At 36.4% G+C, this 144,179-nt stretch overlaps 1 pseudogene; it reads left to right on the top strand.

Moving 5' to 3' along the window:
- Positions 1–52,479: 52,479 nt before the first annotated feature.
- On the top strand, positions 52,480–115,865 carry LOC129496963 (uncharacterized; annotated as a pseudogene).
- The last annotated feature ends 28,314 nt before the right edge of the window (positions 115,866–144,179 follow it).

Here is a 144,179-nt window from a genome sequence, read left to right as displayed (position 1 = left end):
AAAGATGAATGTCTGCTTCAATACTTCTATTAACTGTTGGAGGTCTTAGATAATGCAATAAAGCAAGAAAAATAAAGGCATAAACACCTGAAAAGGCTAAATAAAAGTTTCTATGGGCAAATACTGAAAATTTGCCCTTTAAAAATGGAATCAAGACAAGCCTGTCCATTATCCCCATTTTTAATTATCACTGTAAGGGAAATTTTGTTGCATATATAAGGTATGATAAACAAAAAAGACTGGAACTAAAGGTGTCTAGAAAAGTGTTATTCACAGATGTCATAATTGGGGATATAAAAAATTGCAAAAACAGTATAGAAATAAACTGCTGGAATCAATAAATAAAATTATCAAGGGCTGAATATATGGTCAATATATAAAAGCTATATTTCATAAGTAGAAACAATTTAAAAAATAAAAAATCATACAATTTACAAAACACTAAAGACTTAAACATGTAGGAGTCTTTGGCAAAGAAGAGCCAAATATGGTGTTGAAGAGTACTACAGAACACACAATACCTACTGTCAAGAGATTCTACAGAGCTACAATAATTGACAATGCAATATTGTCCAATTGTGGAAATATAGACCAACAGATCAGAATATAAAGTCCAGAAATACACATATACACACACATACACATATGCACATCCCCACAACACACATAATAATTTGAATTAGGGCAAAGTCGCCATTGTAGAACAATTTGGAATGTATGATATTTTTGATAAATGATGCTGGATCAACCAGACATCTATTCAGGTGAAAATTACTATAGATGAGTTATAGAATAGAATATGAACTATAAAACAATAAAGCTACTTTATTCTAAAATAAAGATAAATTGGGATCCCTGGGTGGCGCAGCGGTTTAGCGCCTGCCTTTGGCCCAGGGCGCGATCCTGGAGACCCGTGATCTAACCCACATCGGGCTCCCGGTGCATGGAGCCTGCTTCTCCTTCTGCTTGTGTCTCTGCCTCTCTCTCTCTCTGTGTGTGACTATCATAAGTAAATTTAAAAAAATTAAAATAAAGATAAATTATATACTGCATATTAAATTACAGCCAAAATATGAAATAAAAACCAATAAAGCTTATAAGAATTTATAAAGTTCATGAGTTTAGAATAGGCGGTAAAAATTTCATGAATAGGATACAAAGTGCACTAACAGTAAATCAAAAGATTACTAAGTTATACTACATTAAAAGAAAGACCTTCTTCAGGTCATCAAAATAAGCGATTAATGGAGTGTCATTCAAGCCAACGCGTGGGAGAGGGTATTTGCAAAACAAGTCTGACAAAGGATTCACAGTCAAGAGTTTATATACAAAAAGTCAGTAAAAGAAAAAAAAGACAATCCTTAGAAAAATGAGCATATATTTGAACAGATAATTCATGAAAGAGTAAATTGAATTGCTGATTAATATATGAAAAGATCATCTACTTTATAAATCATCAAAGAAATGGAAATTCTCACATTGAAACCACTATATGCCCACCAGAATGGCTAAAATGACAGAACAAAAAATGTTTTGTTTCACGAGAATATGTGAGACAGCCAGAATATATACAGCTGCTTATGGTACAAATTGGTATCACTATTTTTGAAATCTCTTTGGTACATACCATTTTCATATATAACCCCCAAAATATTCTATGAACTAAAAGAACTAAATAACAACAACAACAACAACAACAGCAACAACAGACCAGAAAAAACACAAACATAATCAATACTAGTCAATTTTTAAATGTGATATACACTAGAATACTAACAATATTGAAAATAAATCAACAATTGCTAATATCATGAATTAATCAAATATATTGAGAGAAAGAAGTAAAATTCAGAGGAGAAAATTCAGACCAGTGATCATAAAAAATACTTTTATATAAAGTTCAAAAACAATACAAATCTAGTCTGACAAAATAAAGAGTTCTATGGATCTACTTTCCAATGACACTGGTGAATATTTTAAAGAATAATAACCACTTATAGTCTCTGGAAATTAAAAGCATACCACAGATGAAGAAACATTTTTTTCAAGAAACTCTACTAAAATTCAGTAAGAATAGTGATAATCTGTGTTATTTGAACTGAAACTTCCCTTCCATCCCCCTGCCAACTCAGCAAGATGGAATTGTTAGTCTATACTGGGTCAGACAAGAACACACAGCTCTTCCCACAAGCTCTGAGTTGGAGGCCTAGCTTCCTAGAAACTTCAGGACATCAGCATTTCTCTTCCTTTGCCCAACTGGCTGTTTCAGGGGAGTGTAGCCAAGACATAAGGTTTCTCTTTATAGCTAGCCTTACTCAGTAGATGGGGGCTCCACCTTGGGCATAGAACCACTGATAATACTAGAGCCCTCATCACTCGTATCCCTGCTTCTAAGGTACCGACTTCACACCAGGAGAGACATGTTACGAGTGAGGCCACTAACCCCCTTCTTCGCCAAACACTCATATTCTAAAGCTGGAATATTACCCAGAGTTCTAGAAGTATACCATTCATTGTCCCCAGTCCTGGCCCCAGAGCCTTGGCTCACAAAAACCGCCTGAAAGAGGAAGCAGGATGTAAAATACATGGCTCCCAAACGCTTCTCAAAAGATCTGACTTCATTTTCAACACAATAGAGAGAAGTACAAGCCTCAAGCATATATCAACAGAAGATGTCCTGGTCAAGGGCATTTGGGAAGAAATGAAAAACACTCTTAAATAACCAATAGTAAACAGGAAATCAGAGGGAAATTAGAAGATATTTTGTATTTCCAGATGAATGGAAATGAAGTTATACTATCCTAAAACTTATAACAAAATTTATATTTTAAATGCCTATATTTTAAAAAGTAGAAAGCAATCAAATCAATAGTGTTAAGACAACAGGGGAAAAAAGAGCAAACTAATCTTATAGCAAAAAGAAAGAAAAACATAATAAACATTAGAAAAGAAATAAATGAAATAAAAGAGACAATACAGATAATCAATAGAACCAAGTATTGGTTATTTGAAAAAGTAACAAAATTAATAAATTTTAACTAGATCAAGTAAAACAATGAAAGAAAAAAACACTCAAGATGTATGCATTAAATGTGTGTAATTTTTGTTTCATATCAATCGTATTTTATTTTTGTATCAAATCAAATTTTTGTATCAAGTCAATTATACTTCAGTATATCAATAAAACTTTTAAAAATAAGAGTCAAATTACTATAATCAAAAATGAAAAAGGAGGCATTATTACCAACCTTAGAAAAATAAAAAGGGGACATTATTACCAACCTTTGAAAAATAAGAATTATAAAGGAACACTATGAGCAACTGTATGACAGTAAATTAGATAAATTGAATGAAATGGACACATTCTCAGAAAGACATAAACTAACAAAACTAAGAAGAAAATCAGGCAATCTGAATATACCTATATTGAATTCATAACAAAAAACTTCATGGGGCACCTGGCTGGCTCATGTGGTAGAACATCCGGCTCTTAATCCCAGGGCTGTGCGTTTGAGCCCCATATTGATGTGGAGCCTACATTTTTAAAAAAGTAAAAAGATATCTACCTACAAAGGGAAGTCCAGACCCAGATGTCTTACTGGTGAATTCTATCAGTTAAAAGAAACTTAATACCAATTTTTCATAAGCTCTTCCAAAAACTAGAAAAAGATGGTACACTTTCCAACTTATTTTATTACCCTGATGCTCAAACTAGATAAAAACATTGTAAGAAAACTACAGACTAAAATCTCTTATGAATATATATGCAAAAAGTCTTAACAATACCCTAGTAAATGGAATCTATCAACATATACAAAGGATTATAGACCATAAACAAGTGGAATTTATCTCATGTACACTTAGGCTTAACATGAAAAAATCGATTAATCTAATATGCCATATCAGTAGAATCAAAAGCAAAAATCATATTAACATAAAGAAGGATAAAATCATATGATCATCTGAATAGATACATAAAGAGCATTTGATAAAATCTAACATCATTTCATTATAAAAACACCTAGAAATCTGGGAATACAAGAGAATTTCCTCAACTTGATAAAGAGCATCTATAAAAAATCCCTCACAGTTAATATACTTTCTGGTAAAAGATTGTATATGTTTCTCCTAAGATCAGAAAGGAAACAAGGATGTCTGTCCTTACCACCTGCATTCAACATTGTAATGAAGGTTCTAGCAAGGGGAACTGTGCAAGAAACATAAATAAAAAAGCATTCAAATTAGAAAGGAAGATGTAAAAATAGCTCTATTCCCAGATAGCATGATTCTGAATGTAGAAAATTTTAAATCATCCTCTAAAAGGCTACTAGAACTAAGAAAATGGTTCACCAAAGATGTAGGGTACATTAATCATATATGAAAGCCAATTATATCTCTCTATGCTAGTAATGAACAATCTGAAAACAAAATTTAGCAAACAACTCCATTCATAATAATATCAACATTAATAAAATACTTAAAAATAAATTTAACATGAGAAGTTTAAAATTTATGTTCTGAAAAATACAAAATATTGCTGAAAGAAATTACAGATCCAAAATGGGGGAAAATCCCATGTTCATGAATCATAAGATTTAATATCATGAAGATGGCAATACTCCCTATTTTGGTTTCCATATTCAATGCAATCTGTGTCAGAATCCCAGTAGATTGCTTTGTAGAAATTGACTAGTTGATTTCCAAAGTTTTTATGGGAAAAGACCCAGAATATTCAAAAGTCATTTTAAAAAGATTTTATTTATTTATTTGAGAGAGAGAGAGCATGTACATGAGTGAGAGGGAGTGGTGGAGGGAGAAACTGACTCCCCAGTGAGCAAGGGGCCAGATGACGGGCTCAATCCCAGGACCCTGGGATCATGACCTGACCCCCCACACCTGCTCATGCTCCCCCCCCCACTCTCTCTCTCAAGTAAATAAATATTTTTAAAAAACAAAGAACTTTTCTGTAGGATAAAGAACTTTTACAACTTAGCAATAAAAAATACAAATAAACCAATTACAAATGGGCAAACCATATGGGATAGATATTTCTCCAAACAAGATATACAAATAGCCAATAAGCATATCAAAGCATGCATGGCATCTTTAATCATCAGGGAAATGTATATCAAAATCATCTGACATTTGCTACGATGGTGAGAGAAAATAAAACAGAAAATAACAAGTTTTAGAAAGGGTATGAAAGAATGTGAACACTCATACACTGCTGGTGGGAGTGTAAAATGGTACATATACTTCATAAAAAACTGTCTGGCACTTCCTCAAAGAACTAAACACACAGTTACCACATGACCCAGCAATTTCACTCCTAAGTTTATACCCAAGAGAAATAAAAGCATATGTCCATACAATAATGTGTACAAAATGTTTACAGCAGCATTAGTCACAATATCCAAAGGATGGAAACAATCCAAATATTCATCAACAGAAAAATGTTAAGCAAAAAGTGGTATAGCTGTAAAATGGGATATTATTCATCTTGCATAATTACTCATATAAAAATTGAATAAAAATATTATTCATTCATTTAAAAAGAAATAAAGTATATAAATACACACTCCAGTTCAACTTGGATGAACTCTGAAAACATCATGCTAAGTGAAAGATGCCAGTCACAAAAGACCACACAGTATACGATTCTATTTATATGACATATCCAGAATAGGCAAATCTATAGAGACAGAAAATGCATTAGTGTTTACTTAGGGCTATTATCCTTTATCCCCCCTATTAATAGGGGAGATGATAGCTTTTAAAGAGTATGGAGTTTCTTTTTGAACTGATGAAAATGTTCTAAAATTGACTGTGCTGATGGTTACATATCTCTATATTAAAATACATTAAATTGTATACTTTTAATAGGTGAATTATATAGTATATGAATTATGCAATAATAAAACTTTAAATCAAAATTAATTCATGTAGTAAAAATCAAAATAGTGGTTATCTTCATATGAAGTGATGATTGGCAAGGATCACAATAAATGATTCTTGATCATTACACTATAATATTAAATTGGCCTAGGTGCTGGGTTACTCTAATGTATTCAAGTAAATAAAAATCACTGGTGATATAGTGATGATTCATACATGCATTTATACTATTGTCACTCTTATGTTTAAGTTAAAAGATGACAAGAGAACCCCACAGAAATGAATTTCTTCCTCTAAACAAGATTAAGTACAGGGACTGGATTCACATTCCCAACTGAAACAATTTAAAAACTGAATAAATATATCCATGGATGTTGGGGTGCTTGAGTGGTTCAATGTTGTGTTTGACTCTTGATTTGGGCTCAGGTAATGATCTCAAGGTCATGAGATCAAGCCCTGAGTCAGGCTCCACACTCAGCACTAAATATGCTTGAGATGTCTTCTTTCCTTCTCCTGGTGCCTCTCTCCCCACTTGTGATCTCTCTTTTTATAAATAATAAATAATAAATAAATAAATAAATAAATAAATAAATAAAGAAAATAAATAAAATATTTAAAAAACTATATATAACACTGCATGTCAACTATACAGCAATAATAAGTAAATAAATAGCAAAAACAAAATGCAAACCTGATCATTTCTTTCGGGAAAAAAAAGATGAATAAAAACATATGGACCAATTACTTACAAGATATTGGACATCAAGCAGCAAAGCATGGTGATCCCTAAAAGATTAAATAAAAAAATTGTTAAGGGCACCTGAATGGTATAGTTGGTATCAGACTTGGTTTGGGTTCTGGCTGTGATCTCAGGAGAATGATCACAGGGTTGTGAGATTGAGCCCCACTTCATGCTCCATGATCAACTCTGGTTTCTCTTTCCCTCTCCCTCTGCCTCTCCCTGCCATTCTCAACTAAACTAACTAACTAACTAACTAACTAACTAACTAACTAGCTAAGTAACTAACTAAATAAGTAAATCTTTAAAAAAAAAAAACAGGCAAATCAATGCATAAATTTTAGCATTATGATTGGCTCTAGTGTACTACCTGGAGAGAGTTTTTAGTCCACAGGACATTAAGAAGGAACCTAAGATGAGCCTGATGGCCTTATTGAGCTAAGTAGATGAACATAAGAGTCCTAGGAAATCCAAGAGGCTAGAATATTTAGGACAGAATTTCAAAGGGAAGAATTATACATACATTACAAGCTTAGTAGGTCTTCCCAGGATCCGTCTTAGGAATTCAGCTGACTATTGATGTGTGCATGGCCTTGGGGAAACAATCACCTGAGAGAATTAATGCAACAGTCTGTGGGGCTCACACTGTGCTGAAAAGTGTCTGTTCACACTAAACAGAGTTCAAAATCTATTAAGTCATGAGACATTATGTGGAGTACACAGAAGGGTCCTGACTGAGTAGAGGGAAATAAGTAGCCCACTCTGATCCCATATAGCATATCTTAAAAAAAATCCAAAGGATTAAACTGTTTCCAAGCAATTTAACTGTATCCTAAAACAAATCTCACAGATATCTATACAAACTACAAAAATATCCAGCAACTAATAAGGTATAATTTATGCAATCAAGTATTATTAGCCATCAAAATGAGCAAGAAATACAACCATAAATAAGAGAAAAACACTGAATTAAAACAGAACTAGGGGAATCCCTGGGTGGCTCAGTGATTTAGTGCCTGCCTTCCACCCAGGGCATGATCCTGGAGTCCCGGGATCGAGTCCCTCATCAGACTCCCTGCATGGAGCCTTCTTCTCCCTCTGCTTGTGTCTCTGCCTCTCTCCCTCTCTCTCTTTCTGTGTGTATCTTTCATGAATAAATAAATAAAATCTTAAAAAAATAAAACAGAACTAGAATGGCTAGGAAAGCTAGAATTAGGAGTAAATATCTTGAAATAGTGACTAGAACTACATTCTCTATGTTCATAAAGACATAACAAAAATGTGGAAGACATAAACGACCACATCAAACTTTTTATTTTGGGTGGGTTTTTTGAGTCAAACTTTTTAAACCAAAAGATACAAAATGTCTGACATGAAATATACATAAGACAAAAAGCAGATTAGATATTGTAGGAGAAAGTATCAATGAAATTGACGTAGCAATGGAAACGATCCAAAATAAAGCACAGAGATTTTAAAAATCTGAAGAAATGAAAGACTATCAGTGATCTGTGGGTCACATGTATTTGGTCTAAATAATGTATGTAACAATAATACTTGAAAGGTAAAGGAGAGGATATTTGAAAGGTAAAGGAGAATATATTTGAAGAAATAATGGCTAAAACATTTCTGAATTTCATAAGCAGAAATATAGAGAATCAAAATGTTGAGTCAATGCCATATGCAAGAGATCTGAAGAAAACTAAAAAGCTTAAAGCATATGAGAATAAGATTGCAAACACAAATCATAAAGAGAAAGTCTTAAAAGTAGCCAGGGGGGGAAACATAAAATAAATAGATGGCAGCAGATTTCTCAGAGGAAACAATGCAAATGAGAAAAGAGTAGAGCGATTTCCTTAAAGTGTTGATAGAGAAACAAATATGCCAATCTGTAATTCTATACCCAGTGAAAATATCCTTCAAAAATAAATGAAAAATAAAGGCTTCTTCAGACATTCAAAAGCTAAAAATTCCTTCACCAAAAGACTTCCGTGACAAGAAATATTAAGTAAAGTATTATAAGCAGGAAGAAATCTAATACCAGATAAAAATAGAGCAACAGAGGGACACAATTAAAGGGGTAAATATGTGATTTTTTTAATTGTTTAAATACAAAAAATAGAAGTTATTGTTTAAGTAATGATAATAATGTGGAGTTTATAGCATATGGATAAGTAATACATATTCTTGCATATATATATATATATATGTATTACTATAATGTTCACATACTATATGTAATGTGGCATAATATTACTGGAAGGTGAATTTTAGGAAGTTAGAGACATATGCTAGAAACTCCAAAGATACCAGTAAAATGATAAAATAGTCATAGTTATATTAAATGAAGGAAATAAAATTGAGTAATTAAAATATTCAATTAATCAAAAAGAAGTCGGAAAAATAGGAAAAGGGAAGCAAAATAAGAGAAGACAAATAGTAAACAATTAGCAAGATTAAAATTCATGAAGCTGACCATACTGTAATCACATCAAATATAAGTAGACTACCCCAAATAAGGGGCAAGGATAATATTTGGTTTTAATATGTAAAATCCAGAGTGCTTAGGTGGCTCAGTCAGTTGAACACCTGACTCTTGGTGTCAGCTCAGATCACAATTTCATGATTCATGGGATCAAGCCCTGGGTCAGGCTTTTTCACTCAATGGGGAGTCTGCTTGAAGGGTCTCTTCCTCTGATCCTCCCTCCACCCACACATTTGCTCTATCTCTCTTGGTCTTTCTCTCAAAATAAGTAGATAAACCTTAAAAAAAAAAAAAAGGAACATCCTACTATATGCTGCCTACAAATACACTTTAAATACAAAGAAATAAATGGATCAGAATAAAAAGATTTTTAAAAATCAAAAGAAAGTGGGAATGGTGGCTACATTAATACGAGGCTATGTAGATTTTAGGGCAAAAATTTTAGCAGGGACTGATTATTTAATAATGAGAAAGCATCAAATCATTAGGAGGGATTAAAAAAAATTTTAAACATTTATGTACCTAATAACATAGTTTCAAAATACATGAGGCAAAAACTAATAGGATCCTCTCAGCAAACTAGAAATAGTGCAGAACATCCTTAACTTGGTAAAGAACATCTGCAAAAACCCTAGCTAACATCATATTTAATGGTGGGAAACCAGAAGCAGAAACCTGCTAAAATCAGGAATAGATGGCCCCTCTCAGACATACTTTTCAATATCACACTGGGAGTCCTAGCTAGTTCAGTAAGACAAGGAAAGGAAATCAGATTAGGAAGGAAGAAATAAAACCATATTTTTTGCAGATGATATTATTGTCTATATAAATAATTCCAAAGTTTCAATTAAAATTATTTTTAAAAATAAGCAATTACAGAAAGGTTGTGACCTTAGATAAAAGGTTAATACACCAAAGTCAATTACTTTCAGCAATAAACAAATGGACTTTGAAATTTAAAAGACAATACCATTTATATTAGCATCCCCCCAAAATGAAATTCATAGGTAATAAATCTAACAAAATATGTACAAGATCTGTGTGAGAAAAACTATACAATTCTGATCAAAGAAAACAAGTAAAAAATGAAGATAAGTTTTATATCCATGAACAGGAAGACTCGATATTGTCAAAAAGTCAGTTCTTCCCAACTTGATCCATAGATTCTATGCAATCAAAATCCCAGGAAGTGATTCGGTGGATACAGACAAATCCACCAAATGATTCTAAAGGGTATACAGATAGACAAAAGACTCTGAGTAGCCAACACAGAATTGAAGGAAAAGAACAAAGATGAAAGACCAATATTATCTGATTTTAAGAGCACAGTGATCAAGACAGTATAGTACTGGCATAAGAATAGACCATTAGATCAATGGAAGATAATGGAGAACCTAGAAATATGCCCACATGAATATCGTCAATTGACCTTTGACAAAAGAGTAAATGTAATACATACGAAGAAAGATAGTCTTTTCAACATGATGCTAGAAAGCTGGATGTCTACATGTAAGAAAAATAGTATAGACACGACCTTTACACCCTTTACAAAAACTAAATCAAAATTAGTCATAGGCTTAAATGTAAAATGCAAAATTAAAACGCCTAGAGGACAGCATAGGAAAAAATCTTGATGATGACCCAAGATGACCTTGGGTCTCATAATGATTTTTTAAAAATATAATACCAACAGCACAATTCATAAAATAAATATTTGATTGGGGTATCTGAGTCACTCAGGCAGTTGACTCAACCCAGTTGGTCTTGGTTTCTGCTCAGGTCATGATCTCAAGGGTCCTGAGATCAAGCACCTCTGGTCAAGCTCTGCACTCAGCAGGGAATCTGTGTGAAGGTTCTCCCCTCTGCCCCTCCTCCTACTCTAACACACACACACACACACACACACACACACACACACACACACCCTCTCTTTCTATCTAAAATGAATAAACATTTTTTTAAAAAGAAATATTTAATTAAGTCAACTTCATTAAAGTTTTTTAAAAATCTTCTTCATGAAAGGCACCATTAAGAGAATGAGAAGTCTAGCTACAAACTAGAATAAAGTAATTTCAAGGATGTATCTGATAAAAAGCCTATCTAAAATATACAAAGAACTCTTTAAAACCCAACAATGCTCTCTCTGTGTCTCTCATGAATAAATAAATAAAATCTTAAAAAAAAACAACTATAAGATAACAAACATCCCAATTAAAAAACAAAAGATCTGAAAAGATACTTCAATGAAGAAGATATAAAGACAGCAAATGAAGAGATGTTCCACATTATTTGCCATTAAGGAATTGCAAATTAAAACAACAATGAGATACCCCTACACACACCTATGAGAATGACAAAAATCCAAAACACTGGTAACACCAAATCCTGGCAGGGATATGAAACAATAGGGACTCTCCTTCTATGCTGGTGTCAGTGATAAAATGGTAGGGCCATTGGAAGACAGTTTTTCAGTTACTTACAAAATGAAACATATGGCTACCATATGATATAGTAATTCCACTCCTTGGTATGTATCTAAAGGCATTGAAAATTTGAAGGTATCCAAATAAAAAGGTGCCCACAGATGTTTATAGCAGTTTTATTCATAACTGCAAAAACTTGGAAGCAACCAAAATCTCACTGAGTAACTGAATGAATAACTGGTACATGCATATAATGAAATATTATTTAGTATTAAAAAGAAATAAGGTAACAAGTCATGATAAGACATGAAAGAATCTTAAAGGTACACTACTAACTGAAATAATCCAATCCATATAAGTTACAAACTATAGGATCCTAACTCTATGACATTTTGGAAAAGGCAAAACTATGAAGACTGTATAAAAGATGAGTGATCATTAGACATTAATGGGGAGGGAGGAATAAATAGGCAAAACACAAAGCATTTCTAGGGCATTGGAACTCTTCTGTATTATATGCTAATGGTGGATACATGTCATTATATACCTGTCAAAGCCCACCAAATGTACAATACCAAGAGTGTACCCTTATATAAAGTATGGATTTGGGGTGATTAATGATATGTCAGTTTAGTTCATAATTTTTAACAAATGTACAGTTCCTGAATGGGTTGTTGATAATGGGGGAGGCTATACATGATGGAAGGATATAGGAAATATGAGAACTGTCTGATGTTCTGTTCAATGTTGCTGTGAACCAAAAACTACTCTTTAGAAAAAAGAAGGTGAATAGGGTGAAAAGTCTAATATGAAAAAATAAAAATAACTAATAGGGCCTCAAGGAGATATAGACCAAACCACAATTATTGTCAGGTTTCAATATCCTCCTATAAATAATATCAATAGCTGATAGAAAAAATACAAATAAAAATAAAGATTGGAGCACTTGAATATCAACCAATGTGGCCTAACTGACACCCCATTCAAGAAAGCAAAATGCACTTTTTTTCTCAAATATGCCCTAAACAATTTCCAAGGTGAACCATATTTTAATCCATAAAATAATTAAATTTAAAATATTTTAAGTCATACAAAGTATCTTCTCTAGCCATATTAGAATAAAATTAGGAATTGAAGCAGAAAGATCTTTGAAAAATCTCCAAATATTGGAAACTAACTAATATACCAATCAACAACTAATCAATGGATCAAAGAAGAAATAAAAAGGTAAATTAGAAAATATTTTAAATTAAATGAAGATACAACATATCAATTATATCTCTACTAGCAATAAGCAATCAGAAATATAAGGCAAAAATATCATTTACATAACATCAAAAATATAAAATCTGAGAAATAAATCTGATATAAGTAAGACCTGTACACTGAAAACTAAAAAGAATAGTCTTGAAGGAAATTGTTTTTTAAGATTTTATTTATTTATTCATGACAGACACAGAGAGAGAGAGGCAGAGACATAGGCAGAGGGAGAAGCAGGCTCCAGCAGAAAGCCCGATTTGGGACTCCATCCCAGAACTCCGGGATCATGCCCTGAGCTGAAGGCAGAAGCCCAACCGCTAAGCCAGCCAGGCTTCTCTTGAAGGAAATTTTAAAAGACCCAAACAAACATATATACAATGTTCATGGGTCAGAAATCTGGTATGTTAGGATGTTAATTGCTCCCAAATTAATTCTACATTCCATATCATATTAATTAAAATCTTACCTTTCTTGAAAATTGAGAAGCTAATTCTAAAATAATTATGTAAACAGAGTATCCAAAACAACTTTGAAAAAGAACAAACTTGGAAGACTTACTCTACCTGACTTCAAGGCAGCATGATATTTACATACCAATAACACAGAATTAAAAGTTCAGAAACAGACCACACATATGTGAACAACTGATCTTTGACAAGATTCAAATAAAATTAATCAAGAAATGACAGCCTTGGGATCCCTGGGTGGCACAGAGGTTTGGTGCCTGCCTTTGGCCTAGGGCGCGATCCTGGAGACCCAGGATTGAATCCCACGTCGGGCTCCCGATGCATGGAGCCTGCTTCTCCTTCTGCCTATGTCTCTGCCTCTTCTCTTTCTCTCTCTCTCTCTCTCTCTCTCTCTCTCTCTCTCTCTGTGACTATCATAAATAAATAAAAATTTTAAAAAAAAATTAAAAAAAAAAAAAAAGAAATGACAGCCTTGGGCAGCTGCCATGGCTCAGCGGTTTAGCCCAGGGCGGGATCCTGGAGACCCTGGATTGAGTCCCATGTTGGGCTCCCTGCATGGAGCCTACTTCTCCATCTGCCTGTGTCTCTTCCCTCTCTCTCTCTCTCTCTCTCTCCCTCTAATAAATAAAATATTTAAGAGATGACAGCCTCCTCAACAAATGTACTGGAATAATTCATATCCCTATGCAAAAATATGAGGTCTGATCTTTATCTCACACCATCTATAAAAATTAACTCAAAATAGATTAGAGACCAAAATGTAAAACCTAAAATTCTTAAATTATTAGAAAAAAATAAAGAAAACCATGACTTTGGGGCAGTTTAAGAATTCTTACAGAAAACATTAAAATCCAGTCCTTGAAAGAAAGATATATAAGTTGGATTTTATCCAACTTCTTACCAATCCAATTTCTTATCTTTCTTAAACTCTGTTCTTTGAAACACTTTAAGAGAATGAAAAGAAAAACTACCAACTAAGAGAAGATATTTGAATATTACATACATAGTAAGGGTTTTATATCCAAGTATATAAAGTTTTCTCACAATTCAATAGGAAAATAAACAATCCAATAAAAATAGCAAAGTGCTTGAGCAGATAATTTTCCAAAGAAGGTATATCTTTCATAAATAAGCTCATGTAAATATGCTCAATGTCAACAGTCTACAGAGAAATGTTTATTAAAGCTACAAGGACATGCCCCTACACATCTGTTAGTTGAATGAGCATGAATTGAAACACCAGTTTTATGATTCTGATACAAAGGAACATATCTCATAGCACATATTTTTCTCATTTTAATAGTTCTTTTAATACTCTTTAATAATGATTTTAAGACTTTCAGTAAAACCTGGGGGCACCATAAAGGGCAGCTGGGAAAAATGGAACCTTATTTCCAATCCCACCCTTTTAAAATTTCTATTATCAAGCCACCATATTGATTCACACACCTTGTTTGCCACTTTTAATTATACAGCAAATTTGAGGAAAGTTCTCAGGTATAGTTTTTCCTTCAGCTTCTGTACCATCCATATATAAGATTAGCTTCATGTAAATAAGGAAAATCTAGATGGGGCAGATGGGAGAGTAACACATGGAAAAACTGGGCAGTATTTCACCCAATGAGCCAAAATCAAATCCATTGTGTTTGACTAACAGATTTTCCTTGCACTATGTAAAAATGCACAAATAAAATGATAGCCAGAATTTTTAACTAGTTGGATTAATAAAATGACAAAAAACACCAAATTGGAGGGATTTTAAGGTCTGAGCACACTAAGTGTTGGATGGCTGCAGCTATTTGATGAATATCTACCAGGGCCTAATTCCTCAGAGCAATTCCCAGCATTCTCTGCAGCTGCTATAATCCATGTTCTTCCTCATCCTGGGTAAACTGTCTACGGGCAAAATCCCTGGCTCCTGCTCAACACTATCACTCCTCTACTCTTGCAGCCCGTCAAAACCTCAACAACTATCTCTGCTTGTAGAGCATAAATTAGTAGGAGAAAAAATTTCGTCCAGGTTTATGATAACATGGTCATTCCCAAAGGTAAAGAGTACTTATACTATCTCATGGTGTAGGCGGGAACTGAGCGCTTTTCTTTTTCTACTATATGCTTCCTATCAATAAAGAAGCAAGAATACAAGCCACAGGACAGAAAGCACCTCCCTACAGCAGGTGTTAGACCTGAAAAGAAACATGAAACCTGGCCACTGTTTCTGGCCCCTTTCCAATCATTGACCTTTCAGGGCCTTCGCATCCTCAACTGTGGAATGTGCCCAACTCTCTTCCTAGAGAGGAAACTAATAATCTTTTATTTATTTATTTATTTATTGAAGTGCCTTAAGGGAGCTGAAAGCACATGCAAATGCTTAACTCCTATTGAGACTAAAATACCATTTCCATAGTTTACTAGGCATGATAATATCACACAGATTTGGTTCTGAATTCATTTGAAGAGAGATTTCTATCCTGCCCCACCCCCTTATACACGCATGTGCATACACACATTTTTCTCCTTACAGTGCACGGATAGTCCTACTATTTCTTTCTTGGGGAGTGAAATAGTACAAATATGACTCACAATCAAGTTAGAGACTTAAAAGTTACAGAGATAGTGAAATGATTATAAGAACCATTCCTTTTACCTGGGATTTCCCCACTTCCTTTTCCCTCTCATAGAATACATGTCTTATACAAGTGAATTCATGCAGGCGAAACATGTAAAGCTTAAATAAAATGTTACGCCAAATCTAGTGATCACATAGGAAGTTTGCTTGAAGCTCACATTTCAGCATGACTTTATGAATTGACTCAAACAGGGGCAAACTGCCAGGGGAACAAAACTGAACTTGTATAGTCCATGTCACCATGCATGGAGCCATCATTCTCCTGGGAAGACAACCCCAATCCAGATGCCAGTTCTCTACCCCAGAGACAGGACTTCCATCTTCTAATGTGATTTGCCAGTAAATTTATCGGTCCCAATTTCAATTTATTTTTCTTAAATATTGAACCGTTTTATATTGCTTGCTTTTGTTTTTGTTTTCCTTCTTGAACTAAAAGGCCAATGTTCACCATTTTGTGTATACTATACTGTTCTACATTCTGAAGCTTATGGTTAAAGTGACTTTCAATTTTTCTAGATGAAATCATCAAAGCAGTACTCTCTGGTGCTTAACAATCCCAGTATGATAACCTTTATATTTCATCTTCTCCCATGGGTGGAAAGTGCCTATACAGATGGTTATCATGAGAATAGTCACTACTGAGGTTGATAGTGCCAATGGGAATGTTAAGTTTTCAGACTTTTGAAAGAGTTGGATTTTCTTTTCTTTCAGATCCCCTTGGTAGTGAAGATCATTTATTGCCATCTGCTCAAGAAACTAAGAGGTTATAAAATGTTGGAAATCTAGATTCCTGTGGAAGAAACTTATGGACGAAGAAGACAAGGAGCCATTCAATTCTCTAGGCCTTGATAATTTAGCACACCTTATGGTATCTTTCTTATTGTTCCATAAAGAAATGCATCCCTGTCTCTGGACCATTGGTTTTGATCCTCCCTATCTCAGCTCTGCAGCTACAACAGATCACATGGGACACCAGGTGTTTTCCACTCAGGGAGCTTGGAAGTAGAAAGCAGAACTCACAGAGGAAGTGTGTTTAAGAATACTTCAACCCAGGGATGCTGTTCTTCCGTGGAAAACTTGAGACAGTGTGTCAGCAAAGTGAGAGAGAAAAGACTCCACATTATCTGCTACAAATGTTCTCTAAAATAGAAACACAGCTCCAATCCTGCACGTTCTACCGTGGAGATCACACACTTCTCACCCAGAGATGTCTGATTTCTAAGAATAAGAAACAAAGCACTGCCCTTAGGGACAGCATCCAGTATCATGAAATACTCTGGGCTCAAAAGTCAGAGACGACTAAATTTGAACTTCTACTATGCATATGCTATATTCTGTGTCTTATCTTGGACTGATAAGTCAATCATTCTGAGTCTCTCTTTTCTTCTCTGTAACATTGGTAGGTAGTTGGATGGTAGTAATAACTTGGATGGTAGTAATGAGGTGAAATGAGCTAATACAGAAAAAAAGTTCCTTCTTCTAGCATCTGCCACTCCTAGTAGGTCCTCATTAAATGTTTTCTGGATCCCAACTCAAGCAGGAGGGTCACCCCTTTGTCATCGGTCTCATTCCAGAATGCCATGCTCTTTCCAGAGTGTCTAACTGTAGTAGAGGTCTGAAGTTAGGACACTCTCCCAAGGAGAGATTAAACACTGCATTCATTATGGCAGCTGGAAGGCTGCATTATTGCTCTTCCGAGAGAGAGATTTATGGCTGTACTTAATGAATGCTAATAGTTTTCTTATCAGTGGGTAGCAATACAAACATTTTTGTGTATGGTAAGGTTAAAGTAAACCTTCAGAATAGCTTTACAAAACTTGAAAGCTAGTGATTAGTTCTTGACAAGCCTGGCTAATAACAGGAGCTCCTAGAAGGCTATATAGGTCTCGCTTAGCCAGAATACATTATTCTTCAGTGTTTTACGATTTCACATCTCTCCTCTCAGAACTGGGCTGTCACATAAAGGCATGCAGCTTTTGTGCTTTTCTTAAACCTCCAGGCAGTTGTACTCCAACCAATGTAATCTGGTTGCTGAGTCAAGGGAAGCCAAAAAAGCTTTCCTAATCAGTTTACTTTGCAAATAGATTCAGATTCAACTAACATTTTTTTGGCCACCTACTATTTATGGAGAATGTTGTTAGACTCTTTCACATATATATGCCATTTAATCTTTCTAGTACCTCTTTAAGGCTTGGCTTCTGAGAAAACTGGAACTTTGAGAGGGGGTATAAGTTGTCCAAGGTCATGTTTTCAAACCAATATATGACTCCAAGTCCAATGCATTCAGCCTAGGCGGTTCATAGTACATCTCAAGGGCAGTTAGCCTTCTTCTGCAAGCCTTCCACGATAAGCAGGACATGCCAACATAAGGCTGATGAACTCAACTCTAAACATTTCTAAAAGCTGATAGCTTCTAAGAGCCTACATTCTTCAGGTTTCTAAAAATGAAAGAGCGTATGTCTCAAAGCTAAAAAAGTATGTTTTTATATTGATAAACAATAAATTTACACAAATTATATACTGACAAATATTTTTAAATAAATATTCTCTGAGATGTAGTTAGAATAATAGTAGTTCAAGAAAATAATTACATCTAATAGCCTCCATCTTGTTCAGTCGCTCTGACATCCCTACAGAGGTTATGATTCAACCCAATAAAAGTCAGATATTTCATGTCAAAAAAGAGCTCATTACTCCAAAAATCACCCTGAGCTTAATTCACTCCAAATGGTATAGCTTCCCGCCCCCACTCCTTTTTCAAGAAAGAAATTAATAGGGGGAAAAATATCATACTGGTGTGAAGAATCTTAACTTTGGTTTTATAGAGGGTTTCCACTTCTAGAAATAGTCTAGTTACTCATTTTGTCTAAACAAAGTTTGCTTTATATTTTTAAAATTAGAATGATGGCATCTGCTTCCTAAGAATCCAGGAAGAATAGTGGTCAGATTTCAGTTTATGGGCTGAGAAATCTCTGCCAACCCCACACAACTAATGATTTTTCCTTTTTTTGCAAAGAAACAAATGAAATCCACATATTGTGGCTGATTTCTATTAAAGTGATAGTCACAACAAGAACTGTGTGCATATTTCCCAGAAGGTAAATTCCACACCTTGCAACAAATGGAACATGTGGTTCCCTGCTTAGGGCTTAATGTTATTACTAGAAATCAAGGGGTCTGCTAATTGATTTCCCTGAAATAAAGATGAAGGAGTGGCAAAGGAGTCTCAAGGCTTCCAATCATAACTGTATCTAGGAAGATAATAATAGAGGTCAGAAGATCTCATGAGGGAGCAGTCAGCTAGTATGGACAAAATTCTAGGTCTGCACTTACCATCCCCCCAAAAGCGCGTGGTCTGGAACTGCTCAGATGTTAGAAAAAGAACAAATCTCACAAGCACAATGGCTGAAGTCAATGTGGATAAAACATAAATACTGTTTAATCCTGTTTTGTATAGATAACAAAGGATCTCAAGAAAAAAAATGCTTTCTTTCACTTGTCTAGATTCTTCATAGAGTCCTGAGATGTCTGCTTTATTGCTTATTTTAAAATAGCAAGAATACAAGAATCATCCCAAATCATGGTCCAAACAAAACAGAAGCCTGAGCAAAGCTTCTAGTTCAGTGAAAGCCCGTAATTAGGTATTAAGGGAGACGTAGCTGCATTCCACTTCTTAGACGGGGCTGAGTGAACACATCTTGGACCGCCAAGTACCATCTAAATTACCAACCATTCTTGTTAAAAGAGGGCTCTCCATGTGCCAGGTCCTTCGCAGGAAGGGAACTTCAGCTTGCTCTGACCTACCCCAGCAGATCCAATACCAACTTTGACACAATCTGGATAGATCAACAGAAGAGCTGAAGTCTGTGGTCAGGACCTGCTGAAATTGTGACCACCAGGGGTCTCTGCTATAACCTCTGTAACTTCTAGATCAAAAAAGCATCCAAAAGCAACCTCAGTTATCTCAGGGTAACCCTGGCCGGGAAAGGATATGACAGGACCATCTGACTTATGGAATTACTCCCTTTTCACTATTCTAACAGATCCAAACATAGTGCCACGTGGCTTTTCATGACCACATGCAAAGATCTTCAATGTCTATTTATGCAGCAGAACATACATCCACCGACAAAACCTTGCCTTGGGGAACTACAGCAGTTGTCAACAGCTGCCTCCAACTGACTTTGCCACTTTAAATAGCTCCCTCACCTTCTTTGTGCTGTTGTTAGAGGCAGTTTGGTTAAAGTCATAGAACAGGCGAGGCTTCCAACAGTATAATCTGCCCTGCAAACCAACGGATTTAGAAAGAAAAAAAAAAATGTAGCTCCTGCTGGCAGATGACAAAGGTGTCAGCCCCATCCATTAGGAAAAGTTTGTGTTTTGAAACCCTCCCATGCTATTCAAGTCATAAGAAGTTGTCGCATCTTGAACATGCTTCCACTAGCAGCCTTTTCCCCTAATGAATCAACCATCCTATTATTCTGGGAGGTGGAGTCATTTTGAAAGTGCGGGAATATTATCCTCGTAGGTGTCATAGGTTTGTCAAATTTCTCAAAGTCTCTGGGAATGAAGATGGCAGACACACTGAACGCAAGGCAAATATAGAAGCCTGAGGATAATGTGGGGGGGGGGGTTGCCAATCTTTCCCCTTCCTGATCTGCCAAAACTCGAATTTTGGAAGCTGCAATACTAAGGACACAGCAATGAGAAACCACCTCGCTCGCTGCAAGAGGAGCTTGCAGCCTGCCTCCACTATCTCCCTCGTGTCCTTGACCGCCAGCAACCCCCTCCTCCTTCCCCCAGGCCTGCTGCCTTGCCTTGCCCAACTGAGACCTGAGGGAAAAAATTCAGGGTCAGCAGGATATGCTTGGGGTGAGATCGCCCAATTTGCTGAAGCCTCTAAGGCAAAAATTATGTCCCGATTAGAATCTGCACCGCTGCCTCTCCATCGCCCTGTCCAGGTGCTTCCTCTCCTGGTGCAGCAGCACTCAGAGCCCCTGCAAGAGGCCAGCATCCTGAGGCTGCCAAGACCAGATAAACGCTGTTGTTTTACACGGGCCGGGTGGGGGAGCGGGTGTAAACCTCTTTGCACCGCACAAAGGCAGCCTGATAATAACAAATTGCCTTGTCAGCCACGAGAGACACTTAGTTATTAATGGAAATAATAACAGATGATATCAGCTTTGCATGCTATAATCAAAAGGAAGATCAAAGGGAACTAATATTACAGACAGTTACCAGTGAAGACATGCTAATGAGATAAAGACCCCTAATAGGGCCCCCTCCTCAAATGCACCAGCTTAATGATCACGGATGATAAATGACGTCATTTAAACTTGAGCAAGGTTTTTAACACCTGAAGTCCAGCCACACCACCATGACTGTTTTCCTGTTCGATCTAATTGTTTTCAATGTTGGGAAAAGAAAGAAAAAAAAAAGACTTGATTACATTCTGCTGGTGTTAGTTATAGAACACGAGATTTTGAACCCTGTAACTGATCTTAGCTGGTTCAGGCTAACCTCCCATCGCCCCAGGTTGTTACTGCCAACACTGAAAACTGTCATTTCAGGTTTTAACAATCAGGCCAAAATCAAGAGCCTGAAGAATCCCTTTCTGACTTGTCCTTTAGGAGAATATTTTTTTTTCACAGGAGAGTACTTTTCATATCTATCCATTAAGTCAGCTCTTTGTTTATTTGAAACACTTTACCAATATTAGTGTGCTCTCAGGCCATGCTCAGGAGGTACACAGATATTTCTATCACCTTTCCTCTCATGGAGAAAATGGCAAAAGAGATCACTGGCCTTGGATCATTTTACTCTTACAAAACTTTGAAGAAGTTGAAACTTCAGATTATTGAATCTGCATTCCAAAACAAGCACACAATACCTCAGTAATAATTTATATGTTTTGCCAAGGATACTTAATAATCCTGCCTTTATCAAAAAATGAGGGTAAGAATTCCTAACGTAGGTGGAAAATGGCTAAGAATTTGTTTAATCATCAAATCTCAAAGTGGAGACTGTACGCTGGTCTTTCCCTCCAACAAATAAACTGAAGCCCAGAAAGGTCACAGTCTGAAGCCATGGATTTTAGCCGTTGGCTCCATCCTTTGCCCATTTTATGAACTTGGAAGTACAGTAAACACATTCAGTCTCAAAAATATTCATTTTTTAAATGTAGGGATGAGAATGCTTATCCTTCCTTCATCAGAGTATAAAGATAGATAAAAGATTTCCCCTTGTAAGCTTTAAAACATGCTATGTAACTATGAAGCACCACTGAATACCAATCATTATAGTAATCATGTTTCAAAAGTATGTTATTTTTGCATTCAATAAAAAGTTGGGTAGGAGAAAATCAGAAATGTTTCTGGAAGATAAACACAAAAGGATTGTCAATGAGGAGCAAAATCAAAGTGAAGGAAAGAAAACCCAGCGGAAAAGAAAAACAGATGGCAGCAAAGGTTAAAGTTACTCTTCCAGGCAGAGTTCCAGGGATGCTCCAGGACCTACTCTGGCAGGTGTGGGGAGCATGACCGGGCTCTGGGTCAGAAAAAAGATTAATTATAAAGATGACATTGTATGATATATTTGGGCCACATATCCTACCTTCCCCTTCTCCCTCAATCTCTGTCCATAGAGTGAGACAAACAGCAATCCATTTGCCCTATAGAATAAAGTAGATACATCAAAAGGACATGGGACCTGTTCAAAAGTCAAATACAGAGATGCCTGGGTGGCTCAGCAGTTATGCTCCTGCCTTTGGCTCAGGGCATGATTCTGGAGTCCTGGGATTGAGTACCACATCAGGATCCCTGCTTCTCCCTCTGCCTATGCCTCTGCTTCTCTCTGTGTGTGTGTCTTTCATGAATAAATAATAAATAAAATTTTTAAAACATTTATTTAAAAAAGTCAAATACAGACCAATTTGAGAATGAAAGTAAATAATTATTGAAACACATTATAATATATTGGATAAAGTAGGAATGCATGAACCCACCTGCAAATAAACAAGAAATGAAAAGTCTATCATACAGCAAAATATCAGGCAATATTAACTGATAAAAAATACTTACCAATTAACATTAGAGTGAAAAACTGCCTTACAGACCCCATCTATGAAACATGTGACAAAACAAGATCACCAGTAATGAGACTGATGGTCCTTGAGCATCTCCTGATGCAATGTGCTAGGGGAAACCAGCTCACTGGCCGGGTATTTCTACTGTGAAAGAATATTCCAAAGTGAAATAAGCATTGCTCAGAGTCATTCAAAATAGGGTAGAGAAAGATATTAAGGAAAAAGGTCCTATGTACATCTTCTGTTTCAATTTTTCCTAGCATCCTGAGCTGTTGACTTTTGTCAAATGCAACTAGACCACCTGCTGGAACACATCCTTCTACTTTGGACTAAAATAGAGATAATGTAGCACCTGATAGCTAAATAGCCAATCCAACATCAGATAGTCAGTTTAAGTGCCAGCACCAGCCATAATTCTTCCAAAACATCTTATATAACCTTGTGGCTTTTGCTTTTATAAGCCTGTACTCCCCAACTACCTCAATTAGGAGCACACTTTCGATTTCAGTGGACTCTGTGTCTCCAGCATCACAATTCCTAAAACCTCAAATAAGCCCTTTTGGTTACTTTATAGCCTGGTGGTCTTTTTGGTCAAAACTACCAAAATTACATAACCTGAATCTGATTGAACCTAAATCGAGAGACATTCTGTAAAAAAAAAAAGAAAGAAAGAAAAAAAAATAGTAAGTAAATAAAAATGTCCTGCGCTTTTCAAAAATGTCAGGGTCATTAGGAAATAAGCAAAAGGCTGAAAATATTTTCCAAATTGAAGCCTATCAGTGACAACTAACCACATCATAGGATTTTGAATAAAATGATCATTCTATAAAGAGTATTTTGGGGACAAACGGCAAAATTTGAACAGGTCTTTGAATTAGATGGCAGTATCATCTCAGTGATGATTTTCTGATTTTGAGAATTAAATTGTGGCTTTCTGGGAGCATATCTTTGTTTAAGGATGTGCACATTGAAATACCAAGGAATAATTTGGCCCACATCTGCAGCTTACTCCCAAATGTTCAGGAATAAAAAAAAATTGCAATATGTATACATAAAAATAATAATATATATATGGAAGCCTGTTAACACTAGTGAACCTGGGTTTTAGGGGCTGATTGTTTCCTTCCAGACTTCATATGTGGAAGGCCTAACCCCCAGCATCTTGGAATGTGATTATATTTGGAGATAGGGCTTTTAAAGAGATAATTGAGGTTAAATGAGGTCACATGGGTGGGCTTTAATCCAGTATGACTTGTGTCCTTATAAGAGGAAATGTGGATACATATAGAGACACCAGGGAGGTGTGTGCTTAGAAGAAAAATGATGTGAGGACACCTAGAGAAGGTGGCCATCTGCAATCCAAGAACAGAGGACTCAGAAGAAACCAAACCTACTGACACTTGAGATGGGGCTTTCAGTCTCCAGAATTGTGAGAAAATAAATTTCTATTATTTAAGCCACCCATTCTGTGGTTTTTATTATGGCAGTCCTAGCAGACTTATTCATTATGTGTAGAGTACATAGGCATTGTTCATGCCATTCTTGCAACTTTTATAAGTTTGCAACTGCTTTTTAATTTCAAAATAAAAGTCAGAAAATTTTTAAAAAGTACCCATTTCAATATATTCTAACATACAAACAAAAATAATCGAAGAGTATCATTAAATTTTAAAAATGCAAGTCACGGAAACACGGTGATTCAATTATTTTTTGGGACATGAAAATGATATACGATAGGAGTATCTGCATAGAAAATGCCTGAATAGACACACAACACAGTGCAAAACAATGATTGCTTCTATCAAATGGAGTTAAACATGAGAGAAAATGGGGCACTGGCATTATACCTTATATGATTTTCTTTTATTAAGAAAATGTGTTACTTAAAATATGAATAATAATATACTAAAAAAATAATTCTTGTATGCAGGTTAGCAGTCCAGAATAAAACCCTTCTTATCTTGGTAGTTGAGGTAAAGTTGGGGCACAGTGAGGCTACCTTCTCTCTGTCCACATGCTAGAAAACATAGCCTGTCCACATTCATGAAGTGATGGGGCACATAGCAGCATCTACATTCTATATATAACTATATACATATACATATATGGAAATATATATACATATATATTTATATAGTTATATATACTTATATATAGTTATATAGTTATATGGTTGTATATATATTTTTAAATGTCTCTGAAGTTAATAATATGTAGTTATCATCTTTGGAGATATTTTTAGAAAATACATTACAACTGCAGGGCCAGGATGGGTCAGTCAATAGAGCATGTGATTCTTAATCTCAGGGTTGTGAGTTCAAGCCCCATGTTGGACTTAGAGCTGACTTAAAAAAAATAAAAAATAAAATAAAAAAATATATTAATAAGACCAAGTACTATAAAGAAGAAACATTGGAGAAAAATAGCAGAGTAGTGAAAATGTGACCTATGATTGCTTAAATCAAAAACAAAAACAAATCAGTAGGGATCCCAGGGTGGCTCAGCAGTTGAGCACCTGCCTTCGGCCCAGGGTGTGATCCTGGAGACCCCGGATCGAGTCCCACGTTGGGCTCCCTGCATGGAGCCTGCTTCTCCCTCTGTGTGTCTCTCATGAATGAATGAATGAATGAATGAATGAATAGATAAATAAATATCTTAAATAAGACAAAAAAACTGCAAAAAAAAAAAAAAAACAAATCAGTAGAGGAACCATAAGTTAGAGTAAAGAAAGTTCTCCAGGATAGAGACATAAAAGGAGACCCAAAAGTAAAAAGAAGGGATGCCTGGGTGGCTCAGCTGTTTAGCACCTACCCTCAGCCCAGGGTGTGATCCCAGAGTCCTGGGATCAAGTCTCACATTGGGCTTGGGCTCCCTGCATGGAGCCTGCTTCTCTCTCTGCCTATGTCTCTGCCTCTCTCTCACTCTGTGTGTGTGTGTGTGTGTGTGTGTCATGAATAAATAAATAAAATCTTTTAAAAAAAAGTAAAAAGAAGATGGCAAATATGAAATAAAATTTAAGAGACATGGAAGGGTCAGTGTAGTATCTTCAAAGTCTAATAAGTGTTTAAGAAAAAGAGAAAAAGGAAATAGGCAGGCAGAGGGAAACAGAAACGGAGAGAGAATAATGAAGAGTAGTAACATAGAGGGTGATGTTAATCAATGTAAAAGTAGAAAATAATTTCCAAAACTGGAGAAAGATATCAAATTTCAGTTATTTTAATTACTTTAATTTATACTGAATTACTTTAAACTGAGCTATGGACATTATGACAAACCATCACTATAGAGTCCAGTATCCTTTTCTAAAATAAGGACGTTTTTCAACATGGCCAAAAATGTATTACCACTCAGAATTAATAATTTCTTCATGTAATCTAATACCACAGCAATATAAACATTTCCCAATTGTTCCAACATATCAGTATGTGTAGATGGTCAATTCTCATTTTCCAAGATATTTCTGTCCTATGAAGTCCCCAGGAACACTGAATTGCAAATACTGAACCACTGCTTTTGCTGGAGAGTCTGGTCACATTCACCTCAACTAACACACCATTTGCATTATATGGTTTCATTTGCCAGCCCTTTTAAAACAAGCAGTCCTGTTAGCATTAAAAGCCTGCATTTCTACATAACTCTTTTGCTTTATAACAGCAGGTATTTTTAAAAATTTGTCTGCAGCCTCCTTATCATGCAACCTGCTTCTCCCATAAGTTTAACATTTTTTATGCCACATTATCTTCTGAAAAATGCTGGCCAAGCCATACTAGCTGAGAAGGGTTTAACATTTTCCTGACCCAGGGTAACGTGACTGTGAATTTCTTTGGCTCTTGGCCTTACTGCAATGCTGCCCACTACACTTTTTTTTTTTTTAAGTCTGTCGTCATCTCACAAATCCACCGTTTCATTGCACGCTATAGATGGTACCCTAGTACTTTTCAGTGCAGAACCATGGACAGATCTGCAAATTTCCTCTTCCTTTCTTGGATATATCGTATTCTTATTCATTGAAAGTGAACTCATAACAAACAGCATTACAGTTTATGCCTGAATGAAGCTCATCTGATAGATTTTTTTTTCTCTGTAAATCATATCACAGCCTTCCGTCACTTAGGAACACTAGGCTGTGTCCAGTAGCGCACCTGGAGGCCATTTTAAACAGCAAAAGTACACGCACACCCAAAAACCACAAAACTGTAAAAATATGGCATTAAATGCACAGCAAAAAGGACACTTGTTTACAAGAAGAGAACTTAGAGCAGAAAACAAAGCATCACCTTGTTTGACTTCAGAGGGGAAAATGCATGTAGGGCAACACAAATAGTTTGTCATTCTGTATATGTTCATGAATAAATAAAGTGTTCCAATATTAATTTGGGGAGCTTACAAATAAATGTTAGCAAATAGGTGAATCTGTAAAAAATGAGGATCAGCTTTGTGTGTGTATATGAATACATACATATATATGTGTGTATATATATATTATACACACATATATATACATATATATGTGTGTATATATATAATTATATATATTATATATATACACACACATAGTTTTCAAACTAGTTTGCCTAAAGCTTTAATATGGAATGATGTTGAGTACTCAAACTGTAAGATTAAAGTGATATTGGACAGAATTTACTTTTTTATAACTTAAAATATTTAATTTTACAATACATAGCATTTACTTAATAAAATGTTCTGAATGCTACTTATTGGCTTTTATAATATCAAAGTTAACTTACAAACGAAACACAGATGCTCTAATTACAGTATAAATGTTAGACTGTGTATGTTCTTGCAGAAATCAGGCAGTGGGTGAAAGAAGTCAGTTGGACAAAAGGTTAGAGGCTCAATGGTTCTCATTTAGCCTAATTAGGAGTCAAAATAATTATATCAGTTACTAGATCAAGAAATATAAGCTAAATTACATTACAATAGATTCTTCCATTTTCAGCAAAATTGGTTTAGATGATCTGACTAGTCATTCATTTGAAATAATTAAATATGCTAAATAAAAATATACTTAAAACATTTTTAAATATATTGGTGAGTGGGTGAGAAAATAAATACTTAGAGGCCAAACACTAAACAAAAGCAAGAAGCTTACAGAGATTACCAAAACATAAATCTGGCTTTTGCCCTAAGGGCATTTGTTAAAACAGGAGGAGCTGGGTTATGATATTCAAAACTTGGTAAGGTGCAGAGGGAAAAGAATAGAGCCCAGGGCCAAGGAGAATGGGGCAAATCCAAAATCAGGGGGCTGGGCCCAGACAGTTTGGGTTTTGCTGAAGCATATATGATTTTTAAGGGTTACTTTTAAGAAAAAGAATACAGCATGACAATGTGAAGTTGGTCCTGTGCAAGTAAGGGGATCTTAGCTTCAGTTTATTAGCTTCTTAGAAGAGCTTCCTCTGGCTTCATCCTACAGGGCTTGGGAGAATTAACAGTGAACTCCCAGGGAGTTTTCATGACCAACCATATTTTCCTGATAAGTCATAGTATCCAACTTAATGGTATGAGAAGTTAAGTCAGCATCAGAAAAGAACACTATAGGCTACGTACCCACAGTGAGATCCTGTTTGCCCTTAAAAAAAAAAAATCAAAATTGCTATAATTCAGGAAAATAAAAGTTTAAGACTTAAGCTACAATATGGATGAACCCTGAGGACTGTATGCTAAGTGAAATAAGCTGCTCATAAAAGGATGCATACTGTATGATTCCATTTATATGAGATACTTAAAATAGTCAAATTCACAGAGACAGAGTATAATGGTAGTTGCCAGGGGCTGGGAGGAGGGAGAAATAGGGACTTACTGTTTCATGTATCCAGAGTTTCAATTCTACAATTCTATGGACAAATAATAATAGGTGTACAAGAACATCAATGTATTTAGTGCCATGAAACTGTGCACTCATAAGTGGTTATGATGGTAAATTTTATGTCATGTGTATTTTACCACAATCAAAATTTAGAAAAAGAAATGGAAACCAGGGAATTGTTCAAGATGGCAACCTAGGACGACCCTGAACTCCCCTCCCAAGAACACATGGAGTCTACAGCTACACATGAAACAATTTTCTTTTGAGAAACCTAAAGCCTGGATGAGCAATGATTATACATCAGGTCAATGAAAAACAAAACAAAACACATCAAAGCAGATAGGAAAAGCTAGGACACAATCTCACCATGATTCCCCTCAGTGCAGCACCTCCAACCAAGAGAAAACTCAAAATCTAGGGCTTCTCCATGGAAAGTGAAGTTTTGAACCCCATATTAGGCACCCGTACTTTTTAGACCTGCACCTGAAAGGCAAGCCCTCCAAATATCTCATTTTGAAAACCAAAACTGCCCTTGTCCTGAGACCTACAAAAGGGTAGTGATCTGATAAACACTTCCTAAAGGGCCCATGTGTTTAGACTCATCCACCCCAGAGTCCAGCTCAGAGGCAGCCAATGGCATCCCCATTTATATTAAAAGCTCAGCCTGAGGGGCAGGCATCTAATTTAGCACCCATCTAGTAGCCTGCTGGAACACTCTTGAGGGATGGAGACTGATGGATGCCATCTTTACACTCTTCCTTTGCTGAACTCTAGAAAAACAGTATCTCTGGAAGGAGATTTTACACATGTCTGGTAACCCGATTTTTGTGGCCGCTGCCAAAAGGACCCCTCTTGAACACCTGGTCTGGAGTTTGTGTTCCTGCTCCTGTGGACTGTAGCAAATTACAGTCACCCAGAAAGATCTCACTCTCTTGTCTTGGGCCCTAATTTTTGCAGCTGCTACCAGGGGATACTTCTATACCACCTAGGTCTAGTGGCTAATGAGGATTATGCTCACTCTTGAGTCCCACAGGACAGTAATCAGTGGAGAAAGAGTTTTCAAATAGCTTCTACCCTCAGAGAACAGCAAGAAGCAACAGACCCAGGAGCTCATTCTTTCTGTGAAAGAGGCCTATTACCTGATCATCATGGCTGCAACCTGAGGGTTGGCTTCTAACTGAGCACACTTCTAGAGGCTGACTGTAACCCTTTGTGGATATCCCAGAGGGTGGATGTCATCTTTGTTTACTCCATCTGCCCCACTTTGGAGTGCCAGGGTTCCTTAGAGGGGTGCTTTATGTGTATGGGGCACCCTATTTTCATGTCTGGGGCTGCAGTTTCTGAAGCAGCAGCCCAGGGAATGTCTCTTGATTGCCTGGCTCTAGTGGTCAGGAGGGCTTGTGTTTTGGGATCCCTTGGGACTGTGGCAATCAAGGAGAGAGTTCTTGGCAGGCTACACCCCCCCACCCTCCGATCATTACATGAACAGCAGACAGAAGCACATGCCTATTCTCTCTGTAAAAGTTTACTTGTCCTTGTGCATCAGCCTGAGGCAGGCTTCAGATTGTGGCACATATCAAGTGGCCTCCAGAGCTGTTCTCAAGGAGTATAGGCTGTGGACACAATCTTGGTGCTGTCTCTCTGCCTTGCTCCAGCTCAATGGTATCTACAAGAAAAGAGCTTAGACATTTGTCTGGGGGGCCTAATTTTTGCAACTGCCACCCAGGGAACCCGTTGAGATTACCTGCGTCTGGTGGCCAGTGGGGTGACACTTATAGACCTTATATTCACCATATAGTCTGAATGTATTTATGTATTTTTAAAATCTAGTGCCTGAGAGTCTGGATTCCAGTCAGCCAGAATCTAGATACTGAGATCCTCTCCTTTGGGACCCTGCCAGCTATTGGCACAAACTTAACTACTGGGAACTATTAATATTTATCATAGGCTGCTTGAACAGACACAAAGTTTTGAGAGAAACCAAGTCCTAAGTCAAGGTTGACAACAAGATTCACCTCCAACATGAGGTCACTCCGTCAGGACTGGAAGAGGGGTTGTCTTATCTACTGTGTGGAAACCAACAGAGAGTCAAGAAAAATGAAAAAACAGAGAAATATGTTCCACATAGATGAACAAGATAAAACCTCAGGAGAAAAAATAACTTAATAAAATAGGGAAAAATAACTTACTTTATAAAGAATACTCTACCTGACAAAGTTGTCCTTTAGAATTGAAGAACAAATAGAGTTTTTGAGACATAAAACGGTTGAAGGTATTCATTGCCACTAGACCAGCCTTAAAGAGATGTTAAAGGGCCTTCTTGAAGCTGAAACAAAATGATGCTAAGTAATAATAAGAAAACACAAAAGTATAAATCAAAATGATAAAGATGAATATATCCTTCATTTCAGAATATGGAAGTGTTGCAATAGAGTCAACTCCCTGCTGCCTACAAGAGACTCACTTCAGCTGGAAGGCTGTATACAGACCCAAAATGAAAGTATGGAAAAATATATTCCATGCAAATAAAAACCAAAAGAAAGCAAAGGTACTTATACTCATACTAGAAAAAACAGACTGTAAGGTGAATATTATACCAAAAGACAAAAAAAGTTATTATATAATGAAAAGAATTTTCAATACAACAGGAGGGCATAGCATTTGTAAGTGTCTATGCCCCCAACTTAGGAACACCTAAATTTATAAAGTAAATATTAACAGTACTGAAGAGAGTAGACAGTAACTCAATAATTGTAGGGGACTTTAATATCCCACTTTTAATAATAGATGTGTCTGTCATCCAAAAAAAAGAAAAAAGAAAAAAAAGTGGACTTAAGCTACATGTTAAACCAGATGAACTTAACAGACATTTACATGTTACTTCCAACAGCAGCTGAATATATTCTTCTCAAGTGTACATGAAACATCCTCTAAGATATATATGTTAAACTATAAAACCAGTGTTACTAAATTTAATAGGATTAAAAACATATCAAGCCTCTTCTCTGACCACAATGGTATAAAAGTAGAAACCAATTACATGGAGAAAATTCACAAATATGTGGAAAATACACAACATGCTGCTGAACAGCCAAAGATTCAAAAATTAAAAAGGGAAAAAATTAAATGGGGAAAAAAATCTTGAAACAAATGAGAATGGAAATACAACATACCAAAGCTTGTTTAATACAACAAAAGCAGTTCTAAGAAAGTTTACAATGATAAGGAAAAAATATATATAAAGCAGAGCTCCATCAAATAATCCAAGTCTGAAACTCAAGGAACAGAAAAGAAAGAAAGAAAGAAAGAAAGAAAGAAAGAAAGAAAGAAAGAAAGAAAGAAAGAAAGAGAAAGAAATTCCCAAGGTAACAGAAGAAAGGGAATAAACAAAGATCATAGTGGAAATAAGTGCAATACAGTCTGAAAAACAACTGAAAAGATCAATCAATGATACAGATGGTGTGTTTCTGGGTTTTTGGTGTTTTTTTGTTTGTTTTGTTTTGAAAAGATAAATTCAATAGGAAAACCTTCAGATAGACTTTATAAGAAAAAAGAGAGAACTCAAGTAAAATTACAAATAGAGAGAAGGCTTTACAGCTGATATCAGAGCAATATAAAGGATGTAAGAGCCCACTATGAAAAATTATTATCAACAATTTGGAAACCAGAAGAAATAGATAAGTTATTGTAAACATAAAACCTACCAAGACTGAATCATGAATAAACAGAAAATCTGAACAAACCAATTACTACTAAGAAGATTGAATCAACAATCAAAAACCTTCCAAAAGAGAAAAGTCAAGGACCATATGGCTTCACTGGTGAATTCTACCAAATATTTAAAGAATAATTAATTCTAATCCTTCTCAAACTCTTCCAAAAAATAAAAGAGAAGGGAACAATTCCAAACTCATTTTATGAGGCCAGTATTACCCTTATACCAAAACCAGACAAGGACACTAAAAGAAAAGAAAATTACAGGCCAATACTTTTGTTGAACATAGATGCAAAAATCCTCAACAAAATATTAGCAAACCAAATCCAACAATATGTTAAAATATTAAAAGAGGTGCCTGGTTGGTTGAGTATCTGGCTCTTGCTTTTTGCTCAGGTCATGATCTCATGGGTTTTGGGATCAAGCCATGTATCAGAGCTCTGTATTCAGCAGGGGTCTGCTTGGGGCTCCCTCTGCCCCTCCTTCTCTCGCTCTAAAATAAGTAAATAAAACTTTAAAATGAACATTAAAGGTGGCATACACCATGCTCAAGTGGGATTTACCCCAAGGATTCAAGGATGACTCAACATTCACAAATTAACCAAAATGTTATACCACATTAACGAAATAAAGGATAAAACACATATAATCATTTCAATAGATGCAAAAAAAATTGACAATATTCAGTACCCATTCATGATAAAAAAAAACCTCTTAAAAAGTCAGTATCGATAAACCTATCTCCACATAATAAAAGCTATATATGACAAACCCACAGCTCACATCACACTCAATGGAGACAAGCTAAAAACGTTTCCTCTAACATCAGAGAGAAGACAAGGATGCCTATTTTCACCACTATTATTCAATATGGTACTAGAATCCCAGCCAGAGCAATTAGACAAGAAAAAAAAAAAAAGCCAAAGCCACTCAGATTGGGACAGAAGTAAAACTGTTTTTATTTGCAGATAACATGGTATCATATATGGAAAGCCCTAGACTTCACCATAAAACTGTTAAAACTAATAAATGAATTTACTAAAGTTGCACTATTCAAAATCAACATGCAAAACTCAGTTGTGCTTTTATAGTCTAATAACAAAGTATCCAAAAGAGAAATTAAGTGACATTCTCATTTATAATTGCATCAAAAATGAAATATTTAATAATAAAATTAAGCAAGCAAGTGAAAGATCTGTCCACTGAAAATCATAAACTTTGATGCAAGCAATCAAGGAAGACACACATAAATGGAAAGATAATCCATGCTCATGGATTAGAAGAAATAATACTGTTAAGGTATCCATACCATCCAATGTCACCTACAGACTTAGTGAAATCTTTATCAAAATCCCAAAGGTATTGTTCAGAGATCACAGAATCCTAAAATTTGTAGGAAATCACAACACACCCCAAGTATCCAAAACAAGAAAAAACAAACAACAAAGTTGAAACCATCATGTTCCCTTTTTTCAAGCTATATCATAAAACTAAAACTATAGTAATCAAAAAAAGTGTGGTACTCACATAAAAAAGTAACACAAATCGTTGGAACAGAATAGAGAACCCAGAAACAGATTTACAACAAAGGAGCCAAATATATACATAGTGGGGAAAGTATAGTCTCTTTAATAAATCATATTCGGAAAACTGGACAGCTACATGCAAAAGAATGAAACTGGACTACAATCTTATACCATACACAAAAAAACAAATAAAATAAATTAAAGATTTGAACATAAGATTTGAAACCATAAAATTCCTAGAAGGAAACATAGGACATTAGCTCCTTGATGTTGATTTTGGCAATTATTTTTGTTTTTTGCTATTTTGTTAAAGCTATTTTTGCTATAACACCAAAAGCAAAGGCAACAAAAGTAAAAATAAATGAGATCACACCATTCTATAAAGCTTCTTCACAGCAAAGAAAACCATAGACAAATTGAGCAAGCAACCTGTGGAATGGGAGAAAATATTTGCAAACCATATATCTGACAACAGGTTAATATCCAAAATATACCTCAATAACAAAAAGCAAACAACTGGATTTCAAAATGCATGGAGAAACTGAATATATTTTTTTCCAAAAATGACATACTAATGTTCAACACATACGTGCAAAGATGCCTGACATCAGTAATCATTAGGCAAACACAAATCAAAACCACAATGACACATCACTTCACACATGTTAATTAGAATAATTATCAACAAAATGACAAGAAATAACAAGTGTTGGGTGGCAACGATATGGAAAATAGGGAACCCTCATGCCCTTCCGGGAGGAATGTAAATTGGTGCAACCACTATGAAAAACAGTATGGATGTTTCCCAAAATATTTAAAATAGAACTGCCATGTGATCCAGCAACCCCACTTCTGGGTATACATCCCAAGGAATTGAAAACAGGATATTAAAGTGATGCCTGAACTCCTACGTTCATTGCAGAATTATTCACAATTGCCAAGATATGGAAACCACCTAAGGGTCCATCAACAGATGAATGGATAGAGAAGTTGTGGTATATATATATACCATATGGCATACATAATATATATATATAGATTATAGAACCCAACATGATATCACTTATAAGTGGAAACTTTAAAAAAAATTTAAAACTTAAAAAAAATAAAGTAGAACTCTTAGAGACAGCTATATAAAAGCGATTGCCAAGGGCTGGGTGTGGTAGAAATAGAAAGAGGTCTGTAAAAAATATGAAATTTCAGCTACAAAATGAATAAGTTCTGAGAATCTGATGTAAAACCTGGTGGTTAGAGTTGAGTACACTAAATAGCATAATTTTAATTTGCAAAACAAGCAGCACTTAAATGTTCTGATAAAAAACCAACCAAACAAACAAGGTAAATATGAGACGTGATGGATGTATTGATTAACGAGATGTTGTACATCAAATGTACACTTAAGATATCTTCCAGTTTTATTTGTCAATGACATCTCAATAAAGTTGGGAAAAAGAAATTCTATTGAATAAAAAAAAAAAAAACTGGAAAAGCTATAGCAACAGGTAACCCCTAGGTGGGTCTCAGAGACAAGAATGAAGCAGCTAATGCACGTTGCAGAGAAATACAGTCAGTGTAAGTGTATGTGTGCAAAGGCAATAGCATGACAAAAATTATATTATTTAGAAGTACAGATATTTGGTAGGATTATACACCAAGCAGAGGATGATAAACGTATAATGCGGAATAGTGGTTACTTATGCGGGACTAAATAGGGAGTAGAGTCAGGAATGGACAGGAAGGATATCTAAAAGTCATACACATATTTGATACATTTTATACATTTTCATGCATTTTCCTTAGGTTATATTCACTATTTAATAAAGAAAAGTTTGTAATAAAAGTTATATTAAGTGGTTACTATTAAGGGGTTGTTAAGGAAAAATTAAGTAAAATAACTAAAATTGGATAAAGAAATAACAGGTGGGCTAGTGAGTCTAATGTACATGTGCTAAAATTCTCAAATTTTATGCCAGTGGGTGAAAAAGTATTCTCTAAATCTGATAAATTAAAAATGGAGGAATAAAGACTATTTAATATGTGATGACAAGTTCCAGAACCAAAGGCAGAAAGAGTTAAAAGTGATTATTTCAGAAACATTACACTAGGATGGAGAAATTGGGGCAGGAGATTTTTCTTTTCATTGCGTATTTATTATTTTTAAAGTATCTTCATACTTCAAGTTGCATGTATCTATATATGCATACACACAGGTGCACACAGGTAACGCATGTAAAATTACACATATATATTTATAAAGATTTTATCTTTGTAAAGACTTCAAAAGTAAAGGAAGTATCTCTGCAAGTGCTTAGATTTAAAATGAACTTACTACCTTACAATATTGAATATTAGTATTAAATCTAAAACTTCTAGTAACTGAATCTCTAGCTGATAAAAGTCCCTATACCAACTCTACTGCACTGCTCCATTTATCTTTTACTTTAAAAGATCTTTTTGGGATCCCTGGGTGGCTCAGCAGTTTGGCACCTGCCTTCGGCTCAGAGCGTGATCCTGGGGTCCCAGGATCGAGTCCCGCATCAGGCTCCCTGCATGGAGCCTGCTTTGCCCTCTTCCTGTGTCTCTGCCTCTCTCTCTCTCTCTCTCTCTCTCTCTCTCTGTGTGTGTGTCTCATGAATAAATAAATAAAAATCTTTTTTAAAAAGTATCTTTTTATTTTAATAAAGATGAGTTGCTTTTATTTATCTATTTAAAGATTTTATTTATTTATTCATGAGAGACACAGAGAGAGGCAGAGACATAGGCAGAGAGAGAAGCAGGCTCCCTGCGGGCAGCCTGATGTGGGACTGGATCCTGGGACTCCAGGATCATGCCCTGGGCCTAAGGCAGATGCTCCATCAGTGAGCCATCCAGGCATCCCTGTTTAAAAGTTATTTATTTATTTATTTATTTATTTATTTATTTATTTATTTAGTGAGAGCGAGAGAGCAGGGGAGGGGCAGGAGGGGGGAAGGGGAAGGGGCAGAGAGAGATAGAGAGAGGGAATCCTAAGCAGGATCCCTGTGGGGCACAGAGCCTAATGCAGGGCTTGATCTCAAGACCCTGAGAACATGACCTGAGCTGAAATCAGGTTGCATGCTTAACCAACTGAGCCGCTCTGTTTATAGTTCTTGACATGAATCACCTTTTTCCTGCCAGGCCTCCTCCCTAACTTGCCATCTCTGCATGACCAAAACATTACAGTCCTTTAAGACACAAGTCAAATGTGACATCTTCCACATAGGCCTCCCTGCTACACTGCAGTTTCAATAAACACTCCCTCCTTTCTTCTTCTTTGACAAGATGTTACCTTTCTACCCCCAAATAAAAACCAGACCAAAACATAGTCATGTAAATGTTTCATCTTGGTTATCAGATGTTAAATGACTTGAAGACTGTGATGATTAATTTTTTGTGTCAACTTGACTAGGTCGCTGGGTGACCAGGTACTTGGCTCAAAGTTATTTCTGGGGACATCTGTGAGAGGGTTTCCAGATAGGCTGGCATTTGAACCTGTGAGCTCAGGAAAGCAAGTGGCCGTCCCCAGGGTGCGTGCACATCCCCTACTCCACTGAGGACTTGATTAGGCAAAAGGTGGAGAACGGAAGAACCCGGGCTGTCCTTGCCTTAGTGCTTCAAGTGGGGTATTGGTCTTCTACATGGAAAATGGTGCTCTGGTTCTCAGGCCTCAGACTCAGGCTGAGCTACGCCACTTCTTCCCTGCGTCACCAACTTCCAGATGGCAGATCTGGGACTCAGTCTCCACAAGCACATGAGCCAATTCCTTACACTCTCTCTTACTCTGAGCCAATTCCTTATCATGTCTCTCCCTCTCCCCTCCCCTCTCCCTCCTGACTCTCTCCTCCTCTTCCTCCCCTACTTCCATCTCCCCTACTCTCTCTCCCCTGCTTCCCCCACTCCCTCCTTCCCCTACACCCTCACTCCCTCTCCATCTCTCATTGTTTTAACAGGAACATTTCCATAGGTAGGAGATATTTAATGACTCTTTCTCAACCAGAAAAATACAAGAAGGTTGACTAATGAAGATGAATGTGATTTGAAGGAAGGAATCTGCGGCTGGCCCTTCCTTGGATGACTAATCAGGTTTCTTTATGATTTTTCCTTTGGCAGCAATATCCAAGTTTACTGTCTTTAAACAGTATTTACATCATAGATGAAAAAAATGGTACAACAGAGTTCTCTTTCATTGGAATTGTTTTAAAGTGCTATCCCTCAAGTTCAGACAGGAATGCTTTATATGTGAGCAAACAAAGAAACAATATGGTCAGTGAAAGAAAATATGGTGCTGACTATTTTCAAAAGAAAGAGAAATTATTTCTTGTCTTTGAAAACAAGCTACAAAGAGAATTCCCAAATATGTATTTCTCCAAGCATCAAAAAGATGTTATGTAACACATTTTGATAATTCACATCTATGTACAGATGCTGTAAAAATCTTCACTCTTTAAAAAACAAAACAAAACAAAATAAAAAAGAGGGCTTTCTTTTTGTCTCCACATCTTCATCCAGCCCTTGCCACTGTTTCCCCCGTGCCTGGTGAAAGAACACTCCTCCAGAGAAAATGCAATTGCCTCTCCTCCCCTCTCCCTTCCGTGCACTCTCCTCAGTATTCACGCCACCTCTTGACAGGGACAGCCCCATATCATCACCGAGGCCCTCAGCTTCTGGGTTGCCCTGACCTCCTTGACCAGTCAGTGGCCTTGACACAGCTGGTGACCCCCAACTCAGAAAGTTCTTCACTTTGCTTCCAGAACCACCCTCTTAGTTGTTCTACAGAGCTTCTCCTTCTGTTCACTGCCCCCAACCTCCAACCTAGAGGGCCTCAGAGCTCATCCTGGATCTCTCCTTCATTCACAGCAACACCCAGGTGATCTTCTCCTGTCTCATCAGCCCCCGGGGAAAGGGGACTTTTATATCCCTTTGCAAATGGTGTAACGTGGATGTTTTGTTTCTGGAGAGCGTACACCTTGTTGGCAAGCCACTGGAGGAAGGAGAGTGAGTTGAGGGAATCTCCGCAGGGGTGCTGCTTCCCCAGACTGGAGGCCACAGATCCAGCCAGGTGGCCCTCTACACACTGGATGCTACCTCTGTACATTGTAGCACGTGCTTCTGTCCCTTGCTCCTTTGGGTCTATGGGTGATTTTTGTCCACACTGCCACTAGCATTGCTGTAATACATGTCTGCCCCCACTTTGCAAATACCCTACCTTAAATACTTTGTGTATCATTCTGCACCATCTTCACATTACCTGGGCATGCTAGAGGGCTGACTGATGCATCCGTGCTGCTGCTGTCGATACCTCCTTTTCAGTGTTGTATAATATTTCTAGCCTATGCAAGCTCCAAAATTAATAATTACTAATCCTTAACATCTCATTGTTAATGAACATTTTATTTTCCTTTTATTTTTTCAATTGTAAATAATGCTGCTGTGTTACTCTTGTATAGTATTCCTGTACACATGCAAGGGTTTCTCTAAGGTATGGATCTGACTGTGCAATTGCTAGGTTATAGGATATATGTAATAATCTTTCAAGGTTAGTGATTCAAACTGCCTTTCAAGGAGTTGTGACTGTTTATAATTCCACCAGCAGAGTAACAGGTTTCAGATTGCACAGCAAAGTCACCAATGCCAGAACTGGGAGACATGAATTTTTGGTGAATATTTGAAATCAAAATAGCCACCTATATTCTTAGCTCACTTTTCTATTGGGTTGCTTGCCTTTTAAAAAATGTACCGTGAGAAATTATTTACAAGTTCTATATATGAAACATTTGTCACTGATGTGTGTGGCAAATATTTTTTTCTGAGCTTTTGACTTGCCTTTTCACTCTCTGTATGGTATCTCTTGACGAAAGAAGGACTTTACCTTTAATGTAGTTCATTTATCATTTTTTTAAAAAAATATTTAGTGTTGGGAGGAATTGTTTACAATACCCTATCTATATACCATCATGAAAATATCATCCATACTTGTCTTCTAAATTTTTACAGCCTTGCCTTTCACATTGTAGTTGTTGATTCATCTGGATTAAAAAAATAATAATTAATTATTCCATCTCTGGATATGATCTCATCAAATTTTAACTTCTCCATTGTCATCTCTACCGTATTTTAAGTTTTCGTATAAACTTGAGTCTTTTTCTCTGTTCTCTTCCATTGGCTAACTTGTCTATGATTTTTAATAAGTCATAATAAATTGTAGGGGAAAAAATCCCACTATTTTTCAGAATTAGGTCCTAGTACTTCACTTTTCAAATAAATTATAGAATCACCTTGTAGGCTTCACAAAACTCTTGTATGTTTTTTGATTGGATCTGAATTTAATCTGTGGGTCATTTTGGGGTAAAGCAATATTTTAAATGATATTCATTCTTTCTATTTATCAATGCATGTCTCCCCTTTAATATAATTCACTGAGTTTTATAATTTCTTATAACACAGTAATCTCAAACATATTTATTAGATTTATTCTTAGGATCCTTAGCTTTTTATTTTTATAAATTTTTCCTAATATAAAATATATATGCAGTATTATTTTGCTATTAAACTTAAATAAATCCAAATTGTGAAATATTACTTTATTTACTCAAATTATTTATTTCCTTTGTTTTTGTTTTGTTTTGTTTTAGTTTCCTTTGAGGACAGTCTGCAAATAATGGCAGTTTTCCTCCTCTTTTAACTTTTTTTTTTAAAGATTTTATTTATTTATTTGAGAGAGAAAAAGTATAAGTAGGTGAGGGGTAAAGGGAAGGGAGAAACAGGCTGAGCAGGGAGCCCGAGGTGGGGCTCCATGCCAGGACCAGGAAGGATTCATGACCTGAGCTGAAGGCAGACCTTACGTGACTGAGCTATCCAGGTATCCCTAAATTCTTAACTTTTTAAATGATTTTTAAATATCAGAACCATTTTTTACAGTGTTAAATAAAAGTGATAACGTTGGGCACTCTTGACTCTCTTCCTGCACTTTAAGAGAGTGCTTTCAGTGTTTCACCACTGAGTACAACTAATTTTGTTAAAAAATTCTAAAATTAATGTCTTTAATCAATTAGTTCTTAGTTTTTTTAAATAATAAATTAATGATTTTATCTTATGTTCTTTCTTCATCTTTTGAAATCATCATGCAGTTTTTCTCCTATCATATATTAATATGGTAAACTGTATTGATAGAATGTCTCAATTTGAGCTGGCACTGCATTTAAACTGGCATATAAAACTAATTTACCTTTTTTTTAAATACAAAGATGGGTTATGTTTGCTAATATTTTGTTGAGGATTTTTCAGTCTGTGTTATTGAATGAGATTGGTGTATAAGGCATTTTTTTTTCTTGGTATCTTTTCTGATTTTGAAGTTAATCTCAGAAATAAACGTTCTCCCGTTACCCATTCTTTAAAGAATTTGAAAATGATTGGAATTATCTGCCTTTTCTTTTTGCTGGAAGATTTTTGTTTTTGTGATTTTTGCTACTGATAATGGATTTACATTGACATATTTTATTTAGTCTTAAGTGTTTTTTGGTAATCTTCCACTAGGAACTTTCTCATTTTACCCATACTTTCTATTTTTTGCACGTATCTCTGCATGATATTATTTATTTTTAACATCTGCTACATCTGTTCTTAGGGCTCTTTTTATTTATTTTTATTTATTTTTTTAAGATTTTGTTTATTTATTCATGAGAGACACAGAGAGAAGGCAGAGACATAGGCAGAGGGAGAAGTAGGCTCCCCCCAGGGAGCCCCATGTGGGACTCAGTCCTGAAACTTCAGGATCACCCCCTGAGCCAAAGGCAGACACTCAACCACTGAACCACCCAGGTGTCATTAGGACTCTTTTTTTAAAAAAATTTTCTACTGCAAATATGTACCTTTTTTTTTTTTAATTTTTGGATCTCTCCTGCTAGACATTTATCTGCTTTATTGGACTTTGTGAAAAACCCAGTGTTGGCCATGTAAGCATACCTAATTTATCCTTATTTTTAATTTTACCAATTTCTGTTTTTAACCTTAATTTTACCTTTTCTATTTCTTTGATTCTATCTTATATTGTATATAAATCTATCTTCATAAGGTGATCCCTTTGTCCAATATTTTTAGACTTTCTTCTTCCCTAATATGAATATTTAAACTTCTACATTTCTAGTTAGCATCTTGAAGAAATGTCTACATTTTATAGGTAGGATCTTTATAATCATTGTGTTCAATGTTTCCAGTTTCCCAAATGGTTTCTACTTTGAATCATAAATTACTTTTTAAAAGTTTACAGATATTCACTTCTACAAAGTTATCTCCTTGTCAGAGACCTAAATTATGAGACGGCCAAATAATGCATTTTGTCTGATAATGATTCTTTAATTTAAAAAATTTCTATGCATACCTGAGAAGAAAATACAGTCACCAGTCATTGGATGTAGTCTTCCATACAATGGGATCTTATTTTTTTCATATATTCTATATCCTTCCTACTTTTTGTTTGCTCAGTTTATTGATTACTAAGAAAGGTATGTTAAAATCTCTTGAATGATGCTCTATTTATCATTTTCTCCTGGCAATTCAGTCAAGGGTTATTTTGAAGTTATAAAACCATGCTATTATTGTATAGAAGTTTAGAATTTTCAAGGTGAATTTAAACTTTAATCAATATGAATAACTCTAAAGTAATGCTTTGTAGTACAAACTCTCTTTTGTTTGTTATTTGTATAGCAGGAGCATCTTTATTTTCATTAGTATTTTCCTGTAAATCTTTTTTTCTATTTCTTTTTTATGTTCACCATCAGTGGGAGCTTAAGTTTGTGACATGTGCCTCTAAGTTGTCTATAACTGGATTTTTAAAAAAGATTTTATTCATGAGAGACAGAGAGAGAGAGAGAGAGAGAAGCAGGCTCCCAGTGGAGCAGACAGCCCGATGTGGGGCTTGATCCCAGGACTCTAGGATAATGACCTGAGCTGAAAGCAGACACCCTTAATTGCAGATGCTTACCCAACTGAGCCATCCAGGCACCCCTAAACGGGATTTTTAAAAATAAGTCTAACAATAATTGCCTTGTAACAGAAGTTATGCTCATATATATTAATGTGATTTCAAATAGATTTGGAACAATTTTTACTCTCTATTTCTGTTCTTTATATTTATACTTATTTTCTATGTTCTTTTCTCTCCCTTAATTTTCACCAGGGGGAAGGGGGGGGGGAGCGAGCTTTTGTTTCAGGGTATTTTTTTTCCTGGTTTTAAAATCACACCCTTGACTTACTTTTTTAGAGCTTATACTAGAAATTTTAACAAATATATTTACCTTAACCAAATATGTATTTTCTCTCTGGTACGTTAGTTTTATCTCACAATTGCAACATAATTGTTATTTTATACAACAGTGTGAATGTTCAATATTTCCTTGCTTACCATTCCGTTTGCATCTCTGTCTTCCTTCTATAATCTTGTTTTCCTTTTTCTGAGGTAAATTTCTTAAAGTCCTTAAATAAAATCTGCTCTTGACAAACTCAGTTTTTATCTTAAAATATCTTTACTTGCCTTATTTTTCTCTCAAGACTTTGAAGATAATATCTCATTCTTTTCTGGCTCCTACTCTCGCCAGAAAAGTGTCAGCCATCAGTATATTCTTATCTCTTTGGGGAAAATCTGGTTTTTCTTACAAATGCATTTCAGATTCCTAAGACTTACTTTTCTTTTCTGTGTTTTCACATTAATCCACTAGGAGTGGATTTCTGTACAACTTTTTAGGATGTGATCCATTAGTCTTCCTAAATCTAAAGATCCGTATTTTTCATCAATTATGGAGAATTTTCTGTCATGTTCTCTTCAGATATTTTTTTCAATTTTTGTTCTTATTTCCTAATACCTAACACCCTATCCTCCTTGTCTCAACTTCTCTTTCTTATATTCCATTGCTTTTTTGTCTATGGAGTTTGAATTCTTTTGCTCCATATTCTTGTTTACTAACTCACAAGTTTACTATTTAGCCAAGTCAGTGAATTTTTATTTCAATAATTATATTTTCTTCTCTATTGTTTCTACTTGGTTATCAACTAGCTTATTTCATTAGTCCATTGTCCTTTTAATAAAGCATATTTTAATAGCTATCATTTCCATTAACACATGTACTGTATTTTGTAACTGTTTTTAAACTAATTTATTAATATCTGTTTAATGAACAGTCTTGCACATCTGTTTTTGTGCCTGTTGTTTTGGTTTGTTTTAAGATTTTATTTTTAAGCAATCGCATTGTGAAGCTTGAACTTACAACCCTTTTATCAAAAGTTGCATACTCTACTGACTGAGCCAGCTGGGCCACACTGTGCCCTGTTTTGTGTTTGGTTTTTGTTTTTTAAGATTTTATTTATTTATTTATTTGAGAGGGAAAGAGCAAGCATGAATGGGGGAAGGGCCGAGAGAAAAGGAGAAGCAGACTCCCCAGTGAGCAAGGACCCCAACTCCGGGCTAGCTCCCAGGATCCTGAGATCATAACCTGAGCCCAAGGCAGATGCTTAAAGCCATCCAGGTGCCTCAAGCCCTGTTGTTTTTTATGATTCTTTTTCATGATGGCTTGTTTCCTCATGTATTTTATAATTTTCTTATTGTAGCCTTTTCCTGGAACTTTATTTGAAAATTTGAAGCCTGTATTTAACGTAGTTTTTCTAGAGATATTTTTTCTTGATTTCCTCCCAAAACAGACGCCAGTCACAATCCAGCATGATTTTAGATCAAGATTTTGGTTCGAAGTTTTTAGAATTCTGGAACTGACTTATATAAGTAAGAGGTTGCGATTAGGGGTTCTTAGGACACCCCACCCTTAATCACTTGCTGCCTCTGTCCTGACCTCAGGACCAAGACAGAAGGGCATCCCTAGCATCTTCCTCTACTACTCACATTTATGTTTTCACCTATTGTAAGTGGAACAATTCTGTCAACCCAACTTTTACAGGTTTGTCTCCATTTCACTGCGCATGTGTTTCATTAAACCCAAAGCTCTAAGTGATCAGCAATTGAGAGATTCACTGGTTAATGAGGTGGCTTACTTCTTTGAATTTCTATTTGATAATTCAATAACTATTCCTAAAATGCCCCTTTAAAATGTCCCTTTAAGCACACACGCTCACACACATCATAATCATTTTTTTTCATAATCATTTTTAAATTTTTTTTTTATCTAGAGAAGTTTCCTCTGAGTATTAGTCCATAATACCGGACATACAGGGAACAGAAATCAATTATTTGACTTAAGAATTTTAAAATCAGAAGATATAGCTTTAGTTTTGCACTAAGATCAGGCTTATAACACGATTAATGATCTTTGCGCATTTAGAAACTATCTTTTAAAATACATTTTATGTTTTTCTAAGACATGTTAAAATGAAAATAACAGTAGGTCTAGTGGTCATTCTCTTTCTGAGTTTGCTCTTATCTAGTTTTTCATTTAGTTTGAATTTTTAATATATAAGATGCAAGAATAAAAAAATCTACTTTCCAATCTCATCTCTTTAACAGGGCTGGTGGTTGGCCCAGGTGATTGATTAGTCTAGCCTGCATGATGTAAAGGATCCCTTTTGAGAGCTGTGGAGACTCAAAATTTAGACAAATTCAGAGTTACAAGGTTGAACCAAACTAGAACAGAGTTGAATTCGAAAGGACAAAATTAGATGGTGAAAGTTTGAATAAGAAAAGAGATATCAGAAGATTAGGGAGACAGAAAATGCTTCCTTTTGAAAGTAACTTGGTCCACTAAGTCAAATTATCTTGTCTGAGGCTGGTTTATAGGTGTCAGACTATTAAGATATGTAAAAGGGTCAACTAGATTCAGAACATCAGAAGGGCAGACCCAAACAATCTCCAAGGTTCTAAACAACCCATTGTTTTACTTTTATTTTTAAATTTTTATGAGATTGAGATAAAAATGCTTTGACAGCCGCATGCAAAGGAATGAAACTGGACCACAATTTGCACCATACACACAAAGTTAACTCAAAATGGATTAAAGACTTGAATTTAAGACATGAAACCACAAAAACCCAGAAGAAAACATAGGCAGTAATATCCTTGACATAGGTCTTGGTGATTATTATTTTTTTGGATATGACTTCAAAAGCATAGGTGATAAAAGTGAAAATAAACAAGTGTGACTATATCAAACTAAAAAGCTTCTGCCAAGCAAAGAAAATCAACAGAATGAAAATGCAACCAACTGAGTGGGAGAAAATAGTTGCAAATCACATCTCTGATAAAGTGTTAATATCCAAAATATTCAAAGAATTCACAAAATAATAAAAACTAAACATTCTGATTAAAAATGGGCAGAAGATATGAATATGTGTTTTTCCAGGGCAGATATGAATGGCCAATAGGCACATGAAAAGATGTTCAACATCACTAAATATCAGAGAAATGGGAATCAAAACAAAGTTAGATATTACCTCATATCTGTCAGAATTGCTATTATAAAAAGAGAAGAAATAACAAATGCCAACAAGGATGTGGAGAAAAGGGAACATTTGCATGCCCTAGGTGGGTATGTGAATTATTGCAGCTGCTATGGAAAACAATATGGAAGTTCCTCAAAAAATTAAAAAATAAAAAAAAATTAAAAAATAGAACTATCCTATGATCTGGTGATTCCACTTCTGGGTATTTACCCAAAGGAAATGAAAGCACTAACTTAGAAAGATAGAAGCATTCTCATGATCACTGCAGCATTATTCACAATAACCAAGATGTGAAAATAACCCAAGTATCCATCAACAGATGCATGGATAAAAAGGGTGTGGAATATATACACAATGAAATATTATTTAGCTATAAACAATGAAATCTTACCATTTGTGAAAACATGGATGGACCTTGAAGGCATTATAAAATAATAAGGCATTATTATAGAATAACTCAGAGAAAGACAAATACCATATGATCTTACTTATATGTAGAATCTAAAAATAAACTATAACAACAAAATTAGTTCATAAACACAGAGAACACATTGGTGGTTGCCAGGATTTGGGGAATAGGAAGTGGATGAAATAGGAAAACGTAGTCAAAAGTATAAATTTCCAGTTATAAAACAAATAAGTCATGAGGAATATACATGTAATGTACAACATGGTGACTCTAGTTGTATAGTTATCATATTATATTTTAGGTTATTAATATTATATTACACATTTGAAAGTTCCTAAGACAGATCTTAAAGCCTTCATCACAAGAATGAAAATTGTGACTATGCATAGTGACAGATGTTAGACTTATTATGATTGTTTCACAATATATACAAATATTGAATCAGTATATTGTAAATCTGTAACCAATATAACATTAAATGTCAATTATACATTAATAAATTAACAAAAAAAAAAAAGAAATAGATTCCATGCTTGGTGTGGAGCCCAACATGGGGCTTGAACTCATGACCATGAAATCAAGATCTGAACTGAGATCAAGAGTTGGATTCTGAACTAAATAAGCCATCCAGATGTGTGTTTGTGTGTGTGTGTGTGTATTTAAGAATGCTTTATCAACAGAAGGCTAAATTAAACCGTTGTATAATACAAACCAAATGCTATTAAAAATGGTCATTTAGTACTGCAAAAGTCAAACAAAAGGCTGGTATTCTCCTTTTTCTATCTTGACATTTTTTTTTTATCTTGACATTTTTATTTTACAGAGTACCACAGAGGTGAGCAAAACACGCCATGAAGGCATGGACGAAAATACTGAACTTTTATTTTATGGCAACTTTTTAAAGAATTTCTATTTTGAAACAAAATGAATATATTCATTCATGTATTCATTCTTTTGCTTAACAATAGTAAGTACCTTTTATGCATCAAACACTGAGTATTTTAGTGTTTTAGCCCTGAGGATACTGATATGAGCAAAAAGAACTATTCTCATGGAAGCTACGTGAATGAAACAGAAAAATAAGCAAACATAAAAATATACATCAGATGATGGCAAATGATAAAAGTAAAAAAAAATTAAAATTAAAAAACACAAGGAAACAACCCATTACACAAATATACAAACAGAACAGGGCTACAGCCTGGGTGAAGCCAAGGGAACTCTGTTAGGAAGGGAGGTCAGGGAAGGCTTTTTTGAGGAGGTGACATTTAGACTCAGATGGGATGATGTGACGGAGGGGATGGGGCAAAGGTCCAGGCAGAGAATATAATGAGCACTCAGGCATCCAGGCAGGACCTACTTGGGCATTTAAAGAAAAGCAAGGGAACTTGTGTCCAGAGCAGAATAATCAGATGGTGAACCACAAGAGAAAGTTTGAGAGAGGCAGATAGGAGCCAGGTTACATAAAGCCTGGAAAGGAATTTGATTTTATTCTAAGTAAAGAGAAGCCATCAGAGAGATTTGACCACATAACCTGATTTGCGATTTAAAAAGATTGCTTGGCTTCTGCATGGACAGTAGTCAGTAAGGGGAAAAAAGTAAAGGGATTAGGAAGCAGGGAGGCCACTGCAGAATGTAGGCGAGAGATGGTGGTGGCTTAAGACCAATATCAAGAAATGAATGACAGCTCATTTTGAAGCTCTGTGTTTGTGTTTGTGTGTGTTTTAGAGTGTTGTACAATCCAAGTGCATGAAATTCACTCTAAAAAAAGATTCGCAGAACAGAAAGGTGACCACGTTATAGGTCGGAGGTGATATTTCCTAATATTTTATGGAATATCTTGATTCCTCTAGAACTGTCAATTCATTGTTGAATAGTGATTCTTTAGAAAGACGTAGTTTTTTGAAGATATGTACAAAAATAGAAAGCTAAACAGAAAAACACAACCATTAGTAGGCAAGTAAGATACATTTCCATCTTGGATGTTTAGCTTCATCCTGTTAAACATGTTTTGGGACAGTCTACTCACAAAAGGTTTGTAGGTAGTTGTGCTTAAGTAGAGGGAGATCAAGGGGTTCCAAGGACAATACGAAAAGAATAAGATAAGAATTTTACTTATTTTTAAATCAATGGAAATGCATGGCAAAAAATGTACTTTGTCTCTTAGGGATCCATTGCATATATCAGAGAATGTAGCGAGTTATATATCCTGAGCATCGGCCCCAGTCAGAACTTGATTGGTTTTACATGTCAGCTACTTAGGAGATATTTGGTCTTGGCAAGTTATTTACCTTGCTGAGCTTCACATTTTGTCCTGTACTTTTATTTTTAAGACTTAATTTTTTTTTTTTAGAGCAGCTTTAGCTTTCCAGCAAAATTGAAGGGAAAGTATGGAGATTTCTCATTATATGGTCTTCTCCCACATATACAGAGACTTCCCCATTGTCAACATGCCTGCCAAAGTGGGACATGTGTTACAACTGATGAACCTATATTGATGCATCATCATTCAAAGTACATAGTTCACATTTAGGCCCACTCTAAGTTTTGTACCTTTTGTGGGTTTGGACAAACATATAATGACATGTAGCCATCATTATAGTACCATACAGAGTATTGTCACTACCCTAAAAAATCCTCTGTACTCCTCCTATCCACCTTTTCTTCTCCCCCTCCTTCCTAACCGCTGGTATAACCACTGAGCTTTTGTTTGTTTTCTACATGGTTTTGCCTTTTCCAGAAAGTTATGTAGTTGGAATTATACATTATGTTGCCTTTTCTGATTGGCTTTTTTCACTGAGTAATATGTATTTTAGTTTTCTCCATATCTTTTCATGGCTTGATAGCTCATTTCTTCTTAGCACTAAATAATTTTCCATTGTATGGATGTACCACAGTTTTATTATCCATTCACCTACTAAAAGACTAGTTTTGGCAATTATGCATAAGGCTGTTCAAGACATTTCTGTGCAGGTTTTCATGTGGACATAATTTTCAACCCCTCTGGATAAATACCAAGAAGTATGATTGCCGGATTTTACGCTGGGTATGTTTAGTTCCATAAGAAACTGCCACACCATCCTCCAAAGTAATTGTACCATTTGGCATTTCCATCAACAATGAGAATTCCTCTTGCTCTACATCTTCACCAACATTTGTTATTATCAGTGTTCTGGCAAAAACACTGTAGTATTTGACTGTTGTTTTAATTTGCATTTTCTTGATGATATATAATGTTTAACATCTTTCCATATGTTTATTTGCCATCTATATATCTTCAGTGAGATATCTGTTCAATCTTTTGTCATTTTTTTAAAAAATTAAGATATTTGTTTTCTTACTGTTGAATTTTAAGTGTTTTGGTTTTGGGGGTTTTTTGTTTGTTTTGTTTTTTGCATAACAGTATTTTATCAGATATGTCTTTTGCAAATATTTTCTCTCAGTCTGTCTTTCATTCTGTTGACAGTGTCTTTTGTGGAGCAGAAAATTTTTATTTTAATAAAGTCCAGCTCATCAGTGTTTTTCATTAATCCTGCTTTTAATATATCAAAAAAGTTGTTGCCAAACTATATTTTTCTCCTATATTATCTTTTAGGAAGCCTATATATAGCTGCATATTTTGCATTTAGGTATGTGATCCATTTTGTGTTAAATTTTGTGAATGGTTTAAGATCCGTGCTTATTTTTATATATATTTTTTCTTACGCGGGGTATTCAGTTATTCCAGTATCATATGTTAGAATGGCTGTTTTCTTTCCTTTGTATTGCCTTTACTCCATTTTCAAAGATCAGTTGATTACACTTATGTGGGTCTATTTCTGGATTTTCAATTATGTTCCATTGATCTATCTCTATTCTTCCACCAGTAACATACTATCCTGGTCACTGTGCTTATAGTAAGTCCTAAAGTCAGGTAGTGTCAGTTTTTTCAATTTATTTTTTTCTTCTCCCTCAATTTTGTGTTGGTTATATGGCTTCTTTGCCTCTCCGTATAAACTTTAGAATCAGTTGAGCAGGAGTGCTGGGTGGCATAGTTGATTAAGCAACTGCCTTCTGGTCAGGTCATGATCTTGGAGTCCTGGAATTGAGCCCTGTGTCAGGCTCCCTGCTCAGCAGGGAGTCTTCTTTTCCCTCTCTCTCTGCCCTTCCCCTGTTTGTATTTCTCTCTCTTTCTCAAATGAATAAAATATTTACAAAAAAAGAATTAATTTAACAATATCCACCAAATAAATTGCTGGACTTTTAATTGGAATTTCATAGAATCTGTAGATCAGGATGGGAACTGATCTTTGGGCAATACTGAGTCTTCCATGAATATGGAATATCTCTCCACTTATTTCATTTTTCTTTCATCAGAGTTTTGTAGTTTTCCTGTCTTGATCTGGTACATATTTTATTTGATTATACTTTAGTATTTAATTTTTTAGAGTATTAATGTAAATGGCATTGGGATTTTAATTTTAAATTCTACTTGTTCAGTGCTGGCTTCATTTTTATCATCCATAAAACTGTGTTGTTTTATATAAGGTTTTGTAAAGAGCGCTATTCATACATGGAAATCATACGACATATTGTGTGGCAAGAAATAAACCTTCAGTAAGAAGTAGTTATATTATTAGCATCACTGCATTATATTATTGTTAACATTACTCAGCTACTAGACCAGCAATTCACAAAGAGTCAAAACAAATGAGGAGAACTTAGTTTTCTTTGAGTTGTACCTGAGAATAAAAAATATATAAATATTCTCAGCCCTCTGCTTTCTTGAAAAGATTTTTTACCCAATATCTCTTGCATTGTCTTCAGGACATGAGTTTCATGCGGACATATTAAGGACTGAATGTGTTTCTTCCCAGCCCCCATTTATGTGCTAAGGCCATAACCCCAAGTGTGCCTGTATTTAGAGATACAGCATTTAAGAAGGTAATTAAAGTTAAATAAGATCATAAGGATGGGTTCTTAATCTAATAGGACTGTTATCCTCATAATAAGAAGAAACAATAGCAGACATACACACATAGAAAGATAAGGCCATGTGAGGATAAAGCCAGAAGATGGACATTTGAAAGATAAAGAGAGACGATTCACTAGAAAACAACCCTCCTGGCACCTTGATTTGTGAGAAAATACATTTGTTTTTAAGCCACCCAGTCTGTGATATTTTGCTATGGCAGCTCTAGCAGACTGATACAAATTGTGGCACTGACAGTGATTCTAGAGGAACAGAATCTTAAGGATGAATTTTCTGGCATGGTTCTGGTTTTCTAGAATAGCTGTTTCAGTCTAATCTGAATCATAAAAGTAAAGTCACAGCCCTTCAACCAGGTTCCAGACTTGAGACAGTTTACACACCCGGAAACCCTTGAGTGAAGGGGAAGCCAGGACCCCTTGAGGAGGGACCCCCTGTATATTACCAAAAATATATATTGTGAATCTTTCTCCAAGCCTTCTTCAAAGGAACTTGTGGCCTTTTTCTAGGACAAATGTGCACTGAGGAAAAGGAAATAATCAGACCTTTCAGAAATTACTGGACCCTGGCCTTGAACTTATACTAATCCAGACATAAAATGTCATTGCTGTTCACCAGTCAGAGTCAGGGCTTAGGGAGGTCAGGTGATCAAGGGAGTTTGGGCTCAGGTCCATCTCACAGTGAACTCAACGGATACCTGAACCCCTCTGTGGTTATTTTCCCACTTCCAGATTGCAGAATTGGAATAGATATCCTCAGGAACTGGCACAATTTCCACCCTGGTTCTTGACTTGTGGAGTAAGGACTACGATGATGGGAAAGGCCACGGAGAAGCCATTATGACTGTCTCTACTTAGAAAAACAGTTAACCAAAAGCAATATGGCATTCTCGGAGGGATTACAGAGATTAGTGCCACCATCAAGACTTGAAAGATTCAGGAGTGGTGATTTCTACTGCATCTACTTCCCCATTCAATTGTCTAGATGGCCTGTGCTGAAGGCAGATGGACCTCAGAGAATGACAGTGGATTATTAAAAGCTTAATCGGGTGGTGACTCCAACTGCAGATGCCATGCCAAATGTGGTCTGATTTCTTGAGGAAAGCAACACATCCTCTAATACCTAGTATGCATCTATTGATCTGGCAAATGTTGTTTTTCTTTCCCCCCACACTTGTCAGTAAGGACCATCAGAAGCAGTTTGCTTTCAGCTGACAAGGCCAGCAATACATCTCTATTCTCTTACCTCAGGGATATATTAGCTCTCCAATTCTGCATTTTAATTTAGTTTGCAGGGGTCTTGATCACTTTTCCCTTCCATTAGATATCACACTGGTCTGTTACATTGATGGCATTATGCTAATTGGATCTAGTGAGCAGGAAGTAGCAACTACTCTAGACTTACTGGTAAGACATTTATGTGCCAGAAGGTGAGAATAAATTCAACAGAGATTCAGGGTCTTTTAACTCAGTGAAATTTTCAGGAGACCAGTGGAATGAGGCATGTTGAGTCTCCTTTCTAAGGAGAAAGATAAGTTACATCTAGTCCCTCCTATAATGAACACAGGCACAATGCCTAATGGGCCTCTTTGGATTTTGGAAGCAACATAGTCCTAATTTGGGTATGTTACTCTGGCCCATTTGCTGAGTGACCCAAAAAGCTCCTAGTTTTGATGGGGACTCAAAATAAGAGAAGGCTTTGCAACAAGGCCAAGCTGCCATGGAAACTGCTCTGCCACTTGAGCCACATGATCCAGCAGATCCAATGGTGCTTGAAGTTTCAGTGGCAGACAGGAATGCTGTTTGGAGACTCTGGCTGGACCCAGCAGGTAAATCACAGAGCAAGCCCTTAGGATTTTGGAGCAAGGCCCTGCCATCCTCTGAAGATAACTACTCTCCTTTTGAGAATACCAGCCATGATGGCATGAGAGCTACAGATATAAGAATTGTAATTATCATTAATATTTCCTCCCCATTTTGTTATGAATATTTGTGTATGTGTATCAAATGTATATTCCCTCTCTTATCCCCTTATTGTGTAGTATAAGATGTATTTACATATCATAGTATTTAATATTGTTAACTTTACATTATAGTATTTAAGTTATGAGATGTCAAGAAAAACAGTGGATATCAACCAAGGATTATGCATCCTCTTCTGGGGACAGAGACAGTGTGTTTTCAGTTGTATGCAGGATTGTTTTATCATGTTAGGTGAAAGTATGACTGTTATTATCTTTATATAGAGATTAAATACGGTTCAAAGAGATGCATATGGGTGGTAAGTTGACAAGGGGTGGACTCTTGATGGTCACTGTGTCAACATGGAAAGTGCTTTGAATGAATTTGACATTTCAATTAGTGAACTTTGAGTAAAGCAGGTTGCCCTCCATAATGTGAGTGGGTTTCATCCAATCAGTTGAAGGCCTGAATTATCTCAAAAAGATGGCCTCCCTGATCAAGACAGAATTGTCTAGTAGACTGACTTTAGACATCATCTGCACCTTTGGCTCTCCTAGATCTCTAGGCTGCTGCTTTCAGACTGAAACTATATCATTGGCTCTGCTGGTCTCAAGCCTACTGGTTCACCATGCAGATTTGAGCTTATTCCTTATAAAATATCATGCAACACACACACACACACACACACACACACACACACATCCTATTGGTTTTGTTTCTCTGGATGACTCTAATACACAATATCATACACTCTAGGCAAGAGGAAAATACTTATCTTGGCAAAATTAAATGCATTAATAGACATCTATCATTTCAAGAGTTTTGTCACACTTTTTAAAAGATTTTATTAATCAATTTGTTTATTTATTTATTTATTTATTTATTTATTTATTTATTTATTTAAAGAGCGAGAGCATGAGCAGGGGGAGGGATTGAGGAAGAGGCAAAAAGAGAATCTTCAAGAAGATTCCATGCTGAGTGCAGAGCCTGGCGAGGGGTTCCATATCAGGACTCTGAGACCATGACCATGAGCCAAAACCAAGAGTCAGATGCTTAACTAACTGAAACACCCAGGGGTCCCTCTTGTCACACTATTTAAGAAGCGCTTCATGTCTTAGAAAGTAGGATTTGAAGCCAAAGACTAAAGTTGGAAGCAGGGGTCTCTCTTCATTACTATGTTGTATAAGTGGGGAAGTTCATTTCACTTTTCTGAGATTTACTTTCTAAAATGAAAATAATAATATTTACCTAAAAGTGTTCTTTAAAGAATTGAATATACTAAGACTATATATACATCAGATATATATATACAAAACATACACATAACATATGCATATAAAAATATATAAAATATACATATAGTTAAAGGTTAAACTAAATGATATCACAATATTTTACAGTCAGAACATCTGAATACTGGCAACTTTAGGTATGTCAATATAAACTACATTTAAAAGAAAATATAACCCAAATTTCAAATCACACAAAACAAATGAAGTATAAAAATGTTGTTATTGACATCAAGTCATGCCTGTAATTATTTCTTATTAATAAGCATGATTAGTATAGCTTTTTGAGCACTTACTAGGGACCAGATACTGAAACTCACTATTTCAGTTAATCCCCTCAAACAACCTTAAACATCAGGGATGCTGATCATTTGCCTTACATCATAGAAGAGAAGCAAAGACATAAAATAAGGCCCTGAAGGCCACAATTTGTAAATAGTCAAGTCAGAATCTTAAACCTAGGTAATCTGATACCACAACTGAAACTCTTAGCGGTTATGCTTCACTGCCTCGGCAGCAAGTTCAATTAGGACAAAAATGACTTATTTCTAGATACCTACTAGTCAGAATCGTCAGTGAGTCCTCAATCCAGTTTCCTGCTGCTTTTTCTGAACTGTGCCCAGAATTGAATCACACCCAACTCCTCTCACTTCTGCCTCTACCAGTAAACAAAATACCATCACCTGCCATCCATCCCCAGCCCTCCTTCTGTTGGCACTGTGGATGAGCTTTGGTATTCCTCACACAAATGTAAAAAGTCATTTTGGTTCTTTAACAATAGAATGACCTGTCCATTTTAAAATTTCATTAGGAAATACATCCCAAGGCGAGGATGTGATGAACTCCAGTGATACATGAATCCAGGGAGGCAGAAAAGTGTTGGGAAGAGAATGGGCACCCCTTGTTCCAGCAACGCAAGAAACAGGGTTTAGTGAGAATGGATGTCTATATGAGCAGCATAAAGAGACTCTCAGTAAAGGCTTAAAGCTCCCATGGCTTCAGGAGGCTATAATTCACCAGTTCAGTAACAAAGGCCACAAGGCTAAAGCTAAAAATAGGAAGAGGAAAAGTAAAGTTCTTTGAGGAGAATTAAATCATCAAGTTCAAGGTTGTGGGGGGGGCAGGCTGGAGAGTAAGGGAGGAGGGATATATTTTCTCATATTTCTTGACAGCTTGAAATCTTTAATGTAACAGGAGAATGTGAAAGGCGAGCATATTTTTATTTCACAAAGCCCTTCTTGATTGGCTACCGAATACAATTACAAAGGCAAAATTGAGACTAATTCTGCAATCTCTAGTCTAAACCAACTTAAAATCAATGGTCCACTGCAGATTCCCCCATGGGGGAAAGTAAAGTCAAGAGAGACTGGCATGGCGAAGTAGGTCATGGATGTCTGTGCTCTCGAGTCTGTTCCTCTATCCATCAAGCTGATAGGCACAAATAAATTAAGAAAAAAAAAAAAAAACACCAAAAGAACTGCTCTGTGAATGGTTCCTGATTACAGCAGAAGGCATTGTTGAGAAAGGAAATGAGGCCTGAATAGGAAAGAGATTACAGTTCATCTACCAGATGCACTACAGGGCTTGGCGTGTTTCATTTTCCCTTTCTCAAGATTTCTTTACTTCAGCGACTTGAACAATTCTATTGATGAGCTCATCCGTCGTCCTCTATCCTAGCCCACAGGTGGTTTTCAAATGTTACTGTACATAAGAACCACCCAGGGTTGTTGTCTAAAGGCAGATTCCTTGGTCTCAGTCTCAGAGATTCTTATCCATCATTTGGGGGTGGACCCTAAGATTAGGTATTTATCAAGTATTCCAGCTGTTTCTATGCAGGTCATTTGTGGGCCATGCTTTTAGAAATGTCACTAAGGTTAGTCCATGTATATGCATATGTGTATATAAAAGTTATATCATTTGTATTTGTATGCACAAAAATAGTGCTGTTTGTATTCAACATAAATAATATCACAAGAAAGCTTATCTTGGGTTTCCTCCCTTCACCTCCATACCCTGTCAGCACTGTCCCCAGGATTGCAAATGATAAATCTACATGATCAAAGGTAGTTTGTTTGTTCATTTAAGTATTTGGATTTTTTTTCCATTTTTATCGAGAAACGATTGTCAAGCACCATTGTATAAGTTAAAGGTACACAGCATGATGATTTTATTTCTGATATAGAGAAATGATGACCACAATAGGTTTCATTAAGATCTATCAACACATCCAGATAAAATAAAAAGAAAGGAAAAGAATTTCCTTGTGATGAGAAGACTTAGGATTTATCCTCTTGACAGCTTTCCTGTATGTCTTACAGCACTCTTAGCAGCAGTCATCCTGTTATACCTGCCATCCCCAGTACTTATTTGTATTATAACTGGAAGTTTTTACCTTTTGACCACCTTTCTCCAACCCCCCCCCGCAATTTTAAAATGTAATTTATATCTGAACATTTACCATGCTATCTAGATTAGCTTATCTATTAGCCAATTTCTGAGTATTAATTGCTGATGTAATTATTGACAGTCAAACTGAAGACTTTTACTCTGGAACAATATTTTTATGCAGTTTTTTCGGCATAATAAGGTGACAATTCTTATGTTTACCAGTCGCTCTTCTCTGTTTATTTTTTAAAAGCAATTAACCATTCATTGCAGAAATACTTTTAATTAACATGCTTTCCCACTCCTAACCTCAGAAATATGTGAAACACAAACAAAACAAATTGATAATGAAAACTAAAAGTTTTGACAACTTAAATAGGTATTCCTCATGTTGTGTGTTAGTTTATGAATCACTGCATGGAAATAAAACTAGATGAGTAATGAATATGGAATAGGTTAATAAACAGAACAATCCTTTAATCTCCTTAGGGAAGTCTTTGGTGAGTTCTCATTGTTTTGTTGGAAAATTTAGGGAAAAAATCAGTATACATACATTTTTTAAAATCCACCAATGTCACTGAGTAGAACGGCAACGATCATTCCTTTCACCCCCCACCCTTTCTTATTTATTCAGGGCTCACCATATGAAATGTGCCTAATAACTATGTATGGTTATTGAAGAAAGTCACTAATTTGGCTAAGTGGAAGAGATACAGTTTGAATCCATAATATAATCTTATTATTATATTCAGTATCATAAATTAGCGAATGTCATATACAAGTCCCACTAGACATAACTAATAATTTAGCTAAAATTTTGATGTTTATAGATTTATGCTTATGGAGGCTCTGAACTTCAAGGGTTCTCAAACTGCCTGCTGTGAAAACAACCTCAGATGGCCTCCTTCTCAGATCTGGAGCCTTGCTCAAGAACAACAACAACAACAACAAAAAAAAAAAAAAAAAAAAAAAACAAAAACAAAAACAAAACAAAACCAACCAATACACAGAAATAGGGAAAAGGTAGAACTAGGAAAACTGTGCACAGTCTCAGGGAAAGGCAAGTCCGCTGGGTGTGGGGCTGGATGGGTGTGGCATTACTAGCTTAACATGTGCTTCATTCCAATTAGATTACAGGAAAGTAGTATCTCCAAGGACCTTGGTTCCAAATTAGGTGAATTGCTTACACTTCCTGTTACTATATTCTGTACAGATGGAAGCATGATTAATGACTTAGCAGGGGAGAGGAAGATGAAGTGCAGGCCTGGAGCCCAGGGCACCAGGGGACACAGCTCTGGATCCTGCACTCCCCCAGGACAGGGGGAGGCCGGGAGGACACAGGACCTCGAGGATGCTCCCTCTGGGCAACCCGAGCCATGCAGGTCAGGGCCCCCGGCCCCCAGAGCATTCAGGCCCCTGCGGACTGAGAGCTGCAGGAGTTACTGCGGAAGCAGACTCTAAGGCTGCAGAGCTGGCCACCGCCAGTGCAGTTGTCCCTCCTGGTGTCACCCTGTGTCTGGGACGGAGTGGAGAGCCAGGGAACAGGGGCCTCACAGGATAAACAGCTCCCACTAAGCGGTGCACCTGGCAGGGGGCGAGGCAGCTCCCCCAGATGCACACGCCTGAGAATCAGCGCAGAAGGCCCCTCCCCCAGAAGACCTGCTGGAAGGACAGGGGAAGAGCAAGTTCTGGACTGGGCAGCGCTGGGAAGCTCCAGGGGAAGTCGAGGGATTTACAGTGTGAAGAAATTCACTTCAAGGAAGGTACCCCTCCTTGTTTTTTTTTTTTTTTTTTGTCTTCCTTTTTCCAGTAAACTCATTTTTAGCCACTCTACACTGAGCAAAATGACTAGAAAGAAGAACTCACCACAAAAGAAGTACTCTCTGACACAGACTTACAGAATTTGGATTACAATTCAATGTCAGAAAACCAATTCAGAAGCACAATTATAAAGCTACTGGTGGCTCTAGAGAAAAGCATAAAGGATTCAAGAGACTTCATGACTGCAGAATTTAGATCTAATCAGGCCAAAATTAAAAATCAATTAAATGAGGTGCAATCCAAACTGGAGGTCCTAACAACAAGGGTTAATGAGGTAGAAGAACGAGTGAGTGACATAGAAAACAAGTTGATGGCAAGGAAGGAAGCTAAGGAAAAAAGAGAAAAATCATGAGGAAAGGTAAAGGGAAATAAATGACAGCCTTAGAAGGAAAAATCTACATTTACTTGGGGTTCCAGAGGGCACCGAAATGGACAGAGGACCAGAAAGTATATTTGAATAAATCATAGCTGAGAACTTCCCTAACTTGGGGAGAGAAACAGGCATTCAGATTCAGGAGATAGAGAGGTCTCCCTAAAATCAATAAAAACCATTCAACACCTTGACATTTAATAGTGAGATTTGCAAATTCCAAAGATAAAGAGAAAATCCTTAAAGCAGCAAGAGACAAGAGAGCCCTAACTTATATGGGGAGAAATATTAGATTAACAGCAGACCTCTCCACAGAGACCTGGCAGGCCAGAAAGGGCTGGGAGGATATATTCAGGGCCCTAAATGAGAAGAACATACAGCCAAGAATACTCTATCCAGCAAGGCTCTCATTCAAAATGGAAGGAGAGATAAAGAGCTTCCAAGATAGGCAGAAACTGAAAGAATATGTGACCATCAAATCAGCTCTGCAAGAAATATTAAGGGGGACCCTGTAAAAGAAAGAAGAAGCCAAAAGAAATAAGCCACAAAAACAGGGACTGAATAGGTATTATGATGACACTAAATTCATATCTTTCAATAGTAACTCTGAACGTGAATGGGTTTAATGATCCCATCAAAAGGCGCAGGATTTCAGACTGGATAAAAAAGCAAGACCCATCTATTTGCTGTCTACAAGAGACTCATTTGATACCTAGGACATCTACAACCTGAAAATGAAAGGTTGGAGAACCATTTACCATGCAAATGGTCCTCAAAAGAAAGCAGGGGTAGAAATCTTCATATCAGATAAATTAAAGTTTATCCCAAAGACTGTAGTAAGAGATGAAGAGGGATACTATATCATACTTAGAGGATCTATCCAACAAGATGACCTAACAATCATGAATATTTATGCCCCTAATGTGGGAGCTGCCAAATATATCAATCAATTAAGAACCAAAGTAAAGACATACTTTGATAATACACTTATACTGGGAGACTTCAACACGGTGCTTTCTGCAAATGACAGATATTCTAAACACAACATCTCCAAAGAAAGAAGAGCTTTAAATGATACACTGGACCAGATGGATTTTACAGATATTTACAGAACTTTACGTCCAAATGCAACTGAATACAAATTTTTCTCAAGTACACATGGAACTTTCTCCAGAATAGACCACATACTGGGTCACAAATCAGGTCTTAACTGATACCAAAAGATTGGGATTGCCCCCTACATATTTTCAGACCATAATACATTGAAACCTGAACTCAATCACAGAAGAAATTTGGAAGAAATTTAAACACATGTAGATTATAGACCATCCTGCTAAAAGGTGAAAGAGTCAACCAGGAAATTAGAGAAGAATTAAAAAGATTCATAGAAACTAATTGAATGAAGATGCAACTGTTCAAAATCTTTGGGACACAGCAAAAGTAGTCCTGAAAGGGAAATACATTGCAATACAAGCATCCCTCAAAAAATTGGGAAAAAAAAATCAAGTACACAAGCTAACCTTGCACCTAAAGGAACTGGAGAAAGAACAGAAAATAAAACCTACACCCAGCAGAAGAAAGTTAATAAAGATTCAAGCAGAGCTCTATGAAATAGAGACCAGAAGAACTGTAGAACAGATCAACAAAACCAGGAGTTGGTTCTTTGAAAGAATTAATAAGATAGATAAACAATTAGCCAGATTTATTAAAAACAAAAAAGACTCTAATTAATAAAACCACAAATGAAAAAGGAGAGATCACAACCAATACCAAGGAAATACAAATGATTTTAAAAATATATCATGAGCAGTTATGTGCCAATAAATTAGGTAATCTAGAAGAAATTGATGCATTTCTAGAAAACCACAAACTACCAAAACTGGAACAGGAAAAAATAGAAAACCTGAACAGCCCAATAACCAGGAAGGAAATTGAAGCAGTCATCAAAAATCTCCCAAAACACAAAAGCCCAGGGCCAGATAGCTTCCCAGGGGAATTCTATCAAACATTTAAAGAAGAAACCATACCTATTCTACTAAAGCTGTTCCAAAAGATAAAAAGAGATGGAGTACTTCCAAACTCGTTCTATGAGGCCAGCATCACCTTAATTCTAAAACCAGACAAAGACCCCACCAAAAAGGAGAATTATACACCAATATCCCTGATGAACATGGATGCAAAAATTCTCAACAAGATACTAGCCAATAGGAACCAACAGTATATTAAGAAGATTATTCACCATGACCAAGTGGGATTTGTCCCCGGGATGCAAGACTGGTTCAACACTCATAAAGCAATCAATCTGGTTGATCATATCAGCAAAAGAAAAAACAAGAACCATATGATCCTCTTAATAAATGCAGAGAAAGCATTTGACAAAATACAGCATCGATTCCTGATCAAAACTCTTCAGAGTGTAGGGATAGAGGGAACATTCTTCAGCATTTTAAAAGCCATCTACGAAAAGCCCACAGCAAATATCATTCTCAATAGGGAAACACTGGGGGCCTTTCCCCTAAGATCAGGAACAAGACAGGGATGTCCACTCTCACCACTGCTATTCAACATAGTACTAGAAGTCAGCCTCAGCAATCAGAGAACAAAAAGAAATAAAAGGCATTCAGATTGGCAAAGAAGAAGTCAAACTCTCCCTCTTTGCAGATGACATGATACTGTACTAGAAAACCCAAAAGACTCCACCCCAATATTGCTAGAACTCATACAGCAATTTGGCAGTGTGACAGGATACAAAACCAATGCCCAGAAATCAGTGGCATTTCTATACACTAACAATGAAAAGAGAAAATTAAGGAGTCAATCCCATTTACAATTGCACCCAAAAGCATAAGATACCTAGGAATAAACCTAACCAAAGAGGTAAAGGATCTATACCCTAAAAACTACAGAACACTTCTAAAAGCAATTGAGGAAGACACAGATGGAAAAATATCCCATGCTCATGGATTGGAAGAATTAATAGTGTGAAAATGTCAATGCTTCCCAGGGCAATTTACACATTTAATGCAATCCCTATCAAAATACCATGGGCATTCTTCATAGAGTTGGAACAAATCATCTTAAGATTTGTGTGGAGTCAGAAAGGACCCTGAATAGCCAGGGGAATATTGAAAAAGAAAACCAGAGCCGGGACATCACAATGCCAGATTTCAAGTTGTACTATGAAGCTGTGGTCATCAAGACAGTGTTGCACTGGCACAAAAGCAGACAGAGATCCATGGAACAGAAGAGAGAACTCAGAAATGGGCCCTCAACTCTATGGTCAACTAATATTCAACAAAGCAGGAAAGACTATCCACTGGATAAACGACAGTCTCCTCAATAAATGGTGCTGGGAAAATTAGACAGCCACATGTAGAAGAATGAAACTAGACCATTCTCTTACACCATACACAAAGAAGATACACTCTAAATGATGAAAGATCTAAATGTGAGACAAGAACCCATCAAAATCCTAGAGGAGAACACAGGCAAAACCTCTTTTGAACTTAGCCACAGCAACTTCTTGCAAAATACATCTATGAAGGCAAGGGAAACAAAAGCAAAAATGAATTTTGGGGACTAATCAAGATAAAAAGCTTCTACACAGCAAAAGAAACAGTCAACAAAACTAAAAGACAACCTACAGAATGGGAGAAGATATTTGCAAAGAACATATCAGATAAAGGGCTAGTATCCAAGATCCGTAAAGAACTTATTAAACTCAACAGCAAAGAAACAAACAATCCAATCATGACATGGGCAAAAGACATGAACAGACATTTCACAGAGGAAGACATAGGCATGGCCAACAAGCACATGAGAAAATGCTCCGCATTCCTTGCCATCAGGGAAATACAAATCTAAACCACAATGAGATCCCACATCACAACAGTGAGAATGAGGAAAATTAACAAGACAGGAAACAACAACTGTTGGAGAGGATGCGGAGAAAGGGGAACCCTCTTGCACTGTTGGTGGGAATGTGAACTGGTGCAGCCACTCTGGGAAACTATGTGGAGGTTCTTCAAAGAGTCATAAATAGATCTGCCCTATGACCCAGCAACTGCACTGCTGGGGATTCACCCCAAAGATACAGATGCAATGAAACGCCGGGACACCTGCACCCTGATGTTTCTAGCAGCAATGTCCACAATAGCCAAACTGTGGAAGGAGCCTCGGTGTCCATCAAAAGATGAATGGATAAAGAAGATGTGGTCTATATATACAATGGAATATAATTCAACCATTAGAAATGACAAATACCCACCATTTGCTTCAACATCAATGGAACTGGAGGGTACTATGCTGAGTGAAATAATTAAATCAGAGGACAAACATATGGTCTCCTTCATTTGGGGAATATAAAAAATAGTGAAAGGGAATAAAAGGGAAAGGAGAGAAAATGAGTGGGAAATATCAGAGAGGGAGACAACATGAGAGACACCTAACTCTGGGAAACGAACAAGGGGTAGTGGAAAGGTAGGTGGGTGAGGGTTTGGGGTCACTGGGTGATGGGCACTGAGGGGGGCACTTGACAGGATGAGCACTGGGTGTCATGCTATATGCTGCAAATCAAACTCCAATAAAAAATATACAAAGTTATGAGAAGCTAAGAAGAAAAATTCTAAATAATTGATTCTGCCGCTTCTAAGGAGAAAAATCAGGAGGAAAATATAATGAAATTAATAGTTAAACTGAGCTTTATGGACAGTAGGTAATAATAATTATCCTTGACAAAATTGGTGATACTCAAAAGCATATGCAAATTCTTATGTAACCACAAGCCATAGAGTTTTAACAAAGATCAGGCATAGCCAATTCATTTTCAAGAATCCTAAGTCATATAAAATAGATGCAAGCAGCATTAGTAAAACTGTTAATGCTAAAAAGAAAAAAAAATCAAATGAGACATTGTGAAAAAAGTCTCGCATATGTAATCCGAGTATCAGATTGAAAGGAGAGTATAAAAGAGGGAAGCTAATATTTTAATAGATTCTGATCTCAACATTTTCAAATCTAATTTTCAAAATATCAATCAACAGAGTCAAGGCCTATAAAGCCTCAAGAGGTATAAGTACAAAGAGTGCATGTAGGCATATCATGGTAAAACTTCTGAAAACCAATGAAAAAGAGAAAGTGTTAAAAACAACACCACTGCCACCACCCAGAAGGGGAGTTTGGGAAGATGATAGGTGAAGGAGGACCCTGAACTCACCCTGTTCCATGTTTACAAACAAATATCATTCACATCCAAGCTAACAAACTCGAGAGCAATCCAATGACTGGCAAAACAAACTCCACAACTAGATACAGAGAAGAAGCTGCCTCTAGAAGTTTGAGAAAGTCAGGAAGGCAGAGGGAAGCTGCCCCCAAGAAGAAGGGAGCTGTGTGCATGAAGAGGGCAGAGAAACTGGGCCCTCACACAGGGAAGCTCACGTGGGGAAGCTCACTTCCAGGGCATTTGGCTTTGAAAACCAGACGGGCTGAATTCTGTGAACTTGTGTCACCGGTGGGACTTGGAGCCAGGAGCTGTAAGTCAATGGACTCAGCACTGGGCAAGCTGGGAAGGCAAGTGTTAGCTGGGTCTCTATCCTTAAAGACTCAGCAGTCTGCATGGAGGGACAACACTGGGGACAAATGGGAGAGAGATCTCTTCATTCTGATTTTGGAGCATCATGTTGGAGGACTTCTCAGAAAACTAAAGGGATTGCAGACAACATTTTCCTCTCCTACCCACCCCCCTGCCCCCAGTATAAACAATGGGCTACCTGCAGGAGGAGGTGGGGCTGTACAGACACTTGCTACTTAACCAGCTAGCAGTGCACCCCGCCCATGAGTTCTCCTGAGGACTCACCTACTCCAAGCCTGCTAGCCTTGGCCTTCTACTCAGAGCAAATTTTGTGAGCATGTGCATTCTGCCTAGCCTCTGAGTGCCTAGGTGTTGCACAGCCCCCAGCCACCACAGGGCTTCACCAGTTCTGGAATAGGGTGAGCGACCCAGCACAAATTCTGCAAAACCCACTGCCTGCCCCCAACTTCCCCCACAGGCACACCTCCCTCAGACCTGGCTTGCGTGGGTCGCCATGAACACCACAGAGAGTGAGTATACCCCACAACAGTCCGAGAGTCAATACAGATGAAGGAAGGAAAAGGAAAAGTGACTCAGACACAATAGCAGGGCATAAGCAACACACATAAGATATTCTGAAGTGCCAAGTTCTGGTGAACAGAACTGCAGGGTCCTCCAGAACCTCTTCTTCATAGAGTCACTACTTCCAAGAGCAAAAGACATAGCTGACTTTCCTAACACAGAAAAACAGGCAGAGAGAGACAGAAAAAAAAAAAGGATAGGACAGAGAAATTTATTCCAAAGGAAAGGACATGACAAGGCCACAGCCAGAAATCTAAGTAAAATAGATATAAGTAACATGCCTGATAGAATGTAGAATTAAAACACACAAAAGCATAGCAAAAAAATCATGATGAGCACTGTGTAATATACAGAATTATCAAGTCACTATGTTGTACAAAAGAAACTAATGTAACACTAAAGGTTTACTATATTCAATAAAAATAGATAGGTGATAGATATAGACACATGATAGATAGATAAATAGGATATGATATGTAAAAAAAAGTCTATTGGGAAATAAAGTGTTCCATAATATTTGCATTATAAGCAGTAAAAAAAATACTAGGTAGATCTTAATATGTAAAAGGTAAAGACTGTAATTTTTGGAGTAATAAATATCAGAAAAAAAGTTAATAAAATGAGGGGAATAGATTAACAAACATTACTTGATAATTCTAAAAGATTGCAGTTATAGAGAAAAAAAAAGACCATAAAAATATAAAACAAATGATGCCACAGTAGCCATAAAATCAAATGTATTAGGAATGATTAACTGTCATGGACTAAATACTTTAATATATTAATATATAAATATGACCATACAGAATAGCTAACCAAATACAACTCTGTTATCTTTACAAATACCATATTTTAAAGATAAAAACACACAAAAAAGATTGTAAATAAGAGGATGGAGTAAATGTTCCATGCAATCACTAAAAACAACAACAAAAACCCAGAAAAACAAAAACCATAGGTATAACTAATCAAATGTCTGAAAATTAGTCTGTAAAGAAAGAAGTAACTACTAAAGAGAAAGACATTTCATAATCATAAAGGGTCCACTGTATATAAAAATGTAACAATTGGACAGCCCTGGTGGCTCAGTGATTTAGCGCCTGCCTTCGGCTCAGGGCATGATCCTGGGGACCCAGGATCGAGTCCCATGTTGGGCTCCCTGCATGGAGCCTGCTTCTCCCTCTGCCTGTGTCTCTGCCTCTCTCTATATATCTCTCTCTGTCTGTCTCTCATGAATAAATGAATAAAAAAATCTTTTAAAAAACTAACAACTATAAACTTGTATGTACCTAAGAATGTAGCCTGAAAATGTATAAAGCGAGAGACAATGAACAGAAAGAAGAAATAAACAAATCAAAAATTATAGTTAGAGATTTTAACATATTTCTCTTACTACCTATTAAAAAGCAGGTATAAAAATCAGTAAGCATAAATGACATTTGCACTAATGATTAGCAAAATTACCCTAATTGATATGGATAGAACACTGCACTCATCAACTGAAGAATCAATATTTTTCAAATGCATACAGAATGTGTTCCAAAATACACCATATATTGAGCTATAAAGCACATCTGAAAAAGTTTCAAAGGATTGATCTCATACAAAGCATAGTCTCTTGTCACAGTGGAATGAAACTAGGAATCATTAGCAAAAAGTTCATAGAAAGTCCTCAAATGCTTGAAAATTAAGCAATGCATTTCCATATCACAACGAAAATTAAGATCTATTTTGAACTGAATTATAATGAAAATTAAATATAGCATAACTTTCAGAATGCAACTAAAGCTCTTACAGAAAAATGTACAGTCTTAAATGTATGTATTAGAAAATAGAAAAACTGGAAATACATAAGGCGAACATCATGTAAAGATAGTGGAAATAGAAGAGCAAATTAAAACCAAATACAGTGGAAGAGGGAAGTAAGCAAAATACTTGTTAAATGAAAAAAAAAAACAGAATAAAAAAATCAAGAAAGTTGAAAGTTAATTCTTTGAAAAGATCAATGATAATAATAAGACTCTTGGTGAGACTGAACAAGAAAAAGAGATAAAATGCATGTTACCTTTATTAGGAACACAATTGATCTGCAGACATTACAAAGTATGTAAGAAGATATGGTAATAGGTAAGAAGAATCTTTTTCCGTTGATAAACTTGAAAATTTTAAAAATATAAGTAAATTCCTTGTAAATAGCAACTTGTCAAAAAGGACAAGAATTGGAAAAATTCCTACATGCATTATTGAAACTGATCCCTAATCAAATACTTTCCTACAAGAACAATTTCAGACCCAGATGACCTCACAAGTAAATGCTTTTGTATTTTATTGGAGGAAATAACACTCATCTTTTACAAAGTCTTCCAGAGAATAGCTCAAGAGCACTTCCCAACACAATTTTTAAAAGTCACCTTAAAGGACATCAAAGCACTTTAAAGGACACTATAAGTGACAGAAATATTTTTAAAAGGGAAAAAATAGAGGCAATTTCTCTTATGAATATAGTTGAAAATTTCTAAACTGAATACAAACTCAAATTCAGAACTAAAACATCATTTCCAAGTATAGTTTATTCCAGAGATGCAAAATTGTTTCAACATTAGAAAATCAGTGTAATTCACCACATTAATAGAAGACTGAAGAAAACCACATGATCATCTTAGTGAATGCAAAGAAAGTATGTAATAGAATTAAACACCAATTCATGATTACCAAAAAATCCCAAACTCTTAGCATTCTTAAGAAAATAGGGAGAAATATTTCTTAATATGATAGAGATCATTTTTTAAAACCCTACAACAAATACTAGACTTAAAGGTAATTTAAAAAAATATTTCCCTCTGAGACTGTAAGAAGATACGGATGCTTGCTATCTTTGTAGTGATGGTTCTAAACAAAATAAGTCACAAAAAATAAATTAAAAGTATGAGAATTAGGAAAGAAGAATAATTGTCATTATGGGTAGATAATATGATTATTCAATGGACATTCAGAAATAACCCACACAGGGCTTTTGGAATTAAAATGTGAATTAAACAAGGTAACAAGATACAAGGTCAAAATACAAAATACCAATTGTATTTTTTAATATCAGCAAAAATCAATTAGAGCATAAAACAGAAGCTATACTATTTACAAGAGCATGAAAGAAACATCAAACACTTAGTAATAAATGTAATGAAAGGTATTGAAGAGCTGTATACATAAAACTAAAAACATTACAGAGAGAAATTAAAGATGACCTAAGTGCATGCAGGAATAAAGTGCTTATAGATTAGAAGAAACAATATTGTAAAGATGTCAATTCTTCCCAAATTGATCTATATATTCAAAGTCACTCCAATTAAAATCCCAGCAGCTATTTTTTTCTTTTTTTTAAAAGGAAGGCGATAAATTTTTTTCCCGAAAATTTATATCAGTAACATATGGAATTAATGTAGAAATTCTTAAAGAGAAAGAACAAAGTTGAAATAGTTGTAATAACAAGTATTGAGATATTATTTTTTTAATATAACCGTAGTCTAGAAAAATCCTACACAACTAATCCAAAGAAAGAGAATAGAACATTGAGTATAGACCCCTTACTTACATGTTAACCAGATTTATGGCACAGTGCCAAACAATGTTGTCAGAAAAAAATATCTAGTTAATAAATAAGGTTAATTAGATTTCCATATAAAAAGAAGCTCAAACTTGCTCCTCTCTGATATCATACAAAAATAAATCTCAGTATTATAGAGACCTAAATAGGAAAGACAGTAATACAGAGTTTCTAGAAGAAACAGCTCTTATCTTCATTATTATGAGTAAGCAGATTTCTTAAGTAGGACTTCAAAAAGCATTAGCGATTCATGAAACAATAGATATAATAGATTCTATTAAAGTTAAGAACTTTTATTCATCAACAATCACCAGGAAAAGAGCCTGAAAATAAGCTGTAAATGAAAGGCATTTTAATGCATATATCCATCAAGGGATTCTATACCCTTGAATATATGTAGAATGCTTAAGAATCAATAAGAACTATAGAAAATCCAATCAATTGGGCAAAATCTTGAACATCAGTTTACAAAAGAGATAACATTCTGGCCAGGAAACACTAGAAAAGGTGTTCTGATTTCATTAGTTATCAGCAAAAGGAAATTAAGGCCACGGGATAGGTAAACATATATAAATACATACACCTCAGGATCGCTAATATTGAAAACAAACACACTCTGGAAATACCAACTGATGAGAATTTGTACCAATAGATATTCTGACTGCTTATGGAAGGGTGAATTAGTTCCATTACTTTGGAATTATTCAATAGTATTTGCTAAATCTGAACATAAACTTGTGCTATTACCCAGAAATTCCACTTTTAAGTTTATTCCAAGCAGAAATGCATGCATATGTCGATTAAATGACATATACAATAATGCAAGAGGAATTTTTTTAAAAGATTTTATTAATTTATTCATGAGACACACACACACACACACACACACACACACACACACAGAGGCAATGGGAGAAGTGGGCTCCATGTAGGGAACTTGATGTGGGACTTGATCCCAAGTCTCCAGGATCAGGCCCTGGACTCAAGGCAGTACTAAACCACTGAGCCACCTGGGCTGCCCTGCAAGAGGATTCTTCATGGTACTGCCAAAGTGAAAAAACCCCAAGTATCTATAAATAAATAATAAAATAGATATTTATGACATGTACATAAAATAGAATACTATCTCAAAGTACAAAAAGGGACTACTGTTATAGAGACAATGACATAGATGAGTCTTATAAACATAATACTGAGGAAAGAAGTGAAATATAAGAGAATTTTATTTATATAGGTTAAGAGCAAGCAAAATAATCCATGATGATATGTATCAGTAAGGATTGCCCTTGCATGTGGCTTAAGATTTGTGTCCTTAATTTCATATATATAATACTCAATTATAGACATTGGCTAACTTTAAAAAAAATTTTAAATTGCTGAAATTTAAAAATAAGTAATAGGAAAACAAGAATGAGACCTACTATACACTTAATACAATGGTTAAAATAAGAAAAAAACAAACAAACAAACAAGAAAGTATACATGGTTGGGGGAAAAGAGAAGTTAAAAACTGAGCTACCCTATGACCCAGCAATTGCCTTACTGGATATTTACCCCAAAAATACAAAGGTAATGATCTGAAGGGGTACCTGCACCCCAGTGTTTGTAGCAGCAATGTCCATGATAGCCAAACCATGGAAAGAGCTCAGATGTTCATTTACAGATAAATGGATAAAGAAGAAATGGCACATAAATACAATGGAATATTATTTAGCCATCAGAAAGGATGAAATCTTGCCATTTATATTGATGTGGAAGGAACTGGAGGGTATCATGCTGAGCAAAATAAGTCAATAAGAGAAAAAAATTATGAGTGATTTCACTCATATGTGGAATATAAGAAACAGCACAGAGGATCATAGGGGAAGGGAGGGGAAAACTGAATGGGAAGAAATCAGAGAGGGAGACAAACCATGAGAGACTCTTAATTATTGGAAACAAACTGGGGCTGCTGGAGGGGAGGGGGTGAGGAAATGGGATAACTGGTGGATGGGCATTAAAGAGGGCACATGATACAATGAGCACTGGGTATTGTATGCAACTGATAAACTACTGAACTCTACATCTAAAACTAAATAATATGCTATATCTTGGCTAATAGAATTTAAATAAAATCAGGAGATGTTCTCTTAAAAAAAGGGAGCAAATCAAGACTCAACTATAGAGAACAAATTGATGGTTACAAGAGGGAAAGTGGGGGAGGGATGGTTTAAATAGGTGATGGGGATCAAGGAGGGCAATTATTGTATGTAAATGTTGAGTCAATAAATTCTATACCTGAAAATAATATTACACTGCATTTTAACTAGCTAGAATTTAAACAAAAACTTAGAAGAAAACTATACATATGCAAAATTTAAAAAATCTAACTAGGAGGATGGGTGATCCAGCATGTAATGCACACTGACAGAGAATCTAACTGTATTACAAATGTATGGCAAAAACCCACTGAAGGCAGTGGGCAAAAAGTGTTGCTACCTGAGTCACTTTGGAAATCACTGGAAACTATGAGACTAAACACACAAATAATTAAACTATTCCAGACTTGAAATTTTATTACAAAGCTATAGTAATCAAAACAGTATGGTACTGGCACAAAAAACAAAAAACAAAACAAAACATCTAGATGAACAGAACAGAATAGAAAATCCAGAGGTAAATCCACAATTATATGGCCCATTAATCTTTGATAAATGAGGAAGGATTGTTTAGGGAAACTGGACAACTACATGCAAAAGAATGAAACTGCACCCCATTTTTACACTATATGCAACACAAACTCAAAATGGGTTAAAAGATAAATGTGAGAACTCACATTATAAAAATCTTAGAAGAGAACACATGCAGTAATTTCTCTCACATCGGCCATAACAACATCTTTCTAGATGTGTCTCCTGAGGCAAAGGAAACGAAAGCAAAAATAAACTATTGGGACTACATCAGAATAAAAGTCTTCTGCACAGTAAAAGAAACAACCAACAAAACTAAAAGATCACCTACTGAATGGGAGATGATATTTGCAAATGGCATCTCTAATAAAGGATTAGCATCCAAAATATATAGAGAACTTCTACAACTCAACACCAAAAAATAAATAAATAAATACACAAAAAAACACAAAAACAAAATCCAGTTAAAAATGGGAAGATATGAGCAGATATTTCTCCAAAAAAAGATGTGCAGATGGCTAACAGACATTTGAAAAGATGCTTAACATCACTCATCATTAGAGAAATACAAATCAAAACTACAATAAGATATCACCTCATACCTGTCAGAATGGCTAAAATCTAAAATACAAGAAACACAAAGTGTTGGTGAGGATGTGGAGAAATAGGAACCCTCTTGCACTGCTGGTGGGAATGCAAACTGGTGCAGCCACTGTGGAAGACAGTATGGAGGTTTGTCAACAAATTAAAAATAGAACTGCCCCATGATCCACTAATTTCACTACTGGGTATTAACCCAAAGAATACAAAAACAGCAATTCAAAGGGATATATGTGCCCCTGTGTTTACTGCAGCATTATTTACATTAGCCACATTATGGAAACAAAGGGTGTCCTTCAAAGACAAAGGCTAAAGAAGATGTGGTATACACACACACACACACACACACACACACATACACACACACTGGAATATTATTCAGCAATAAAAAAGAATGAATGTTGCCATTTACAACAACATGGATAGATCTAGAGAGTTAAATGCTAAGCGAAATAAGTCAGTCAGAGACAGATAAATACCATACGATTTCACTTATGTGCAGAATTTAAGAAACAAAACAAATGAACAAAGGGAAAAAAAAGAGACAAACCAAAAAACAGACTCTTAACTATAGAAAACAAACAGATGGTTACCAGAGATGAGGTTGATGGGGATATGGGTTAAAAAAAAAATAACTACACCTAAGCATTGTATTCTAGCTGATAAAGTTATTTTTAACAAAAGTATGAATTAATCGTTCTTAAACTATTAAACCAATTGTAAATGAATGGCAGATGGTGAGAACCTGGTTTCTTAATGCTGGAGGAGGCATTTTCAAATAAGCAAGGAGAGGAGAAGTTTAGAATGAACCATGCAGCACTGGATTAGAATCACAGTCCAGTATGATTTCATGTTTAGCCTAAAATGGACACTGATGTCTAGATATAGAGATAATTACAAATACGTGTGCATAGAAGGTCATTTATTTCCTAGCTGTGTCCACCTAGAGGAACTAGGAGTCATGCTCCTCCATACCAATGTACACACCCAGTGCTCACATCTTGCTTTCTAATACAATTCACCAATAAAGGAATATAAGCTTCTTGGAGAAACTGAAGATTCTAGGGCAGGGGAAGCAATATACAAGAGGAACCTGAAGCATCCTATAAGGCCAGAAAGTAGAGAAGTGCTAAAACGAACAAACAAGAAGCAAAAAGGACAATGATAGGTATCTCAAAGGGATACAAAACCAACTGAGAGAGTTCCCACTGCCCAAAGCCAGAATAATTTAAGTAACAAAATAAATGGCACATTATTAGATCATAACCCAAGGATAAAATAACCCAAGGATAAAAAAGTCCACACTGATATAAAGAATGGTTGAAAATATAACTAAGGGGGGGGGGGAGAAGAAACAAATCTCTCATGCAAAACTCCAAGCTATGTAAATAGATACTACTTCCTCAAATACTACTTCCTTTGAATGTAGATTTTGCATAGAGAATTGCTTTCCAACGTACCATATGGAAAGAAAAAAAAAGGAAACTTTATAGCACGAAAATCTGGTAGACTGTACCTTAGCCAGGTGATCTAGGTTAACATCATCAGTAATAAGAAGTCATATGAATTACATATACTCATGCTACCAGATGTCGGAATGGCTCTTCACCTCTGTAATCATCCTCTCAAAAATCTATAGCTCCAATTTGATGATGAGAGGAAACAGATAAAGCCAAATTGAGGGACATGCTACAAAATACCTGCTTCAGTACCCCTCATAGTCATCACCAATACTGTCAAGGTCATCATCACAAACAAAGAAAATCTGAGACGCTGTCATGGCCCAGAAAAGCCTAAAGAAATATGATAATTAAATGTAATATGGCATCCTGGATGGAATTCTGTACACAAAAATGAGGTTAGGAAGAAACTAATGAAATACAAATAAGTGCCTTCTTAACACGGTAGGCAACACATCAGTCTCATAAACATGAATAAAATATGGAGTTTATTTAATAATAATATATCAATATTTGTTATTTGTGATAAATGTACCATATTAATAGAATATATTAACAATAAAGGAAATGGATGTGGGGTATTCAAGAATTTTATACACCATCTTTGCATTTTTTTTCTGTAAGTCTAAAAATATTCTAACATAAAAAGTTTATTTCAATAAAAATATCATTAAAAGCATTTGATAAATGGAGAAAATCTCTAAGGAGATATAATTGTTTAAATGTACAATGAAAGATAAAAATAAGAAAACTACAGGGCAAATTCAGAAGTTTTTACATATAACTTAACAGGAGTTTCCACCTACTCCTACCCTCTCAAAAAAAAAAAAAAAAGGAAGAAAATTTTGGGAAGAAATCATTACACAATTCAATATAAAAACTCCTAGAACTGAAGACTATTATTTCAAGTTACACAGAACAAGTGGAAAGAAGAATTAAAGCAGAGAAAAGAGAAGCTCTCTGGGGAAAATTCAAAATATACAAGGAGAGAGAGGAGTAAGAATAATATTACACTTGCCCCACTGGAGGGTAGATGGTGAAGGAAACAGCTGCAAAGTGCTGAGGAAAGGAGGCTCGAATTCTATACCCAGCCAAACAAAGAGTTTAATTGGAAGGCACAATTAAAGCATTTTCTGATACATATGCCTCAACATGTTTACTTCTTAGAATCCTGTCTCTGGACTCCACTGAAGCTGTGGGGAAAGAAGGGTGAAACAGAGGATCCAACACAGAAAGAGAGTGAAGGAAATTCTTAGAATTAATTGTAGAGACAAGGCCTGGAAATGAAAAACTCTACTGCCGTGCTTCAGAGCAACCAAGGTGAAAGCAGTAGATGGGGGGATTCCAGGGGAATATTTCAAGAGAATAAAAGGCTAGTAAATGAACAAACAGGTTTCACTAAGTGGAAAATTGTATCAACTGACATTTCACTAAGCTGTTAGTGGGGAAGAAAAAGTTTGACAAGAGATTCAAAGGAAATTGAAGGGAAAAAGAAAACAAGTGTTAACTTCTTTGGGGCTGCGGTAGGGGAAGTTGCATAAAAAAGGGATTTATTTTAACAATAGTGTACAACAAGACACCATTGGAAATAACATTTTCATGGTCATAAAAACCAATATAATCAATATGGAATTAGCCAAAAGTTGAAACAGTATTGTGTTTTCATGATTGGGGAAATGAAAGGAAGATTTAATAGAACTGGTACAATAGAGAGTTTGACAATGTCTAAATTTGATGAATAAAGAGATTACAGTATACACATAATAAGTACAAATATTAAGTTGAAATTAGCTTATTGTAGGATACAAGTGGGTGAGGTGTCATAAGAACAGGATTGTTGGTTTTGTTGTTGTTATAAGCCCTTAGCATCTTTTGATTTAAAAAAAAAGTACAATGCCCATGTGTTAACTTAGATACAAAATAAACATTAAAGATGATGAAAAAAGTAACAATAATAATGCTTTTAGTAATTTTCCTATGAAAAGCTCAAGTACCCCGAATGTGTCATGACACATCACTCCAGAAACAAGTAGAATTATTTCACATTTAATCATAGTAATCCAGAATGTTCCCTCAGGTTCAGATAGACATAGTTTCACATGATCACTCCAGCTAATAAACACAGTATATAAATATATATTATATGTATATATACTATATGTATATACATACATATATATACATATGGTCATATGGAAACTGTTAAATATGTTACTTTATTATTGGTAAGACTGCCAAGTGATATGTAAGCATTAATAATTCTTTGAACTTCTGGGCTTTCACTTACCTAATCTTTTAAAAGTTAGCTCCAGCATTTCTACAGAGTAATGGTAAGCCTTTTTCTTGAACATAATATGTGTATGAAATCTGTTGTAATGAATATAACACTTCTATGCTTAATAGGGACAAACTCTTGATAGAATTTACTTATTTCCTCTGAAATCTGTATTTAATCAAGAAACTGTTTTGTTCTCAAGAATTCGATAATTGGACCCATTAAATGATGCATCAGAGAACAAGATTTTTAATTGTGTTTATGATGCAATACATGTTAATAAATAAAATACAGTAATAGTCTATTAAAATGATTGAGAACTTCTAGAATAGAGTATGATATACCTGGTATCTTAGAATGTATCCACACACATAAACATCTCTCTATATATTGTGTTAAAGCCCATCTTTGGGATTCAAACTAATAACCAATGGGCCAAGTAAAATATAAATGTTAAAAATCTATTAAAGACAGAAATGCCCAAAGGTTGATTGATACAAACTTTAAGATGTAGTATTTTCTCAATTCTGAGCTTTTAACATTCATATAGAACAGATTTCCATGTACTGTTTTTTGATACCACATAAGACATCTTGTATATGCAGAGTCCACTTAAGAGATGATCTTTTATCCTTATCCCCCTTTCTGGATTTGCCTGCCAGAAAGGGTCAGGCCATAGCCAGGGTAGAGAATTTATGTTTCCATGCATGGTCACTCAAGAAAAAGCATTGCCCTTTCCCTTCTAAAGTTGTTAAATCTTATTGCAAGGTCATACTTTTCTCCAGAGATATGATGTCCCAGATTTGGAGGCCTGGGGTTCAATGTGTTTGTTTCTGGGCTAAATAAATCAGTAACAGTGGTTATCACCTGGGCATGGGGTTTCTTTCTTCCTTTATTTAATGTAACTTATCTGGACAACTTAAAAAAAATCCTAAGGATCCTGACATTTATTTGTATTCAGCATCATCTATTGGCAGGGTTGAAGATATATCCCAGTTGAAACACTCCAAATTTCAATTTTAAATGCATTCCTATTATGTACATTTTTACAGAGATGTTGGAAAAGAGTATGAGAATTATTGTCTAAGGACTTGGACTTGAGTCCTGATCTGCCATCTATTGACCATGTAACCTTGGGAAAACACTTAAATATTTATGTAGTCCTAAAGATATTGGTTTACCAACATGGCACAAGAATTGACCGTTTCCAATGACAGAACATATTTTAGAGCATTCATAATCTCCAAAGCATATTAAATATTACTTATTTTTCTTCTTTCATGGGTTAGTACATTTTCAGCTTTAGCTTACCTTCCCTACTGCTCAAGAGCAATTCATATTTTTTAGAGCTGTCCCTCAAGGCTCATTAGTGTTTGAGGCCATGTCAACGTAGATTCAGCTATGGGACTCCAAACAATGCTCTCTACTTCCCATTTGTCCTTTCTCTTATTTTCTTGAGTCATATGTGTTCCCTTCCCTCTGATGGACTTATTTTCATCTATTTCTTGTCTCCCATCCACTGCTAAAAATACTCACTATTCCACCTAGATCTTTGACACATTTGTTTTATTTCCCCCTACATTTCCCCAGCAGTACAATGAACAGACACTTTGAAAGCCTAACTTGTAAAAGAATGGCTTATGTTCAGTTGAAGTTTTGCAGTGTGATACTTAAAAAGAGTTCTACATTTTTTCCTGGGGACTCTAAAATGTCTGACCTGCTCCACTCATATATCATTGGCCCAATGCTCACTCATGGAAGTCACATAAGTTCCTTTTCTGGCTTTCTGTTCCTGGTCACCTTTCACAGACTACCCAACTCTAACTCCAGCGTATTGGATTTAAGCCCTGACTTTGGACCTCTTTATTCACACCCTGTTTACACACAAACACACATGCAACCATACATATATAAATACACGTATATAAAGTGAGTAAAATCTATGCCAAGTGGCTAAGACACTAACGAATTTAATAAGTAAATAGCCTGAGACTTGAAAAAAATTTCTATTCTACTTACTTAAATCATATTGCAAATTTGCAAGGTCAGTGAGAATTCATCCATGCTACTGGCCTCCTAAAGAGATTCCACAGCCACCTCTATAATCTGTTCCAATGTTTAACAACTTTCATTCCTTAGAAAGTTCTTTTTATTTTTTAAAGAAAAAAAAAGTAAACCTGCAGAGTGTGTGAATAATTCATTTGTTTTTTTTTCATTTACATACTTTCCCGTTTGGTTAGGTTTTCCTCGTTTTGACTTTTCAGCATTTTCAGCTTTAGTTGTTCTTGAATTAATGCTGAAAATAAATATGAGTGGTGATATGCTAAGAAAAAATTCAGGGAATCCTTATTCTTGAATAAGGTCTCCAATGCTGGAAGTTCAGTCAGATATATTTCTCCCATTTTGAACATAAAATATGCACTGGGAAGACTTATTAACTTAGTAGTAAGTTGACCAATAGCTACACAAGACTCCTCACATTTTACTTCTTTTTTTCACACTATATATATATGGTGTGAAGAAAAATATATATATGTTTATATATTTTTACCTTTCTTCACCTGTTTAGAGTATGCAACACTATGTGCAGCCTTCTTTCTGTGTGGCAGGAAAAACTTCAAGAATGGAACTATATACACAAATGGGAAACAGGAGAAATTAGTTTTTGAGGCCTACTTCATCTTTGCCTTCTAATATGGAAGAGGCACTAGGAAATAATGTTGTTGGCATGGTGGGAGGGATTCAAGTGATCTTCCATGACAAGAGTAAAAAGCCATATTATAGGGTACTCAACTTAGTGAAAGAAACAAACATCCATAATTGTGGATATTAAATACATTCAACTTACAAATATATCTCAAGTAAATTTTTTCAGCTATTCTTTTTCCTTGCATTGTTGGAGGACTCTCTGATACAAAGGGATATAACCTCCATCCCAAAATATTAAACACTTTGAAAACCAAACAGACATTTCCTTTCAAGGGAAATTATTGTGTGGATCTTGGAAGTAAGTTTGAATAGATAAAATTCACTCCTCTATGAACCAACCCACTCCTGACATGATTCAAAACAGAGTCCACCCAAACTAGGAAGTTCAGAGAACTTACCTACATCTACCTTGGAGGGAGAGCTGCTGTTTTGCTTTTTCATTTAAGAAATAGACTTGAACTTCTCAATTTGAGCAAATCAACAGGAGACGGAGAAATTTAGGACACTGTGTGTGACATGAGTATGCTGAGGTGGCCTTGAATTTCCCCACGCTGATGAATCTACTGAGTCAAATCATTAACTCAGTTTCCACAGGAGTGCAAGAATTTTTCCTCCAAATACAAATAAGTTTAGTTTTACCAATTCTTCATTATCGTGTGATAGCTTTTCTACATTGTAGATTATCTATCACAAAACTTTAATGCTGGACTACTTTTTTTCTTGACACTCAATTAGCATGTCTTTCTGGGAACACAAACTCATTTTAATATTAAGCTAAATAAGACCACATAAAAAAAGGGAAAGATTTGAAAAGTTATCATTATATTTGAAAGCCAAATATAAATAACTCTGGGATCTCTCTGCATCCTTATCCCCTTCGTTAGGGCAGATAATAAAATATCAGCACCAATTTCAGGGAAAACCAGGAAATGATATAAAAATATATTTGCATTTCTAGAGCTCCTTGTTCAATTCAGTGCCACAGAACTAGAAATGCCCATAGTACAAATTCTTCTGGATGAGATGTCTATTACTAAACTAGCAAGAACCTTCCCAGCTATCCCTGTGAAAGAACCTAGCATGGCAAAGAATGAAGATGAGCATAAAAAACCATATTTAGAGTCTTGGTGTCATCATAAATTTTGCATTCCTTTTGATCATTCTTTTCATTATTGCTACTTTAGTGACTGATTTAGCAATTAAACCAATAACGAATAATGAAGTTAGATGCACTACATTATTTTTCAGGACCATGAAGTGTCTTTAAGTGTGTCCCGATAAGTGTGTGTGTGTGTGTGTGTGTGTGTGTGTGTGTGTGTGGTGTTTAATACAAATTCAAAAAGTAATTTGTCCTAATGGAGTACTCCTCATTGTACTCTGGGAATCTACTGGTTTCCTGGTTGTAGTCACATTTCAAAAGTCAAAATACCCAGATTTTTCACCCTGGTATCAAATTGTAAGTAATGTGATATTATATTTAAAATAATGTCATCTACTTCTAAAATGCCTGCCCTAAGGAAATTCATCATTGTTATGATTCAGTGACTACTCTGTGTCTATTCCTTCCTTTAAAAACGGGAAATTTTACTTCATTTTATTAGTCCTATTTCATCTTTTTATGTTAGGAAGTATATGGGAGGTAGATAATGTGCTTTGGTTGATAAGTCGCCAGATACGAAAAGCCATATATATGTACCTGAGAGGTACTTTGAATAGGATGCAGAAATTGGGCTTGATTTTGAGTTGGCCCCCTTTGTGAATCATATATCCTATGGGTGGGGAGAAAAAAAGGTATATGTGTATACTTGGTAGCCAGTGAGATGAATTGTGGCAAAGACAAATAACTGTCAACCAAAGATTCATGTTTTCCATATTATTGCTGAGAAGTGGCTGCCCATCCAGGGAATATGTTCCCCAGCCTCATTTGCATAAATTTATCCATGTAACTAGTTCTTGATAAAAATATATGAAAAGTGAAATACACCAATTACAGGTTGAAGTGACCAAGTAGGTTTGACTTCTCCACTCTTTCTTCTCCCATTTGCCACCTGGATAGAGGACTGAGCAGAGAACCCAAGGTATTGTAGATGTCAAAATCAAATAGTCAAAGAAGCCTAGGTCCATGAATGACAACCATGAGGAAAACTGCTCACTAATAAACACCTTTTGGACTCAACTAAAGTTTATGAGTTTAACCATCTAAAAAGGGGGGGGGGAGGGAGCTTGCTGGTTACAGTAGTAAATGTTACTTTAACTAATGTATCATACCATGTAACTCACAAAATTCATTCTAAATGTCTTCTGTAATATCTTCTAAAACGCTAAACATACTCTCTACATTTCATTTAATCGGCTAGGATTTATTGAGTGCTAAATATGTGGCAGATTATTAATATATCAATGTTCCTTGGGAAAATAGTTTTAAAATACCATATCAGGGGATCCCTGGGTGGCGTAGCGGTTTGGCGCCTGCTTTAGGCCCAGGGCGCGATCCTGGAGACCCGGGATCGAATCCCACGTCAGGCTCCCAGTGCATGGAGCCTGCTTCTCCCTCTGCCTGTGTCTCTGCCTCTCTCTCTCTCTCTCTCTGTGTGACTATCATAAAATAAAATAAAATAAAATAAAATAAAATAAAATAAAATAAAATAAAATAATAAAATAAAATAAAATAAAATAAAATAAAATACCATATCAGACTGCAGTCCTAATAATACATATATATTTTAAGGAATCAAGAGAAAATAAAATTGATACTACAATATATGTTTTCTATTTCTTAGATTTCAACCCTTACCTCTATATCCCTCTTCCCAACTATCGACCACTAGAATGACATACTCATACCTTCTTATATCAGAAACAAATTTTGCCATTTGATGAAACTGGGAGGCAGTGACATCTGTTCCTTTATACTTACCATTTCTAATCTGTGCAAATCCTGCTAAATCTTTTCAATGTCAATGGGATGGGGTTTATCCTCCATGTGGTTTTCCATTATTAGCAAATTAAGGTGCCCTTTGGGATTCGATTTCATCACATAAGTCATTTAAATACTGTATAGAGAAGAGGTTTAACCTCAATACTAATCCTTTTTGTCTGTGTTGAAAATCACCAATGTGTACTCTCAATCTCCTGAAATGCTCTGCAGTCTTGACTTCCAAATGGGAAAATATATATTTCTTGATCAGAGTCATATTCAAATCCAATTAGATAAAGTCTCACAACCTCATGAGAGTAATATCTTTCACCCTCAAATAAAAACTCAAATCAACATAGGAAACAGAAGATAAAAACATTTTTAAACTCCATTCTAGTTTGGAAAATGACAGACAAAATTGTAGTCCCTCTAAGTAAGTCTTCTATGCTGGCTGTAGAAATAATTTCTAAAGTTTCTAAGACACCAATTTGAAATTAACTGAACTGTTACTAATTCTCTTGATCTTAAGAAGGCTGAAATTAAGACTGGGCCTCCCTCACATTTTATTACAATAATGCCATTACTAAGAGTTTGCAATTTCCATAGCTCTGTTCAAAACACGTTTCCCACAAGATTGCAAAATAACTAACAATTCTATTTTGTCACATTCCTGCCAACAAAAAAGAATAGCTATCTTCGGAATAAGTCTCTCAGTCAGAGAATTGAATAAAAGACACATAGCCAAGTAAATCTCATCCACTTCCCCTCTCTCCTCTGCCAGCACCTTGCTGTCTCCTTCAACATTGCTCCAGGTGATTTGTGCCTCAGAGAATATTTCAGAGGTTCTGGTCCAGTAGAATTGCAAAATGGGTTTTGCCAGGAGCACTTTTTCTTATTCATTTGCAAGAAAATTGCAACCACACTTTTCTGACTCATTTACGCTTAAATCATCAATATTTTGGCTTCTGGGAGCTTTCCAATGTCCAGCTAGACTTGGTTACCTTTTAATGAGCTTCTAAAATAACATTTTTCTTAAGAAACAGCCTCATAGAGTGCTTGCCATCTCATTTATTATGCAAAGTAAGCATGGTTCAAGTGTGTAGTAATGATTTTAAATCATATTCAATGTCTTTCTTTTTAACCATGAAATCTATTCCTTCAATTTTATAAAGCATTTTCCCTCATGATTTTCATCTATCTTCCTTTTGGCATTCTGACAAATATGGAACTTACCCTATGGTTCATGTCAAGTATCTCCTTAGTTTCAATATCAAGTACAAAATATCATGATTCCTTCAAACATTCAGTTGACATTGGAGTATTTGAGTAAGGTTGCCTAGACTTTCACATTTTCTAAATCAAGCCACTTAGCATCATTCAACTTGCTTTCCTTTCATTCTTTACCTCAGCCAAGGTTCTACTCTTAGCCTCTGGCAAGATAGTTGGTCTTTCAGTATCAGCATGTCAGAGCAACTGTGGCAAGTAGGGATGACAGAAACGAGATGACTCGAATTGAAATTCAAATGATCCAGGGACACCACAGGAATTTATAGATAGCAGAATCTCTGCTCAATCAATGGTTCCATTCCCTGTTTATCAAAGAGGGCTTGTTTGAATCCATCTCAGTAGATAACTCCTAAACCCAACTGAAACCAATTTTTTTCTTGTGAAGAAATACTTTTTAAAAATCTATTTGAAATATCCGAAGTGAGAATTAAATCTGGAATCTAGTTCAACTCCTGACACTGATTATCATCATAATGTAATGAGTGTCTATTATAGTCTATTTACTGTATAAGTGCTTAGACAATTTTGTAAAGTAGATACTATTACTACACTCATTTTGCAGATTGAAAAGCTGAGGCAGAAAGAGATTAGAGAAGTAGTGAAGTCATGATTTGAACTTGGGCATTTTAAGTCAAGAGTGCTCGGTCTAATCAGGGAAATACAAATCAAAACCACAATGAGATACCACCTCACACCAGTGAGAATGGGGAAAAATGACAAAGCAGGAAACCACAAATGTTGGAGAGGATGTGGAGAAAGGGGAACACTCCTGGACTGTTGGTGGGAATGTGAACTGGTGCAGCCACTCTGGAAAACTGTGCGGAGGTTCCTCAAAGAGTTAAAAATAGATCTGCCCTACGACCCAGCAATTGCACTGCTGTAGATTTACCCCAAAGATACAGATGCAATGAAATGCCGGGACACCTGCACCCCAATGTTTATAGCAGCAATGTCCACAATAGCCAAACTGTGGAAGGAGCCTCGGTGTCCGTCGAAAGATGAATGGATAAAGAAGATGTGGTCTATGTATACAATGGAATATTACTCAGCCATTAGAAATGACAAATACCCACCATGCGCTTCAACGTGGATGGAACTGGAGGGTATTATGCTGAGTGAAATAAGTCATTCAGAGAAGGACAAACATTATATGGTCTCATTCATTTGGGAAATATAAAAAATAGTGAAAGGGAATAAAGGGGAAAGGAGAAAAAATAACTGGGAAATATCAGAAAGGGGGACAGAACATGAAAGACTCCTAACTCTGGGAAACGAACTAGGGGTGGTGGAAGGGGAGGTGGGCAGGGGGTGGGGGTGACTCGGTGATAGGCACTGAGGTGGGCACTTGATGGGATGAGCACTGGGTGTTATTCTATGTGTTGGCAAATTGAACACAAATAAAAAATAAATTTATAAAAATAAAAAAAAGAGTGCTTGGTCTAACTAGTATGCTCTCACATCCTATAACCTCATTATGTCAGAACATTAGCATACTCACAAAGAAATGGGACCATTAGGCTAGTTACAGTCATTGTTTCAGTGAGTATGTATTAGGCACCTAACATTTCCAGGTATAATTCTAAAAAATGGGAATAAAACAGCAAACAATACAGACAGAGTTTCTGGAGCTCACATTTCAGAGAATCATTGAAGATCTTTCTCATTTTAATATTATCTACTTAATGATTTTATGTAAATCCTATATATCCTTCCATACATAACTCACATTCTACCTCCTTTATGAAAACTTATTCTGACTATGCTCACTCTTGCTGGTCTATTTTGAACAATCACTGTCTATTTTCCATTATATTGCCATTTAATGGTTATATTTAAATCAGGTCACCATAATAAAACTTAAAAGTTATCAGAGAATGAACACTTAGGTAAAAATAAAAATGCCTTGCACACAGCAGGTTTCAACAACTACTGTTTTGGATTCATTTGATGATAAGAGTTTCTGGAATATTTAAGCTTGTTCTTTGTTCTCTTTTTCCTCCATTGTCTCCTTCTATTTTATTTTCCTTTCAGCTTCTGCGTGGTTAGCCATACCCCTTGACTCCTTTCCAAAACTCTACATTCTCTACAAATTCTTAAATTCATTCATTTAGCAAATCTTTATTAAGTGTCTCTTAAGATTCAGATACCATATAAGTGACGCAAAGACCAAAAATCTTTGTGGACATTGAAGAAATCACAGCTTAATGGTAGACAGGTATGTAAGTAAATAAACTAAGTAAGGTAAATAAAGTGAATAAATTGCAATATAATGTGGAGTGGGTCATATAAGACACATGTAATGTTGTAAATCAGAACCTAATACTAACTGGGAAGGAAAAGATGTCTTCATTCAAGAGGTGCCATTTAAGTTGTCTTCTGAATGATAAGTAGAAATTTTCTTGATAGAGAAATAAGGCTAAGAGAATTTTAAGTAGTGAGAATAGAATGTGAGAGAGACTGATGTGGCAAAAAAAAAAAGTGTTTGTCAGTGATGTAGCATTTGTGGGTGGCAGGAGATGAGATGGCAATTATATGTTGGGGCATAGTTAACAGACTTTGTAAGATAAATTGAATGCAGGAAGCAGTGGGAAGCTAACAGAGGTTATTAAACAGAAAACTGCCATTGAAAAGGGCACTGGAATTTTCTAGTTTGGAGCATTATGTAAATGGTAATGTTGCTAATCATCTAAAGGAATCACTGCCATAAACTCTAGCACAGCATCCTGCTTTTGTACCTCAACCCTAAGTCCCTGGCAACAAAGTCTGCAGAGAGTGCTAAAGTATCAGAGATCAGGAGAGCTGGTCACAGTGAGACCCATTCTGGACTAGAGTTAAGGGGGAAAATGGTTGAGGAAATTCCCGTACCTTCTAACCAAATTTTTATCCATACACCCATAGAGGAGTTCAAAAGATTCACATAAACATTTTAAAAGCAAGATTTTAGAGATTCTCTTATTTTACTCAGATAATAAATTAAGGATTTTGAAGGATCTTCTTTGATGAATCCAGATTCCGATTTATAGACAGATGTAACAAAGTCAGCAAAATCCTTGACATAACAAATGCTTTGCCTTTGTAAGCATTCTCTGTGATTTCTGAGTAGATATTTGATCCAGTCTTTGATCTACAAAGTTCATATTTTTTAGGGATCAGATCGATTCCTTGCTTTCCATATCTATATTCAATTCCAGAGAAAGTAATTTTCTCTGACCCACCTCTTTTATACTTGCAATAAGGAGCCATCTTTAAAGATATTCATTTGCTCAAGTTTAATGAATGAATTTGGGCTTATAAATAGCATAAATAGCTTACAGAGAGTAAAATCCTCCTTTTGGGGTTTATTTAACTTAGTTTGATGGATATGCATTGAATTTGGTCTTTCTGGGAATCAGAGTGCCAAGATCAGATGTCTATTTGACAGTGGAAGGTAAGAGAGAGACACATTCCCTTTTTATCTAATTATCACAGGAAACATGATCTGACATTTAATACATTTCAGGTTAATAAAGTTGTTGACTTGAGTTTTGTGTATAAAATTTCAGTCAATAAAACATTATTTGGTCTTCCATTTACCCATTTTGCCATGATTTTGACATTTTTCCCCATGTGTTTTTCTCGGGTGTTGTATTATTCAAGACTGTCTTTGTTTTTGTTTTTGTTTTAATTTAGAAAAACCCAACAAGAAATGGGCCCAACAATGGGTTTGTTGTCTCATATAGTTAGAGACCGTTAGGCATGGATGGATACAGAAGCTCAAACAATGTCATGGTGTTTATTTCTCTTTTTCTCTCTTGGCTGTGCTTCTCTCTATATGTTGAATTCATTCTCAGGCTGGATCTCTCCATATGGTAGAAAACATGGCTGTTAAAAACTACAAGCCTATACCCATATTGTCTGCCAATTGAAACAAATAGAACTTCTGTCTTCAAATGTCTGTATCTTCTCAAATAAGGACTATGGTTGGACCTGGTTTGGATACTTCCTCACCCTTACATATCATATAACTCTGTTCATGGAACAATGTGTTGTACACTTTTTCCAGGTACAATGCTTGGTCTGGCTTAGGCTATATGGCTGTGGCAGGGGTGGTAGGAGTGAGGGGTAGGGCTGAGATCAACAAGTCCTGTACTGGAGGAGTGGATGTTTGCCCTACAATTGGATTTGGCAGACTATATAATGTCATCTGCATAAAAGCTAATTCCAACTAGCTCCTCTTCTATCTTTCATATCATAAGCAACCAGCAACATACAAAAAAACATTTGCTCCCTTTTCATTCCCAAACAGAAATAAAAGACACATTCTTTTATTCTATTCAGTTTCATATACAGACTCTCTGAATGTGATGCACTGCACTTATGAAGCCTAGTTGTAGCATCCAGTTATCTATGGATGGATAAATGGAAACATTACCTACTCTCATAATTCACAATAAATAATGATGGAGAGAAAATGATTGCAGTCAAAGCATCACATAGGCAAGTGGCAACAGTTTATAGAATTTATTGCCTCTTAGTAGATAGGGAAAACAAAGATTCTCTCCCTTGGAAGTACAGTGGATTCCTTGATAATTTGTTAGGCAGGAAGAATTCAGCAGTAAACAAAAAAAAAAAGCCCTATTGAAATCAGTTCAAACAAAAAAAGGATTTATTATTTCATAAAACAAGAAATCTGTAGGTTGTCATAGTATCTCGGAGATCCAGATGCCATTGTCTTGTTTTTGCCCTCCTCCTGTGTGATGGCTTCATCCTCAGGTTTGTAGAAAGATGGTTCCTGTACTCCCAAGAGTCACATTCAGCTATATTAAGATTTTATGTAGTTGGAACTTCAGAGGAGTTACCTCTTTTCACTAATCTCTCTTAATAAAAATCTGCCCCAGAATTTTCCAACACAACTATCATTTTTTCTTCAAATTCAGTTGCCAAGGATTGGTCATATGCATATACCTAAGTAAAACACAGTCAATGCTATTAATTACTATGGTTGTTTCAGACTGCCAAAGCTGGAGGGGGATTCAGTGTCTTCTGTGTTACATACTATTTGGAGAAAGCAGGAATACTTGAACAAAATCAAGACTGTGTTAGGAAGAAGACAGGGGAGTAGCATTGATGTCTTATACACAATCTAGAGTGTCAGCTAGCTGGTCAATAGGCTGACTCCAGTTCTACGCTTTAAGAGGCACTCCAGACTTTATTGTTCTTATAACAATACCTGTGATGAAGTAGTGATTCGTAGGTTTTTAGATTACAGTCACATATCCTTGTTTATCAGTCTTGGGGAGAAATCTTGCAATATGCCTGCTTGAAAACTGTAAGGGCAAATACTTCAACACATTTCTGGTGGTAAGGTATTTACCCTTTACAGTTTCTACCTTTTGGCAACAGGTCTTTGGCCACTTCATTAACCTTCCATTAATGGTTTCCATCTTGGAATAACCTCAGTGTTTAAAGCAGAGATCATTTGTCCTCTTTCACCTGACTGGAGGGGAAGGGGATATATGTCCTTTTCCATTTCTTTATTTTCTTGTTCTAAATCTTCTGGCATGTTTTCCATCTTCCCACTTTTGCTCATGTCAACTGCAGTATAGGACATAAAATTTGGTATTTTCCAATTATCATCTGGCCTTTGGTAGTAATGTTTCATTACTGATACTTTCTATTCATATATCTATATATATATATATATATATATATATATATATTGGTTTCAGTTGCCTTCTTCTTTGCACCTTACCAAAGGCTATAACAGAATTTAACATCTCAATATTTTTTTTACCAAATATTTCAGTGATCTTGTCCAATTGCACTTAATGCAAGTGAGATAAAATGGTGAGAAGTTTAACCAATTGTTTCACTCCCATATTAAAAAGAATGTCTATTTTCTGCCTGAGAATTGGTGATACCACATATATTGACTTTCACCTGATCTCAACCTAGTTCCTATTTTAGGCTCTATCATTTGCAACACCTTACATGTAAGTGCCAATTTCTATATTCATGAGAACTCTTGTAGTTATAATTTTTAAAAGCTTTATTAAAACAGGTTTTCCAAAAATCAAAGTTTATTTCCCTATTTGACTGGAATGTCTAAGCATTATTCAGACTTTGGGCACAGCTGGATCCGAGGATGTAAAGGCTATCACCAGGACACTAACCTTCTCTATCTCTTGGCACTGCTCTTCTCTGCATGATGGAGTCATTCTCAATCAGGTTCTTTCCCTGTATCAGGAAAGATGGTTTCTGGCAGCCCTAAGTATACATTTTTAGGACTTGCAATCCAACAGGAAGAGAGACCATCTGTCTTCCATATCCATATATCAAATCTATCCAAATCTCCATTCTAGGGAAATTGCTGGGGTCATATGATTCCACCTGGACAACTCTTGTTGATCAAATGGAGGAACACATGATTAGATCATTTAAGTCATATGGTACCCACTCCTGTGGCAAGGGTGGTGGGCTGTCTTGACACATTGATATCACATGGAGGTTGGAAGTAGATTCACAAGCCAGAAGCACTGGGACAAAAAAAGCAATGTTCTCACTAGGTAGGAAAGAAGGGGAGCTTGGCCAAGGCTAGGTTTGGCTACTGCATTGTCCCCCATCCATGGTATCATTTAAGCACCCAGCGTCATCCTACTCACTCACGCTCAACAGCCAATTTATGCTATGTGGGAAGATGCATTTGCCCAGTAAGTGAAAACAATCATATGGATGTATTTTAAAGAGTTTTTCAGATGAATGCTGCTTTCCAAGTGTGAAATGTTGTTATAAGAAAACCTCTGCAACTTGAAGCTAATTTATGCAAAGGGTAGGTGGGGGTTAAAAGCAGCAATACACAGCCATTTCTCAAGCTGTCTTTTTCACAGCTTACATTAAAAGACCCTCCCTAACTCCCTCAAAATAAAAAAAAAAAATATCCACCACAGAATAAACCTCACTACTGTTTTCTTTCCCAACAATATTACTTTCCATCTTCCTGATTTTTTCCAGGGAACAGATCATGGGAAAGCATTAATGATTACACAATGCACAGAGTTAGTAAGGTAAGTGAAGCTCATAATTACCTCATTTACATTCTTTTATTCACTGATACAGAATTCTTAATGACTTTTGTGGGAAATGTGGGGTAATCAGCCCAAAATGAAGCTCCCTGGTACAGGGCAAAGCCAGTGACTTGGCTCTCAACAGAAAATGCCTGATGAAGGGTCAAACAGAAGAACCCAGCATAGGCCTGTAAATTAAAATTTAAGAGACAAAGCAAGAGGCTAGCACGACTAGGTTGAGATCTAAGGAGCAGAGCTTAAAGTCAGAAAGAACCAGTGTATTCTCACCACATCCATGACTTTCTGTAGGAGAAATAACCAGCTGTCTCTGCTGAAAGCATTGGGGGGATAAAGAACACCAGCTGGTGAATGGGAAGACCTGTGTTCTCATTCTGGCCTATGCACAAGCTAGCGATGAAATGTTAAATAAATCACTTCACCCCTCTGGATTGCAGATTATCCACTTGTAAAACAAAAGGTGCACACTTCAGAATCACCCAGGGAAACTTTCTCAAAACAGCTTCATTTCACATTTTCTAGTAATTCACTCTCTCTTGGGAAACAGTTACAATTGCATTTTCAACAAAATCCCCCAGGTGATCCTTAAACAACCAGTATGCAAAATGAAAATCTTTGGGAAAAAAAATAATAAAGTGTGCAAGAAACTCTTTAGGTGAACCATTCTTGACGTTCAGAAAAAAAATCTCAAAAACTGGGAAGGATAAAAACAGTATCCAATTAACAAGTGCACTTATGACTGTATGGGAATTGAGAAGATGAAAAGAAAGACCTCAAATGTGTTGGCAATCATATGGAATTATAATGACAGCATCAGCTGCCCAGTGTGGAAGACAGAGACCATTTCTTCACATTAAGAAACCCTAATGCTGGAGAGATGCTCCATATGAAACAGTTTTCCGGGTGGGCTAAGATGGGTAGTCTTTGATACTGACTCTTCAGCCTGTACTTTCTTATGGTGCTTAGAGCAATCAGCATTATATTGTAGATTTTAACATCATTAAGTGTTTGGATCTCAACCTACCCATCTTCTGCCAATGTTTGTAAATTGTATGAATGAATTTATGTTATTTCTAAATCCTTTCCATTTCTAATATATCATTGCCATGTTGGAACCTGACCACAATGTTGACAGATATTCCAATTATCTAGAGAGATTCTAGATTTTTCATGAACATGATGCTGATTTTTAAATGGTAGGAAGTAATTTAAGATTATTTTAGGACACCCAAACTTTTGGGCCTCCTAACTTTGTGTGGCCAAACAAATTTTATTCTATGTATCACCTCATATTTCTGTAAGAATAGTATGCACTAAGAAAACCTATCTTGACATTTTAATAAATAATCTCTGACAGTTAATTTTGTCTGCATACCGTTAAGAGTTCTGAAAGGTAGGATGTGACTAGTGTGTCTTCTTAATATCCCTGGCCTCCACGATTTTATCTGAAATGTTCATCAGCTAAATTATAAGCATCTATTGTCATCGTGGGAGGTGGTATCATCCATGTACAGAGGAAAATGAACTCATACAATATAGTAGCCTAATTGATTAATAGCTCAGTCTTTCTCTCACTAGGTAAAGGGTCAGTGTTCCAGTTTGAATAGCAAGATTAAGATTCCACTCACCACATGTTGAATGAGTGTGTGCTTCTCCCCACAAAACTATTGCAGAATATCTACTTAATTATCAAAATTTATATGAATGACTGTTGTATTTCTATTTTTCCCTCTGATAGTTATTCCCCTCCTATTCAAAACACGCTATTATATCCTCAAGGGTACATTATTTACCTATACATGTAGCCTGATACACCCTAGCTTCCTGTGCCTATCAGGACCACAGTCCAATAGCTTTGGTGCCCTGAAGCAGATGGAGATGAGACTTGGAAGCTGGGCTCAAAAGAGGTTAGACAGTGGTCAAGGGACCTGTACAGGGCCTGCCTGCAGCACTGGAGTCCCAATCAAGCAGAATCAATTTGATCCTGCTGTCTGCTGTGTCTGACCTACACAGCTTGCCTGGTGGCTATGAATTGGTTTTAGAAGGAAATTCTCTTTCCCTCTTTAACGGTTGTCAAACTTTTTATGAGGCAAGCAAACACGCACTCTCCCTTTCTGCAGAGGATGTTTGTTCACCAAGCCAGCCAAGCATGAGTAGGGCCTTTTTTTGCAGCAAGCTGCAAGCAGCTCAACAAGTGCTAAAGGAGCTGCAATCAGGTGCAAAAGCACCGCATCCTTACCATCCTGAGGTTGATCACTGGAAGGATTATGGGTGAGGCTATAGGTACACAGACCACGGCTACTCAGCAGTCCAGATATCTCAACTCTCATGTAGCATAAATTGTCTCTGGTCCTGCCTAACTGGCTAAGTCCCTTAGAAATATTTCTAGAAGTTAATAAGTTACTGCTTCACATTTGTTTAGGTAAAACCTATTTGCACAGAATCCATACCACTTTTCCAAGTATTGCTTTTGCTGTGAATGACACTCCTGGGTACCTCAGTTTCCCCAGGCTATTCTGACAGAACCAGCATATACCCTGGTGTTGTCCACTACTCCACCAAGTCATGGCAATCCCCACTAAGCATGGATGCTGCTACCTACTTCAATACCCCCTTGCTCCCTGAAGCCCCTTAGTGTCTGTACTGTAGCCATCCTCACTCCTAAAACATAATAGGTCCCTGGAGACTCAGGCCACCACAGTTTCAAGTTGGACTCTGTTCCCAAGTAGGGAGAGTGTTCTTTCCCATTGGTGATGCACTTTAAAAAAAAATCTGAAATGTTTTCTGGCCTCATTGGATTACAGAAGTCAGTGCAACAGATCTTCAAGGTCTTAAAATCTTTCCTCTTACCACTTAGTGTAATGAGCTGCTGCTGGTGGGTTCAAGCAGCAGCTGCTTTTTCGTTAGAAGAGTCCCCGGTTTCAAATCTATGGGTTTGGAATTTCTTTATGAAGTTCCTTGTGCTGGGCTCTGTATTTCCTTGGGTTTATTTTTTTTTCAAAGGATTCTTTCTCCAATTCTATACAAATATAAACTTGTCTTACACATTCCTCTTTTGAGCTAAGCATACCAAGGGATATTCTGAGCCCACCCTGCCCAGAAGCAGAAAGTCTCAGAAATTGGAGACATTATGCACCTCTAAACATGGATATAAAATATAGGACTAAATAAAGAAGCATCTGTTCTATATTTTTAGAGGAAAAGGGTAGATTTCTAGATATCCTTTGTTTCCTAAGCTGCCAGTAACTATTACCCCCTTGAGGTGGACACAGGATTTATCCTCAAGAGAAACCAAAGAAGGATCATTGGCAGCAGATATAGCAGAGGAAGTAGGCTCTGTAACAGAAATAAAAGGATTAAGTAAATATCTATATAACAAGTTGTGAGACTCCCCTTCCAGTCAGCCATTGCTTGTCCCTTTCTTTTTAGCCCTGGAAAAATTCTAGCCAGGTAAAATCCTTATTACCACCCTCAGCAGGACTTGTAGGTTTTTTTTTTCCCCCAATTACCTTTTTAATGGCTTACTCTTAAGAAAATACAACCTGCAATCACCACTTCTTAAGGAAACCATTAACAGGAAAAACAGAAACCAAAATAATAGGGAAAAAAACTTTGAAGACAGAGACACTACTTGGAGCTGAAGAAAATAAATCAAAGAAAATTTTATCATTAGAGCAATCAGGTAATTTCTGGCAGTCATAAAGAAGAGAATGTTATGAAAAAAGAAACACAAAGTTCTTAAAAAATATTTTAAGAATAAGATATATAATAGAAGGGTTAGCTGATAATTGTGAGGCCATACGGAAAAAAAAAGCAAAGAGACAAAAGAAAATGAATGAGAAAGGACATGGAAATCAAGGATCAATGAAGTAGGTCATACACATAATTTAAAGGAATTAAAAAAAAAAAAAAAAACAGGGAGAAAGCACCTGGGTGGTTCAGTCACTTAAGCCTCTGACTCTTGAGTGCAGCTCAGGTCATGATCTCAGGGTCATTAGATGGAGCCCCTGTGTTGGGCTCAGCACTCAACAGGAGTCTGCTTGAGATTCTCTTTCTGGCCCTCCCACTATCCCTCTGACCCCCCACACCCCCGAAATGAATAAAGAAATATTTTTAAAAAGCAAAACCAAACAAACAAATAAAAACACTGCAGGGAAGAAATTTGCAAAGCAGCGCTTTTAACATTGCAAGAATGGAAGCATGAATTCTAGTTTGAAATGACTAAGTTATTTAATTCAGCACTGATTTTTTCAAAGGTTCTGCTCCAAGTCACATCACCCAAAAATATTAAGGAAAGGGAGAAAAAATTACAATACAACTTTTCAGAGTGAGTAACACATACAGAAAAGGAAGTAAATGGCATTGGACTTGTTAGTAGCAACAATGAAGGTGAAAGAACAATGGAGAGGTGCCCTCAAAATCCAAGTGGATATTCTATTCTACTCAAACTATCATTTTAATGAAACTGAAGACATTTTTAGACATGTAAAATCTTGAACATTTATATTTCAAATGTTCTTTACCAGGGAATTACTAGAGTTTGTGTGTGCAATTAAAAATAGTTGGGGGGGGGATCAGGTATAGGAAGAGACTGGATCAAGGAATGATCTGCTGAGGGTAATGGGGGAGGGAGATCCTAAGATGAGATCTGTGTAGCAACCAGTCTAGATGATGAAGGGAATTGGAAAAGAAGAGAGAAATTTCTTATCATTTTCAAAGTATGTCTTCTGTATACCCAAAAATCTCAAGAAAGCTAACTAAAAAATCATTAGAAATTTTAAGAAAATACAAAAGGTAATCGGTTATAATTTTATAATACAAAATATAAATAGATTTCTTAAGGCCAAACAAGAATTACTTAGGAAATAAATACAAGAAAAGATACTGTGGACAATCTCAGTCAAAAAAGATAAATACTTTACAAAATACCTAGTAAATATGCAGAATCCTTATGACTAAAACTCTACTGAACATTATAAATCAAGACTTGTATAAACAGAAATATATATCCTCTTACTGAATACAAAGAATCAATATGCACAGGATTTCATTTCTTTCTAAGTTAATACATAATTTTAATGGAATCTATTTAAAATACTGATTGGTTATATATTTGTGAAACTATCCAAGTTGATTAAAATTAAAACTCAAATAGAAAGAAACAAGTGAGAATAACCAAGGAATTTTTTGAAAACAAAGTAATTAGGAGGTACTCACTTTAAGATATTAAAAGAATTCTAAAACTCTAGCAAATAAACAGTTAATTAAACAAATAGACAACTTATTGAGACAAATAGATCAATGGAACATAGGAGATCCACACAGACACAAATACATAGGAGGTTTAGATCATTATAAAGGCTATATTTCAAAACAATGGAGAAAAAATGGAATATTTCTTTCATAGGAGAAAAAGAGTTTTCATATACCCACGACTAGTTTCCTTGGCTATTAACGTCTTATATTTGTATGGTACATTTGTCACAATTAATGAACCAATATCAATACATTATTATTAAAGTCCTTTGTTCTGATTTCTTTAGTTTTTACCTAATATTTATTTCTGTTCTAGGATACCACATTTCAGTTAGTCATCAGGTCTCCATAGATTGCTGCTGGTTGTAAGAGATTCTCATTCTTTCATTGCAATGATCTTGAGAGTTTTGAGTACTAGTATAACATCCCTCATTCTGGATTTTTCTGAAGATACTCTTATGATTTGACTAGGATTATGGATTTTAGGAAGGGAAAACAACAGAAGTAAAATTCCATTCTCATCACACTGAATCAAGGTATGTACTATCAACAGGATGTGCACTCTCAACATTAACCTTGACCACCCGGTTGACAGTGTTATCCAGGTTCTCCACACCCGAGTTACTTTTTTTCCCCATTTTTCATTCTGTACTCTTGCAAGGAAGTAATTTTGTGCAGCCCACACTTATAGAGTGGGGAATTATAGTCCACCTCTTTGAAGGTAGAGTCTACACATAGATCACTTAGAACCCTGCATAGGAGATTTATCTCTTCTCCTCATGCATTTTTTTAAATTTAATTGTGTTTGCATTTTTAGTGAGATATAATTGACATATAACATTGTGTAGGCTTATGGCATATATAATGTGTTGACTTGATGCATTTTTTAAGATGTTATTTACTTATTCATGAGAGGCACAGAGAGAGAGGCAGAGACATAGGCAGAGGGAGAAGCAGGTTCCATGCAGGGAACCTGATGCAGGACTTGATCCAGGGATTCCAGGATCATGGACTTGATGCATTTTTATACTACAGTATGATTCCCACCACAGTGTTACCCAACACCTCTATCATGTCATCTAATTATAATTTCTTTCTTGTGATGGGAACAATTAAGATCTAGCTCTTAGCAACTCTGAAGTTTATAATATGGTATTGTTATCTATAATCACTATAATGTGCATTAGATATTCAGGACTATACACCTACTAGTTATAACTTTAAACCCTTAAACCATATCTCCATAATTCCCCCACCCTTATTTTATGGTAATTATCATTCTACTCTCTGTTTTTATGAGTTAGACTGTTTTAGATTCCACATGTAAGTGATGACACATGACATCTTTCTGTGTCTGACTTATCTTACTTAGCATGATGCCCTCAAGGACCATCCACATTATCACAAATGGCAGGATTTCTTTTTTCTTATGGATAAATAATATTCCATTGTGTGTGTGTGTGTATCCAAAGTTTTGTTTATTAATCACTGAAAGACACTTAGGTTCTTTCCATATCTTGGCTATTGTGAATAACGCTGGAACATGGGGGTGCAGATATCTTCTAAGTATCTTGTTTTGATTTCCTTTGGATATATATGCAAGAGTGGAATTGCCAAATCATATGGTAGTCTTATTTTTAATTTGTTGAGGGACTTCCATAGTTTCCATAGGAGCTTAACCAATTTGCATTCCCACCAATAATGTACAAGTGTTCCCTTTGATCACATTCTCACCAACACTTGTTACCTCTTATCTCCTTGATGAAAGCCACTTCTATTAAGTGTGACATGATATCTCATGGTGGTTTTGATGTCCATATCCCTGAGGATTAATGATGTTGAATATCCTTTTATCAATGTATGGCCATTTTGATGTCTTCGTGGAAAAATGTCTATTTAGTTTTCCTGCTCATGTTTTACTGTTTATTTTGTTATTGAGTTGCTTGAGTTCTTTATATATTTTAGATATTGACCCCTTAATCAATATATGGTTTGCAAATAATTTCTCCCATTCTCTAGGCCTTCTTTCCATTTCTTTTAATTGTTTATTTTTGCTATGCAGTAGCTTTTAAGTTTGACATACTCCAACTTGTTTTTACTTTTGTTGCTTTCAGTGTCATGGCTAACAACATCATTATCAACATCAATGTCAAGGAGCTTCTTCCCTATGTTTTCTTCTAGAAATTTTATGGCATCAGATCTTATGTTTAAGTCTTTAACCCATTTAAATTTCATTTTTGTGTAGGTTAAATGACACTAGTTTTTCTGCATGTGGTTATCCAGTTTTGTGCAAACCGTTTGTCGGAGAGACCATTGTTTTCCCACTAATTATTTTTGACTGCCTTGTCAAATATATACATGGATTTTTTTCAAGTCTCTCTATTTTGTTCCATTGGTCTATGTGTCTATTTTTATGCTAGTACCATAGTGTCTTAATTACTATCCTTTGTAGTATAATTTAAAATAAGGAAGAGTAATGTCTCTGGCTTGATTCTTTTTCTCATGACTGCTTTGGCTTTTCAAGGTGTTTTGTGGTTCCATACAAATTTTAGGATTAGTTTTGTGTGTGTGTGTGTGTGTGTGTGTGTGTGTGAAAAATGTCAGTGGACTTTTGATAGGGATTGCATTGAATCTAAAGGTAGCTTTAAGTAGTATGAATGTTTTAATAATATTAATTCTTCTCATCCATGAACACAGGATATCTTGTTTGTATCTTCAATTTTTTCAAGGGTCTTGTAGTTTTCATTTTGGAAATCTTTTACTTCCTTGGTTAAATTTGTTTCAAAGTATTTTGGTTTTGATGTTAGTATGAATGGGGAAGCCGTTGTTTTTTTTTTTTTTTCCAAATGCCTCATTTTTACTGTATAGAAACACAATTGATTTCTCTGTTAATTTTTATATTGAATTTGTTATTTAGTTCCAACAATTTTGGTTGAGTCTGTAGGATTCTCTATACATAAAACTACATCATCTGCAAATAACAATTTTTCTTCTTCCTGATTTAGATTTCTTTATTATTTTTTTTCTTGCCCAATTGCTTTAGCTGAGAATTCCAATACTATGTTCAATAGAATAGTAAGAGTGGGCAAACTTGTCTTGTTCCTCATCTTTGAAGAAAAGCTTCCAATTTTTTACTATTAAGTGTAATGTTAGCTATGCATTCCTTGTATTTGATCTTCATTATGTTAAGGTATGTTCCTTCTATGCTCAATTTGTTGAGAGCTTTCATCATGAAAGGATATATTTTGTCAATGTTATATTTGTCAAATGATTTTCTCCATCTATTGAGATGATCATATAACTTTTATCTTCTATTAATGTGATGTATCACATTTTTTTATTTGTGTATGTTAAATCACCTTTGCATTCCTGAGATAAATTTCACTTGATCATGCTACATAATCCTTTCAACATGTTGTTAAATTTGTCTTGCTAATATTTGTTAATATTTTGTTAAGAATTTTTGCATCAAGGATATTTGTCTACAGTGTTCTTTTCTTGTAGTGCCCTTACCTGGTTTTTGCACTGGTAATGCTGCCCTCATAAAATAAGTTTGGAAGTGTTTCCTCCTTTTAAATTTTTGAGGATTGCTATTAATTTTTATTTCACTCTTTGATAGAATTCAATAGTAAAGCCCTCCAGCCCTTGGCTTTTCTGTGTTGGGAGTTATTAAATTACTGATTCAATCTTTATATTTGTTATAGGTCTTCCAAATTTTCTATTTCTTCCTGATTCACATCTAGAAGGTTGTATGTTTCTAGGAATGTATCCATTTCTTCTAGGTTATTCAATTTGTTGACATATAATTGTTCATAGTGTTTTTTTATGATCCTTTATATTTCTGTACCATAAGTTGTAATGTCTGTGCTTTCATTTCTGATGCTATTTAAGTTTTCTTTGTCTCTCTTTTTATTTTTACTAGTTAATCTGTGTGAGGGTTGGTAATTTTGTCTATCTTTAAAAAAAATCTTGATGCTGTTGATTTTTTTTCTTTCTTTCTATTCTCCATTTCATTTATTTCTGCTTCAGTCTTTGCTATTTTTTCATGCTAATTTTGGATTTTTTTTTCTTTTTCTAGCTACTTGAGGTGCAAGTCAGGTTGTTTATTTAAGATCTTTCTATTAAAAAAAAGATCTTTCTATTGTCTTAATATATGCATTTATTGCTACAAACTTCCTTCTCAGAATTATTTTTTGCAGGATCCCATAGGCTTTGGTGTGTTGTGTTGCCATTTTCATTTGTTTTATTTTTTATTTCCTTTTTGATATGTTTTTTTCACTGTTGGTTGTTCAGGAGTATGTTGTTTAATTTCCACATATTTATAGATTTTTTAGCTTTCCTTTTGTTAGTAGGGTATAAAGTCTTCTCTTACTACTGTATTGTTGTCTATTTCTCCCTTCAAAGCTGTTAGTATTGGCTTAATATGTGTACTTTCTCAGGTATTGGGTGCATACATATTTAAAATTGTTATATCTTCTCGGTGAATCGATCCCTTTATTATTTTATAATTTATTTGTCTCTTGTCAACATTTTTTGTCCTGGTGTCTATTTTGTCTGATATAAATATAGATATCCCAATGTTCTTCTGGTTTCTTTTTGCATGGAATGTCATTTTTTTTTTTTTCAGCTCTTCACTTTGAGCCTGTGTCCTTAAAGTTGTAGTAAGACTCTTGTAGGCAGAATAGAGTTGGGTATTGTATGCATGCATGTTTAATTCATCCAGGTGCTTTGTGCCTTTTTATCAGTAAATTCAATTAATTTATATTTAGAGTTATTATCAACAGTAAGGACTTAGTGGTGCCATTTTAATAATTGCTTTCTGGTTGTTTTCTATTTCCATTGTTTCTTTTTCCCTTGGTTTCTGCATACCTTTGCAAATTGATTCATTTCCATGGTGATATGCTCTGTTTCCTCTTTCTTTATCTTTTGCTCATCTACTCTAGACTTTTGCTTTGTGGTTACCATGAGGCTTACATAAAACATCTCAATATTGTGGTCCTTTTTTTTTTTTTTTTTTTTTTTAGCCAGACCCACATTCGCTATGGAGACTTCTTCAACTCCCCAATCTATTCAGCTAGCTCTCTTCTCTAAATGTTTATTCTAATCACATATTTTCCAACTAATTTTCTAAATCTTTCCCAAAGAGGTTTTAGCAGGTTAGTCTTCAGCCATAGCACCATGCTTTCAAGCTTCTTTTGCTTTTGAGGGAAAGACAAAATCCCTTAAATCTTTTCCTATTATCTTCAGATTGGATATTCTGTTTGTTGGTGCTGTTATTATCTAGGGTTCTCTCTGCCATTGTATGAGTACATCTGTTTCACTTTTCTTGTTTCTTCTTGTGGCTGATTTCTTAAGCTTACAGTTCACTAGACTGGTTTTTGGAAGCCTCTCTTTTGTTACAGAAGGTGGCACTATAGCCAAGTTTGTGGTTTCTTCCATGCCACACACCCTGGCTTGTTTTCTCCCTGTCTATCAGGACTTATTCTCACCTCTGCCCTCAGCAGCATGCACAAGGAGCTGGCTGAAGAATGGGAGAAGTGTAGGTCTAGCACTCAGAGTGGTGGGGGTACCTGCAGACTTGGTAGGGAGATCCCCAAGTGTAGTACTCACAGGCTCATGAGTGGACTTCTGGCTGAGCATAGTCAGGAGGAACTTCATTCCTTTAGTGCCCTTTGATATTCTTATTTGCCTCTTTCCCAATCTCTTCCTTCCCCCAGACATGAAGGTGTCCCCTTAGTACTCCATGTGTTGTTGGAGGAAATTATGTTTCTCAAGGTGCTTTCTGTACCACCTAGGTGGCTGGATACTCACTCTCCTTTTCCCCTGGGGAAGCTATCACCACTCCTGATGGTTAACTCTCATAAAGTATTGCTTTGATGTTCTGGGTAGGGTGGTGCTGATAAAAGTCTTGTCATTCCCACTGCATCCAAATTCTCTTTCTCTTTTTTCTCCAATGTCATTGTTCTAGAATCTCCCCTGTGGAAGGCTAGACTTTAGCAATTTATTTTTTGCCTGAACATCTGCCCAGGTCAGCACTCCCCAGATTTTTTTCTGACCATGGCAAGAGAAGTTAGGGCAGGTCAGCTATGCCATTGGTTTCACAGCCCATATTCAGGTCTCTCTATTACCAGATACATACATGGGCAAAACTCCTACTGGGTCCTTTCATGTTTAGTGCTGGATCCCACAACTCATTTGTTTTCTTCTAGGATTTTTATAGTTTTGCATTTTTCATTTAGGTCTCTAATAAATTTTGTTTTCATTTTTGTGCAAGGCGTAAGGTTCATGATTGGGTACTTTTCTTTTTTGGCATATAAACATTAGATTTTTCTAGAATCACCTGCTGAGAAGTCTATCCCTTTTTCATTGGCTTGCCATTGTACTTCTATCAAAAATTAGTGGGCTATATTTGTGCAATTTCTGGGATTTGTAATCTATGTATCTAAATTTATCATCAATACCACACTGTCATGATACCTTCAATTCTGTATAAGCTTTGAAATAAGGTAGTGAGGGATCCCTGGGTGGCTCAGTGGTTTGGTGCCTGCTTTTAGCCCAGGGCTGGAGTACTGGGATTGAGTCCCACATCGGGTTCCTTGCATGGAGCCTGTTCCTCCTCTGCCTGTGTCTCTGCCTCTCTCTCTCTCTCTCTCTCTCTCTCTCATTCTCTGTCGCTCATGAATAAATAAATAAAATCTTAAAAAAAAAAAAGAAATAAGGTAGTGAGCGCTCAAACTTTGCTCTTCTTGTTCAGCTTGTGTTACCCATTCTAGGCATTTGACTTCTTAAATAAATTTTAGAATCTGTAATTTTTACAAAATGGCTTGCTAGAATTTTGGTTTTAATTTCAGTGAACCTCTATATCTAATTAGGCAGAATTGACAACTTAATTTTTTTTCAAATTAATGAAAATGAAACATTTTCCCATTTTTTAGATCTTTGATTTCTTTCATCAGTGTTTCATACTTTGCTACGAATACCCTGTATATATTTGTTTTTTGTGTACCTAAGTATTTCATTTTTTAAAAGATTTTATTCATTTATTAGAAAGCACACCCATGCATGAATTGTAAATAGTATTTTTAAGTGGTATTTTTGTAAATGGTATTTGTATTGTAAATGGTATCCTTAGTGGTATTTTTAAATTTTTTGTAAGTGGTATTTTTAATTTTTTAGAGGTTTTATTTATTTGAGAAAGAGTGAGGAAGCAAGAGAGAGAGCACACAGAGGAAGAGGGAGAGGGAAAGGGAGGGGTAGAAGCAGATTCCCTGCTCAGCAGAGAGCACAACATGGGACTTGATCCCAGGATGCTGGGGATCACAATCTGAGTTGAAGTCAGAAGCTTAACCGAGCGACCCAGGAACTCTAGTGAATTTAAATTTTAGGTTTAACTGATCATTTTGATGTATATAAAAGCAACTGACTTTTATATGTTAACCTTGTGCCCTGTGACCTTTCTATACTACTTTATTAGTTTGGAGTGTTGGGAAGAAAGGCTTCAACATAGGCAATCATATCCGTGAATAAAGAAATAGATAGTCCTTGATTCTCAATCTGTATAGCTTTTATTTCTTTCTCTATTCTTATTGTACTAGCTAGGACTTCCAGTACAATGTTGACTATTTTGCTGAAGCATTTTACATTCTATGTTCATAAGTGATATGTTTTGTAATTTTTCTTTCTTCTAATGTCATTATCTGGGAAAAATGGGATTCCTATAGTAAGTTAGGAAACATTCTCTCTGGACAAAATTGTGGCGAATTGGTATAATTTCTTCCTTAACTGTTTGAATCCAACTATGAAATCGCTGGATTTCATGATTGTCTTGGAAAGTTGTTACTAAGTAATTCATTTTTTAACTTTTATAAATACAGGGCTATTCACTTTATCAATTTTTTGTGACAGTTGTGATACTTCTTTTTTTTTTTAATTTCAAGGAATTGGTCCATTTCATCTAAGTTATCAAATTTGTAGGCATGGGGTTGTTCATAGTATTCCCTTGTCATCATTTTTTTAAAAGATTTTATTCATTTATTCATGAGAGACACAGAGAGAGAGGCAGAAACACAGGCAGAGGGAGAAGCAGGCTCCCCACAGGGAGGCCAGTGTGGGACTCGATCCCAGGACCCTGGGGTCACAACCTGAGCCAAAAGCAGATGCTCAACCACTGAGCCACGCAGGCATCCACCTTTATCATCATTTTAATACCTATAGGGTTGGTAATGATTATCCCTCTTTTTTTTTTTTTAGTATTGGGATTCTGCATCCTATGTCTTTTTTCCTTGTTTAGCCTGGTTAGAGTTTTATAAATTGAATTAATCTTTTCAAAGGAGCAAACTTTGTTTTCATTGATTTTCTCTATTACTTTCTTGATTTCAATTTAAGTGATTTCTTCTCTAAATTTTACATTGTTTTCTGCTAGATTTAGATTTAAATTGAACTTCTTTTTCTAGTTTCCCGCAAGCTCAGATTATTGGCTTTAGATCTTTCTTCTTTTCAAATATATGCATTTAATGGCATTATAGTCCCTCTGTTATCTTCATTGCATCCCACAGATTTTGATGTTATATTTCATTTTCATTTTGTTCAAAGTATTTTTAAATTTCTCATGAGACTTCTTTGAGATACACACATGTATATATTTATATTAGTTTTATATCCAAATATAATTTCCAAATATTTGAGAATTTTCCAGCTGTCTTTCTCTTACTATTTCTGGTTTAATTCCATTGTGATCTTAGAATATACTTTGTATGATACCTACTTGTTTAAAGTTGTTAAGGTGTGGCTTACAGCCCAGGGTATGATCTATTTTGGTGAATGTTCCATGTGAACTTTGGAAGAATGTTAATTGTGCTGTTGTTGGATGAAGTATTCTATAAACGTCAATTAAATCAAATTGCTCTATAATGCTATTTAGATCACCTATATCCTTCCTGATATTTTATCTATTTGATCAATCAGTCCCTGACAGGAGAATATTAAGGTCTCCAACTAGAATAGTGAATCTATTTTCCCTTTCATTTCTGTCAGATTTTGCCTCATATACTTTTATGTTCTGTTGTTAGGTGCATTCATGCTCGGGATTATCATAGCTTCTTAAAGAATTAAACTCTATCATTATGTGATTCCCCTATTTATCCCTGACGATCTTCTTTGTACTGAAGCCTAGATTCTCTAAACTTACTAGAGATACTCTAGCTTCTCTTTGTTGAATGTTAGATGGCATATTTGGGCTTTCATTTTTAACCTATTAGAGTTTTTATATTTAAAGTGAATTTTTTAATGGACAACTTACAGTTGCATCTTGTATTTTTTTTTCCCCTCTGGAAATCTTTGTCTTTAATTGGTGTATTTCGACCATTCACATTTAAAGTGACTATTGGTATAATCTGATTAATATTTACATTGTTGGAATGCTTGAGTGGCTCAGCGGTTGAGCTTCTGCCTTCAGCTCAGGTCTTGATGCCAGGATCCCAGATTGAGTCTCATGTCAGGCTCCCTGCGAGGAGACTGCTTCTCCCTCTGCCTGTGTCTCTGCCTCTCTCTCTCAGTCCGTGTCTCTCATGAATAAACAAAAAAATCTTTTCAAAAAATATTTACTATTGTTACAACTGTTTCCTATTTTTATGTGATTCTATTTTATATTCTCTCTTAGTATATCAATTAACGACTTTTTAAACACAAATAGGAGTTGCCTTAGAATTTACAACATACATTTTTAATATAAATTAACCTTTAAATAACCCTATGCTACTCATGTGTAGTGTAGGTTCCTTATAACAGAGTACCCCCAATTTTTTCCACTCATCTCTTGTGATTTTGCTTCATTTATTTCATTTATCCATATGCTATATCACCAAATACATTGTTTTTGTTATTACATTAAGCAACCAGTTTTTGTGTGTGTGTAAAATATATATGTTTATCATCTTAATTATTTTAAGTTAAAATATATTCACATTGTCGTGTAAATATCACCCCTGTAACACTTTTCATCTTGTAAAACTAAAACTCTATACCCATTAAACAATAATTCCCCTCTCTCTCCTCCCCAAAAGCCTCTGATAATCACCATTATATGGCCTTTATGATTTCAACTACTCTATCTTATATAGGTGGAATCATACAGTACTTGTCTTTTTGTTACTGACTCATTTCACTTAGCATAATATTCTCAAGCTTCATCCACGTTGCAGCATGCTGCACTATTTCCTTCTTCTATAAGGCTGAATAATAATATTCCACTATACATATATACACATTTTGCTTATCTCTTTTTCTGTTGATAAACACTTGGGTTGCTTTTATGTTTTAGCTATTGTGAATGATGCTGCTATGAACACAGGACTATTCCTTGGAGACCCTGTTTAAATTCTTTGTGGTATATACCCAGAAGTGAAATTTCTGGATCATATGATAATTCTAATTTTTGGAGGAATTATCATGCTGTTTCCTGAAACAGATGTACCATTTCACATTCCCATCACAGGAATTTCAATTTCTCAACATCCTTGCCAACACTTGTTTTCTGTTTTGTGGGTGTGACATGGTATCTCACTATAGTTTTGATTTGAATTTCTCTAATGATTAATGATGCTGAGCATCTTTACATGTGTTTATCAGCCATTCGAATATCTTCTTTAGAGAAATGTCTATTCCATTCCTTTATCATTTATGAATCAGGTTACTTTGGTTGTTGTATTTTAGGAGCTCTCTAAATATTTTGCATATTAAATATCAGCTACAGGATTTATAAATGTCTTCTCCCATTCTGTGGGTTGCTTTTTTACTTTGATAGTGTTTTTTGGTGCAAAAATTTTTAAAATTTTGATAAAGTCCAATTTGACTATTTTTTTCACTTGTTATCTGTGCTTTTGGTGTCATATCCAAGAAATCATGGCAAAATTCACAGTCATAACATTTTATCTTATGTTTCCTTCTAAGAGTTTTGTTGTCTTAGGTTTCATATTTAGGCCCTTGTTCCATTTTGAGTTAATTTTTACATATGGTGTTAGGTAAGCATCCACAACATTCTTTAGCATGTGGATAGTTTTTCTCAGCATAATTTGATGTCCTTTTCACATTGCAAGGTCTTGAAACCCTTGTCAAAAACCACTTGACCACATATGCGAGAGTTTGTTTCTTTGTTCTCTATTCTTTTCCATTGGTCTACATGTCCATATTTATACCAATACCGTCTTGTTTTTATTACTGTAGTTTTGTAGTAAATTTTGAAATCCGGAAATAGAAATACTCCACATTTATTCTTTTTCAATATTATTTTGGCTATTCAGATTCTTTGAGATTCTACTTGAATTTTAGATGGGTATTCCCTTTCTGTAAAACATCACTGGGATTTAATAGAAATTACATTGAATCTGTAGATTGTTTTGGATAGTATTAAAGTTTTTAGCAACATTATTTTTTTCCATCTATGAAGATAGACTATATTTCCACTTATTTGTTTCTTTAATTCCTTTCATCAGTGTCATTATTTTCATTGTACAAGTCATAATTTTATCTTCTTGGTTAATTTAGTTCCTAAGCATGTATCCTTTTTTGATGTTATTATAAATGGAATTGCTTTTGTAGTATCCTTTTTAGATTATTGTTTGTGTATAGAAACATAACTTGGGGATCCCTGGGTGGCTCAGCGGTTTAGCTCCTGCCTTTGGCCCAGAGCGTGATCCTGGAGTCCCAGGATCAAGTCCCACATCAGGCTCCCTGCATGGAGCCTGTTTCTCCTTCTGCCTGTGTCTCTGCCTCTCTCTCTCTCTCTCTCTCTCTCTCTCTCTCTCTCTCTCTATCTATCTCTATCTCTCTCTGTCGCTCATGAATAAATAAATAAGTAAAATCTTAAAAAAATAAAAAGAAACATTTTTGCACATTGATCTTGTTGGGTCTTTTGCTGAATTCATTTATTAGTTCTCACAGACTTTGTGTGTCTGTGTGTATGTGTTTGAGGGGGATTCTTTAGAGTCTTCACCATGTAAGACCATACCACTTACAAACAGAGGTAATTTTACTTCTTCCTTTCAAACTTTGATGACTTTTATTTCTTTTTCTTGCCTAATTGCTCTGGCTAGAACTTCTGATACTATATTGAATAGAAGTGTTGGAAATGGAAAGCTTCATCTTGTTCTTGATCTTAAAGGAAAAGTTTTCAGTGCTTCACCATTGAGTATGATGTTTGCTGTATACTTTTTAATATATGGCTTTTACTACATTGAAGTAGTATCCTTCTCCTCCTGGTTGTCCAGTGTTATTAACATGAAAGGGTGTCAAATTTTGTCAAATGCTTTTTGTGCATCAACTGAGATGATCATGTGTTTTATTCTCTCTTGTTCTGATATGGTGAATATCAATGATTAATTTTTATATGTTAATCCACTCTTACATTCCAGAGAAATTCCATCTGATCATGGTGTATGGGCCTTTTAATATGCTTCTGAATTCTCTGTTTGCTAGCAATTTTTGAGGATTTTTACATGAATATTCATATGGGATATTTGCAGTTATCTTGTAGTGTCTCTTTCCTTTGGCATTCAGGATAATGCTAGTCTCATAGACTGAATTACACCCTGTTGCCTTCTAAAAGTTTTGTAAAAGTTTAAGAAGGATAAATATCAATTCTTTTTTTTTAATATTTGGTAACATTCACCAGTGAAGTCATCTAGTCCAGGGCTTTCCTCTTTTGGGTAATTTTTTTTTGATTACTGATTCAATCTCTTACTAGGTTATGGTATTATAATTTATCGTAAGAAATATATACTTGGTCTTTGTCCCCATAACCAGCATAGAGCTCCTAAAATCCTTTGAATTTCCTAAGTGATGAAAGCAATAAAAAATGTCTTGTTATGTTAATGAGGTGACTTTTGGAAAACCTCTAAGTAACCAAAGGGTAGATGCTGGTTGCCAGGGAAACCATGTGATTAAAGAGTAGAAACTGAACAGTTCAACCCCCTTCCCAGATCCTGAAGAAGGGAGAGGGGGTGAAGATTGTGTTCAATCACCAGTGGCCAATGACTGACTCAACCATGCCTATGTAGTGAAGCCCCTAATTAAAAAAAAAAAAAAAAAAAAAAGGACAGGGTTCTGAAGGTTTCCAGATTGATGAAAACATGGAGATTCAGGGATAGTGGTATGGTCAGAGAATGGAAGCTCCACACTCTTTCTCATACAACTTTGCTCTATGCATCTCTTCCATCTGGTTGTTCATCTGTATCCTTTATCAATAATATCCTTTTATAATAAGTTGGTAAATAATAAATAAACTATTTTCCCAAGTTCTGTGAGCCACTCAAGCCAATTAATCAAACCCAGGGAGAAAGAAGTTGGAACCTCTGACTGACTCTCTATTAATCAGAAGCATAGGGGACAAACTGGACTTGTAAAGGGCTTCTGAGGTAGGGATGGGGGAGCAGTCTTGTGGGATTGAGCCCTTAACTTGTGAGATTTGATGCTATCTTCAGGTAAGCAGTGTTAGAATTGAGTTAATTGTGTGGTGGTATAGAAAACACACAACATACATTGGACAGGTCTATTCAGATTTTCTATTTCTTTGTGATTTAGTCTTGGTAAGTTTTTTGTTTCTACAGTTTTATTTATTTCATCTATGCTATCCAATTGGTTGGGTTATATTTGCTCATAGTATTCCCTTATAGTATTTTTTTATTTCTGCAGAATTGGTAATAATGACTACACTTTAATTTCTGATTTTAATAATTTGAGTCTCCTCTCTTTTTCCTTAGTTCAGCTAACTAAAGGTTTATGATTTTGTTAATCTAAAAAAAAAAAAAAAAAAAGGTATCCCTGGGTGGCTCAGCAGTTTAGCGCCTGCCTTCGGCTCAGGGCCGTGATCCCACAGTCCCGGGATCAAGTCCCACATCAGGCTCCCTGTATGGAGCCTGCTTCTCCCTCTGCCTATGTCTCTGCCTGCCTCTCTCTCTCTCTGTGTCTCTTATGAGTAAATAAATAAAATCTTAAAAAAAATTTACTTTCACTTATGTATTTCCATCCAAAGTTTTTATAATGCATGTGTGGTATTGTTGTGAGAAATGTACTTTAAGTCAAACTAATCAATAGGCAAAAAGAACTATAGCTGGACAAAATAATTATAATAAAATACATTATGAAATATTTCAAATATATTGAAAGATACATAAAAAATATTACAAATGCATATGTACCCACCATACAGATTTGTTATATGGTAACATTGTTTGGCATTTTAATGTTGACATTTTTATAAGGAATAAAACATTAGATTGAGCCATATCCCCACTCATATTCCAGCCAAACCCTTATATTTAATCCTGAGAAAAGTGCTATTCTAAAGGTTGGAATGTATTCTTCTTATCCATGGACTGTATAATGCTTTCTGATTTTAAATGCTATGTAAATGTTATTACATGCATAATTTTTGCAAACAGATTTTTTAACCTTAGAGTTTTGATATTTATTCATATTGATAAACATATATTTAGGTTTTTTAAAATATTAATTGCTACTTAGTATTCCTTTGATTAAACATACTACACTTTATTCCTGTTTTTGGACACAGAGGTTTTTTTTTATTTTTTAATTTTTCCCTTTATAAACATACTTGCTTACATCTTGGGCACATTTAAGCAAATCACTTTGGTGTATATATCAGTGAGTAGATTTTTTTAAAGATTTTATTAATTTATTCATGAGAGATAGAGAGGCAGAGACATAGGCAGAGGGAGAAGCAAGCATGTGTGGCTTCACTGTTACTAGATATTACTCAACGGGTCTCAATAGTTTATTAATTTATGCTTTATTGGCAGTACTTAAATTTTTTTTAATTCCTAAACTTTCACCAATGGGGAATAAAATAAAATAAAAAGGCAGGAAAAATGATACTTCACTGTTGGAGAGTAAAATAAAATGAAAAGGTAGGACAAATGATATAAGTTGACTTAAAAGGAGGAAACTATCTGTCCCTAAAAATAGAATCAATTATAAAGAGAAGAAAACAAGGAGATCAATTTAACACCGCCACTGTTAATATGATATAATGGAAAGCAATTATCTGGTTCTGTATATAATTTTAACAACAGTAGCAGATCAAAATAGAGTAAACCCACTATAGCCCATCTCTGCCACTGATTATGACTAAACACTGTGAGTAGAATACCAAAAGCAACCACCTATGGATTCTGAAAAGTAAACACTTGCCAGTAAATTGGAAGTCAAAGATAAAGAACGACCACAGTGCAGCATTGGGTGAGTTCCTTGGTTTTGATTGTTTTTGCCTGTTTTCCTCTTCTTTTATTTCCCAGCTTCCCACAAGGGGGAGGGAGCCACAAAGCAGGCATCAACAACTAAAACTCTGAGAAAGTCCCCTTTTTTTGCAGATAAATAAGAAAAGGGCCCTTACTGAGTTGAAGAATATAGGGGGCATTTCCACTTATATTTTTTTTCTATCTTGTCTCTTGACTCTGCTCTAAGAGTTGTCCTGGTCATGGAACCGCACACTAGCGGTAATTCCAAGAGAAAACTTCTAGTTGGAGGAACTAAGAAAAGGGAGTCAGAGAGTGTGGGGGAGGGGCATCTGGGTGGCTCAGTGGGTTAAAGTGTCTGCCTTTCCCTCAGGTCATGATCCTGGGGTCCTGGGATTAAACCCCATCTCGGGCTCCCTGCTGAGCAAGGGACTTGCTTCCCCCTCTCCCTCTGCTGCTTCACCTGTTTGTGCTCTCTCTCTAGCTTGCTCTCTCTCAAATAAATAAATAAATCTTTAAAAAAGAGAGTTGGGCGGGGGGGAACCAAGAAAAAAGAACCAGAGAAACAGATACCCCTATTCTGTGTATAAGCTGATACAAATTCTGAGCTCTACCTTGAGAACCACCTTTGTAGAACAGCATAGCAGGGGCACCTGAGTGACTCAGTCCATGGAGCACCAGACTCTTGGTTTTGACTTGGGTCATTATTTCAGGGTGGAGGAATGCAGCCCCACCTTGGGCTCTGTGCTAGGTACAGATTCTGCTTCAGATTCTTTCTCCCTCTTGCTCTTACTCACTCCCTCTCTATCTCAAATAAATCAATAAAATCTTAAAACAAAAACAAAAAACAGCACAGCCAAGTAAAATGCTATATAAAACAGACTAATCTTTGAGTGATACATGCATGGTGAAGACCCAAAGCAACACAGCAAAAGACTGAACAGCAAACTGACATTTGGAGCCATCATTCACAGAAAGTGAAAGAGAACTTGCAGTCTGACTCTAATAAGGTTTACTGTTGCTAAACAAGCAAGCAAACCAGCAGTATTCTCCAGAGGATTGTAGCAAGACCCAGAGTCTCAAAACGTGATATTCAAATGTCCAAGACACAGTCAGAATTACTTGATAAAGAACTAGAAAAACTGATCATTCTCAAAGGAAAAGACAGTCAATGGATACTCACCTGAAGTGACCCCGATGTTGGAATTATCAAAGATGTCAAATCATCTATTATAACTATGCTCCATGAACTACAAGTAAACACTCTTGAAATAAATGGAAATTAGAAGCTCTCAGCAGAAAAACTGAAGCTACATAAAAGAACCAAAAAAGAAATTTTGTAATTGAAAAATATAACACTTGAAATAAAAAATGCATTGGATGGGCCTATAAGCAAAATGAACATGACTAAATACAGTCATAAATTTGAAGGGAGTTCAAATGAAATCACTCAACTTGAAGAATAGAACTACAAAATATTGGAAAAACAGTTTACCTATGTTTAGAAGAGAAGCAACACACTTTAGAATCATCGCTAAGAATATTCTCTGCCTGGCTCTGAGAATCAACTAGAATACCAAATCATTTCCTTTATAGTAATGACTTGATAATAAAATAAATTAGATCTATACATCTCATTTGGTCACAGAAATGGGCAACATTTGAGATTGCCCTGGGGTGTATACACCACTCAGAGAAAGGTACTAGGTAAAAACTTGGGTAGAGGCCAAAGGTTGAAAACAATTTTGAGGCTTTACACAAATATTTAATCCATAGTTTATCCTACTGTCTAAAGTCAGATCAGATTAGCAAAAAAAAAAAAAAAAAAAAAATTCACAAAGTTTGACACTGTTTCAATATTATTTCACTTGTTTTAGTCATTACTAAACTGAGCCAGTAGTCATTACTTCACTGATAAATCCCTAGACTAGGAAAAATTATGGACTTCCTTTTCTGATGCATTGGTGACTTGACTTAATATGGAAGCAATCTTGGCAGGCTGTTATTTGAACTGACCTCTCCATGCCTTACCCAAAGGAATTTGGCCTATGTAGAGGGTATAGAAGGCCATGGAGTCAAAGCTGAACACACAAAAGTACGTCTGAAATTTTTAGGTATTGCTGGTCTGATGGAGCTGAAATGACATCTCATGGTCCTGGATATGCACTGCTTAACAATGAGTGCAGGCAGTCCTCACTTCCCACAGTAGTGCAAGACTATAAAGAGAACTATGTATGCCAAAATCATGCAAAGTGATAAAATCAACAGGAAAAATTACAACTGGTCCAATTTGTGTCAACTTTTGTCAGAACATTAAAAACTCCCTGTTGGTTACAAATATATAGGGAAATGAAAAAAATAGTAGTGCCAATATTTACTAAGAACACTAATGTAATTTAAAACATTAGCAATATTGAGAAAGCATTTTATCTGTTTTGTAAAAAAAAAAAAAAAAGAAAGAAAGAAAGAAAAAAAGCAAACCAGAGATATACAGAAAAATGAACTCTTACCTATAGACAACACGCTAGTGGTTGCCAGAGGGGAGACAGGTGGGGCGGAAGATGGGGAAGTAAATAAATAAAGGACATTAAGGGCACACTTTTGATGAGCACTGAGTAACATATAGAACTGCTGAGTCACTATATTGTACCCCTGGAAACTAGTACAACTAACACAACACCCTACGTTAATTATACAGGAATTACAAAAATAAATTATAATTTTTAAAAGAGTAGTTTAAATAGTGTTCATCTTCTTGCTGCTGTAAATCATGATATAAAGAAAACATTTTCCCAGGAAGCCTGGGTGGCTCAAGGTGTGATCCCAGGGTCCTGGAATCGAGTCCCTGCTGAGAGCCTGCTTCTCCCTCTGCCTGTATCTCTGTGTCTCTCATGAATAAACAAATAAAAATATTTTTTAAAAAAAAAGAGAGAGAGAGCATTTTTCCTATGGCTTCGGAACTCCTTTCCTAGTTCAATATTTTAGTTTAACACTTAAATGTTAGTAAAACTTCAGCATTTTACCCTTTGCACCTTCATTACAAAAATTATAAATATATAAATATTCTTGAGTGTCCTGTTATTGAAAAGTTTTTTTTTTTTTTTTGGTTTGTTTGTTTGTTTGTTTTTGGCAGGCATCATTTCCACCTGTTCATGACACGGTTCCCTCATTTGCTTGGGGAAGTTCACCCTCACCAGCATCACAGAGGCCTTTCCAGCCACAGCAGCAACTTCTGCCTTGTTCTCAGGGTCAGTGAGTTTTTCCACCAACTCATTTACATTTGATTCAAATTTCACTTCCAGTGTAATTAATTCTCATTTCTTTGCGGCACTTTCTTCTTTGTTGGCCAGTTCCCTCTTTGGAGTATTCATTTCTTATAAAATGTTACATGGTGCTATTTCTAGGAGACAAAGAAGCAATGCAATTACGTGCACTGCTGTCTCTGTGGGAACTAAATAACAGATGAGCAATGACCAACGACTCACAGATTGAAAGAAGAGATCTCACTGGTCACCGATCATGATAAGCACGTTATTTGCATAGCAATTTGTGAGCTGAGAAGCTAGCAACAGAGTTTGTATTTTATGCAACCACTCAACGTTAACTGTGCGCTCAGACCTGAAATTTAAACTGGTTTGGGGGGAACTGGTGTTGTCTAACTATTAAAACTAAAGTCTGTGCATATCAAAACTGGGCAAAATAAGGACTGTATAATATACAGAGCACAGTTCTTAATAAATATACTGACCTTTCAGCTCTCCTGACCTAAAATCTGCCAGTGCAAAACTTTTGATGTTTTTTACTATTTGGTGGTTTATATTTTTCTTGTTCATTTCAAATGAGCTCTTTATATATTTGAGATATTTACATTTGTTAGTAATATGCAAAATAAGAACCTTTTAAAAGAATTGGAACTTGTTTTTTTAAGACTGTTTATACTGTAATCAAGAGGTTGTATTTTTCAGGGGCGGCTGGATGGCTCAGCCCATTAAGCATCTGACCTCAGCTCAGGTCATGATCTGAAGGGGGTGGTGGGTTCTGGGCTGGGTACCCAGTGATCCCTGCAGCACTTAGAACCCTGCACTCAGCACGGAGTCTCCTTGTCCCCTCTCCCTCAGGCCTTCCCCCAACTCATGCTCTCTCTGTCACTCTAAAATAAATAAAATCTTAAGAAAAAGGTTGTATTTTTCATTTTCACATGGTTAAATATGTCTTATTTTCCTTTTATTACGTGTTACTTAGGTCTTTCCCAGCAATGTGTTTTTTTTTTTTGTTTTGTTTTGTTTTTGTTTTTTTGTTTTTTACTAATACTATGAGTACACAACTCATATTTTCTAAAGAAAAAATTACATTTTGCTCTTTACATTACAGTTATATCTCTAAAGTATATGAAACTGATTTTGTGTTTGGGATGAGGTAGGGTTATAATTTTATTTTCTTTTTTCTTTTTACATGGTTAGAGGACAAGTATTAAATAATTCTCTCCCAATTATTCTACATTGTAAACTCTTCTTTTAAAGATTATTTGGGATTGGGGGTGGGTAGGAAGAGAGAAAGAGAGAGTGTGGCCAAGTAGTGAGCACAGGAAGAAGAGGGCAAGGAGAGAGAAACTTCAACAGATCCTTGCTGAGCTCTGAGCCTGATGTGGGTCTTGACTCAGGGCTGAATTCCATCTTCTTTTCTTCTGCAAAATAATCTTGGCAATTCCTAATTCTTATTCTTCCATGTGAATTTGAGACACAATAATGCCAGGATTATAATTGAGATTTTTTTTTAATTTCACTGACTTTATGGGCTTTTATGTTTATAAATACAGTTTATAGCTACTTTGGTTATGATAATTACCTTTAATAAAAATTTTTATAATTTTTCTTATACAGGTTTTGCACGACTTTTGTTTAATAACTTCCTAGATAGCTTGTAGTTTTAGTGCTACTACAAATGGCTGCCATGGTTTTCATATTATAATCTCTAATTGGTTGCTTTCAGTGTATGGTAGATAGTATAAGTTTTTGAAATTGATATAACGATCTTACAGGATTATCTGAATTCAAATATTGTATAAATTATCTTGGATATTTTATGGAGACTAGAATCTCCATATTATTAAAAATAATAATTCAAAAAAAGAAAAATAATAATAATTCAGTTTATTTCCTTCTTTATGCTGTTTGCTTTTCTTGTTGTATTGCATGGTATAGGATTTCCAGCATAGTGCTGGATTAGGTGAAGTTATCAACTATCCCTGACTTTTCCTGACTTTGGCAGGAATGCTTCCGATTTCTGAAAACTGAATGAGGTATTTGTGGTATCTTAGTAGAATAAGAATGCTTTCTTCTTTGCCTAATTTAGGTTTTGTATTTTATCAACTAATTTTTCTCTCTTATATAATCATTTGATTTTTTTTTCCCCTTTAATCTTTAATGTGATACATTAAAAAGGTATTCTGGAAGCATATAATGAGTGACAATACATGAGAATCAACGACTTCTTTAAGTAGTTACACTTAACCTCCATTAGCTGACATCATTTGACAACCTTTTCTATGTAATGAAACTACCATGGGAAGCCTTGTTCTAAGGTAATTATCCAGAGAATTGTCAACTCTGGTGGACTCTGCAATGAGTTCCTTCCTGTAGTTCAAAGGAAAAGCAGGCCTTTATTTTTATTTTTATTTTATTTTATTTTTTTTGCCTTTGATCTTGCTGGATGTTTTGCCTTTCTCTACTTTCAAACATAGGTTGAAGTGAGGAGTGATTCTCTTGAGTCATGGGATCAAACAAAGCAATTTAGAACAAACTGCATTTGCTTCATACTTTTACATTAAGCTTTGAATTTATGGACTGATACTGAATATGGTTGAAGTCCCAGGAAGCTTCATGCATTTCTAAGAAAGCACAGGGTTTCTGCTAACCTAACTGTTTGGGTTCCAACTTTTGATGACTATCTTCACTCCAAGCTCGCTTCCCTAGGTCACCTTCTTTATCAGCCTCAAGGTAGGTTTATGAAGCATTCTCCAGAATATTAAAGACTCAAACTAGAGGTGACTGAGCAGACATGATAATGTCATATGAAAGCTTACCTGCTCTGCAAGTAGGTAGGCTCTGCTCGAAGGGAGAGAAAACAGGGATTGATTCTATCTCTCTGTGGGGAGTCTGCAAGCTCTTCCAGGTACAACTATGCCTTTACAACAAAAATAGACCCAACAAAAGAGGACGGTACCATGAGCAGCTCGGAGCACAGCTTTCTTGGCAGCCTTCATTGAAATGCAGCTGACTTTTATTTGGTTTTCATTGTGCCTACAAACAGGACAGGCAGGATTCACTGCCTGCCAAAGAGCCATACTTCCCCTTTGAAGCAACCTTATCAGAGAGGCACAATTGCTGGGACCTTTCAAACCAGCCTCTGGAAGGAAAGGAAGAAGCTGAGCTTAATCCGCCTCAGCTCTCCTCCAGTCCCCCAAACTACCACCCCCACAACACTAACACACACGCCACACTCCTTTGAAGTCCATCTGTGTCTCTGGTCTAATGCAAGAGAACTGAACATGTTTCGAAGGTGGTACCCAAAACTCTCTAGCTCCCTGCTATATATGCATATATATATGCTCCTTATCATCGGGGAGGGGAGGGTGTGCAAGAAAGATGCATAGTCTTGTTTATTTTTTATTTATCTTTGTTTTCTTATCTTTGTTTATTTCCTGTCAATTAAATGCAAATTCAAGGTCTTTCAGTGGAATTTTTAAATATAGTTTGTTATTCTCTCCATGAAACCTAGACTAGTGTTTGGTATATAGTACATGCTCAATGAACATTTAGTAAATAAATAAAGAAAAAAGAATGTCACTTTCACATTATCCAGGATGGTGCTCTTGTCAAGCACTTGCTGTAAGGAATTACATAAATGAGAACTAATTCATAAAATTCTATGGTCTCCCATAGGATGTCTGTTTTCAAGACTCATCTGATGAATGTAATAATCAAAGCTAAAGGGTTTAATGGCTGGTGCTGCTTCAAATTTCTAATCCTGGGGCATCGGGGTGACTCAGTGGTTGAGCATCTGCCTTTGGCTCAGGTCGTGATCTCAGGGTCCTGGAATCGAGTTCCGCATCAGGCTCCTTGAGGGGAGCCTATGACTCTGCCTCTCTCTCTGTCTCTCATGAGTTAAAAAAAAAAAAAAATCTTAAAAAAAAAAAACCCGAATTTTTAATCCTGAAGTGGGGTGAAAATATCTCTATGTAGGTTTAAAGGACAGGGCATTTCAGCTCTACCTAATTCCCTTCTTCCACACCCCTTCCCCAATGTCTTAATTCCAGAAATACTTCTAAATCCAGAATTATAGGACAGGTTAGTTATTTGGTTGAGCTGAGAATCCTATAAGAGGTTATAGAGTTGCTAGCCCTTATCCTTCAGTAAAGAGAAAACTAATGGGATCAGATTTGTTCCAAACCTAATTTTTCACAGAGGCATTTGAGCCACCACAATTTCCTCAAGATTTAGGATTGTTAAATAATGCCTACTACAAACATTTAGGTGATTCAGTTAAAGTTCCCTATAGAAAGTAATCCATCAACCTGCCAATTGATCAGATTTAAAATTTTATAAGGAGGGAAAAGAAATTGGCATTATTTTTCTGCTTTTTGGGGTTTTTCAGTGGGAAACATGATATAGAATAGTGTTTTTTCCCCCAAATCTCAGGAAATGATTGTGCGTGTGTGTTGTGTGTGCACCTGTCTCTGTACATGGTGCAATGAATGTATAGGATTGTGTCTGTGTGTGTGGCTTGTGAGTGTATATACAGTATATGCGTGCGTGTACACACATGTTCCTTCATCTCTCCCTTCAACAGATAACTATCTACTTTCTGCCTAATATCTTTTCAGATGTGAAGATGATGCACTGAGTACATGTAGACACAGTATTTCTTGTTCACTTAAATTGGCACTATTGTCATTATAATGAATTGTAATTACTCTAACTTTCCTTTAAATATCTTAAAGCAGACAAGCATTGAGCTTTCTCGAATCAGACCAAAATGTTGTTGCAGAAAATAAAATTATACAAAGGCACTTAGAATGCAACCTGAAGTTTTGACTTTCAACTTCGGTCTCTCATGGTTTTGAGGAAAACATGACTTTTTTGCAACCTCCGCATGACTTACTGCTAATGGTAAAGAACAATGCTCCATCATGGAGAGACACAGGACCAAAGCAATGTGAGCTGAGGGGCACTGCGAAGCAGTTCACTTCTAAAGGTGTTTTACCTTATAAGCATTATGTTAATGCTAAGATTTTTTCTGCCAGTTTCATTTTCTAAGTTTATCACTGCTCCTATGAAAACATGCATAATCTGGAGGCGGTAAGATTTTAAGCTGCTGTAAATTCATATTTTAATGTGGTTTGCTTATTAAAGTCTTTCCAAGAGAGCTCACTGTGTAGAAGGCTTGATGGAGAAGAGGGCAACACAAAGCTTGGGGATTCATTTGGCCAAAAGGCTGACCCAGGCAGGGGAGCTGGAGGGTCAAGGAAAGAGAGGAGGGAATCCAATGAGGGAAGGGCAGGGCCTGCTTTGATGGAAAGTACGGCTTATTAGCCACATGGCGATCTTATTGCTTGTTCTTTACAATCATGAGCCTACGAACCACCTAATTAAATCATGTGCACTTGTAATTATCATATTATACTAAGAGAATCAGCAGGTACCGTATGTTAAGCATCAAATGAAGAAAATTCATTGTCCTTTAAGTCCTCATCTCAAAGTGACTACAGATTGCTAGGTGAGAATTTATAGTTTTTTGGAGTGTTTAAGATTATCCGATGTGTAGGAAAGGCAAATATAAAAGTCTCAATGTGTGTCAAATGAAAGAGACTCTGAGGAGAAAACTGGGGTAATTAGACATTAAAGTTTGTTTAAAAATGAAAATGCCAATCTGTTGATTTAACAAGGTAAATGTAACTTCCAAGAAAGTGGAAACCAGCATGTGTGCTCCCGATAGGGTGGTGCCCTGGGAAGCAGAATGATCTGGGCATGTGAAAATGGGCTGTCCAGTCTCACAACAGGGTGGGTGTGAGCCCTGACTCGGTGTTGGGCCAACCTGTGATCTGGAAACATTTCCTTACCTCTGTAAACCTCAGCTACTGTACCTTTCTGCATTTCTCTAAAATGGAGGAAATAACACTTACCTTACAGGGTTATTATGAGGTCATTGTGTAAAGAGAACAATATCACAATATTGAAACAGTTTAGACATTCACTAAATGGGAGTTTTTATCATTACTTTTGTAATTCCAGCAGATGATAACATCAGTCTCTGACAGCCTGATGGACCCATCAGACTGACAAGGTCCTTTTTCCCCCCCGAAACAGTGTTTGAATAGAAACTTAATGATGTTTAATGAGTTCGTAAATAGTGCATTCTACCTTTAAATTGTGGCACTCCTTTAATTTGCACTCTTGGTTTAATGTTTACTGTTGGAGGTTAAAGAATTGTGGAACAATTATAGCAACAGACAGAGAAAAATTAGATTTTGCTTTGCCAGGAAGCCCCATACAATACTAGTATGCCACTTAGATTTCAGGGGACTCTTCTCTCCTTTACTCCTACAAAGTACAACTTGCCATTATCCTAATATGATCAGAATCGTGGAGACATTTTATTTTATTTTGTTTTATTTTATATTTTATTTGAATTCAATTGCCAACATATATGTGGAGACATGTTAATGCTAACTAAACTTATAAGAGATTTATAAGTTAATATGAATGTCAGTGTGTTAATATCTATGAGGGACAAGTATGGAAATATTTCCAAAAACTAGAATGTTCTAGTATTTTATCAGGGGCATTTTCTTCCCCTTGAAATCTATGTACTTTGTAGGCTGTGAGTAGACTGGAGAGAATGCCATTTGAGCAATGGGAAGTTGATTGCCAAGAGAAATGTTTCATGCTGCCCTCAACGTGGCCTAAAGACATAAATCTCCTAACAATGAAGCAAGGATTTTGTTGTGACCTTTCTAATCAACAAATAGTCATTACGCCCCTCTGAATCAGAATATATTGTCACAATAATGCTGTAATAGCAAACTCTCCTATGAGTCAGTGGATTACCACAATACGGATTTATTTGGGTCACACATCTTTGGATCAGCAATTTAGCCTGGACTAGCAGGTGGTTCTGATCTTAGCTGAGTTCACCCTCATGTCTGGCAGTTGGTTGGTGGTGGTGAGTTGAGGTTAACAATGTTGACTGAGCCAGGAGTTTCTCATCTCGAGCAGGACAGATGGGATATGTTCTCATGTTAGTATTACGGGGAGAAAACTGGTCCCAAAATACAAGTGCATTTCAAACTCTGCCCATTTCATACTTGCAAAGCCATTGACCAAGGCAAACCACTTGGCCAAGCCCAGAGTAATTATGGAAGGACACTGAAAGTTATATAGTAGGAGCAAGAGATATAGGCAAGTATTAGGAATGAGGGCCATTCAATCAAAAATGTATAAAGAATCTACACAACTCAACCCCAAGCAAAAACAAAAACAAATAATTCAATTAAAAGTGGACAGACCTGGGCAGCCCCAGTGGCACAGTGGTTTAGCATCTCCTGCAGCCCGGGCTGTGATCCTGGAGACCCGGGATCGAGTCCCACATCAGTCTCCCTGCATGGAGCCTGCTTCTCCCTCTGCCTGTGTCTCTGCCTCTCTCTGTGTGTCTCTCATGAATAAATAAATAAAATTTAAAAAAAATTTAAAAGTGGACAGACCTGAATAGACATTTTTTTCCCAAAGAAGACCTAACCAGACACATAAAAAGATGCTCACCATTATTAATCATCAGAGAAATGCAAATCAAAACCACAGTGAGATACCACATCACACCAGTCTGAATGGCAAGTATCAAAAAGACAAGCAATAACAAGTGTGGGTGAGAATGTATAGAAAAAAGAACCTTCATGCACTATTGGTAGAGACAAACTAATGCAGTTACTATAGAAAGCAATATAGAGGTTCCTCAAAAAAAATAAAAAACAGAAATCCCATATGATCCAGTAATTCCACTAGCAGTTATTTACCCAAAGAAAATAAGAATGCTAAGATATATGCTGTCCTATGTTTATTGAAGCTTTATTTGCAATAGCCCAGGTATGGAAGCAACCCAAGGTCCATGGATAGATAGATAGATAGATAGATAGATAGATAGATAGATAGATAGATATGTAGTATCACATATATGTAGTATCCAAGAAAACAAAACAAAAAACCCCAATAGCAAATGAAAAAACAAACATAAAGAGGAGAAACAGACCCATAAATACAGAGAACAAATGTGTTGTCCAGAATGGAAGGGCTAAGTGTTGGGCAAAATGGGTGAAGGAGAGACACAGGCTTCCGGGAATGGAATGAAGGAGCCACAGAGAGAGAAGTTACAACATAGTCAATGGTATCGTAATGCCATATGGTCACGATAAGAGCTAAACTGGTGGTCAGAGTAACGTACCAGACAGACTTCTCCAATGACTGCGTTGTATACCTGAAACCAACGTAACATTGTGTGCCAACTGTACTTCAATTTAAAAAAGAATTAGGGCCATTAATATAATCAATTGATCACACTCTGATCAGGGTCTCACTTTGCTGCATGCTTATTTTGACTCTGATATTCATTCTTTTTAATTTTTCTGTAATGTTCATTCTTTCTAATTTTCTTTGCTGATCTTTTTATGCTATAGATGCTTCTTCTTAATAGAACATTTTTTTCTGATTAAAAATAATATAGGCTTATTATTAAAATTTTATAAAAATTAAAAACATCTCACCACCTGGAGATAATCACTATAGACTGTTTAATAAAAATCTTTCCAGATTATCCCGTGTATTTTTTTTAAATTAAATGTGGTATATGCTTTCCATGAAAACTGAGAAATACAGAACACTATTATCAAGAAAATGACAGTTTTCCATAATTCCAACTCTATGAAATAAGCAATATTAGCATTTTACCACATTTCTTTCCAGTATTTTCCTCTTTAAATAAATTATATAGACAGATAGATATAGACAGATACATATATATTGCTATATGTATATAATTTGCAATACATTCACATGTATTGACATGCTACATATACTTTGTACCCTGTTTTCTTAAAAATGTTATATCAATAGTGTTTTTGCACTTAAAACTCTTCAGAACATTGATTTTAATGATTATATTATTTGAGTATATGATAATATACTTAACTATTCCTCACTATTGCATATTATGTTGTAGCCCATCATTAATTCCACCATTCAACCAATTTTTTGAAGCTCTTACCTAGTACAAGGCCCTATTTTTGACAAGGAGAATGAAATGATGACTACAACAGTAAGGATTTCTATTTTAATGTACTTTCTTAAATAAGGCTGTAATTTATACTTTATGCATACATCTTTGTTCACATTTTGACTTACTTTTGGGATAAATTCCTAAAAGCAGCATTATTAGGTTAAAGGATATGAATATTTTAACTGTTTATACATACTGCTGAATTGCATTCTTAAAGGACTATATTAATTTATGAGTGTGAGAGTGTATTGTCTCAATGGACCTTTACAAACAATGTATACCTAATTTTTAAAAGGAACTTCTTGCTCAATGTATTTGATTAATAGTTTAAAACATTTTCACATATTTATATCCCTCCTTTATTCTCTCCTACTGTTTTAATGATTTCTCATTGATTGATATGGGCTTTTCATATATCAATGCTCTAAAGCCTTTTCTGCCAAACATGTTCCAAATGTTTTTCCCTTTATTATTTGTCTTGACGTAAAGAAGGTTAAACTTTTATCTAGCCAACTCTATTGATTGCTTCCTTTGAGATCTCTCTCATTAGTTTTAAGCATGGAAATTCCTCCTTATCAAGGATTGGGCAATAACTCATTTATATTTTCTTCCATTTTTATTTCTTTTTTAGTAGGAGTCCTTAATTAATCTAGATTTTATTTTGATGTTTATTTTTATAGGAAAATCTAAATTGATTTCTTTTTCCTCATAAACCTATCCTATTTCCCAGCACCATTTATTGAATAATTGACCCCTTCATCATGGATTTGTGTTGCTTCCTCTATCATATACTGACCATGAATATAGAGGCCAGAGTCTGCCTGGGGGCTCTGTTTATTGGTAGATTTTAGTTAGTGCTTGTTGGATATTCAGGGGCAGTTCAGAATTGCTACATGTAGTCTACTTTCAGAAGAATCCAGAGTCATACAGATGAAAAAAAAAATATATATATATATATATATATATATATATATATATATATATATATATATATGGCTTTGGGTCTTAAAAAATATGGGCGTAGACCCTGGCCCTACAAACCACTGACTATATGAACCTGAAGAGGCCATTCAACTTTTCTGAAGCTTAGTCTCCTCACTTGTAATGTAGTGACAAGGGACACCTGGGTGCCTCAGTGGTTGAGCATCTGCCTTCTGCTCAGGGTGTGATCCAGGATCCCAGGATCCAGTCCTGCATCCGGCTCCCCACAGGGAACCTGCTTCTCCCTCTGCCCATGTCTCTGCCTTTCTCTCTGTTTCTCATAAATAAATAGATAAAATTAAAATTAAAATAATTTAGTGACAAGAATACCCTCTTGACATGTTGTTCTATGAAGCAAGATAATACAACGTGCAAAAGCTTTGTGAAATATAAGAGGAATTGCCAATACTAATTTATAATTAGTGTAACTATAATCTGGGCTCTAGATTCATTATGAAGCCCTACTGGGCATGGCTACTTTTGTGTTCATATAAATTCCAATATAGAAAAGTGAAAACAGAACATGAAGCCAGCCATAACCCTGCTCTATTATTCTAGAAAGAGGATTCTGAAGTTGTTCTCCAAAGAGCTTTTCCCATTTTGTTCTATGTAACTGGAAATCAATGCTGTAAATAGCAAGCAGGGTGGGTATTAATTAATGAGGCTATGTGTAAATGCCATTGGATATGGAAGAGAGACAGAAAAGCAATTAATGCGAACTCTATAGAAAGTGGCTTAAGTAGGAACACAGGAAGACTCCGAACATATAAAGTAGCCTTGAGAAGATCTATCACCAGGAAGAAAGAAGGGCATCTTGTGAAAGACACGACTTCCCCTTCAAGCCTGTGAACTCAGCATTACTAGATACACAATGATACATGCCAAAATACCAATTGGCAACCAAAACAGTTACCCAAAAGCTTAAACTGGTGTTAATAAGCTTGGAGAATCAAGGAGAAACAAGGCATTTACATTTCCCTATGGATCTAGTTTGAAGAAAAAGTATCTTGCAGTGTCCAGAGGTTCCTGAAGGTCCAACCTAAAGGGGGAAAAAACCCTCAATAACCTGCTTGATGGAGACATCACTGCTTACACAATTTCCCATAGTTCTCTCAACATTTGCTGAAGAATTAGGTTATGGATAAAGTCAAAAGAAATAATCACATCCACATGCTCAAGGTTGCATCTGCTTAATGGTCAATAAAAAAACTAATATTCATTCACCACAGCAGGTGTATAGTAAATGTTCGATCGATGAGTGTTGAATTGAATAACTTATGCAATCTCTGGATTCATTTATATGATCCCTTATTGAGGCCTCACTCATGTCATGATGACTCTTCTAGGCATGATAAAGATCAGACTTACATTTTTGCCCTAAGGATCTAAAGCTTAGTAAGGGAGAGGATATATACATCTATAAGTACAATAAAAGATACGAAGTTATAGATTACATAACAAGAGGTATGGTATTGCAGGAATTCGGTGGAAGGAAAAATAAACAGATATGAGGAAAGCATGGAAGACTTTCCAGAGGAATATACTTTTGAAATTAGGGTGGGTATTTGTGATAGAAAATACATCATAAGCAATGCTGTAGTGGCACAAAGGTGAAGTGCATGTAAATAGGAAACTTAGCAGATAAAAGTGCTAGCTTATGACAGACCAATGAGTGTCATAAATATCAAGTCATTGGATGACTGTTGGGAGCTGAACCCACTGTAGGAGAAATTCCAACAATTTGCGAACAGTAGACATCCAGTATATTCTGCTCATCTCTCCCTCTCTCTTTGAGTGCAGATACCAGGTCTTGTGTCCTTAGTCCTCCCCCCGTGCTTTGTGAAGTGTGGAAGCTCCATAAATGAATGTTGGGTCAAATTTAACTAGCAACCCAGAGAAAGCAAATAACCAATACAGAATGTGTATCCAATGTGCAGTTCTCAGCAAGGAAGAGAGTGTAGAAGAGTGGGTAAAGTACTAAACTAGGACCCTAGATTCACCATTTTCTAGCTGGGTGAACTTTGGTAAGTCAAATAACCTCTTTAGGTTTTAATAGTCTGCTTTGAAAACCATGAGGCTGAATAACCCTCCCTTCCTGTGCTGATGGGATAGGACTTATGTGGTCAGTACTTACTGCCATGAAATCATAGGAGTTCTATTATACACAATAAACTTTGTGTTTCCAGAAGAGGTGTACTGTCACTGGATGGTCTTACATACATAAGAGTCCATCAGGAGAGAGATCAGGGCCCTGTTTCCCCACAAGAAGGCATTTCCTCTGCAGATCAGGTCAATGTCCAACTCCAGCTGCAGAGGCAGCTACAGGGGTGAACAGGTTTATTCCACTGACCCTATTCCTGATCCCACCAGTGAAACTTCGACACTCCTTTAATAGCACCTATGAACCATACAGTCTTCCAAGTGCTTTCTATTCCAAGCCTAAATACAACTGATGAAAAATAGGTAATGATACTCCTTGTTTCTTTCTCCCCCCTTTTTTGGCCTCAAATTACGATTTTAGCCATTATCAGATGATGTGTGGTTGTACCTTGTACCATATGTTAAAACTGAGTATAAATCACAGGGGAACTAATATTTATAAGACACTTTTGTACAGCTTATTTTCTTTTACTGTTTTATCTACTGTGTGCAGCCAACTAAGGACATCTTGTCTGCCCGAGTTCATTACTGACCTATACTAAAATAGAGAATTTCAGGACTTCCAAGATGGACATAGCTGAGATTCTAAAATATGAATAAGTTAAAAGTATAGTTTAACCAGCAGCTCTTCAGAGTTTAATAGAAGGCTGGATGTTATAAACCTCCATTTCAACCCTGATCCTGTTCTTTGCCTTCTGTGTGACCTTGGTCAATTCAGGTAGCCACCCTAGACTTTCATTCCCTCATCAGAAAAGAATAAAAAGGTCTATCCACCTGTCACATCATTAATTGATTAAAGAAACAGTGTGGGCAAATTGTTTCACAATAAAGCACCAGATGCATTGAAGGGATTACAAATGGCAATACGACCAGACTTCCCCAGACATTCTTCGTATCTACTTCCCTTTGTTTTTCCCCCAGTTTCAGTGAGATATAATTGCCAGATAACATTATATAAATTTAAGGTGCAACATAAAGATGTGATATATGTATATATTGTAAAATGATTACCATTATAAGTTTAATTAACATCCTTCACCTCATGTAGTTATAATTCTTTCTTCCCTTGTGATGAGAACTCTTAGGTTTACTCCCTTAGCAACTATGATCCAACAATCCCACTCCTGGATATTTATCTGAAGGAAATGAAATCACTATCCTGAAGAGATATCTGCACCTCTCTGTGTTCATTGTAGCATTATTTACAGTAGCCCAGACTTGAAAACAGCCTAAGTGCCCATCAACAAGTGAATGGATAAAGAATCTGAAGAAAGGAAACTCATAGAAACAGAAATCAGATTGGTTTTGCCAGAGGTGAGGGGATGGAGGTGGGGAGTTGGGTAAATGTGGTCAAAAAGTACAAACTTCCGATTATAAGATAAATAAATTCTGGGGATATGATGTACAACACGATGACTATAGCTAACAACACTATATTATATATTTGAAAGTTCCTTTGATTATTTCTGCTATTTGAGGTTAGACATTTTCTTCCTAGGCCCTCTTACATCCATTTTCCTGTCCTGGGCTAAACCCACATCTTTAGACTTCATTTGAGAATATGGAAAATAAAATGCTATTTTGGAGTTGGGCGGGGAGTAAATGAAAGGCTATCTCTTTGGATTTTGGCCCAAACAGCTCTAAATATAGGCAGCTTTCTTGCCAGTTTAATAGTATACTCCTTGTCCTTCCTTTCTCACATGCCAGCCTTGGACATACACTCGGCTAAATGTACACATACACCTAGGCGGCAGTGGTCTTTCTGCACCACTTGGTGCTTCCTTGTATCTGTCCACACTATTTTCAATATCTCTCTCAGTTTACCACCTCGTCGACTGTTCCCTGAGGCCTGATCATCATTGCCTTACCACCATGCAAGATGCTTACTAATATTAATATCAGTAACTATAATTAACATGGATTAAGCATACTCCACAAGGCCGGGTCCTATAAATTATTACACTAATAATTTTTTTAGCTAATAATCACTGAGAGCTTACTATGTATCAAGTACTATGATCGTTCTTGTTTCATTTATTATTAACGACAACTTTGAAAATTCGGTATCATTAGCTCCATGTGATAGATGAGAAACTTGAAACAACGTGAAGTGACGCGACTCGTTCAGTATCACAAACCACTACCCAAAAGAGCCAGAATTTGAATTTCCATTTGATTCGGAAGCCTTTAGGCAAATGCCTAACACACTCTGCTGTGTGGGGTTGAGAAGGCATGTAAGTTCCCACCCAAATATACTGACTGGGTCAGTCTCCCGTACCTTTATAATTACTTTTGAGGGGCAATTGCTGTGCTGTTTGGGACCAAAGGGGATAGAAATGGAAATGGACAGACTGCTAATGATCCTCTGCTAAGGGCAGAGAGAAGAAATTTAGAAGCTCAGGACAAAGCAATCCTGGCAGAAAATGGAGTCAAGGCCCATTGGGCTTCTCTGTACAACTGTCATGAGTCCAGCCACAGCTTACCAGGGCCTGTAGCTTCTGGAAGCAGAGGTTACGCACACAGCTCACACTTCAGAGCCAAGCACTGGGCAGCACTCAGGAATTAACCAGCTGTGGCGTCAAGGCCTCCCCTTAATCAGGTCCCATTTAGGCTGATTAGTGCCCTAATGGGGGCCAGCTGTTTCCCTGATAAATCAGGCAGGGCTCTGCCTAGGTCACATACACAGCAGTCATCACTGCCTGCTGGGAAATCCCCACTTCCACACCCACGAAGGACACAGGTTTAGTTGGGAGCATGGTCCCCACCTGCTTCTTGCAGGGGTGAAAGGGATAACTCAGTAGCGACATCCATCCTTTTCGGCTCTCCAGCAATTATTCACATCCTTACACCATTTGTGATCATCAGACGCCTGGTTAAAGGGAAACATGATTAGGAAAGTTGTAGCAGTGCAATAAAGCAGACCCATCAAATCTGCAATAAATAACAGCTATAAAACAAGTGACCTTAGTCGACAAGGGCAAGGGCAAAGCTCTAAGTTTCTGAATTTGCTGGGTATCTGGGGTAGCTCATTTTGGCTGTAAACCTATGGGGCAGCTGTAGGACACAACCTCGCTTCCATCTAGATAACCAGGCTGCTTATTCTCCGGGGATAAATGAAAGAGCCCTCAGATTATAAGCTTTTTGGAACTGATTATCTGGCAGGCCTAGGTCAATCAGGGCAATGATACACATCAAAGTGGTCTGCATGCAATGCTTATCCCTCTCATCCTGCATAAAATACTGTCATCAAATTAATATGGCAAACTGGTAACAGTAAATGATGATGCCTGGCTTTTCCTCCCATGTAATACACCATTAATTTCTCCTAATTAGAATTAGACTTTTGCTGAAATCTTTGCTTTCCAAATTTTTATAGATATATAGTGTACTTAATATATGGCAAAAGGAGCCAAATGTATAGATTGCTTATCAAGGTAATGAAATTTAGATGTGACGTTATGCTAACATGTATGATCAATGACTCAAAGGTGCACTTATTTACAAAGTGAACCAAACATAAATGCCTTCTCTGGAAAGAAAAAATAATATGCATGTATACATGTGTGTATATATGTATATTTATATATATATACACATATGGAGAGAGAGAATTGAAACCCTGAATATATTAATTTCTATGGGATTAATGTTTTCATTTCTACAGAATCAATATGTTCAGTTTGACATATTCCAAAAAGAAATTAGAAAAATAGTCCATTTGTCTCGAGGAGCTTTATTCTTTGCCATATGCTCTGCATGTGTTAGAGGGAATGACACATAGAACATGATATAGTGGGACAGCTAAAGCACCTCTCAAAAGGTTTATGGAAATAATATTAACTTAAAAAATGGGAAAATCGGAACACCCTGGATGGGTCAAGTGGCTGAGTGTCTGCCTTTGGCTCAGGTCGTGATCCTGGAGTTCTGGGATCGAGTCCCGCGTCTGGCTCCCTGCATGAATCCTGCTTCTCCCTCTGCCTGTGTCTCTGCCTCTTTCTGGGTCTCTCATGAATAAATAAAATATTTTTTTTAAAAAAAATGGGAAAATAAAGGTGACATGAGGACTTTAGTTATAAATCTGTGAAATACGTGTATGCATGTGCTTCTTAAAATAGCTGCTTGCAGATGATGGGATTAGGAGATTTGGACTCTGAAGAGTAACTTGAATGTTACTGTTGCTGTTTTTATGCTTTTCATTTAGGAAAGCCCAAGATCTTTCACAGTTGTTCTCTTTGATCTCTGTCCAAACTACATAGTGATTCCAAAGCCCAGTCCCTTACCCTCTCTATTCTGCTCTCCACACTTCTCCCTCTCTTGGTTCCAAACCTCGGAGCTTCCCTGGGGTGAAATCAGAAACTGGCCTCCAGAAACAGAGGACAGAGAGAAACAGAAGGAAGAGATGCAGGCCACTCCAGGTTCATCGCTGGCAGGTTTTTTCTTTTTCTTTTTCTTTTTTTTTCAGTTTTTTATTTTTATTATTGATTTGTTTGAGGATGAGAGAGAATGGGAGAGGTGGGGTTGGAACAGAAAGAGAGAGAATCTCAAACAGATTCTGCTGAGGGCAGAGGCCAACACAGGGCTCAATCTCACTATCCTGAGATCATGACCCGAGCCAAAGGCAGCCACTTAACCAACTGAGCCACGCAGGCACCCTCCCCCGCAGGCTTACTAAACAAGAATTTACCTACCAGGCTTGCCCTGGTAGGAGGGACAGATTTTCATCCCCGACTTCCGGAATCTTTTTTTTTTTTTTTTAAGTATCCGGAATCTTGAAAGTTTATGTAGAGCCCTTAATTGAGTCCAGCCTCATATTGGGCCCAGGTGGTCTCATCAAGGCCTTCCTCTCTCAAGGCTGCATCTGTGGAAAGGCTCTGATTGTGGGAATGGTGGATGGGACAAACATTCCAAGGACGGGGTGAGGGGTGAGGAGCCTGGCTTGTGAGTCAAGCCATGTCCTCTCTGTGACCTCCCCCAAGAGCCTCAGATTGGAGGGTTCTGTGTGGGAGGGGATGGCCTGGCCATGTGTGGCTTGGGCAGCATGATATTAACAAAGCAGAATTAGAAAAAAAAAAAAAAGAAGAAGAAGAAAGAAAGAAAAAAAAGCAGAATTAGAAAGAGGTTGGACATAAAGTGGGGGTTTTGAAGAAAATCGTGCCCCCTCCCTGACTCTGTGGCATACTGGCTGAAAGACATTGTGCAGTTATTTATCTCTGACCCAGGTCCTCATCTAATATCGGGAGTAGAACTTTGTCACCCCATAGCTGGGGATTAAAGGCTATCACACGCGTGCAGTGCTCAACGTGGTGCTCAGCACATGGTAAGCCCTTGATGAATTTTAGCGCCTTTCTGCTCCTCTCCTCGGCTTCCATCTAAGCCATCATCCTCACTGTGCAGGCCCAGCCATAAATAAATCACACAACTAACCAGGAAGCCTTAGAACTCCAAGGAACCTGAGATGGCATCTATAAAGTCCATCCCTCTTATTTTAAGAAAGGAAACAGAAATGTCAAGGTCACACAAAGAGAATGTGGCACATCCCAGGAGCCCAGGATTATGAGAAAATCACCCTCAGGTCCTTTCTGAGAATTCCAGCTAGTGATGCATGCTGCCAGCAGAACCTTCCATCAACAAATCAATGTACCAGGGACACACCAGGCATCAAGAGAAGAGCAGGGCTCACTCCTTTCATTTCTCTTCTCTCATCCCAACCCACCAGTTAGAAGGGCAAACAGTTCATGGTTATTGAAGCCTGTGTTACCAAAGCAAAAAGTGAGTTAAATCCTCAGTGCTGTGTGGTAAACCTAGACCCTTGTCCTCCCAAGAGTCACACTCAAGACAAAAATCCCAGCACAGCAGAGGAGTTAAAAGAGAAGGTGGACTCTTCCTCCACGCTGTCCGCAGAGGTGGCAACCATCTGTTACTGGGCATCGTGGCTCCCCTCAGACCTCTGGTGAAGCCCAGAATTGTTAAAAAAGAGGACCAAGAAGTTCATCCAGGGATGCCCCGGTGGCTCAGTTGGTTGGGCATCTGTGTTCGACTCGGGTCATGATCTGAGATAGAGGCCCATGTTGGACTCCCTGCTCAGTAGGGAATCTGCTTCTCCCTCTCTCTGCCACTATCCCTAGCTCATGCTTTCTTGCTCACTCCGCTGCCTCTGTCTCTCTCTCTCAAATAAATAAAATATTTTTTATAGTCAATGATTTTTTTTACATTTTTTAATTTAAATTCAATTTGCCAACATACAGTATCACACCCAGTGCTCATCCCATCAAGTGCCCCCCTCAGTGCCCGTCACTTAGTCACCCCATCCCCCTGCCCTCCTCCCCTTCCACAACCCCTTGTTCGTTTCCCAGAGTCAGGAGCCTCTAATGGTTTGTCTATCTCTCTAAATTTTCCCACTCAGTTCCTCTCCTTTCCCTTGTAATCCCTTTCACTATTTCTTATATTTCATGTATGAGTGAAACCATATGATGTTTGTCCTTCTCTGACTGGCTTATTTCACTCAGCATCATACCCTCCAGTTCCATCCACGTCAAAGCAAATGGTGGGTATTCATCTCTTCTGATGGCTGAGGAATATTCCATTGTATGCATAGACCACATCTTCTTTATCCATTCATCTGTCAATGGACACCGAGGCTCCTTCCACAGTTTGGCTGTTGTGGACATTGCTGCTATAAACACTGGGGTGCAGGGTCCTGCCATTTCACTGCATCTGTATCTTTGGGGTAAATACCAAGTAGTGCAATTGCTGGGTTGTAGGACAGTTCTATGTTTAACTTCTTGAGGAACCTCCACACTGTTTTCCAGAGCGGCTGCACCAGTTTGCATTCCCACCAACAGTGCAAGAGCGTTCCCCTTTCTCCACATCCTCTCCAAATAAAATCTAAAAGAAAGAAAGAAAGAAAGAAAGAAAGAAAGAAAGAAAGAAAGAAAGAAAGAAAGAAAGAAATTCACCTGGCATCCGTCAGACTGATATGTCAAAATTAAGCACAACGGCAGAAACCCAGAGGCATTGACAGTAGGGTGCACAGAAGATTCAAGGGCCAGATCTTGATGCTCGACATCGGTTATGGGAAGCAACGAGAAAACAAAGCCCATGCTGCCCAGTGGCTTCTGGAAGTTCCTAGTCCACAACACCAAGGAGCTTGAAGTTCTGCTGACGTGCGACCAATCCTACTGTGCAGAGATTGCTCACCATGTCTCTCCTCCAGGAACCTCAGAGCCAGCGTGGAAAGAGCAGCCCAGCAGGCCATCAGAGTCACCAGTACCAATGCCAGACCGTGCAGCGAAGAAAATGAATAGTCAGACAGCTTGTATGCACGTCATATTTGTGTTAATAGAACCATAAAACTACCAAAAAAAAAAAAAAGTGGAAAGTGTCTTCTTTGTATCCAGACTGGGAGACTGTATAGTTACAATATGTGCACACATAGGATATATGTATGTTTGCTCCGTTACTAGGCCAGGCGGCAGCACCCCTTTGGAAAGGACAGCATAGGAGAAGCAGATGAGCTGCAGAAAACTCAAAGGCACTTTTTTTTTTTTCTGCAAGGTCAAGCCAAGGACAATGACTGATGAAGGCAGGGATCGGAAGGGCCCTGCCGCAAAAGCCTGCAGCCATGCAGGACAAAATCTGCATTTTCCCCTCCAGTGCAGTGTGACTAGCATGTCCCTTCTTCCCCAGACCAGGAGGGCCCCCTTTGGGAAACCTACAACCTCGCTTAGCTAGCCACCTTGACCACATAGTCTTGAGAAAACAAAAGACTCTTCCAGACCTCACTATCCTTTACATCTTCCTTTCCTACACTTAAAGCACCTCCAATTTCTTAAATTGCTGTCCGTAATTTGTGTGGCTTTCATCCTAGCCTCTCTGGAGAGATGTTGTCAGACAATTGCACTTGGCAACTCTGTGGCCTTCTTCCTTCTCTGAGTTACATTATTTTTGTTTCTTACCTCCACTTCTTCCTAAACGGTGTCATTGGAGCCTGACAGAAGCCTGAAGTGATTTGCCGGGCTCCCTTAGGCAGCAAATGCCTCTTCAGGCTACTACAGAGTGATACCAGAGTTATTGTGTCCCCAAATGGAATTGCATCGGGGTTTGAAATATAATCTTAAGAGACAAAAAGCAAGATGCAAAGGAAAATGTAAACTGCCTTTGATAAGCTGTGTATGTGTGTAGGTAGATTCTGGAAAATCATAGGTACAAACAAGAACAGTTGTTTTGGGATGGTGGGATTAAAGTTGGGTGTTCTTTCCCCACGTGTTCTGGTTAAGTAATAGTTTAAAGAAAATTTCCAAGACACTTTTTTTAGGATGTGGGTGTCCCTAAGTTAACTCAAGCAATGATATGAGTAGTATTATTGCCAAATGGCTATGCTAGAATTGTAAATGTAATGTGATCTTTCTTCCTTGATGAAGCGAATTTCTGTCCAAAGTCATCCGCAGAAGAACAGAAAAAAAGAGGGAATTAACTTTTAAGTCATATAAATCCAGCTAAATCTGCCAATAATTATGGGTCATTCAAAAGCAGGGATTACTCTGAGGCTTGGTTCAAACTGCAAGCTACGCTCCTTACCATTGGTTACCTTGGCTGGACGCTTGACTTTTCAGCATATCCGACTTTGAGAAAGGTTGGAAACTGGACCAGTGAGTATCTGCTACAAACTAAGTGCAGAATTAGGAGACCATACAGTGCAATTATATTCAGAACACAAAACAAAAGCAACAACCCAAACCAACTTTCTTTTCTTTCATGCTTCCCTCTTTTCAGGATCAATTTCTTTCTTATTAACAGGTTTAAGGACCCAGAGGCTACTTGTTTTGCTAGGGGAGAACAGACTTGCCTTGTTCATTATACTTGATCCGCGTAGATCTGGCCATTGCTTCTGATCATCCTATAACCCCAGAGAACAGTCCGTGCATAACAGAAAATCTTTAAACATGGCTAATCACATGGTAGATGGCTGGTGAATAATTTAAAGATGCACTATCACTTGAATTGCTCGTCTTACCACTTTAAGCTGAACATATACTCCTCTTAGCATTTAAAACAGAACATTTAGGCTACCATTAGTATTGCCTTCCAACAAAAATGGCATGGTCTAGTGAACTTCATTTGTAGAAAAGACAATATAACCCGTTTCTGTAAGCGATATTCGCACCAGCTACCACTTCTTAAACCCAACTAAGAAAAAAACACTCATGTGGGTAGTTTCTCAGAATTAAACTCTAAACTTCTACTGCTTTCCTTTTTAGTGGTGAGGCTTTGGAGTGGAGACCCGATCCTTTCCTGAGGTTGAGGAAAGAGATATCCCAGGAGCAATGCCTTTCTTTTCTTCTCTAACTTCTCCTCCTACCTGTCTAGAACTCCCTTTTTTCAAAAGTTATATTGTTAGATTAAGAGAAAAAAGTCTTTGCTTACATGCAATAACAGAACAGATGTAAAATTCAGATCTTAATAACTTACTCGTTTTTTAGCAAACATCTATTGAGCATTGCTAATATTGGGGAAACATGTGATCTTGAGAAGTTCAAGAGGAACATACATAAATATTCCAAACCTTTTAAGCAGCATTGTCCAAAGAACTTCCCACAAAAGGCTTTACATTTCTGATCCAGTACGATGACCTCTAGCCATTTGTACTATTTAACATGTAAAATGTGCCTAGAGTGAGAACCTAACATTTTCTTCAACTTTAATTATTGAAAATTTATTTTTTTAGATTTATTGAGATATAACTGACAAATAAAATTGCAAGATATTTAAAGGGCACAATGTGATGATTTGATACATGTATACATTGTAAAAGGTTTCTCCCCACTGAGCTAATTAATAGGTCCATTGCCTCTGGTACTTACCTTTATCTGTGTGTGTGAGGTTATTGAAATCCTATTCTCTTAGCAAATTTCAATTATACAATATTATCAATAATTATACAGTTTTATAGACTATAGTAACCATGATTTACATTGGATCCTCACATTTAATTCATTTTGTAGCTGAAAGTTTGGACTCTTTTACCAACCTCTCCCTACTGCCCCAACCACAGTCCTTAGGAATCACTTTTCAATCACTTCTCTGAAAAAAGAATATATATGTATATATATATATATGTATATATATATATATATATATATATATATATATATATCAGTTATATCTCAATAAATCTAATCGGTTGACTGACACTTAGGTTGTTTCCAAACCTTAACTATTATGAATGTTGGTTCACTGGATATGGAAATGCAGATATTTCTTTGAGATCATGATTTCATTTCCTTTGGATGTACACCCAACAGTCGGAGTGCTGGATCATACTGTTTGTATTTTTAATTTCTTAAGGAACCTCCATGCTGCTTTCCATTGTTTAGCTTATATTGTGACTTTAGATTACCACATCTGGCTAGCGGCTGTCAATCTCATGGTGTGAGGTAAGTTTAGGAGAGACAAATGTACCAGAGCACATAGCCAGACGTCTCACTCAGACCTAGGACACTAAGAGATGATTTCCTGAAGAAGCTGAAGCTTGACCTGAGTGCTTAAGAATAAGTAAGAGTTAACAAGGTAGAGATTGAAGACTAGGAAAGGTACTTTGGGTGGATGAAACAGTAAATGTAAAGGCATTGGAGTGTGGGAGAGCATAGTATGCTCTAGCTACCACTAACCGTTCACAGTAGTCACAGCTCAGGGGTTTCTGGAATTTACTGCAAGGATGAGGCAGGGAAAGAGGCTGATGATGAAGGGCCTTGTGTTATGGCCTAAAAAATAGTATCACCATCAGATATATCACCATAAGATTTGCTTATGAGAAAGCTCACCCTAGCAATACTATGGAGAGTGGATTCAATAGGGAAGACATAGAGTCAGGGAAACCCTGGAGGGAGCCTGAAGGAGAGTGATGTTAAACTTGGCACTTGTAAGAATGCCAATAATCTTCCAGTATCTTTCCCAAACCAGTGCTACTCAAATGACAGTAACTGGAAACTTCCTAGTCCACTTCTTAGAGGAGATAGGTGAGGTTCACATGCATTCCTTTGGATGGAAGTGGACAGAGCCAGAGACGGGGGGGGGGGGGGATCTAAATACGTCTCTGCTATATTATGGATGCTTATATAGCTTCTAATAACGTTGATTTTAGCCCAAAAGTGTCTAACATCCAGCTTCACTATTGAAGACATTAATTTTGAGGAAATAAAAAAAAAAAAAAAGGACGTGGGGATTCATGGAATTTCCTTACTTAACCAATATATGATAAGGAATCAGCCTATTCCAAGCATCTTCCAAGTGTCAGCCCAAATCTCACTCCTCATGGAAGCCTTCTCTGATGATCAGTCACCAGTAGGTCCTTCTATTAAATACTCTCATGGTAACCATCCCAGTGTGTAGAACTCTGTCATATATGCATGCTCTGCAATTACAGAAGCTCTAGGAGGCCAGGGTTGCCAGCCTGGCACAACACTGCCGTCCCAGGACACAGGCCAGAGGCTCATGCTAGGTAAGCAGGCCTTGCAGATGAAGGCAGCCTGCTACCCCGCAGAGAAATATAGCTTCAACCCGAATTAGTCCATCCTTATTTCAATTTCCTCTCTAGAAAGGAGAATTGATCATTGTACATTCAAAAGTTCCCTCTCATTGCCTTGTTTTCAATACCACCTGCAGTTTTCATCTTTGCATCACAATAACTGAAACTAGGCTCTGCAGTTTTCCAAAAAGACATCCAGGCTTCAAAATTTGGAGAGCCAAACGTTTCCCTTCAACATATCTGGAATAGAGGTAATTTTTTTTTTAATTAACAACAACAACAAAAATGCAGACACCCTGCATTTAGCACCGTGACTATTGTTCATGACCTGCACAACAGACACAGTCTTTCCTCATTTTTATTTTTGTGTTAAAAGATCACAGCCGGGAATGGCAGTAACATAGCTACAGGCTTCTCATGTTGTGCTACATTAAGTGGACTGCAGGGACATGAGTTGATGCACTTACTGTTCCAGCAAAGTGTACAGATGAATCAAAAACTTCAATAAAAGAAAACCCAGCTCTACCTTCCCCATTTGCCTTTCAGGCTGTAAAGGATTTAAGTCCAGGAAAAGAACATATTTTTTGGGGGGGGGATTTTTTTTCTTTGAAAGTATAATAACAAATGTCGATGCTTTCAGCAATGACTCCAGAAGGATCTCTTCTTTTGCAAGAAAACCTCACCTGCTGGCAAGACCAAAAAATATGACAGGGCATCTGGGACCAGATCCGAGGGATCAATAATGTTCAGGGTATTTGGTACTGAGCCAATGGCTTTTCTCCATATGGAACCATGATTTGGTTAAAGAGATGGAAGTGATCTCTGCAAGAGCCGAGGTGTGGGTTCTCAATAAATACTTATATACTACTCCAAGCCTCTGCATTCAGATATGTGAATTCAAAAGGGCTAACAGCCCAACTCTCAGGACTCCACGCAGCAAGCCATGCTTTCTCCTACAATAAAGACAGCTGGCTTATTTTAATTTTCATGGATCATTCCTCTTCAACTTTAGACTGAGATATAAATTTCTTGAGCTTTGTTCTGTCTATTATAACGTATTGAGTATAAACTTGGAATAAAAGATATGAGGTCAAGTGCAGATTCCATATTCTTTCTCAATGCCTGCCACCCAAGGATTCAAGTTTTAAATTTATTTAGAGCTGGTACTGAGAGGGATTGAGAGGTCATGGTGGTAATAAGCCAAACAGAAGGCAATAACACAGCACAGTCTGCTCGGTTCAACTTCTGCGGACACTGGGAACGTGAAGCTGGAAATGGAGAAAGATTCTAACTCAGTTCAACAGGTCCAAATGTAATGGGCAGATGGTCAGGATTCAGCCAGTGACAAACCAGATAATTAATAGCATGTGAATATAGAACATATAGATGTTGCTGGAAAACTATGCAATCTAGATATTTGTGATTATTTACTAGACTACCACTAGTTATTCTAAACAACCTAGGAATTTTTAATGATGCATGACTAATACTGATTTTCTCTTCGAAAGAACGTCAAGTCCCACAAGAGCCATTCTTTTTGTCTTGTTCACCACTCTATCTGTGGTGCCTAGAGGAGAGTCTGAAATATAGTAGGTCATCCAAAGCATTTATTGCATGAGTAAACAAATAAATAAAGAAGATGTGACTTACAATGTATTTACACACTCATTTGTAACACCTGTATTTTAAAAATCAATTTTCCAACAGGATTGAAAGTAACCCACCAAACACCATTCTCTCAACTACATTTTTTTTTGGTGGGGGGGAGGGCTTCCTCCCTGTATCAAGATTATAGTAAAAGACTTGAAATTGAATAGGATGAATGCTCCTAATCAGATATTTCATTCATATGCCATATCTGGCACCTCTGTTTTCTTTGAAGAGAAGTCTATTGTTTTCCAAGCCGTGAAGAATGAGTCCATGCTAATTAACTCAGTCAATATTCATAACCAAACATTTTGCTTGGGTACACACACACACTCATGCACAAACACTGCAGAAACTAAGTTAGCAATTGCAGCCCCTATTAATTCTTGCTTGTAAGGCTACTGTAGAGGCAAGTTTAGTGCACAAATCCAGACATGCCTATCGATTTGTTCCCAGCAGACAGTGCATGCCACCTCTCCTTCCCAATGAATGATTCACACTTTGTAAGATTAGAGATGGCAAGGTGAGGCATCCAAGGGAGACATGTTTCCAGGCGTCTTGGAATGTAATGCTTCTCTGAGATTTCTCTTTACCAAAAGATTTTAGAACACTTTCTAAACATAACGGCTATATTGCAGGGATGGGTGGTAAGAGGAATGAAGACTTATAAGGCAATATCTTAGTTAAAGAATTATTTTTTTCCTGGGGGAAAAAAAACCAACATGCAATCACTACAATAACTTTACATGGATTAAGAGGATTGGTAAATAAGAAATCAGAGTGGACAAAATCTATCACAGGTTCACCTCAATTCTTATTATTCTTGAGATGAATCTCAGCCCTTGACAGGTTGACCTATCACAGGTAAAGGGAGAAGATAACTTCTTTCCAGTCATTTCCATCTTGTCCCCATGACTAAGGTACAAATGTAGTCAAATACCAGGTTGAATTGGATCTTGTAAGGCTTTCTCCTAAAGGAGAAAATGTTTATGAAAATGTAGGAAAAAGAGAATCAAGACAAAGAAATCATTCCTTAATGAAAATCTGCAGTGAATATCAATAATGTGATCTGTCCCTTCCTTCACCCACTCATTTCAGTAAGTTATTAACTTCACACCTACCGGGGTCATCCAAATGGGAATGTGATTAAGTACTTGAAATCATTTTACTTTTTTTTTAATGGATATTAAACCCCAGAAATTTATTTTAGAATAGATCTACATTGGCAAATTAAAACACACAAAATTTAGTGAATGTGAAAAGGTCTGTAGGATATTCGGGGTTATAAATAAGTCTATTAAATTATTAGGGTTTTGAATCTTAAATTTTGCATGTTTTGACATAAGTATATTCCAATTTGTAACTCATCATAACAATAAGGAAGATTGTTGTGTATTTGAGATGTAGAAAGACAAATACAAACTGATCTAAAATATCACAATGTATTAGGAGCATAAATAATGTAATCACCAAAGGCCTCAATAAAGCGGCATATGCTTCATTTTGTCAATATGATAAATGCAAGCAGCTGAGGTTTTAAATATAATGTGGGTATATATATAATTGTGTCAATGATGTTAATTAACACACATATCAGGTTAGCCTAAGAAAATGTTAATATGAGCCCCAAAGCTTCAAATTTACCAATTTTAGGATTTAAAAACATGTATTTTTAAATATATGGCCACCATTTTTTTTCTTAGGTTTCTATAAATCATTTCCCATTTCAAATTACAGAATTACTTCAAGCTGTTTGCTTGGGGAACTGTAATTGCTATTATTCTGATTGTTATTGATAATAAATAAGACTGATCACGAAACCTCTGCCTTTCAAATTAGCACACTTGGTTTCTAGGACCAGCTCTGCCACCAGTTAGAGTTGTTACCTTGGGGCAGTAATTTAACCTCTGCAAATGTCTTCATTTCCAAAGTGAAGGAATTCCTTTGCCAACCTCTAAGGTCCCTGCCAGAGTGAACATTCCAAATATCTATGATCTATGGCTCTCACTAGTTAGTCTAATTTTAAAAGGCAATGCCAATTTTTGATCTGTTTTCTTCTCTACTATTGTAATTATTATTGATCTTTCAGTAATACTCCTTGTCCAAAGCCTCTGGGGGTATTTGTAAAATGGAGACACAAATGCTCGGAGAAAACAAAATGGACAGAAGTTTCTGTAATAATAATTATTTCATCCTATTCTCTGATCAAAGCACTGCAATGCATTTCCCTTGGTCTCAGGAGAGTTGAGGTTAAGGCCTCACACACAGACTTGGGGTGCTCTGACCCCACAACATTCAGGAGTTAGTCCTCATAGAGAATTCTAAATTCCAGGTTGCTTCTCCCCAGACAGCAAGAAAGCTCAGCTCTGTGAAGGAATGGCCTGGCAAGAGGAAATGCTGCATGCTTGAATGGGTCAGAAATGTGCCTTGCACTGACCTCTTTTTCTGGTCTGCTGACCAGCCCTGTCTCCATTCTCCCTGGCACCAAAATAAGCAGGAGTCCTGCTTGAACTGGCTATGGGAGTAGGGAGGATTTGGCATGGAGGAATTTTGGCTCTTCTACTCTTACAGCTCTTCTCAGCTTGATTGGCAAAGCTCTGGATAGCAACACCACCCACTTCTTTCTCTTTTTGTCTCCTGTTCCTATCAACCCTCTTTCAGTTTCCCTTAATCTTACTGAGAGATACAGAGGTGACTCTGACTCCATGGCCAGCAATTTTGAATACAGATGCCAACGGCAGCCCCAGCTGTGTTTGGCTTCCTCCAGGAAGCTCAAGCGGCATAGCCCACAATGATCAGAGGCCCCTCCTTAACAAGGAACAGCCTACCCCCTCCGCCTCCACTCATAAAGGGATCACGGTGATTCAGCTTCTAATTGTTTTAAATGTTTATGCAGAGGACCCATGAGGAGCTACAGCAGAATGTTTAATTGATCATTATAGAGTGATTAAGCTTGACATTTCCAAAGAATTGGGTGAAAAACTTACCGCGGACTCCGGTAGGGTCAAAAGACAAGGCACCTTTATGAATTTCAATACTGCAATGCTCCTCTGGTTGGTGGAATGAGGCATATTAGAAAATATTCCCAAATTTTGAGAAAGATTTTATGCTAATGGACTATTAAACATTTAATGCTCTGTTAACAAATGGTTATTTCCCCATTAAGCACCATCATGACCTATGCATAGTTTATGAACATTCCTGTTGTCCTTGAGAGAAATCACATACTGTAAGCGCTAAAAATAGCAGCCATGTGAGGAGCAGAGTATAATTTGCATCTAGAGTTCAGCTGACATCATCTATCTCAGAAGCTTATTTCCAGGGATCTGGCTCAGGAAAAGGTTCCAATAACCTTTTACTAAACCTGAACCATTCTGGAAATGACTAAGTCTCATGCCTTAGAGGGAGCTGGTGTAGAATGGTGTCACATCTCCCTTCATGGTGGAACACAAAGAGTGACTTCATTCCAGCTTTTCAAAGTCAGCCTTGCCTTTGTGGTCTAGACCCTGTTAACCCCAGGCCATACCTCCTTTTCCACCAAGCAAGAACCTACCCCTCCAATCTCCCCTCACCTTGGGGAACCACGCAGACCAGTCACAGTCGGAAGTCATCTTAACAATTTTCCTGCTTAATTTTCTACTGGAACAATATGGAAACTGGTTCTCAGAAAGGTGAAGGAAGCTGTACACACAGCCACACGTGTATTACAGGACCTAGATTTTAAGTCCAAAAGCTAGTTCAGTGTTCTTGCCTCCCTATTTGAATTTCATAGCTTCTTCAACAGTGACCTCCTCCGTGAAGCCTGCAGTGATTTTTCCAGCTAAGCATACCTTTCTCCATTCCACAATGGCTTGTGGCACATCCTGACTCCAGACCTCTCACGAGCTAATTATGTTGAATTTAAATAGTCCCTCATTGCAAATGCAGGTAGGATAGACTAGTAGGGATAAAGACAAGGAAATAAATGGTGACCGGAGATGTAGGTTGAACACTGTGTACTCAGAACATGGGAACAGTAGCTGGAAAAGCTTTGGTTACAAAAAAAAAAAAAAAAAGTAATTGATTTTTGTTGGTCTCCCTTAACCAGACCTGTTCCTTCTCAGGATTTCCTTCCACTTAGTTTTCTTGAATCACAAATTGACCCATTTCCTCTTGGAATTAATACCCTTCAGTTTCCTCCTAGTGCCTGCAAGATTAAATTAAAACTCTTGTAGAGGAAACCAGACTCTATACAGGCATCCTTTGCTTTATTGCGCTTGGCACACACTGCATTTTTACAAACTGAAGGTTGTGGCAACCCTATGTCCAGCCTGTCTCTCGGTATCATTTTTCCAATAGCATTTGCTCACTTCCTGTCTCTGTGTCCGTTTGGCAATCCTAGTGACATTTCAAACTTTTCCATTATCATTCTATTTATTATGGTGATCTGTGATCACTGATGACAGCTCCTGAGAGCTCAGATGATGGTAAGCGCTTTATAGCAATAAAGTATTTTTTAATTAAGGTATGCACATTTTTAGACATACTGCCATTGCACACTTAATAGACTGTACTACAGTGTAAACATAACTTTTATGTGCTCTGGGAAACCAAAAATTTCAT

The sequence above is a fragment of the Nyctereutes procyonoides genome, unplaced genomic scaffold (assembly GCF_905146905.1).
Source record: "Nyctereutes procyonoides isolate TBG_1078 unplaced genomic scaffold, NYPRO_anot_genome, whole genome shotgun sequence".
NCBI classification, from domain to species: Eukaryota; Metazoa; Chordata; class Mammalia; order Carnivora; family Canidae; genus Nyctereutes; species Nyctereutes procyonoides.
This window is presented reverse-complemented; position numbering and strand designations above follow the sequence as displayed.